The sequence below is a fragment of the Castanea sativa genome, chromosome 11 (assembly GCF_040712315.1).
Source record: "Castanea sativa cultivar Marrone di Chiusa Pesio chromosome 11, ASM4071231v1".
NCBI classification, from domain to species: domain Eukaryota; kingdom Viridiplantae; phylum Streptophyta; class Magnoliopsida; order Fagales; family Fagaceae; genus Castanea; species Castanea sativa.
This window is the reverse complement of record NC_134023.1, coordinates 38,212,917-38,344,486: the sequence shown is the minus strand read 5'-3', so window position 1 is coordinate 38,344,486 and position 131,570 is coordinate 38,212,917. Positions and strand designations below refer to the sequence as shown.

The window sequence follows — 131,570 nt, the reverse complement described above, 5'->3', positions numbered from 1 at the left end:
TCTGCTGCCAGTGGAATTTGGTGATAACCCTGGAAGGCATCCAAAAAGCTCATCCGAGGATGTCCCACGGTGGCATCCACTAGCTGGTCGATGCGCGGCATCGGGAATGAGTCCTTTGGACAGGCTTTGTTTATATCTGTGAAGTCCACACACATTCGCCATTTCCCGCTTTTCTTTTTAACCACAACCGTGTGCGCCAGCCACTTCGGATAGAAAACTTCCTTAATAGCCCCAGCCCTCTTAAGCTTGAGCACCTCTTCCCTAACAGCTTCAGAGTGCTCCCTAGAGGAACGCCGAGGGGGCTACCTTCTAGGAGGAATAGCAGGATTGACGTTCAAATGATAACAAATGAAGCTTGGGTCAACCCCCGGAGCCTCATAGGGGTCCCAGGCAAAAACATCGACGTTGCTCTTTAGAAACTCCACCAATTCCATCTTCTCCTGGTGTGGTAAACATATCCCAACCTGGAAGAACCTTTCGGGATCATCCGATATCAAAAACTTCTCAAGGTCCTCGCATATGGCCTCCTCTACTGTCACCACGTCGGGCACATCCAAAGTCGTTAATTGTTATAAGTTTTTCATAGCCGAGGTCGAGGACTGTGGTTCGGTCTGATGCAGTACTGCGGCCGATATGCATTGTCTGACCATCAATTGGCTGCCAAGGATCTCTTCAATGCACTCCCCCGAAGGGAACTTAACCTTAACGTGCAACGTGGAGGAAACGGCTCCCAGAGCGTGCAGCCAGGGTCGGGCAAGGATGGCAGTGTATGGGGAATATGCATCGACCACGATAAAATCCACCTCGACCGTCTCAGAGCCAGATTGCATGGGCAACCGAATCTGTCCCTTTGGTATAACGGTTCTCCTTTCAAAACTTATTAACGGTGAGTCGTAAAGGGTGAGGTCTTCTAATTTCAATTTTAGCCCCTTAAATAAGTCAGGATACATGATATCTGCGCCACTGCCTTGATCAATCATTACCCTTCTCACATCATAGTTCCCTATCCTCAGAGTAACCACTAGGGCGTCGTCATGGGGTTGGATGGTCCCAACTTTATCTTCCTCTAAAAAGCCCAAGACGGGTATGCTTAGCTTCAGTCTCTTCGGCTTGGAGGACCCCTCCTCGGCTTGGGAGTCCGAAATGGCCACCACCCTAGTAGGACATGAGCTAGTCCTGCCTGGCGCAGCAAAAATAACGTTGATCGTTCCCAAAGGAGGCTGAGATGAGTTATTCCTCTAATTATTCGAGCCAGACTGACTGCCCTACCTGCTAGGTTGGTACAGGTGCTGCTTTAACTTTCCTTCGCTAACAAGCTGCTCCAAGTGATTCCAGAGAGTCCGACAGCTCTCGGTAGTATGACCCACTTCTTGATGGTACTAACAAAAGAGATTTTGATTCCTCTTGGCAGGATCCCCCGCCATCTTATTGGGCCACCTGAAGTAGGGCTCCTTACGGACCTTCTCGAGTAGTTGGTGCACCGGCTCTCGGAATACAGTATTAACTGTCTGAGGTACCGCCGAGCTAGACTGACTGGAGTAATCTCTTCTCGGCTTGTTGTTGTGATACCTGTCCGACCTGAAATCCCTTCTCTCTTGCGGGATAACCTTTGCCTTACCCTTCCCCTGCTGTTGGTCTTCCTCGACCCTTTTATATTCGTCAATACGGTCCATGAGGCGACGTACACTCCATACGGGTTTTTTGGTCAAGGACTTCCTCAAGTCATGATCAGTTGGAAGGCCCACCTTAAAATTATTGATCGCCACCTCATCAAAATCACTATCTATCTCATTAAACATCTCCCAATACCTGTCGGAGTATGCTTTCAACGTCTTGCCCTCCTTCATAGCCATAGACAACAGTGAGTCCAACGGTCGAGGAACTCTGCTGCATGTAATAAACCTTGACGCAAACGCTCTAGTCAGTTCCCCGAACAAACTTATAGACCTTGATTTGAGACCGTTGAAACACCTCATAGCAACAGGTCCCAAGCTAGAAGGGAAGACTTTGCACATCAAGGTCTCATTGTGAGAATGCACAGCCATTCTCTAGTTAAAGTGGCTTACATATTCCACCGGGTCAGTCCAGCCGTTATAATTGGTGAAAGTAGGCTGGGTGAACCTCCTGGGGAGCCTCCCATTCTCAATCCTGCGCGAGAATGGCGATCTGGAGAGCTGGTGCAACGCTCGTCTCATGGCATCATTCCCTAAGCCCCTAGAGGGGAGCTTCTTGCTCCTACGACCCGATAGGCTATCCTCTTCGCAAGAGGATGTTCTGCTGGAGGGCAACCATGACCTCGAACTGTAACTACTTCCCCAGGATTTCCCAGAAGAGGTACTGGATGAGGGTGAGGCACGCCTCCGCCTAACACGACGCAGCTTCTTCTTAAGGTGATTAATCTCCTTCTGCATGGCTTTAGCACCTTCTTCATGGGCGGTATTGGCCCCTCCACTGTGAGTATGACTTGGTCTAGGATACTCGGTATGAACGCTACCTTCTCGATCCCTCCGGCACTCAAGGCGCTCGAAAAGATTCTCAGGTTGCGATCCCTGCGATTCTGCATGGTGTGAGCCTAAGCCTGCCATGGTGTTCGAGTTCTCCCGCCCTAGATTCCCACAGACGGCACCAATTGTAGGTGCACAATTGCGCCTGGACCCAAAAACACACGTGGGCTCAGGCCCAATGAGCCTTAAACAATGAAATTTGTAGAGTGTGGGCTCGCAATCTAGTTTAGTGATATTCGAAACTTGATGAACAGGCTAAATTATTACAGTGTTTGCAAATAAAAGACAAACGGAAAAAATAAACTTCCTCGGACGTGAACCGAGGAGAAATTATATATTATTTGTCTTTTTCTTTTCTCAAAGGCCACAGTTCTTCATATTTTTTCTGCCCCCCTTTCTTTGGCCTCTTTCCTCCTTAAATACTTCTTCTTCTTCCCTCTTTGTACACGTGCCACACAAATCACCCTATTAGCCACTTGTCCCCTCCACCACCCTCTAGAAGTCTTTGAATTATAGCAAGAAGGCTGACTTCTACTATTCAGGGGTCACTCCCCCATTAATGCGGCCAGGGAGGTAGGTGTAGGGTCTTTAATGTGGAGGCAGCAGCCTTTTCCTGAGATATTTCTCTTACGCCGAAATGTCTAGAGGGTATTTGGACTCCCTCTGTAACCTACAGTCTTTCCAGAACTCTGCCCTGATCTTTCTAGTGAACCTCCAAGTAGTTACTGGTATGTCCGAGGAGTGACTCTTCCTCAGATGAATCCTCGGGCCCTCGGCTAAATCCTCGGGCCCTCGGCTCGTGAGCCAACTCATGGCCCTAAAGGCCTTTAGTCATGAACGAACTAGCGCCCATTGATAAAGCCCAAGGCCCAAATACCCACTTAGGTTCTTTCACTCCCCACAATATTTTTGAAGTTTCTTCAATGTTTTATTTTTCATTTAAATAACAAATTTATTTAATTAGAAACAAGGAAGTAGATATTGATTTGCCATATTTATTATGTGGTTTCAATGTTTTTATTGTATTTGGTTATATTTATAGATGCAAATGCAAGTATATTATTTTAGTGATTGAATAATTAACTTTCTGTTGTAGATTATTGAATTATTTTAGCCTCATAACCCCATGTGGATTTGTGGTTAATTATATATACTTGGTGGCAATATTCAATTTTGATCTTAGCCTCCCAATCCTACAGGTTTTGCTTTCATGTGTTGCAGTTTGATGGCTTCTTTCTTTTTTGGCTATATGGGATTTACGGTTTCATGATCGGGTTATATTTTATACTACCTCATGTTTTGTTTTCATAAACTACTAATTCATGGTCAACTAGAACTTTTTTTAATTGTGAAGTGAATGTGACAGTGGTTTTGGGTTTTAAAGGTTTTGTGTTTTACTATGATGTGGACATTAACGAAAGATTTTTAAGTTTGTTTTGAGAGTGAAGTTATGGTTAGCTCAAAAACCATTTAATTATTGTCCTGCCCTATATGCATTTGTGAGTTGTGCATTGTTCTCAATTCATCATAACTTTCATGATGTTCGATAATTTTATCTTATTTTATATTATTTGGGTTCCTTTGTGAATTCGTATTTGGTATTTGATTCCATGCTTTAAATTTCTGATTTGTTAATGCTCTATTAAAAAAAAAGTTTAGTTTTGTCTTTTATGTTTCTATTCTTTTGAAAATCTTGATGAGATTTTGTAATTGAAACCCTCAGGAGAGAATGTTATTCATGCTATTTTTTTTTTTTTTCTTTTTAAGGAAGAGGGATGCAAATAAGGTGCTTGGTGAAGTGCAAAACAGGAAGTACTCAGGTGTGTTTTTCACTAATCAAACCAATCACACTGAATTTATATAAGAAATGGGAAAAGGCTACAATTGTTGTTGGGGTTTTTTTAGTTGCAAATGCTCTTGAGCATTTGGAGCAGGCAACTACTAATAAAGAGGTTGAACATGACCCAGCTACTCTAGGTGAGTGCCTAATCGTTATTTCCATATTCTTGGAGAGATTAATATTCCTTTGCTTTGTTGGTGGCAGTGTACGGTTAGTGCGGCAGGTTCAAAACTGCTGTTCATAGTGGTGGTTTCTGTATCTATTGTCTTTGCCTTATCTTCAATTGTCATGAATTTTATATTAGTTTGGTGTATCCTATGATATTAGTGGTGATGAATTATAATTGGTAAGTGTTGGTTGCTATTATCAGATATGTTGATCTCTTACTTCCCAACCTTTGTTTTATTATCAAGTACCATGGTTTTGCAAGGCAAGAAGGTTATGATGGAGGAGCTTTAGTTGTAGTGCCTAAGAGAAGAATGAAGCAATCCAAGAGAGATCCTTTGGGATATAGTGTAGAGTCAACAACAATATGCTTGCACATGTTTTCTCATATTTCTCATATTGTGCAACTATTACAATGTTGCTTGGGAAGATACAGATTCTCACCAAAACTAAATGGAATTATAGATTCTCACCAACATGTCTAACATTTGTTTGATTTGGCAAAAGCTTTTATATCACCAAAGCTATGAAGCTTAAGCTCCAATTCTTCACTACAAAAAAATCGTCCTGTCCCAGCGTTTTTTTCTCAGCGCTTTTAAAAAACGCCGTAATAGATAAGCCTGTACTAGTGCTTTTTAAAAGCGCTAGTATAGAAAACCCTATTACGGCAGCTCAAAATCGGCGCTTTGTAAATCGCTGCAATAGGAGACTTATAGCGGCGGTTTTTAAAAACGCTGGTATAGGATGCCATATTGTAGCGTTTTATAACCGCCGCTATAGGTTAGGGTAATTTTTTTTAATTAATTTAATTTTTGAAATTATATTATCCCGGCGCTTTTTGAAGCACTGGAATAGGGTCACCCTATTCCAGCGCTTCAAAAAGCGCTGGGATAGGGACCTTCCATAAGGGAATGGAGAGAGGCCTATCCCAGCGCTTTCTGAAGCGCTGGAATAGGGTGACCCTATTCCAGCGCTCCAAAAAGCGTTGGGATAGGGTCACTCCATAAGGGAATGGAGAGAGGCCTATCCCAGCGCTTCAAAAAGCGCTGGAATAGGGTCAAAAAACGCTGGAATAGGTCTTTCGTACCACTGAAAAAATTTCAGACTTCCCTCTTATTTTTTTTAGCTTGGCACCACTTTGGCCTCTCATTTTTGGTCTCCCACTTCTTTCCTTCAGACATTTCCCTCTAACCCACCCTTTTCTTCCTCATTTTCATGTTGCTATCTCTCTCTCTTTCTCTCTCTCTCTCTCTTGTTTTTCTTGTGCTACAGCCTCTCCCTTCCTCTCACCCAAATCTTACTCCCTCTTCATCTCTCATGAACAGCCACCGTTAGATCATCCCTCTAGCCTCCATATACTCCTTCATTTGTGCCTTTCCCCAACAAGATTTTAAGGTAAAAATCTAAGCTTTTTGCTCAATTTCTTTTATGAAATCCTTTGGGTTTTGCTATTCAATGATTATTATAGTAAATACTTGATGGGTTTCGGTGAATAATGCTAGATTAGAGGGTTAAGATGATTTGGGTACCAATGGCTTTGTTAAAATCCGAAAATTTCATATCATTTGAAGAGTTTTTGCTTTGATGAAAGGTTTTGGTTGATTAGTTTCCTAATGGGTATTTGAGGGTTGGTTTGCTAGATCAACTATATGGGTCTTGTTGTTGCATATGTTGATATGAGTTGATTTTTGGAATTTATTCTTTGCATTTTAAATGACTTTGGCAAATGTGGGTGTGAGTGAAGTGATAATTGTTTATGGGGTTTCCATCTTTGTCGATGGTTTCATGGTTCCTTCCAGTCAGGTTCAATTGCTTTTTATAATAATTTTTCTGTTGAACTGTGCTTGGTTGCTGAGAAAATTAAACAAGAATAGTAAAAAAGAGATATGAAAGTTGGACACTTAGACCTTATATTAAATTTGTTCTAGTTCTTGGTTTGAACTCTGAACCTTTTGAATTATTTAAAAAACAGGACAATGACTTTAAAAATTCTTCTTGGGTTCGATTGGGGATTAGTTTGTCTATATTTTTTGGGGATTGGATAAGAATTTCATATGGTTGAATCAAGAGATATGGATGTGAATGTGGGATAAGAATGTGTATGTTCATGCTCAAACTATATACCTTTTTATCTTGTTTAAGTCTAAGCTTTCGTAAAATTTATAGTTGTATTACACCTCCAACTGAAATGGAGGCCTTCCTTAAAGTATTATATTAGAACTCAAAGCCATAGTGGTTGTATTTTTATTTTTATTTTTCTATCAAGAGGGTTTTTGAGAATTATGTGATTATGTGTAGTTGTAAGTTGTAATTGATTAGATATGCTCAGTTGTAAATTTTATAATGCACATTGTGATATAGATAGTTGCTAATTTCCAATTATTTAGTTTACAGCCTCAATACTAAAGAAACTTTGTCATGAAAATGGTCTAGATAGGTGGCCATATAGGAAGGTAGACTTCTAAGGTCCCCTAATTTGTGCTCATGTTTCGAATTACTTGGCTATACTAAAAATAGCTATTTCATTCATTTTCTCTGTGCTTTATCATTTGTACATATTTGTATCTCCTTTTTGCAAGTGGTGAGATTCATTTGTGAATCACATAGCAGTAGTGCAGGTTGTGTATATTTTATCTCATCAGTGATTGCTATTTGTACTTGTGTGTGTGTGTGTGTGTGCGTGCGCGCGCACGTGTATGTGAGGTGAATTACTAATGCATTAGCTTCACAAGCTCTGCAATTTACCAATTCTGATATTGTATGTCCCTAAATTATTACCCCAAGACCAACTGGTTGGCATGTCCGTAATTTCTGAGTTTAGAGGTGAATGTTGGTTTGCTTAAAATAAAATAATTTTGTAGATGGTTAATGAGATGAAGAAACAAATAGAAACATTGACCGACACTTCTTTTGTTTTTATACTTAAAAATAGTAAATGGCAGCAAGAAATGTCAGTTCAAAACTTCAAATGCTTATCTATGAAGTAGCTAAGTTTATCACATGTACTGTAATTGTCTAAGATGTTTACAATTATTGTAAAATAAATCAATTCTTTTAATTTATCAAAAAAATAAAATAAAAGGAAATTACATCTTTTTCTATTACCTTTTCATTTTCATCCCCAATATGATTGTAAACCCTGTGTTTGAAATCAAATTGGACTGGACGGTTAAATCTAATATGGTTCATCCTTAGCAGTAGTAATATACTAATATGCATCTCAGAACAATCTCAAACGTAACATGTTACACTATGAGTAGTATAATTGTTATGCATGTCTTGGACTGATATCTGGTTGGCATGTCCCCAGGGGTACCAATGGCTTTGCAAATTTCCTATTTTAAATAATCTAGTTCATTGATTTTGTAGCATTTTGCAATATCTTTTCATTTTTAGTTACAGAATCACTTTATTTAATATTGATTTTGGGAATTGTTGATGTCATGTCTTTGTTGGATTCCTTGAAAATTGACCTACCTATTGTGCTTATACTTTTCTTCTGCATTTTACGTGCAGTTTTGAAGGATCTTAAGTATCTTGACTCTCATGAGTGGATTAATGTGGAGGGGAATTCTGATACTGTTGGCATAACCAACCATGCTTAGGCTTATTTAGGTGATGTTGTTTGTTGAAATCCTAAATAGGGGCTCCTTTTTTAATCAAGCAAGCGCCTTTAACCATGAGATATGCATTAATCTTTCCACTCAGTTTGGTTGATAATTTTATTTTGCTTTGCCATTTTGTTTTTTATTAAAATAAAAACAACTCAATTCTGATTGTTGGATTTGTTATTGCCAGATTAAACATTTAGTGACTGTTGCAATAGTATTGAAGGGTCTTGGAGTTCTTTTCATCTTTGGCATCTCCCTTGGAGCAAAGCAAGGTAGCAACTAGTAAGTTAACCTCTCATTCTCTGACTGCGTATGATTAAATTATTAAATAGCTCATGTCTACTTGTGGAACAAATGCAAACTAGCAAAAATATTGGAGCTTATCTTTTGGTTTGTGTATCTTTGCACACCTCTCCCTATTTTAGTTTATAGTTTGTTCTCTCGGTGTGCTTAGTTTAGTAGTGTCTTCTCCTTTACATGATTTTGGACGTGAAGTCACCTAATTTACGTCTTTAAGTTATCTTAATAGTCTATAATTTAGACTTAGATTTTGCAGGATTAGCTGCTTGCTTTAAGTTTGACTTCCTCTTTCCGTGAGCAAACCAGTGAATTGCGAAAGGGTGAGTAAAGTTTGCTTCATAATACCCTACTAGTCTATAATTATATGTTAAAAATTCTGTTGTGGTGGATTGTTGGTTTAGAGCAAGCGGGTGGCTTGCATGGTGATATAAGGTGGTCTACTTTTCATTATTGGGAGTGTTGATTGTCTTGTAAATGTTGTGATATTATTGTTCAACTATGTGTGAATTTATTTTATCAACTACTAGTAAATTCAAATATTCTACTGTGGTGGGTTGTTGATTTTGAGCAAGTGGGTGGCTTGCATGGAGATATAAGGCCAATTAATGCAAATTTGACCTGACAATAACCAATGTATGTGTTGTGAATATTGTAAAGTGGGTATGCCATCATTCTGCTTTGTCCTGATTTAATCTAGTAGCAATTTTCTTTAATAAATTATGCGACCTTAAGATTATCCTAGTTAGACATTTCACATTAAAATATAGATATAATGCTAGTTTAGTTGTAAACTTAGCCCCCAAACAAAAAGGCCTCCATATTTCTTACTGTCTTTGCCTAATCAACTTAATCCCTTCTACTCTCTTTCAATGGGAAAATTAACTTTTAACACTTAGTTTTTAAGTACTTTATTTCCTAATTGCACATGCAAATGGCAGTCACAAGTAGGCTTAAAATAAATAGAAGAGGGGAAAATTTGCAAACCAAATCTTGGAAGAGACTGTCAAATGATTTTAATGTCATTATTTTACTAAGACACGTTTACTATTTGCAAGTGATTATAAAATGGGATACAGATGAATCTCCCATAGTTGATAGTTGATAGTTCCATTCTCAAATGTACTTAGAGAAAGGCATCAACGACTTACCTAACCTGAGTTGTTCACATCTTTCTTTCCATTTTCTTATTTGTCATATGATTTTCTTTTTATTTTCTCTTTTGGGCTGTTCTGAATTCTGATTGAAAGTGGGATTTTTCTGCATGAAGATCCCTATAGATTCTCTTGGTAAGATTTATAAGGGAAGTCAGTAAAATAAAAGAAGAAAAAAAAAGGATCTTATTCACTGCCCTTTCCTTCTTTCGAAAAGTTAGGCTTACCAGGGGACCATAATAAGTAAAATACTTATTCATGAAGGCCCATCAACTTGGGAGATCTCTAAAAGACAAAAAAGTCAGCCTGTCTTATTCTCTGCCTCTTAAGGCTTTGTATACTACTTGTGTGTTCTTGTGGGTATTCTAGTTCTCCATAAAATCTAATATTATTGAGACCATTTCAAACATATTGAGGTAAGTCACTAAGAATTTGCATATAGAATAAACAACCAAGAAAAAGAAAAATAGAGAGAACTAGGAATAATAAATACACCCACTTAAAACTATTGTCCTTGAACTTACTTTCCTTTCCCATGTTGCAGGTATCCTTGTAGAATCTGCGCTACTATCAAAAGATTGATGCCATATTTTTGATCCTCCTCACCGTGCCACTGTCAACGAAGCCTAGGCCTCCTAACAGTAAGTTTTTAAAATTTTTTGTTTTGATTTTTGGTTGAGGGTTTCGATTTTGGGTTTAATTGGATTTTGTTTTTAGGGTTTTGCTTCATGGGGTTTTTATATTTTGTTGTTTTCTTTCAGGAACAAAAGGGCCTCTCTCTCAATCTCACTCAAACCTCTCTTTATTACCATTTGATTTTGTTTCAGGTATCAATTCTTGACTTTTAGTTGCTTTTAGCTCAAGTTGTAGCTTTTAGTTGCTTTTACCTATTTTTTAAGGGTGATGTGTAATGGTAGTTAGAGGATTGAACCACATGTATCCAAGGTACTAGTTTTCATACCATAGATAAGAAATGTGTAATTGTCTCACATTACAAGTGGACAAAGTATAATTATCTCTAAAATGTTTATTAGTTTTGATTATCCCCAAGTATGATTCATCACTTTTGAACCTTTGATATATAATAAACTACACCTACCATTGTTGATGTTTAATCACCAAAGATTTTATTTTTATGTAATGGTCACCTATCATAGTAGTGAGTAATGGTCAGTTCGCTTTTGCAGGAGTGGCAGCTTGTTTGAAATTTACCTTCTTCTTTCCGTGGTCAAACACTAGGATTGCTAAAGGGTGAGTAAGATTTGCTTCTTAATTCCCTTAAATTGTAAAATAATGTGTCTACATTACTGCCGCGGTGGGTTGTTATTTTGGAGCAAGCGGGTGGCTTGCATGAAGAGAAAAGGTGGAGTATTTTCTATTAGGAGTGTTGTTTGTTTTGTGACTTACATTTTTGAAACTCAATGTGCAATGGTGAAATCATAGTGTAGGTGTGCCTCATAACATTCTAGACACTTGGGATGTATTATTTTATGTATAACATTCTAGACATTTGGGATGTAATTATTGATATGGTGTAATTAAATATATTTAGTTTCTTGGTTTAATGTGGTATGGTATTTTCTATTGGAAAATATGAATTGTGGCTCATTACAGTTGCTATAAAATAGGTATTGGAAAATATGTATTTTAGGTACACTACAGGTGCTAAAAATATATATTTTTTTTTTAAATGACCTATACCAGCGCTTTTGAAAGCGCTGGCATAGGTCCTTTTAAATTTTGGTCATTCAAGACCTATCCCAGCGCTTTTGGGAACGCTGGAATAGGCACAGCCTATCCCAGCGCTTTCAAAAGCGCTGGTATAGGTCTTTTAAATTATATTCATTCATGACCTATACCAGCGCTTTTGAAAGCGCTGGCATAGGTAGTACCTATTCCAACGCTCCCAAAAGCGCTGGTATAGGTCTTGAATGCATATAATTTAAAAGGCCTATACCAGCGTTTTCAAAAGCGTTGGGATAGGGCGTATGCCTTTCTTGGCGCTTTTGAAAAACGCTGGTATAGGTCTAGCAACCCTATACCGACTATCACTGCGTGGCGGTTTGAAGCACTGGAAAAAAAACGCCGGGATAGGAATTTTGACCCTATCCCAGCGCTTTTTGGGGCTATCCCAGCGGTTTTGAAAACGCTGGGATAGCCCCATTTTTTTGTAGTGCTTCCAACTTGGAGAGCTTGAGCATTCAAGGAAAAAAAAAAAAAACAAAGAAGAATTTTATTAAGAGTAGTATGAGATTTTAGTTGTAAAATAGTGTTCAATACATAATAGTAAGTTTATTGATTTTCATCTGTTCATCTTTTCTTGAAAGAACAGTAGTTTATAGAGAGCTAACACTTTTCCTTTTTGGAAGTTGAAGACAACTTGGTAGGTTATCATAGGTGGAAACAAGGCTCTTTGTTAGTGCTATAAATGCATATGAAATTCTAGGAAGACCTCCAGTGGACAGTGAGCATATGTGGAATAGGTGAGGCCATATCACTATTGGTGGGGCATCACACCATCGCTATAAATATATATATGAAGGGAATTTTGTAAATTTAGTTATTGTTTTAATACTTTGAACCAAAGTCTCATGTTGTAGTTGCTTTATGGTTAGAATTATTAGATACATATGTTTGATCGTTAGATACTCCTTTTTATTTATTTATTTATTTTGGTAAACAATTTCCACACCATGTTGTTGTTGATTAGTCATAAATTAAATTAAGCTATTTGTATCTTAGTGAGCATATATTTTCATGTTCTATGGTTCCATGAGACACTTTGTACTTTGGATGATATATTTGCATATGAAAGAAAGCATTACTTTACAATTCTACCAAATTACTCTCAGTTCTTGGTTTGCAAAAGTTTGTCTTCTTCACTGTTTTAAGGGCATTAATCATTTAATATAATGCTGTGAAATAGATGTCTTTGTTCTTTAAATTTAATGTAGTTGTAAGTTTTCAATTCATTCATCATGATAATATTTGATATCATTTTCATTGTCCTCACATATGTGCAGTTCTGTTTTTAGGTTCAATTTCAAAGAAATAAAAACTAATTGTATTTTTTACCAATTTTTTAGTTGAACTAAATTATTTATTTTCCTTCATTTAAACTTAATTTTATTTAACGATTCTGTGCATTGCACGGGTTAGCGACTAATGTGTGTGTGTGTATATATATTAATAAAAAATTTAGAATTCTTTTCTATAAAATTTTAATATTATTTTTATGATGTGTGGAATAAAAAATCAATAGAATAATAATCACTATGTTAAAATTTGTGGGGGTGTTACATAATTTTCAAACCAATGCTTAATTTTATAAATTGTTTTAATAAATTCACTTGATTTCAATCCTTCTTATTCTATCAAACGTGATCATTTTAAATAACTAACCAATTAGGTATAACTCTGGTTAGGAATGTGTTTTAGCATATATAGAATTTTGCCTTACTTAAGTATTGAATCATTTATGTTAGTTTATTGATTTTGTCACAGTGGATTTGAGTCATTCTATTGGTTCCAAATTTTTTATCTCATCAGAATTCGAAGAAATTTTCTTTTCTATAAGTTCTTGCTAAACACCAGATTTTCAGTTGTGTCTTATACATAAACCGCAGAAGTTGTGAAATATTACAATTTTAAAATAAAATTTGTATTAAAATATAATGGCCCTTGCGAAAAAACATTACTTAAACTATATCACTCTTGATTTAAAATTTTCCAATACTTCCAAAAGTCACAATTCTTAGACAACAATTATTTGAGAAAAAGTATTTTAAGATTTAATCAATTTATAAATTAAATTGTGTTTTTCAAACTTCTTTAATCATTCAATAAGAAGAAGGTTGAAGTTTTAATTATCATTCTGACTTGAACTTTGAAATAAAATTAAAAAAAACAATATTTTGAAAAAATAAATAAATAAATAGGACATTTATGAGAGAACTTTTATTAGGGATGATGGTGTTAGTTATTCTTATCCTCACTAAATTTCAATCTCCTGTTCCAATCCCGATTATTCATTTCACTAAACGTGAAAGGCTTCCTTTCTTATTTCAATGTTGCATTCGATATGAAATGGGATGTTGTCCTAGAAAAGCAAGAAGTGCATGTTGGACAATATTAACGATGTACTCCACGGTCTTTTGAAAACTGCATCAAGAAACCAGTGTACAAAAATGAGCCAATATATCATAAATAAGTCAATCCTAAATGAATGTGATAAGGTGAAAAAAGATCCCTTTAAACAAAAAAATTTGTATAACACAAACCTCCATTGGTAAGTTGTCCCAAACCTCTCTCTCTCTCTCCCGGGCACATGATTGTAGAAATTAAGGCATGAATATTTCAAGAAAGTCAACACTAATAGGCCAATAAACAATATCCCCCGTGTACTTGAATATTGTAATTATGGTGAACATGGATTAATTGTATACCCTCCCACCATTAATTTCAGATTTTTTAAATAATTAAGGAAATTGTTAAGAACTCTAATTGCCATTAAAGTGGGGCAAGTTGATCCAACCCAGATATAATGCCTGAACTTAGGATGAATTTATTATTAGTATATCATGATTATTTCAGTTATTAGGTACAACTGAATAAGTTCTTATTTTCTGAGAGAAAAGGTCAGTAGAGCTTCTTAGAGCATCCACACCAGCTCAGTTAAAAATTTGTAAAATAAAAGAAAGTACAATTTTTACACATTTTATGCAAAAAAACACCCACATCAGTGGATGTATAAATAGCCAAAAATGTGGAAATCCATACACGAGCTACAGTACCGTGTAAATATACACGGGTACTGTAGCTCGTGTATTGATTATTTTATTCCAGAAATAGTTCGCTCCATTTTTCCTCTCTCTTCTCCGTTTTCAACGAACTCAACAAACTCAGTATCATCCATAGAGAAATTAACACAGATACTCAGTAACAAACTCAGACATACACTTGCTCCAAAAAAAAAAAAAAACACAGATACACAAACACACCCATGATGCTTTGGTCGGCGGAGCTGCGGATCGGAGCTGGGATCGGTGGTGCTACGGATCGGAGATCGAAGCTGGGATCGGTGGTGTGTGGATCGGAGATCGCAGCTGGGCTCGGTGGTGCGTGGATCGGAGATCGCAGTTGGGCTCAGCGTTGCGTGGATCGGAGATCGCGGCTGGGATCGGAGATCGGTGCTGTAGATCGAAGATCAGAGCTGGAAAATGGGTAGAGAGATGGGTAGAGAGAGAGAGAGAGCGAAAGAGAAATGAAGAAAAGGAGAGAGAGAGAGAGAGAGAGAGAGAGAGAGAGAGAGAGACATGAATCAGAAATGAAGAGAAGAAATGAAGAGAGAGAGAGAGAGAGAGAGAGAGAGAGAGAGAGAGAGAGAGAGAAATTACCAAAAAATGAAGAGAAGGTGCGCGGTAGTTGGAGAGAAATAATAAAAAAAAAAAGTGAGGAAATTATTATTTAATTAATAGAGGTGGTAGGATAGATGAACTAATGTGGGTGATTTGTAAAAATGAATGTGTAAAATTTTAAAAGGAGGTTTTTTTGTGTAAAATAGATGAAATTTTTACACGAGCTGATGTGGTTGCTCTTATTTCTTCAAATCTTTAAAAATACATGTTCGCCCAAGTTACAAAAAGGTCACTCTCTATAGCCAGGGATGGACCCACGGGGGCCCAAAGAATAAAAATTTTAGGCCACCCTGGGGCAAAGAAAAAAAAAGAATTTTTTTTATTGGTTATATTTTTTTATTTTTAAAGTTGTGCCTCTTTCTTCCAAAAACTTAGATTCCCTCATTTTTAATTAGTCTAGCCCAACTAGCAATTACTCAATTCAAAAACTTAACAAAAACAAAACTTTAAAATAAAAAATAAAAAATCCTAGTCAGCCTAGTGAGCACTAGTATTAGAATACTATCAGGTTTTCTACATGCTAAATATTTAGGGCCCATTTGACAGAGTACTTTGAGTAATAGTTTTCAGTGTTTAAATATTACACGTATTTTCATATACTTTTTTAGCCACATGTATTTTCAAAAAATACAAATAACGTTGTTAAAACAACATTACCAAACAGGCCCGTAGTATTTAGAACACCAAATATCAAAAACACTGTATTTGTGTTTTTCTGTCGTTGTTGGTAGATAATTGTATCTTAATGTATTAAGATACAATGATTTTTTCTATTTATCTTGATTGATACTTTGTTAATACCATATGATGGGAATAATTTTTACCAACTCCAATATCGTCCATGGAGGTCATCCTAGAGAAAACCAGGAAGGTAAGATTAGAAATCTCATCCATACAGGAAACTGCTCGGACGAGATTAACGTGGTCATGTTTGACAGAACCACTGTCTCGTCCAAGATCCATCCACCTCGATCTGAATAAGGCCGTCCATGGAGGGGACGACCTTCCATGGAAGTATGCTTAACTAAAGGATCTTTGGGTGAGGAACCCTGGACGAGCCCTTAACACTTGGGAAAATTCACATGTACAAATAACTCCGTATTGCACGTATAACCTTCAATGACCGTTATGTGAGAAAAATGCAACTCCTAAACAGTTGTGGAAGTTATTTTCGAAACCTTACACCTCCCCAAATCCAGGGGAGGTTACAAGTCTTATGACATTATATAAACGCTCATTCGGGCAAAACAAATGTACGTTTTTTACTTTTCCCAAAAAGTTGGAACTCCAAAAATATCGAGAGAAAACTAACTTTGCCATTGGAGGGTTCTTGGCCAGCGACCCCGGTCACCTTTGATTTCGTTTCTTTCTTTCTTTTTCAGACCATCGAGAGAGCAAGTAGTCCTTCTAAGTCCGAAGCATCCAACCTACTGATTTTCTTCGCATCATCAGTTGGTGCCGTCTGTGGGAAAAGTTCTGTTCTTTTCGTTCGATTATCTGTTATGTTTTCAATAATTAGTCTTTCCCAGACAAAAGGCTGAATGGTTCAAACAAGATCAAGGGCTACCAGCCCAGGCTACCAGGAGAGTAGGGATGCTTCAAGTCATCCCCTCTGCGATCGCCAGTCAACGCCTGTCATGCAACTGCCTTCTGTTTAACATATACAATCCATGGCTGCTGCTATGGCAGAATTGACCCGTTAGAACCAGGAGTTGAACAGGGAGATCAACCTAAGGAGGCAGTGCCACGATGGGCACGCGAAAGGATGAGCCCAGAGTCAAGAAGGTGGAGGAGAAAATGTTGAGTCCGAAAATCAGACAAGGGGTACTGCTTCAAGAAGAATGCCACACTTGGAGAGGGAGATGGACCAGATGAGAAAAGCCATGGATGAGATGAAGGAGAACATGAGGCGGGCGAACCTGATGGATGATTTAGTCCACCGAACGGACTCCCCTTTCACGGCTTCCATCAATAGTCACCCCCTACCTCCGAAATTCAAAATGCCTTCCTTGGATTCGTATGATGGAAATCGTGACCCATGTGATCATATCGCTACTTTCAAGACGACCATGCATCTTCAGGGGGTCCTGGACGAGATTATGTGCAGGGCATTCCTTACCACACTTAAGGGACCAGCGCGAGTGTGGTTCAACAAAATACCCTCAAACTCAGTAGGATCATTTGAAGAGTTGAGTAAGTTGTTTGTCAATAATTGCATTGGAGGACAACGCCACAAGCGTTCCTCTTCTAGTTTGCTAACTATAGAGCAAGGGAAAAATGAGAGTTTGCGGTCCTTCATTACCCGGTTTAATAGGGTAGCCTTAACGGTGGACGAAATGGATGACAAGTTGTTATTGGCTGCTTTCCATAATGGGGTCAATTCTGACTTGTTCATCCATAAACTCTACAAGTTCATCCATAAACTCTACAAGCAGGAACCACAGACTATGGCCGAACTCGTTCATTTGGCCCAGAATTTCATGAATGTTAAGGACGCTATTATAGCCAAGAAGAGAAAAAGAGTGGAGCGCTCGGAAACAGGCCACTAGCGTTACTCAGATCAGGGCCTTCGTCCAAAAAAGGCTCGGGTAGACGAGAGAAAAGACAAGGATGGAGAGAAAAGACAAAGATGGTAAGAAGGCAAGTTCCTCAGCGAGAAATCAGCAATACACACCCCTGAGTATGCCACTAGAACAGGTTCTTATGCAGATCAAGGATGATCCGTCCTTGAAGTGGCCGGATAATATGAAAGGAGATCCTAACAAGCGTAATAGGAACAAGTATTGCCGCTTTCATAAAGACCACAGGCATGACACGGACGAGTGCTTTGATTTGAAGCAGCAGATAGGGAATCTCATTAGACAAGGAAAGTTAAGGAACTTCCTTGGACGAGACCAGAGAAACGAGAAATGAGAAACTGAAGGCTAAGGTGGAGGAGTCCTCACGACCCCCATTAGGAGAAATAAGAGTAATTATCAGAGGAACCTCGACAGCACAGTCATCCAAGTCGAGGAAGATGTACCTGAAGGTGGTGCAGAATGTCCAGCTGTCTGGACGACCTCCCAAGATGAGGGAAGCAAATAAGGAGGCCATTACATTCACAGACGAGGACGCAGGACGACTTCACCACCCGCACAATGACGCTATAGTCATCACTCTACTCATTGCTGACTACACGACCAGGAGGGTGTTGATAGACAATGGCAGTTCTGCGGACATTTTGTATTACCCCGCTTTCTAGAAAATGAGGCTAGGACGAGACCAGCTTCGACCAGTGAATTCGCCATTGGTGGGATTCGATGGAATGAAGGTGCAACCAGTAGGCACCATCACATTACCAGTGGTGGTGGGAGCGTATCCACATCAGATAACCAAAGAGGTAAATTTCCTTGCTGTTGATTGTGCATCGTCATATAACGTTATTATTGGAAGACCGACTCTATATAGTTAGAGGGCGGTAACCTCTACCTACCACTTGTCCATCAAATTCCCGACCGAGCATGGAGTGGGCCACGTACAAGAAGATCAGTTGGCCGCTAGAGAGTGCTACCTAGCTATGTTAGCAATGGACTAGCATTTACAAGCAATGAATATAGATGAGAGAAGGATTGCAGCGGAACCCACTGAGGTGTTATAAGACGTCCCTTTGGACAAGAGCAGCCCCGAGAAGTTCACTAAAATTGAGGCGAACATGGGAGAAGTGGCAAAGTATGCTTTGGTCCAATTGTTGAAGCAAAGCCTCGATGTCTTTGCATGGAGTCATGAAGACATGCCTGGTATTGATCCAAGTGTTATTACTTACAGCCTGAATGTGTTTCCCTATTCCAAGCCAGTGCGTCAGAAGAAGAGGGTTTTTGCTTATGAACGAGACAATGCAATCAAGGAAGAAGTCCAAAAGTTAATTACCGCGGAGTTCATCAGAGAAGTTTATTATCCAGACTGGTTGACGAACGTAGTCATGGTGAAGAAGGCCAACGGCAAGTGGCGAATGTGCGTGGATTTTACTAACTTAAACATGGCTTGCCCCAAGGACAGTTATCCATTGCCACGCATTGACCAGTTGGTGGACTTGACGGCAGGTCACAAGTTGCTAAGTTTCATGGACGCCTTCTCAGGCTACAACCAGATAAAGATGGACGAGGCAAATCAAGAAAAGACCTCATTCATTACTAGCCAAGGGTTGTTTTGCTACAAAGTAATGTCCTTCGGTCTGAAGAACGCAGGGGCGACTTACCAAAGACTGGTTAACCACATGTTCCGTCCTCAAATCGGGCATAATGTGGAGGTTTATGTGGATGATATGCTGGTAAAGAGCTTGGACGAGGGAAAGCATCTAGACGACCTTCAGGATACCTTTGATACACTTCGTAGGTACAACATGAAGCTAAATCCAAGCAAATGTGCTTTTGGAGTTTCATCGAGGAAGTTCTTGGGGTTCATGGTCTCGCATAGGGGAATTGAGGCAAATCCGGAAAAAATCCAGGCGATACTGAATATGGAACCACCAAAGAACATCAAAGAAGTCCAGTCCCTTACCGGATGGGTTACTGCCCTTAACAGGTTTGTGTTGAAAGCTACTGACAAGTGTTTACCATTCTCTAAAGTCGTCAAGAAGGCATTTGAGTGGACGGACGAGTGTCAGAGGGCCTTCCAAGACCTGAAGACTTACCTAATGACAGCACCATTGCTAAGTCCATATGTACCTGGAGAGGAGTTATATTTGTATCTGGCGGTGTCCCCACACGCAGTAAGCTCGGCGTTGGTCAAGGAAGAAGGTAGGATCCAAAAACCAGTTTATTACACAAGCCATGCGTTAAGAGGAGCGGAAGGATGATACCCGATGATGGAGAAGCTAGCTTTTGCCTTGATTACAGCTTCCAGGAAGCTGAGGCATTATTTTCAAGCTCATGTTATTAATGTCTTAACGAGCCATCCTTTAAGGAAGGCGATGAAAAAATTGGAAGCTACAGGACGATTAATCTAGTGGGCGGTGGAATTTAGCGAGTTTGATGTCAAATACCTTCCAAAGACTGCGATCAAGGCGCAGGTGTTGGCAGATTTCATAGCGGAGTTCACTCTTAGCCAGGACGAGCTGAATAAAAATGAAGGAAACGAAAGGTGGGTTATCAATGTAGATGGGTCATCCATATTATATGTAGGAGGGACTAGAGTCGTACTAAAATCCCTAGAGGGTGACAAATTGGAGTACGCAGCTCGTTTGCAATATCAAACCATCAACAATGAAGCAGAGTATGAAGCTCTACTTAAAGGGCTAGAATTGGCTAAGTCTTTAGGGGCGAAATCAATAATAGTCAAAGGGGATTCTCAGCTCGTCATTAACCAAGTGAATGGAATGTGTGATGCTAAAGAGGATAGGATGAAGAAATATCTTAGCAAAGTAAGACGACTTGTTCAAAAATTTACAGAAGTGAGTTTTGTTCAACTCCCAAGGGAGGAAAATATGGAAGCGGATGCCTTGGCGAAAGCAGCTTTGGGAGGAGAAGTTACAGACGTGTACGACAGAATTCAGTACATGCCAAGCATAGACCTCCCAGATATACAGCAAATAGGAGGGGGAGAAAATTGGATGAGTCCAATAGTGATCTACCTCAAAGACGGAAGGCTTCTAGAAGACAAAAATGAAGCTAGGAAGCTAAGGGTTAGAGCAGCCAAATACGTCCTTATAAACGAAGTGCTGTACAAGCGAGGTTTTCCCAACCTTGCCTAAGGTGCTTGGCTCCTGACGAGTCAAACTATGTTTTGAGAGAAGTTCATGAAGGAGCATGTGGGAATCATTCAGGAGCGAGATCGCTTGTCCATAAGGTCGTCCATGTAGGTTACTACTGGCCTACAATTCAGGCAAATGCTAAGGCTTATGTCAAGGTATGTGACTAGTATCAGCGCTATAGCAACATCCCTAGGCAGCCATCGGAATACCAAACCCCAATGATGGCCACGTGGCCCTTTGCACAATGGAGACTAGATATCCTAGGTCCTTTCCCCATGGGAACCAAACAAATGAAGTTTTTGATCGTAGAGATTGATTACTTTACCAAGTGGGTGGAGGCCGAATCTCTTGCGAAAATCACTCAGCAAAATGTCAAAAATTTTGTTTAGAAGAATATACTATGTAGGTTCGGAGTACCTAGGGTACTAGTATCTGATAACGGACGTCAGTTTGACAACGCGCCCTTCAAGGACTTTTGCGAACATTTTGGAATCAAGAATCACTATTCCTCACCCTCCCATCCACAGGTGAATGGACAAGCCGAAGTAGCGAACCGATCCCTGCTGAAAATCATCAAGACTCGGCTCGAGGGGACAAAAGAGATATGGCCAGATGAGTTACCAAGTGTTCTTTGGGCCTACAGGACGACTGTAAGAACTCCGACAGGAGAAACCTCCTTCAAGCTAGCCTATGGAAGTGAAACCGTTATACCGGCAGAAGTTCATATGGCTAACCATCGAGTAATGAAGTATCAGGAGAGAGAGAAAATGAGGAACAATTTTGTCTTGACCTCGATCTCATTGACGAGGTAAGAATGGATGCGGAGCAAAGGACAGCAAGATATAAGAATCTTATGGCTAGGCAGCATGATGCCATGGTAAAGCCTAGGCGTTTCAATGTCGGGGACCTCGTTCTTAAAAGGGTTTCCTTGGCGACCAAGAACCCAGCTCATGGAAAATTGGGATCCAATTGGGAAGGACCCTATAGGGTAATCAACTGCAAAAGGCAAGGGTCTTACTACCTGGAAGCTTTGGACGGACGAAAGTTAGAGCATCCATGGAACGTGGAGCACCTGAGGAGGTACTATCAGTAATGAGCGGGGACGAGGGAAAGCAGTGACGAGGTTACAGATATGGACGAAGTTATAGCTATGATCTACGTGTTCACTTATATTTACTTTTGTGTTTTATTACTACTATGGTGTGTACTAAGAATAAAAAGTGCACTAATTTTTAAAATTTTGCACCGTCTATAGACCAGTTTGTGAAAGACGAGGTTATGTATTTCTTTAAGTATTTCAATAAGGCGCTAGCTTATAAGCATGTGCTGTATTTATGGACAATGTTCATATAATAATATGGTTTGGATTTCTAATGTATTTAATGCATAAATCTAACTTCCGTAAAAATACCCACAAGGGGGGCAAAAGCCTAGGGTGAATGAAAATATCTAGACGCAGGGAGGTAACATTCATAAGCTTCCCTCGAGATGAGGATAAAGCAAAGGAAAATATGCTAAGGCACGCTCGTTTGAAATTCAATGGATGAAAAAAGTGCGTACGTCAAAGCTTGTCTATGGACGAGCATATGGCCAAGATGCCCAGATGCTCTAGGACGAGGTAAACGCTACAAACGTCTGGACGAAAGACGAATGTCAACTGCCTAACCTAAGGACGAGGAAAATGACACGTGATAATCGTTGCCGTTTCTGAGACGAGTCATAAAAAAGTTTTTATGGCTAACAAAGACGTTCATGCATATGTGGGTCGTCCATAAGAAAAATGCATGGACGACCATAAAACACTTAGAATGCTCAATACTTAAAAACCAATAACATCTACTGATAAAGCCAGAGCATAAACTCGTCCAAACAATAAAATCCAATATTGGATAAAAGAGTGCATTCATTAGAGCTTTAAAAAAAAAAATGGTAGACGACCACCATCCAAAAACCCTTACAAAGTAAAACTTAAAAGGCAATTGTTAATGCGCTCGTCCAAAGTATGAGGGACGAGAGAATTGTTTTCAAATACATTTTAATAAAGGTCCTAAAAACAATGGACCAAATCAAAGGGAAACACAAATAAACACTTAAAGAAGTTAAACGGAGGGGCCGTCAGCATTAGGGTCGTCTTGAGGGGGCTTCATGGTGGCATCGTCTTCCACATTGATGTCCTCTGAACTCGTTTGGAGAAGGGAGCTAGCAGAACCACCAAGTTGGAGTTTGACGAGGCTAAAATCTACCTCGGGAAAAAGTTCAATAGCTTCCATACGAAAGTCTTCGAAGCCAGCAGCATAGTTACTGTCCAACAGATCAGCAAACTGGCTGGAAGCTTTGAATTCCTCCTCAGCTGCCTTTTTGGCATCCTTAAAAAGGGTACTAAGCTCGTCATTTCTCTTTTGCAAATGATCTAGACGAGTGTCCTTCTCGACGATGTCAGCTCTCAGCTCCTCGACAAGATTTTGCAGCCCCTTAACCTCGTCTGTAGCCTTGCCTGCTGTCTCTGCCCATTTTCTACAGTCGTCCTTAACCTACTGCAGCTTCGTCTCAAGCTTGCCCCTCTCGTTGTCTATCGTCGTGGCTTGTCTAAACACTGCTATGAACTTTGACATGGCCTATACGAACAATTAACAGTCTAATTAAACTTAAGATAATGACCACATCAAAATGTCAAGACGAGGTAAAAGATAGGGCTACATACCTTGAAGAGATCATGAACAGCAAAGTGCTCGAATTCCTTCAAGGACATATTATAGCAAGCAGCCATGTCCTCCTCAGTTATAGATTTTTCAAACCTCTCCCAGGCTAGGTCCTCATTTTCAATCATGTTCATGGGGACCTTAGGACAAGTCTGAGGCAGAGCAGGAGAGACGACCTTCAAGGGGGAAACACCAGCAGGTTCAGCCGTTTCCACGTCAACAATTTGGATAGGAGGTGTACGGGAGATGGGGGGAGTAGTGCCTGGCTTAACAACCCCAACCTTGGACGACCCATGCCTAGCTTTCTTGTACCCTCAACGACTGGGAAGATCTTCTAAGTTCAGATTCTTGGGCAGACTCTTCCTTTTATCCCCAATCGAAAGATGAGGCTGAGACTCCTCAAGGGTAGGATAAGGTTGGGACTCGACAAGGTCAGGACGAGTTTGAGGTTCAACCTCTAGCTCAACAACCTCGTCCATTATTTCCTTTCCTTTATTCTCCTTCATAGTAGCCATTCCTGAAGAGAAATTTGTTACAATCACTTATAAAGATGAGAAGGAATCACTCAAAAAATAAAAACTTACGTTTGCGGACTATGCGCTCGTGGGCTAAAGCTTCAGAAGAAGGCTCAGGACCAAGCCCCTAAGTAGTAAGGCGTTGAAGAGTAACCAGGGAGTGAAAGTCTCTCTCAAGGTGAAGACGAGCCATTTGAACACGTTCAAGGAAAAACTTGTTCAAGGACGGTCGTCTAACGCCTGCAAAAAAGAGGTCAAGAGTTAAACGATTATAAAGCGACATGCAATGAAGGACGACGCATAGTAATAAACATACCTTCAGGACAAAGGTTCCCTAAGTCTCTAGTATAGGGGGCAAATGGATCCCTGCCAACCTCAACAGGGTGTCCTGCCCAAAACCCTGAGACGAAGAAAAACTTCGTCTTCCAGTTCCTATCTGACGTGACCAAAGACTTGATAATTCTACAAGTTCTCCCTCTGGCTGTAAACTGATAAAAACCACGGGATCGACTAATTTCTGCGGGTTTGTAACAATAGAGGAACTCATCCACGGTGAGAGGATGATCCCCTTCAAATACCTCTCTCCACAAAATTTGCATAGAGACAATTAGTCTCCACGCGTTGGGATTAAGTTGACACAATCCTAAACCTAACCTAGTGAGTAATTCACTAGAAAAAGCGTTAAGAGGCAACCTAAGACCTCCTAAAAGGTAGGCTTCATAAACTCCTACGCCAAAATGAGGTTGGCAACACCATTCCTCACGGACGGCCAACCTAGGATTCAACTCGTCCGGGATTTGATACCAACCCTTAAGGGATGCTAATTTTTTGTCATCCGTCTTGGAAGGAACTTCCACAGCACAACTATAAACAATTTCTACGTCTTCCTGAGGGACAGACGGGGGAGCACTCGACAGACCAGCTTCAGACCCAGATGCTGCTTTTGTCCTAAGCTGTTCTTGAAGGACTTCCAATGTGAACCCAGGGACCCCCAAGGTATATTCCTCGTCCGTGATATTTCCCCCACTACTATCACTAACAGAACCACTATAGCTAGAAGAGTCATGATACTCGTCTATCTCTTTTTCGACACTATTATTAGATGAGGAAACGACAGTTTCAGGACACATCTTGAAAACTTAAGGAAAGCCTAAAGACGAGTGTAAAGAAAATACCTAGCTCTAGACGAAGAAAACTAGGAATGCTGGAAAGCTTCTAGATGAGGCGCTAAGATAAGGATGTCAAAAAAGAAAATTTGAGACAATGCAGAGCGTATGGGAGGAATTCCACTATTTATAGGCGTTGAAAGGTGGTGTCTCGAATCACGTGACTAGCCAGGACACGCCACGTGGCATTCACCTCGAAAAATTAAATCAACGTGGCAATTTACCAATGACATTGCGACACGTGGCGCATAAACAACTACATAAATGACACACGACCAAGGGGTGACGTCAGCAGGCATACCTCCTGGACAACCTATGGACAAGGGGGCAACTGATGGGAATGATTTTTACCAACTCCAATATCGTCCATGGAGGTCGTCCTAAAGAAAACCAGGAAGGTAAGATTAGAAATCTCGTCCATACAGGAAACTGCTCGAACGAGATTAACGTGGTCATGTTTGACAGAACCACTGTCTCGTCCAAGATCCATCCACCTCGATCTGAATAAGGTTATCCATGGAAGGGATGACCTTCCATGGAGGTATGCTCAACTAAAGGATCTCTGGGCGAGGAACCCTGGACGAGCCCTTAATACTTGGGAAAATTCACATGTACAAATAACTCCGTATTGCACGTATAACCTCTAGTGACCGTTATGTGAGAAAAATGCAACTCCTAAACAGTTGTGGAAGTTATTTCCGAAACCTTACACCTCCCCAAATCCAGGGGAGGTTACAAGTCTGATAACCGTTCTTATGACATTATATAAACGCTTATTCGGGCAAAACAAAGGTACGTTTTTTACTTTTTCCAAAAAGTTGGAACTCCAAAAATATAGAGAGAAAACTAACTTTGCCATCGGAGGGTTCTTGGCCGGTGACCCCGGTCACCTTTAATTTCGTTTCTTTCTTTCTTTTTCAGACCATCGAGAGAGCAAGTAGTCCTTTCAAGTCCGAAACATCCAGCCTACTGATTTTCTTTGCATCATCACCATATGGATACCTATTTTTTTTTCCTTATATTTCAGCCCCCTAGCTACAAATCTTAGGTTTGCCCTTGTCTACAGCTTTCCTTGCCAATGCATAAGCCATGACATTTCACTACCTTCTGTGTGCTTAAAACAATACCACCGAAGACCTTTTGTATCCTGTTGTGCATCACTGATGATATGAAATGCATTGCCTTCCTTTCTGCTAGAGCTTTCACCATTTCCACTTAGCGAGGCTGTTTGAATATTAATGAGTGTATTAATAGCTTGCATGTTGAGTTGCGAATCATAACACCTACTCCATTGGTTGCAGTAAGCAACATTATTATTGTTAAAACCTTGTATTTTCTAATCGGAGGAGGTTCCAAAAAGTGGGCCACCACGGTTGCCACCATCTAATCGAGGCGGTGAACTCCTTTGAGAGTCAGGCATTCTTGTCTTCAATTTCCACTTTATTGTCCAATCCATATGATTTGGTTGTGATGAGTCAAAAAAAACTTTGTGTTACGCCCCGAACCCAACCATTAAGTTAGACACATAACAACAACCGCACACTTATAAAGTTCTCACTTACCCTGTAAGCGTGCAAGGTCTTCTTAAAAGATTAAAGATCTCCAAAGTACTAATAAGAAGAAAAATCCAAACCTCATATACCTTAATGTTACTCAACAAATTGAAATAGAGAGTATTACAAGTCCAACTTATTTCAAAATTTGTAAACTCCTTTCATGCCCACAACTTTAGTATAAAGTCCTAAAATTTGCTATTCTTCATAATTTGAAACTAGAGGAAAAAAGGGGAGTGAATTTCACAACTCAATAAGTAATCACTAGCTTTGTCACACACACACACTACGCGTGTGTGATGAGACTTTTTTTTTTTAGTGGCCCTATTTTGTAGATTTTTTTATTTTATATATATGTATAATTTTTATTTAGAAAATCTAATTTATAAGTGGATAAAGAAATTTAAAAATTAACAGGAGAGTAGTCTTATTTTTTAGGCAATATTTTAGTGGGAGTTAAAGTTGCATTTTTACCAAATTGCCTTTTAGTTTTGTCTCTACTTAAATATAAAGTTGTAGGGGCATTTTTGAACTAAAAAATAAGGAATCCAAACAGGAAAAACCCCTTAAATAATAGTATAGATAATCCTAAGATGTAATTTACAATAGGTTCCAAAAACATAATAAGATCCTTGGAATTAAAATAGTTAACATATTTATAATAAAAAAAATCATATTCTTTGCAATCTAATGTGACTATGGTCACACAATATCCTTGTGATTGGGTATCAAATTCAAATGAAATTCTTCTTGCCAATGTATAACAAGATTGTCCTAAATCATTTACATAATTCATATTTTGAAAATCTCACTGTTGAATTACATGTTCTATATATTCTTAACATTCATGCCAATTTTCATATCAATTGGATGTTATTTACCATTTGATTCATAAACTCATATCTTATGCATTATTTTAAACTACAAAACTTGAATTTAAACAATTGATTGATGACATGGCTATTAATTTTTGATTACCTTAAAATTTTATTTCATTTTAGTTAAAACAATTGAAATAAAATTATCATAATTGTAAAAGAAAAAAAAATTAATCACAAAAATATAGTAGTATAAGCAAAAATATAACCAATTAGAAGAAAGGTTACTTCCTTCACACGCTTATATAAGAACTAAAAACTTCCCTTTAAATCTCAAGTCTTTTTTCTTCTTCTTCTTCTTCTTCTTTTTTTTTTTTGGAATATAAACGCTAGTCAGGCAACCTTCTCCCCTAGCCTTTCTAGTCTACAACCTAATAATGAGATAATACATAAATAATAAATCTAAGATCAAGAAACTTGCACTCCAATCCTTTAAATAAAGAAATCCTAAAACATAATGTAAATTTAATAATGCCCAAGGGAGACTAAACTTAGTGTGTGTTTAGGAGTAGCTTATAAATTACTGTTTTACTTTTTAGCTTTTATGTACAATTTTTAAAACCTCACCCATTTTTTTTTCCTTACATTTTCAAAACACAAGTTTACTTTAGCATAGTTTCAACAAAATATTAAATAAATTGTTTCCAAATGAACGCTTAATCTCACAAATGTGTTTAGCAATGGTTAGGGTTTCTCATGTAGGGTGTATATATTGTTGCCCTTAAAAACTAAATCTCCTTTTTGTTAGGGGGGCACTAGGTATAACACTTTCATAGCAGTTTATAATTAGCTTAGCAACCTCCTCTTCATTTTCTTCCACACTCCATTATCATCCCTCACTCCATGGATGAGATCTCTTTGTTTTCTTTATGTAGCCCTTCAATCAAGAAACTTTGCATTTCTATCCCCCTTGAAGCCAAAGGGTTCTAGATCATTGTCACCACATCCATTCTTCTTAGAAAGAAAATTTTCAAACTTGTTATATATTTCTTTTTTGAGTGTGAATTTTGAAAATCTAACCGCGGTGAGATTTTCATGTTCCTTATGTTATTAACATATATATCAAATTTTGTTCCTTCACACTTGAGTTGGTTGACTCGGCCATGGTTCAACCCCCTGATAGATTTGGCCTCTGCTAGTTTCCATAGTTTCCTTACCTTCACACTTCCAAAATTTGCTTTGCTCCAACTCTTTACCCCTCTTATTTATTTATTTATTTTCAAGTTCTTGCTTAGCTTCACATTCAAACTTAGCCATCCACATCTTCTCAAACCAGAAAAGCTTCCTCATCCACTTAACTTCTTCATTAGCAGGCTGTAAAGGCAACAAAGAGGTTTTGTAGCTTTAATCACTGTTCCGACTTGCATATAATTCCCACCACCACCTTCATCTGTACCCCTTACCACCAACTAATCCACCTTCCCCAAGATGCTCCCATTGGCTTCTGAGTTCTGTTGCTTCAACTAGTTTTGGTTAAACTCAATGTGATGGAAAAATACATGTTTGTATCACATACAAAATATACGCAACGGAAAAAAAAAACAGATTTACTTCATTTATAAATATTAACATGCACTATGTAAGTTTCAGAATTTGAGAACAAGAGAGTGTACCTTGGAGCGGTGAATTTCAAAACTGAAGATCAGAAGCACTTGGGAACACTTTCAATCTTCACTCCAATTCCACCAATGCCCAAGATGTGTGGTCTCTCAATCAGTTTCAAAAGGAGAATGTCAAAGTGTCTAATACTTACATACACACTACTTCACAATGATGTTCTTACAATACCCCTACAGAAAATTCTATATGTTTCTCTCTTTGTATCTAACTGATTATCTAATTAGGCTGGCCTTTTGAGCCTTTCCAATTGGGCTTAAGTGTGTGGCTTGGAGTGGGATCAAAAGAGACCAATAAAACATTAGCTCTAATGGGCATTGGGCTTTTCTGTCAACTCTTGACAAGTCCAAAGTTACCATTAACTATATTTAATACTACTATATAAATATAGTTGCACTCTAGGCCTTATTTATAAATTATATCCCAAGACTCTATTGTACATACAACCCCTTCATAAAATATTCATAGTAATACAAAATCATTAATGTAGACTACCACTTTGTAGATTACTACATCTTAATTCCTTGAGTACCCAGTTTAATTCTTTAAGTTATTCATCATATATTTATAAAATCCAATTCCATAAATATATACTTTAGTAACTTCTTACCAAAGTGGTTAGGACTAACTCTCTGAATAACAAACCTATTAAACTTATCTCAAGAGAATATGTTGTATCTCCTTTAAGAGATTATGAATTCCATCTTGAGAATATATGTTCCATCAACACTAAATGTGACTACCCAATATACTAAGGTTTTATCTGTAACTTTAGATCTCACTCCTGATATATCAAAGCAACCTACACTTCATGATTAGGTTCATTATCTTCTCAGGATTAAGAGCTCATGTAAATATAAGTCGTGAGTTTATTATTCATTTGACAGTCGTTAGGAGAATAATAAATCTCACACCGGTCCAGTTCAATATGTCTTAACTCTTAAAACATATCAACATACTAACTAGAAATCTCTATTTCCATGATTAAGACAAATCATCTTAGTTGATATGTTATAGTCTTCGTAGATGAAATTTCCAATTTCATCTCCGACTACGAACTATAATTCTGAGTTTACAAAGAACTTGTGATTTATATCTTCTGTGATTTTTCACATAAATCACATACTATGCATCTCATGGACTATATGATAATGTCTCAATATTCATGTTATCATTATTTTTAGATAATAATAAAACAACTTTATTAATCACAACATTAAGTCATACATAATAAAATACATAATAAAATACATAGCATCATACAATAGGATTTAAGGGCACTAATCCTAACACAATGAACGTATCAGAATAGTCTCTTCCCGTAGTCACGTTACCACCAAATGCTTTTTAAATGTCCATGGTTCTCCTAACAACATTCTATCCTCACATTTCATCTTTATACTCGAACAAGACCTTATGCTTTCCCATATCTCAATCTTGGAAACCCTTTCAAGTAAACCATGGTAGGTTAAATGTCCTTGAGATTGCCTTTATATTCAAAATACAATCGTTCATTTGTGTCTTTTATGCCAAATCAATTTCCAATCCTCATTTTCGAACAATGAGCAACGTTTCCATTGTTTCGTGATTGACTCCAAGCTCTTCGAGCAACCAAAAAAAAAAATTAAAGCCTCTCCTCCTTGTGAGAAGCCATAAGAATATATTGAAACAAAGAAAATCCCACCCCAAGTAAGGAACACGGATTCTACTAAGCACTTCTGCACTAGGGTTCAAAACTGCCAAGCCCTAGCTAGGTCAGAGAAACAATTACAAGTCACAATAGAAAACTTTTTTTTTTATGGGTATAGAAAACTTATTGATAATGATTACTTGGTGATTTATGGCTTATCAACAGTAATTTTTAGTGGAACTAAAAATATAAAAAGTTTTTATTTTTTATTTTACCACTCCTTTTGTGCATTGATTTTTTTTTTCTTACCAATCTAACTACTTATATATCTCCTAGAAAACAAATTCTTCCACGATTTATTTACTAAGTTGTGTATGACACGTTTAGTGTGCTATGTTTCATAATCAATTGGAGGAATGTCTACAATTGGGGTTTTTCAAGTGTCACTTTTTTTTAATTGTATTTTTTTTTTTTTTTGAGTTGTGTAATAAAATTATTCAGGGAATTTACTTCTTGAATTTATATTGTTTCATATTTAAGTTTTAAAACTATTTTGATATTTTGGCCCAAATTTGATATTCTTGTGGGTATTAATTTGTAAGTTATCATGCTTTTATATTGAAAGCTTGGGTTTATGCAAAAACAGAAGAGCTTATTTAGACCCCCAAATTAAAATTACAGCTAGATAGCTTTTGCTCTAACTTATACTAAGTGCGGAACAAGAGTAAATAAACACAAATAATCATTATCACTACCCTAATCTATATTCATCCATTATCAACAAAAAAAGGAAAGCTTAATGGCCTGTTTGGATGTTTAAAAAAGGAGGGAGAGTAGAGTAGAGGGAGGGAGAGTAATTTAAATCCCTTGTTTGGAAGTTTTTTAAGGGAGGAGGAGGAGGGATTTGGAGGGGTTTGGGAGGGTTTCAACTACCTCTAACCCTTCATTTTTAATTCCCCCAAATTGGAGAGATTTGGAGGGAGAGTAGAGTAGATAAATTATTGACCAAATGAATTCTCCAATTTACCCTTTTTAAATTAACAAAATTACAAACCAATTAATCATAGACCAATATTGCAATTTATTTTCAAATATGGGTAAATTTGTCTATTTAATCATTTCCTCTCCTTTCTATCTCAAATTTAAAAACATCCAAACAAGGGGAAGGGCTAATTACTCCCTTCCCCCTTACTAATTTTAAAAACATCCAAACAAGGTGGAGGGTAATTATTTCACTCTACTCTCCTCCTCTACTCTCCTCCCTCTTTAAACTTCCAAACAGGCCATAAGAGTAGGGAAGAGAGATGCAAACACATGATAACACTGAGACATGTTATCGAAAAGGAAACCTCAAAATTTGGCGAAAAATGTCTCCGCAACCCTCCAAGTCAAAATCGATCCACTAGAGAATAAAGTCGGAGTACACGTATAACAAAAGATCCTCCCAGCCTAGTTTACCCCATGTACTTGAGCCCTCCAAGCTCTTGCTACCAGCTGACTTCTCGAAGCCTTATCTTCTGTAACTTTCTGGATCCCGCAATTCAGCCCGATTGCATCTGCCAATGAATGGCTCCTTCCAATACTTCCCAATAGCACCAAAATCTCACTTGACACCTAGAATAAGTGTGGTAAGTGTTTGAGCTTGCAACCTCTCAAGGATGTAGAGATGCAAAGGTAGGAGTTGAGGAAAACCACAAAGAAATGTGTAGATGATTGTGGGTATAACAATCTCTAACTCTCAAGTGTATTTTTCAAGGTTTTCTCTCTGAAAAGAACTCCTTACAATTTATGGTTAATGAGGGTATATATAGTGTGGGTAAAGACTTAGTAAAGCAAAACATAACTTTTTGACAAATAGAGAGTTTCGCGAGTCCTTCGCGGGTTAGCCTTACCCACGAGACACTTGCAAAAACATACCGCCTGGCACGACTCTTCATTTTCCAGTCATGTGCTCTACATGTGGCTCTTTTGCAGGTACGCTACTCGCAAGATAGTCGTGAAATTCACTTGTTCATCCTTTAAAGCTTAAGTCTTCACAATCTCTCACACGCATCCTTTACAATTAAAACCCATATACACACAGGGAAAAATGATTGAAGAAATTACAATCAAATTTGGCACAGAATTAAAGTCAACACAACTGTTAGGACATATGTGATTGGTTGTTAGAAACATATGTCAACATTTTATATAATTGGCTAATCCTTTGACAAAACGCACTTTGCTTGTGTTTGGGTAGATCTAGGATGTGTTTAATACTTCAAGGAACAAGAGTTCAAGTCCAAGTCTAAGTATTGAAGTCATGCAAGTCTGTCCAAGATTCAAGCTAAGAAAGTATTGTTCATTTAAGCTCGACAACTAGCGCAACAGCTAGCATCTATTGAGATCTGTGGAGTTGTTGATGCCCGTAGCTCGATAGATAGGCATCTGTCGAGGTTTATGAAAAACGAAATTTCAGATCTATTTTGACTTCAATCTGTGAATGTCTTTAGGACTTCTTTTCTCATAACCCTAGACATATATAAGGATTATTTTAAGGGCCGTATCTGGTTACACAACTAAGAGCACAATTGCGTAAGAGCAAAAGAGCATAATTCCACAAGTGTGACCAGAAACCTAGTTTTGCCCTAATTCTTGAAGAAGCTGCTGTATTTGTACACCGTAGGGTTTTGTGACCAAGCAACTTCACGATCTTCATCTGTTGAAGAAAAGTAGAATTTTGCAGCCAACACCTTTCTCAAGTTGGTGATTGAAGTCGTGTACTGGGATCTGTGCAATTGGTTAGTCATGTACTGAGAGCCGTGTATCAAAATGAGAGATTGTCACTACAGAACAAGTCTAATTGGGTATTGGGGTAAGGGTTCAACTGTAGGTTGATATAAGGTATTGAGATTCCTTTACTTGTAACCGCTTGTTTTGATAATAGTGGATTCTCAGAAGTGGTGACCTTAAAATCACCCGATGGGGTTTTTGTCTTGAAGGTTTTCTCCATTCGTAAACAAATCACCGTGTCAATTTATTTTTCGCTGCATTTAGTTTATTGGTGATTTGTTTGTGCTATCATGCGTTTGCATGTTAAATTGATTAATTAATTCAACTTGGCTAATTAATCAATTAATCCATCACAAGGGTCAGTACGTTTTTGGCCTATCAAATGGTATCAGAGCAAGCACATTCTGATTAGGATTTAATCTTTGTGTGTGATCCATTTACCCCTGCTTGTCATGGATAGAGGACAATTTTTTATTATACCTCATTTATTCAATGGAACTAACTATGCATACTGGAAAGTACGCATGAGAGTTTTTTTGCAATCTCTAGATGAGAAGGTGTGGCAAGCTGTAGAGATTAGCTGGACCAAGCCAAAGGAACTGCCGGACGACTGGGAGAATGCTAAGATCCAGGCGGCAAACTTCAACAACAGGGCATTGAATGCCTTATTCAGTGCAGTCACTAATGAGGAATTCAAGAAGACATCCCCTACTAAAACTGCAAAGGAAGCATGGACCATCCTCTAGACAACCTATGAGGGAACAAAGGTTGTCAAAAATTCGAAACTACAAAGGCTTACTACAAGTTTCGAAGAAATTAAGATGGATGAGGATCAGTCGTTTAATGAGTTCTATGCCAATCTCAAGTATAGTTAACTCAGCTTTTAATCTTGGGGAAACCATCCTAAAACCTAAGATTGTAAGAAAGGTGCTCAGATCTTTGCTCGAAAGATTCTATGCCAAAATCACTGCGATTAAAAGGAAATTGATAAAATTCCTTAGATAGAGTTGGTCGGAAATCTACAGACCTATGAGTTGGGTTTGTCTAGAATCGGGAAGTCCAATAAGAGCAAGAACATGGCACTAAAGGCCAAGAGCAGTGAGACGAAAGAGTCTTCAGACGATGAAGATTCTAAGATAAAGTTCTACATCACCAGGCAATTCAAGAAGTTCATGAAAAATGCCAATGGGAAGGGCTTTGACAAGAACCGAAGAAAATCCAGTTCTTCTCAATGCAAGGGTCAAGACAAAGGGAAGAAGGATACTAGGGATGGCAATATATACACTGTTCCTATTGGACCTAAGTGCTTTGGGTGTCAAGGCTTTGGACACATAAAACAGAAGTACCCTACATATCTCAAGACTATTGGGAAAAGCAAGGCACTTACTGCTACATTGAGTGACACCGAGCCCGAAGATTATTCCAACAATGAGGATGACGGAATCTTAAATGCCTTCACTGCCATAGTCAATTCTACTGAAGGGATTGTTGAAGATGTGGATGAATAATAGGAATTGGTGGAGTCCAAGTTTGAGAAGATGGATGAACAAGATGACATTCACACAGCATATACAAAGTTATACAAGGTCTCAGAAAAGCATGAGAAGCTGTATAGGTTGACCACCAAGAAGCTCAGTGATGTGGAGCTTGAGCGTGAAGAGCTTTCCACAAAGTTTGATGAAGCAAATCAAACTATTGGAGTACTGAGGTTTGAGAATAACTTCTTGGCTGAGAAAACAAAGAAGCTTGAGGCAGAACTGTTCCAAGTTAAAGCTCAGCTGGAAAGGACCTCTAGTGCCAAGCTCGATAAGATGCTCAGTCTTTAGAAATCTGCTTTTGATCGAACTGGTTTAGGGTATGAACTCTTTTCTTCTAATAATGCTTCTTCTAGTACTACTGTTTTTGCTCCTCCTAGAAATAATTTTGAAATTGAGAACACTAATGTCAAAACTGAATTAGCTAGTGAGAACATAGATAAGGGTAAATCTATCTTAGGAGCACCCCTTAAGCAGGGTAAGAAAGAAGTTAAAAACCCTAGGGCTAAGAAGGATAACTCTCAAAATTCTAAACAGAAGAAGCAGCATCTCTGTCATCACTGTGGAGCAGCTAGTCATACTCGACCGAATTGCTATAAGTGGTTAGCCACTCAAAATAGCAATATCATGGTCGCATTAGGAAACCTGAATCAACTTTCATCCTCTTTTGCTCCTATTGGAGGTCTTCTTAAAGCCCTCATGTTCCTTTCAAATTTGAACGGTTTCAATTCTTCCCCTTCACCACCGGTTCAAGGGTTTGCGAAAAGGAAAAGTCCTTCCAAGGTGTGGAAGGAAAAGGGCTCCAAGTGATTTAATCATTTTTTCTCTATCTGTATCTGTTTTTTATTGCATTACTTGTGTGTTTTTTATTTTTGTTTTGAGTCAGTCTAGTTTTATGCATTGCTTTGCTTTGTTTATCATGTTTCTGTTGGTTTTTTTTTTTTGGTTTGTTTTATGTTGTTTTTCATTAAAAAAAAATTAAAATTTTGAAAAATACAAAAACAGTGTGTGTTTGTGTATATTGGTTCTTGTGAACCTTAAAATGGTTTAGAGTTTTCTAAATTTTGTGTCTTTTGTAGCTTAGATGAACATCTTTATGCACAACTAAGCAAGCGAGCTTTGTGGCTCTTTGTTTGTGATGAGTAAGGTTAAGTGATCTCTTGTACTTAACACTTGTATCACTCTTTTTTACGGAAATGACTAGAAAATCCTAAGAGAAATGTATAAATAACCATCTCACCATTGTTACCTGCCAATCATGACATGACATCTGTATGCTTCGGCATAGCAAAAGTGTAATATCAATGACATCCGTATGCTTCGGCATAGCAAAAGTGAAATATCAAATAACATAATTGAGTATTTCTTTTCTCTCTTTTATATACTCATGCATGATATGCTTAATAAAAGAAAAATATGCAAAGAAATTAAAAGCAAAAAGAACAAAATGCTTCAAAACATGATTGCAAGCGTGTATTCTAGGAGATGTGGGAGTTATAGGATGTACCTCAAAGGTGATAGTCACCATCAAATAGTTATGATTGTGTGTGAGTTAAAGTGATTTTCTCATATCTCAAATCGTCATAACATAGAGACACTTATGCAATCTTGCGATGTTTTTCACACACAACACATAATATTCTGTGCTACTCTTGATACATGTGCAGGTACAATGTGTTTTGGCCATCACAAGATTTACATGTGTTAATGTATACTCACTAAACTTTCTTGACTTGTTTTTGAAATATAAAATCAGTTAAACTTGTTTAGTGTGTGTCTGTGTGTGTGTTTTTTGAGATCTATGTGCTTAAAATATGTTTTTGAGAGATGATTTTGAGATATTAAAATGTTTCTTGGATCCTTAGTTGAGTTGCATGCTTGATTGCATTCATATTTGTGTTTTTTCCTCTTCTTGAAAAACTGTTTTTAAGCAATCTCAATAGCTCCTCGACACCTCTCAATACCTGGCTTGTCTATTGAGCTCTTCAGTTGATTCTTATCACAATCTCAATACCCCTCGACAGCTAGGTGGATCGATCAAGAAATCTCCTGTACCCTCAATAGCTCCTCGATACCTCCTCGATCCATCGAGCTTCTGTTGTAGACATCTCTGGACACCTTTTCGATAGCTGCATCTGTCTAAGCCTTTTTATCTCGATACCTCTCTCGACACCTCTATCTATCGAGATTTACTGAACACCTATATATAGGTTTCAACGCGATCTAATACTCAATCTTTCGATCTCTTTAGATCTGTCCGCGTCTGTTCACCTCCCCAACACTCTCTTCTCTCTCAAAACCTTCAACCCAAGTGATTTTTGGCCTTTTCTTGCTTCAAATCACTTGGTATGATCTCTCTTTCTCTCCTTCTTCATGATCTTTTCATGCATTCATATCTAGGTTTTGAGTTTTTGAAAACTTTTAGGGATTTTTTTCAAAATGTTGAGTTTTTGTAAAACTTTTGGGATGGGTTTTGTGGATTTGATCTTACAAACTTCATGCATTGCATCTCATGTGCATTATAACTATATTTTCATGCATTTAGATGTGTGTTATATCAATTAGATGATCTTGACACTACTTGCTGCTTTTTACTCTTCTAAGAAATTAGTGAATCTCCTAAAAACACACAAAACCCTGTGATTGATCTTCTGGTGTCAAGGTAGGCTGCCCAGTCAGCATCATAGTAGGACTTTAACTGCAATTCTGATCTTGCAGACAGGAACAAGCTTGACCTGGTGTTTTCTTCAAATACTTGAGTATTCTGTAAGTAGCTTGAAGATGAGGTACTTTGGGTGAGCTCATAAATTGACTCAATTTATGGACTGAATAGCAAATGTCAGGTCTAGTTAGTGTCAAATAGAGAAGTCTCCCTATTAACCTTCTATACAATGAAGCATCAGGGACTGCCTGACCAACTAAACTGTTGAACTTGGCTGATTGGTTCATAGGAGTGTTGGAAGGCTTACAAGCTAACATACTAGCATCAAACAGCAACTCAATAGTGTATTTTCTTTGACATAAGGAAATTCCATTTGAAGTTCTTGCTACCTCAAGACCTAGGAAATACTTCAAGGTTCCTAAATCTTTGAGCTTAAACTTACTGTCTAGAAATTGCTTAAACACATTCACAGCTTCCACATCATTATTGGCAATAAGAATATCATCAACATGAACAAGTATGATGATCATAGAACCTCCCTTAATCCTGGTAAAAACAGAGTAATCTGCCTTGGATTGAACAAAACCTTGATCCACAATTGTAGAAGATATCATTGCAACTTGGCTGTGTATTAGTAGGTTTGGATTGGGCTGAGCCCATGATGATATTACTGTTGCACATCATATGTTCATGTATTATCATGCATACGTCCTTTACATTCAATATATATTTCTGTATATTAGAACTGCTTGGGACTTTTCTGTGTGTTTCTCTCTTCCCCCTTTCTCTCTAGTTTACGTTAATGCGTCAATGACACCGAAACGTAAGTCTACTTCGTCCCAGAACCCTCTTCGTTCTAGGGCCTCTTCGTCTTCTAATTCTACCCCCTCTTCTGTTTGGTTTCGTGATGAGAAAGCCCAAAAGGACTTCTCGGAGAACTTCTCTAAATGAGGTGTTCATTCAGAACGCCAAGTTATTTTGTCGAATTTCGTCGACACTGACTTTCCTAATGTCTTTCACAGTCGGGAATGGGAGTCACTGTGTGACGTCCTAGTTACATGTCCTTCCGTGCTAATCCAGGAGTTCTACTCCAACTTGCATGGAATTGATACTTCAGTACCTCTCTTTCATACTCGCGTTCAAGGTACGCGCATAATGGTCACACCGGAGTTGGTATCTAATGTGCTCTGTGTCCCAAGGGTTGCACATCCTGACTACCCTGGTTATGAGCGTCTGAGGACTGTGTCCAAAGACGAGATGATCTCTGCTTTCTGTGAGCGCCCAGCTGATTGGAGTGATCATCAGTTTACACCATGTTCAACCTTTGCTAAAGGTCCTAGATTCATGAACATGGTGATGACTTTTGTTTTGCACCCTCTCTCTCTCACTATAACTTTGTCATAGAGCCCCGTGCTCGATTTCTGTTGTCCCTTCTTGAGGATCTCACTATAGATTTTCCTTCACATTTCCTTATTTCTATCATAGATGTGTATAGGGATACGACGACCCGTGATAAGCTCATCTTCCTTCAGCTATCACACGGATTTTATGCCATTTTTCTGTTCCTTTTCCCTCATCCGACTATTTCTCCGTTATGTGTACCGTTGACTACGCTACCGTTAAACAGAGCGAGGCGTAGTTTCGTTCGAGGCGGTCCAGTTCGGCAACTCCTCCCACTTCTTTAGCTCCTTCTACCTCCGCTCCCTCTACTTCAGTGGGAGATGTGACTTTGGATGCAACCATGGCGCAGCTTCAGCGCATGGATGCTCGCCTCGATACACTTTCTACCGAGTTGTCAAGTGAACACTCGTGTTAGCCGTATTGCTAGACAATAGGCTCACCTTGGTGGCTTTGTGAAGTCTCCCTCTCCTCCTCCCGAGGCATCCAAGACATTCGATGATGGTGGTTCCGATGATGATGATGATGATGAGGATGGAGATGGAGATGCTAACTCTTCCAGCTTTGACGAGATGTCTACTTAACACTCTTACCCTTTGTCAAGTAGACAATTAAATTTGGCACGGAATTAAAGTCAACACAATATAGTTGGAAATCACAACTTTACATATATTAAATTAATTAATATCATACATGTGAACATAATCTCTTTGTCTAATAATATTAGTTTTGACAGTCATATTTTTTAATTGATTTGACTGCATGTCAAATAATAGATGCAATATTATGTGTGAAAAATACCTAAAATTGCTTGAGGTATGTGGAGAAGCATATTTATTGATGGATGATTAGTAAATTACGTTTAAATAGATTCCTTGATCTTGGATGATTTATTTTGCTTTATGCATTATGTTTAAATTAGCATGTAACTCATATAAACACATAAATGCATTTAAAATTAAACATAATTTTTATCATAAAAATATAAATAATTAATCAAATTATTAAAAAAATAGCATGTAACACATGCATATTTATGAATACATTTAAAATTTAACACATTTTTTATCATAAAAATATAAATAATTAGTCAAATTATTTATTTTTTAAAATAAACATAATTAGTCATATAGTAAAATTCTTTAGTAAATTTAATACTAGTTATGATAATTATTTTCTAATTTTTAATAAGATAAAATGTGTGGTGATCTTTATTATGTGATTGATTTTTTTTTAAAATTTTATAGCTCATTAATATTAGATTCTTAGTATTTTGTACTCATTAATTCACTTGACACAAAGATTAAAAAAACTTAAGTCGACACATGGTAAAAACTTAAGTAGATAATTATGGTATGGTCTCCATATAAATTTAAACACATAGTGCAAAATTGAATTTTAATTTCAAATTCTAATTGAACTTTTTCTGAACTTTACCTCTCTCTCTCTCTCTCTCTCTCTCTCTCTCTCTCTCTCTCTCTCTCTCTCTCTCTCTCTCTCTCTCTATATATATATATATATATATGGCATCTTGAAGGCATTTACGCAATTTCTTTAGATTTTTTTAATAGCACTGTGAATCTAATCATTCTAATGTCCCTATGGATTATGGATAAAAATGAATTTTTAATTTTTAAATATTTTAGGATTTTATTACTTGTAAAATTGGTTTTTTTTTTTTTTGAGAAACCTTGTAAAATTAATTGCTATGCAATAGTTTCATTATAGAGATCACATCTAAATTTATTTAGTATGAAAAGGAGAACTAGCTTATATTTACATATTTTATTATTCATATTTACATTTAAAATTTTCTTTTGTCTATCTAACTATAGCTCAAGTTTTGGGAACTTAAGTTATTTTACATTAGACCATCAGGTGACATAATGATAATTGAAAAATCCACCTTATGCCTCTCTCTCTCTCTCTCTCTCTCTCTCTCTCTCTCTCTCTCTCTCTCTCTCTCTCTCTCTCTCTCTCTCTCTCTCTCTCTCTCTCTCCAATGCCTCTTTTATGTTATCAAAATTATAATGTAGTTTATGTTATCAAAATTATGTGATTTATCTTGTAGGGTTTTCTTATTATTTTTAATTACATCCTTGACTTAAATTTTTTTTACTTGACTTAAAATTATACCAATGAGATTTTGATAAAAATAATGTGTAAGAATGCATATCAATCCTTTAAAGTCGATGTCGCTTGATTTTTTAATCGGTGGTCTAATCGTTACATTTAATTTGTTGTTTAGATCGTCATGACCTCAATTTGTATTTTGAAACTAAAGTCCTTACTCTTGGAACTGCTTTAAAATTATGATTTTGCCTCAAGTGCTTAGTATTTATCCATGAGCTTGATCCTTGGCCACCATAGCCCCAAAGTGGGTACCTGGTTTGCCTATAAGGTCAAATAAGTATTCTTCCGTCTTTTGACAAAAATAAAAATGACTACTGGAAGGTGAAGATAGTAGCATTTTTAAAGTCTTTAGATGAAAAAATTTGACTTTTGGTAGAAAAAGGATGTATCAAACCCTCGACTCCTAATACTAATGGCCTGTTTGGATGTTTAAAAAAGGAGGGGGAGTAGAGTAGAGGGAAGGGGAGTAATTCAATTACCTTGTTTGGAAGTTTTTTAAGGAAGGAGGGGGAGGGATTTGGAGGGGTTTGAAGGGGTTTCAACTACCTCCAACCCCTTCATTTTTAATTCCTCCAAATTGGAGAGATTTGGAGGGAGAGTAAAGCACATAAAATTATTGATAAAGTAAATTACCTAATTTACCCTTATTATATTTATAAAATTACAATGTTAAAAACAAGGGGAAGGGCTAATTACTCCCTTCCCCCTTACTAATTATAAAAATATCCAAACAAGGTGGAGGGTAATCATTCTCATCTACTCTCCTCCCCACTACTCCCCTCCCCTCTACTCCCCTCTACTCTCCTCCCTCTCTAAACTCCCAAACAGGCCATAAATGGTCCACACTGAACAATTGGCTGCTCCCAATCTAAACAACAAGGCCGTGAATGCGATTTTAATAGTTGTTTCCCCCAAAAGAGTTTAGGATAATCTCCAATGTAGAGATAGCTAAGATAGCCTGGACCACTTTAGAGACCACTCCAAGAACACCGAAGGCTCTAAAAGCTTCCAAAATTCATATGCTCATTTCTATATTTGAAGAGACTATAATGGTTGAGTTTTCAGCTCAACTCATAGTAAACAATATAATAAGTACATTAATATTAGGGGATTTTTTTTTAAATGCTATAATTTTATTCGTGTAACAAATTAAACCCCAATTTTTGAATGTACCACTTTAAACCCCAATTTTTGAATGTACCACTTTAAACCCCATAATTTCAATTTTTTTGCCGCACAAAACCCCACCTATGGCCTGAAGTATTTCTTAATTTCCAAGTGGTTGGCACATTAATGAAACTGTGGTGTGAAGTGGCACATTGAAATTATGGGGTTACGTTTTGTTTGTTTCGCCGTAAAAATAAATATTTTAAGTAAAATATTTTTAGATGTTTAATGTAATATGTGATATTTAAAAATTTCAAGCATATATAACCAAAATTTGCTGTTAGCTCAGTAACCAGAGCCGTCAGTTCAATGGTCGGACAGTTGACTCCAACCATCTGACCGACGACCTAGCCATTAGATAAGTGGGGAGCTATTGTTGTTTTTGTAAAAATGTTTTATCAAGATTTTAAGGTAAAATAATTTACAATATTTTACAAAGAATTTTTGGATTAACGGAGCATTAATTTGTCATAAGGATAAAACAATATATATATATATATATATATATCTTTTTTTTTGTGGACTTTCCAATTAATATTATCAATATAGTTTGCTTTGAGTGAAACTTAATTACAAAATTTTCCAGAAATTAAAAAATTATTTATTAAATAAATTTATATTGCTAAAAGATTAAAAGACATGTATTCTGATTCAATTTAAAAGACATGTATTCTCAAACTCAGCGGCTACAACAAGCTTACAGTCCAGAAGTGACCGAAGACTTAGTTGCACACAGAATAGCAAAGCTAGCCTTGAAACATGGTTTTTCTAATGTTGTCTTGGAGGGCGATTCACAAGTTCTGATATCGGCTTTACAACATAAGAAGGAAATCCTAACTTCTGATGGGTTATTGATTAATGATATACGTCTTTTTTCTAAGCTTTTTACTGAATTATATTATTCTCATATGAGAAGAGAAGATAATAAGGTAGTTCACAGCCTAACTCAATACTCTTTACATATTTCAGATTTTGTAGCATGAATGGAAGATGTTCTACCACAAGTTTTTCCTGTTTCCCAGACTGATTTAGCCAACTTTCAATAAAATAAACTATGTAGTCTTTTCCAAAAAAGAAAAAAAAAACCTCCAATCATTTTTTATTTTTGCTGAAAAAACCTTCAATCATTTATATCATATCTAATCTATCTGATATATAATACACAATGTAAAAGGTCATCCTAAGAGCCCGCCATGTGTTATCTTTGCTTCTTCTATAGATTGACATTTGGCCAGATTTAGGACCATTTGGACACATTCTTCCACTTGGCACAATTTTATTTGTCCATGTCAATAATTCACATTAAGTGTCTGCCACATGTCAACAATAAACGAGACTTATTAATTATCAAATTTAGACACCCATCATCACATTCCTTCTAAGAGCTCTTATTAAACGAGACTTATTAATTATCAAAATGTTATTAATACGGATTAATTGTAAGAGCTCTTACAATTAATCCGTATTAATAACATTTTCCCTCACTCCAAAAAGTGTTAATGTCTACTACACTGATCTCTAATTAAAACCCTATTAATTTTCCCACACTCCAAAAAAGTGTGAATGTCTACTACACTAATCTCTAATGAAAACCCTTAATACCACTGAAGATTTTGTTATGAATACACTAATTAAGGGTAGTAGTTAATATGCCTTTAATGTTTTATTAAATAATTTTTTATACATTTTTTCAAAAAATAAAGTCATACTATAGACATTTAAAAAAAAAAAAAACACACACACACACACATACAACTACAATAGATTTATGTGTGTAATCCAATAAATCATTAACTTGTACATGTATTATATTTTTAAAAAAAGTGTGCATTGCAGCTCATAATTAAGCATTTATTAATATTTAATTTGTGCTCTTATGACACTTATTAATATGATCTTATTATTAATTAAACATTCTCATTTATTATCATTCCTTTATTAGTGTCTAGAGAATGCTTTGATTGGCTAACTATATAGACTTCTTTTTTTTCTTTTTGATAATAATGGTATATTACAGATAAGAGGTTTCAAACCTAAGATCTCATAAATATTATATGGCCTTAGGAACTATCAGAAACATGAAAAACAAAAATTTAATATGCTATTTAGGTTAAATAAATCATTATTAGAAAAAGAAAAATTCTTAGGTACTCCCAAAGTACGCAAAAAATGTGCTTTCTCCTTCTATATTCATGTTGGACATTACTATGAATTTAATGAATAGACTCCACTATGAATGTAAAATGAGGAGCACCATTCTTTGTGCTCTAGGAGTACCTAAGAATTACTCAAAAGGAAAGAATGCCTAAAGTCATTTTTTGTCAAAGAGAATTATCTACAAGGTCATGTTAACGGATACCTTTAAAGTATTTGTTAATGAACTATTTTAAGAAAGTTTAAATATCACTTTCACAGGGAATATAATTAAAAAGTGGTAAAAAGAGTTAGTTACTTTTTTCTTTTACTATAAAGAGTTTCTAGAAACCTCTTGAAAAGCCAACAACTTTTTAGGAGTATTTTTGGCTTGGCCATTTCTTATTACTGGTAAGATAGATTTGGAACCCTATACAAGGTTGAACGGAGGTTTCCCCCTCCATTCCATACATATAGTCCGACTCAATTTATCATCCAATTAGTATGTTGTTTCTTGTTTTTGCCTTTTGGAACAAGATGATTGAGGATGAAAGAATCCATATTTTTTACTTATAAACAAACAAGATCGGCTAGTACAATCATTGGCCTTCGTTTCATTCGATCAATGGCAAGTAGGTTAAGCATAATTAAGCTCCCAAACCTTTCCTTTTTAGATGATCACTATAATGAATGAACATTGATGCAGACTCAGTAAAAGTCGTATTTGGGTGTATAGATTTACATTCAATGATCCCAAGGGCTTTCACTTTGAAAATTTGTTGTTTGTTATCACTTAGAGCCTTTCTTCCATTAATAGGTACTCCCAATGTGTCAACCACAACACCCTAGCATAGCCTTTCCCGCAGGAACATCCACAATAGATCCTGTACTTTAAAAAATCACATTTTCATGTAAATAATGTGAAAAAGGCCACCTTTAAGTTCCTAATTATTAATTATTTTTTCTTATAAATTTGGTGAATTTATTCCAATAAGACTAAATTTTGCAAGACGGTGTCGTTTTAGTCTAGTGGAGTACTTACCATTTTTCAAATGAAGCATTAACTGGTCATTTACTGCAGCATGCCTCTCACTCTTCCCCAAAATTGTCGTGTTTGTCCATTTTCGAAATCTCTACCACTTTCTCTTCATTTTTTCATAACGCACTTTTTACTTAATAGGAAAATTCTTAGTTTACATTGTACTTGCTATGTAAGATTTATATTATAGACTAAACAAATGTATACTATATTGCACAATTTATTTAGTCTACAATGTAAAATCTACATTACTAGTAAAGTAAACATATATATAATTATTCATTTTAATAATAAATTCAACCTTTTGACAACAGGTAATTTGAGGCTTGGAGATAGAACATATATAAGCACAACAATGGCAGCAAAATAGTTAGAATAAGTGCATCCTTCTCCAAAGAAGGTCAATTAATTATTTTATTAATTGTTAGATCATAATTCTGGTGAATTTCTTTTTAAACGAGGAGGGGGGGGGGGGGATTATTTCAAGCAAGGGGTTTGTGCATAACTACTAAATGGTTGTATTTGAATATTTGAATTTGGATTTGGATTTGGATTTTGAAGTGATGGATATTTAAAATGTCTTATTTCCAAATCCATAAATATTTTAGTATGTTATTTAAATTTCTAAAATTCTATAGGTTTAGAAGTTATTTCAAATCCAAAGATTTTAAGGTTTAAAATCCTTGTTGGATTTGTCAAATCCAAATTCTTGACTCTTTGTAAACTATCCAAAGAAGATATTTATAAAATTATTTATATATTCAAAGTCTATAAAAATTATTTATAATACAAATCATATAATTATAATCCTTACCCCCAAAAAAGAAGAAGATAGAAGGAAAAAAAAAATGTATCCAATGCCTAAGAAGAAAATTTGTTGATTTGAAAGTTATCACCATATTGAAAACCATTTTGAAAATAAAGTTCTAACAAATATTTTGCTAATCGCACCCCATCTTGTGCAATGAACGAGTTATTTACCTAATTTTAGTAATAAGTTTGCTCAAAATATAAGCCTAGTACCTAACGTCAGGTTTTGTACGTTGTAACGTATAGTATAGCATCTTCTCAGAAACAATACAATAAAAATGACAAAATGAAGTAGTCTACTTTAAGCGTATCAATTTATTTCATAAATAGGGTTTCCGCATCATCCGTATCAATGCACACAAAACATTGCAATTGGTGACTAGTTCAGGCAACCACTCATATAATTTATTATTTTCCTTTTTCACATTTACTATAATTCGAGATCCCCCATGATTCAGTCATCAGTTATATGTGCCACCACTAAACTCAAAAAATTGAATTTTAGGGCCAAACATATATATGATTATGACATTTTTCTTCTCTCTCTCTTTAAGAAAAATGATTGGATGAGGTGGTCTTAAAAAACGAAGTATTAATTTTGAGTTTGGCACAAAGTAAATGTACGTAATCTAGAATGTGACAATTTCAAATGCATTCTAAGGAGTTCTTTGTTTATAGTTTGGGTGGTTTGTAATTTCGTTTAATTCATATAAGAGTTGAGAAAGGCTATAAAAAGACTGTTTTTAGTATTTTCATCACTTTTCATGAATTATATTTTTACTTTTGTTTAGAGTTCTACACTTTAACAGGCTTAGTCAAGATTCTTGTAACTTAATTGGTGGTTATCTCTAGCATGCTCATGACGTTTAGGGTTTAAATCTCGCATCCTTCATTTCAGGCTTCGGCACACAATAGGAAAATGATTTCATAATTAGTCTTTAATAAATTACATAATATTTTTTAATAGATTTCTCTCAACTCTCTAGTTCTTTTAATACTCGGGTTTTTTATTCAGTTTAATCACCAGTCATCCAATAAATAGTGTGATGCTCACTTAAAAATTAGGAGTAAGTGTGATTCAACCGAAAGTCTATATGAGTAACACTGAAACTTTTCTCTCTTTTCTCATCACAAAGCTTTGCCAGTTAAGACTGTACTTCTATATACTGCTTCGAATTCCTAAACACCTCATCCTTTTGTGCCTTGTTTTTCTGTCCATGTCTAGAATCATGGCCGACTTTCCTCCAAACCCTGAAGATGGAGAGCTCTGGATACCTTCTGATGTTTTAAATGAAATTGTTTCTACAAACATTGATGATGCTACTTATGATCATGTTGGACCTGTTGCAATTCAGCCCAACTTGGAGGTCTTACATTTTTTTTTTTTCCCTCTTCTTCTTTCTAATTCATTTGTTTTTCTGTCACAACAATAAATATGATTGATAATGGAAAAAAATTTAATATATTTTCTTCACGACTATAATTCTATTCCTAAAAGTTCTTTTACTATGTAACTTCCTTAAATTTTTATGTGGTAATTTAAGGTATGTTTGGCCAAATTAACAATGCCACCCTTCTCAAAAAAAAAAAAAAAATTTAACAATACCACAGATTTAGCATTTTTTTAATTCTATTTTTTCTTGATTGTTTTTTCCTTATATGATCAAGAGCTACCATTGATGTGAGTTGTGAAGCAACTTCCATGTGAACTTAGTATTTGTTGTACTTTTTTTTGCTTTTATTTATTTGTTTTCCTCTTTTTATATGACACATACTGGAATTATACATGGAACTGATCACATCTCTATTTGCCCACATAAAACAGCAACCTCATGACAGTTTCCATGGTACTAAGCCAGATGGCAATGGTGCAATTGGTAATGGAGTACCGGCTTCTGACGGTTATGCGTCTTGGGACGGTGCCTGTCCTCGAGTTTCTGGCCATATTCACCAATATGATTCATTCAATCCAACTCAAATCCAGGTGGAACACTTTTAAAAACTCAGTTCTATATTTCCTTCTTGATTCCCTTTATTTTTCTTTTTTTTTGTTTGGGGTTTATTTTTTAGGAAAAAGTACTCACACTACTATTATGTCTTACATCATTAGGGTTTTGGGAAAAAAGGAGCTCCGGTTTTTCCTGGGAAACAAAACAACTCGTGGTCAGTGAATGCTAGAGAGGAAGTGAATGGCTTTGTTGCAAAATCTGGAGGAACTGGTTTCTTTCTTCCCTGTTTCACTAACTCTTCTAAGGGACCTAAAGAGACAACAAGAGGTACTGGAGTTTTCCTTAAAGACCAAATTTGGATAACCAATGCCAAAAAGAAAAAGAGTGAGTTACAAATCCGATTCATCATTACATCATGTCTCTTATATGTGCTCGAAGTTGATATGTTCTTAAATCTCAATTACAACTGCATATCTTTTTGTTTCACTCTTTTTTTATCCTGTAGTAATCCACTTGTGATACTTGGTTGTGTAGCCTTCCAAACTTAAAACGGCCTAATCCATAAAGCTCACAGTTATACTCAGCCACACAGGATAGTTATGAAAAATGGTATGATAAAGGTTGTAGTTCTAGAGTGCCTTTGTTCAATCAAATGATTTCATTCTAAAATAGGTTTTGTGTTGCCTTTTTAGCCTTTTGTACTCACGCATTAAATAGTTTTTTAGTATTACGGAAAAATTATTAGATATTTTCAGAGTATGATAACATGATGTTTCATTCTCATATATTTATGGTGGACCTTACTATAAATTTAATTAATGAGATATTTTCACAATCTTGTAGTATCTCTTTGACTTGATTTCATTTATTGATGATTTAAATAATTTATGTCCTTTTTCTAAAGAAAGGAAGGCGAGATCATGCTATGGTTAACAATCCATTTAAAAAAAGTTTTTATGAAAAAAGAAAAAAAAAAGCAATTAATGTTTTGACAGCTTTTTCCATTTTCCATAAAAGTTGTGTCAAAATTTTCCTAAAATGGATTGTTAACCATTGCCCTAAGGCACCCGTTAGCATGACCCAATTATATATGCACTTATAAAAGTACTCTATTTAATAATAGAAGAAAATATGGTTTTTGAGAAATTATGGTATTACACCACTGCACACCCTTGGTGCGATGGTCACTCCACAAGTATAAGTACTTGTGGGGTGTGTGGGATAAGGGTCTGGGTTCAAGTCTCCAAGATAGAGCTTTCACATATATACACTTAAATTATGTTAGAGTAGAATTTCTATCTTATATCAAAAGAAATTATGGTATTACCAAAAGCCTATGGATTTTGTGATTGCAATAATTGCACTTTTATATGGGCATGTCATTAATATCACTTTTATTTTCTTATTTTTTGAAAAAATTAATATCACTTTTAGTATACACAAATTACAACATGTTATGTAAGTTAGGTCAATAATTGTTAAAAAAATTCATGTTATTGGATTTATTGTTAAATTATGTTGGTTCACCTAAACATTAATTACAACAAACCATATCAATAATTGTGAAAAAAATTGTATTACTAGATTTATTTTAAGTTTTTTTGGGTGTTTTTGATAAAGATGTCATACTTAGGGTGTGTTTGATTGAGGTGAAAACAGGGAGGATGAAAAATAGGGAAAAGAAAATAGGGTGAAAAATGACATTTTTCACTGTTTGGTTGAGAGGGGGAGGAGGAGAGAAAAGTTGTGGGGCCCACAAGTTTTCTCTCCTCCCCCTTCAAAATACAATCTCTCCAAATTGGAGAGAAAATTGGAGTGAAAAGTGAGAAATTTTTTTGACAAAACTGCCCCCACTTTTCTGGTTTTTTTTTTTTCCTTGACTTTTCCACGTTGGTTGTTTTTTTTTTTTTTTTTTTCCCCCTTTTGTTTGGTCAGGTGTTGGGTTCTTCTTTTTTTTTTTTTTTTTTCTCTTAATTTTTAAGAAAACACTTTTGGATAATTTCTTATGCAATTTTTTTGAAATGTCCACTTTCATCTATACACAATTTTTTTTAAAAGTATAATGTATTACTTTCTTTTTTATTTAAGAGGGACATGATGGTAAATTTATACAAACTTTATTTTCAACCAAATTAAAAAATTTTCCATTCCTCTACTTTTCCACCCTCTTAACCAAACACAACTAAGGAAAATTAAAAACTTTTCTATCCTCCTTCTATTTTCTATCCTCCCACTTTTTCATCATCTCAACCAAACGGAACCTTTGTGTCAAACTCAGGCTTAAATCTACTCAAGTCCAAACCAAGACCTATTTATTAACTTTTAAAATGGCCCTTTTTGGATTGTTTGGTTGAATTGGACTAAACTTTTTTTGAGAGGTAGTTTCAACCTATGAAGTTCACTTTGGAGAATTAGACCCAACTTTTCCACACTATATTCACATTTATCAAGAAATAAAAGTCTACAATGATAGATTTTTTGTTGTACTACTAGAATTTATATTTTTTTGGATAGGTAGTTTTTTTTTTTTTTTTAAGAAGATTTTGGACAGGTAGTTGTATTACCAGAATTGATACTAAAATATAAATTCCCTACTAATTATTCAAACATACATTGGAAAAGGAAAAAAAAACCATTTTTTTACATTGTAGAAAATTAAATAGTGCCTTTATTAGAAATTTAACTATTTCACTATCATTTGGCTTGTTAGATAACACTCAAACCTTGTGATTCGATTAGAGATCAATCCACTTACCTGATTGGTCTCCTATACATCTCATTTGAAACTGCATTTTTAAAGTACAATTATTTTAAACATAATTTTAAAAACCAAAACAGTCAAAGATCTAAAATTTGATCTTTTTTTTTTTTTTTTTTTTTTTGTGACCGGTTTTTCTTGGTTTTACCGGACCATTTAGAGTCCAATTTTTAAAACCATGCTGTTGAATTAAAAAATTTTCCTTCAATGAACAGTTTTTTAAATCTTTTTTTTTTATCAAAATGTTGTAAAAAATAAATGTACCAATCACTATCAGACAGAAGTCAAAAAGAGTCTTGAAATTATCATGTAGATAACTAAATGATAACTTTTTTTTTTTTTTTGCTTTCACATTGTTGTAAAATACTTAGATTTGATTTTTAAATGTATTTTATAATGTTTACAAATATAAAGTTGTACACAAGTTTTATTTGATATTATTATTCTCCATTTAGGCGGGAAGAAGGGGCAAGTAAATCAAAAGAAACGCGACAACGGAAAGGAAGCTATGGAAAACCAGGAGGATTCTCAACTTTCTGATGAGCTAGGTTTGCCAAAGGATTGGACATACTAATTGTCAAATTAAACAGAGATATCCTTGTTGCAGAAAAATTCCCATTAGCAGAAAATAATAATAATAAAGGAATTAAATAAATTGATCATTTGGGATGGCCAGTATAACTATAACTTATTAGCATTTTCAGATGTTGTTCCATATCACCAAATTTATATATAACCCATTCTAAAGACCAATATTGACCTCAAGAAACTACACCAAAGGAGGGTTTCAACCATTATTTTACCCGGTGAAGGGAATATAATTGCTTTTCCTCTTCTTTACTTAAGAAAATAAACAAATAAACAAACATGCTAATATAATAATCTTTAATGCCTAAAAGTTATCTTCGTTAACGGCCTCAACATCCTCTTAAAAATTACCCACCAACACATATTTGGTATGGTGGGGAATTGGGCCCAAAAAATCCTTGTCAACCCATCCTACTAAGGCCGAAGGTCAATTTGAGTAGCCAAGTCCAGCCCATAAGAAGGAAGTGGACCTTAGGCCCTGTCAGAGTAAGCTCAGCCTAGAAACGTGTGTGTTGGGTCAAAGAGATAATTGCTCAAGGATAATCCTTTAGCCGATCGGTTTAATACCAATTGATGATAAGAGAAACTAGATAAGAATTGAGTACAAAAAAGTCGGTAGCTGAGAATTGATAGTGCCTTTGGGAACTTGCCACCAAACGTTATTTGGTGTCTAGAACAAGTTTCAAGAGAATTCTCAAAAAGAATGATAATTCCTTGGAATTCTAATGAAAATGAAAATGCATGAAAATTGGTGAGACTATAATGATTAGTGCCCCATTAAGGAGAGACTATATAAGGAGTAGGAATGCCATAAGAGGGGGGGAGTGAAAAATAGACTAGAGAAACGCTGGGAAAAAGGAGAGAGGAAAGGCACTGAGTGAGGGACAAGAACTCAAAGAAAGAGCTACAGCAGGAGAAAAGAGGGAGGAGGAAAATCTAACAGAGGGTGAGGCTTGGAGGCCAAATGGTTTACAAAAAAGCACAGTTTGGGCAATCTAGTGATAGCTTGAAGCCCAACTTGTAAGATTGTAAGAAAGCCCATGAATAAATTAATTGGGAGTCAAAATCCTTCCGTCAGAATTATACTTTTTGTAGGATTGGAGACCACAGGTATTATGCTTTATTCAAATAAAAATCTAGTTAATTTATGTCACATTTTACACTAGATATGAAAATTAACTCTATCCAACTTCATATCTTCTATTATGTAGTTTTGGGTTTTGATTGTTTCACATCTAATGATGTATACACTCTTTCAAATCATAGTTTCCTCCTCCTCTCTATAGTGGTGGGGAGGCCTGTTCCATCCATGGAGCACACTTTTGGTTTGAATTGTCTAGAACAATGAGCATCTAAATGAATTTTGTGGCATAAGCTTTATTGTCGAGAGTTGCAATTTAAGGAGGAAAAGTAATTCATTGCACTAACTGTAAGGGGAAATATACATTCAGTGAAATTGAACAATGTCACAACAAAATTTAGAAGTGATTCAACTTAGTTTCCTGGGACAAAAGAAGTAGTTGAGATTGCATTTGGGTGATGGATGTAAGAAGTACAAGGATACTAAATTCACTACAAGGGGTGACTTGGGCTTGACCCTTTTGGTGCATGTGTCCCTAGCGAACACCTTAAACTAGCTAACTATAAGGCATGCGACAAATAACTATCCACTCAAATTTCACTTAAAATCCAACCAAACTGATCCTCCTATGGCTGTAAATTAATGGGTTGGGCCCATCATACCGTTAGGCTGTGAGTTAGGCCACCTTTCATGACTACTTTGTGATCTTGGGAGTCATTGGGCCCTCCTTTAGGCTATTTTTTGTTGTGGGGTTTCTTTTGTCATTAATTTACTCATCTGTAATGGGTTTCCTTGTTCAATGTACAAGATTTTGGCTTGAGTGGCCTAATTTCATCAATTTGTGATTTTGGGCCTTCTGTAGTTTAGGGTCTTGAAGCCCAATAAATATAGGTCATAAACATTAATCTTAAGAGGAGTTGCCAATTTAACGTGGGGTTCTTTTTCTTCCTCCATTGGGCCTGGCACGTGTTACCTAAGTTGTGGATCACTTATGGGCCAAGTTTATTATAGGCTTCTGCAGCTCCCAGTACATTTATAGAATTGCAAACCCAAATCCTAGGCCGACCAACCATGGTAAATAATAGAAATCTAAAATATTATCTTTGTCATTAAAGTTTGCATCAATTTTGATTTTCATCTCTAAACTTTAAAAAGTTCTTTTTCATTTTTAAATTATTGAAAACGTTACATTTTTTGCCAATAATCTTTAAAGAGTCCCTTTTTCATCCTTACACTATTGAAAAATGTCATTTTTTGTACATATTTTCTCATTTAAACTATTTAAATCAGTTTTTTAAAAAGAAATTGTTAGACTTTCAATAATTTAGGGATGGAAAACAAATTTAAAGTTTAGGGACAAACAATGAACTTTGTACAAGCTTTAGGAATAAAAAAAATATTTTTAACCATGATAGAAAATAATAAAACATGAGTGAGCACATAATATATGAAGACCCCAAGTGTTTTGCTTCGAGTAAACTCAAAGGGATATTGTTTTTCTGTTTTTTTGGATATGTTGGGGGAGGAGGGGTTAAGGTTCATGCACTCATGGACTACAAGCTCGTGGAGATCTTGTAGTGGGTTTTTGGGGTTGGGGGGGGGGGGGGGGGGGGTGAGAGGGTTTTTTGGAGAGCGGTCTTTCCCTTTAGATTTGGAGTGAAATGTCATTTTATAAAAACTTAAAGAGAAGAGTGTGTAATTACCCCCATTAAAATAAAAAAGGAAAATATTATTTTGGTCTTTAACTTTACCAAAACTTTTTTTTTTTCATTCATAAATTTTTAAAAAGCATGTTTTTTGTTCATAAACTATTAAAAAACTTGTCTTTCATCTATAAACTATTGAAAATGTTTTAGTTTCTATCATTCAACATTAATATATATATATATATATTTTTTTTTTCATATCTAAACTATTAAATTTTTTTTTCATTCACTTTTTTGTTTCTAAATTATTGAAAAAATTCTTTACAAAATTAAGAATAAAAATAAATTTAGTAAAATTTAGGAACCAAAATAATATTTTACCCCAAAAATAAAAAGAAAAAAATTATATTCTTAAATTTAGTGATAAACATCTTACTCATAATGTTGTTGAAGTATTACTAATCTCATATTTGTCGTAAATTAGTCAAAAATTTTATAACTCAGTTAGTTGCCACTAGACTCTCGTACTATTTGCAAAAGACACGTACAAACTACAAAGTACAAAGCCTCCTCCCCCAATTATCGGGAAAAAATAAAAATCCCACAGTTACTGCAGGGTAGGAACTGACCGCATGAGTGAAGAAAATTTTAACAGAGACCCAAACAAACAAACACACACAGAAAAGAAGAGGAGACCAACTCAAAGACTCAAACTTACTTTTCACCTCGTCAAAGGAAAAGACAGGACATTGAGAGATAACTGCTCAATATTTATATATTCATTCTCATTCATAACTGTCACTCTACTTTTCTCATTTTTTACTTTTCTTCTCTCACCCACCCTATTTTTTTAACTCTAAAATATCAAAAACTCTCTCTCTCTCTCTCTCTCTCTCTCTAGAAAGGAAGAGAGCTGAGAAAGAAAAAAACGCAGCTAAGGAAAGAAGAAGAAGAAGATGGGGGTAGCAGTAGTGGGCTCAGATTCAATGAGCGAAAGAGCAGCGATGATGAGAGAGTCACTGCAAAAAAGCCAGACCATCACTGACAACGTTGTCACCATTCTCGGCTCCTTTGACCACCGCCTCTCCGCCCTTGAAACCGCCATGCGTCCCACTCAGGTAACTTTCCCTTTTTTTTTTTTTTTTTGTTTTAGATCCCACCAAACAAAATCTAACACTGTCAAAACTAGTGAAAGCCATGTTTTTTTTACTATGCTTTTAGTTTGTTGTCAAAACTAGTGAAAAAAAAACCAAATATCTGAGATCTTGTTTGGTTTTTTTTTTTACAGATTAGGACACATTCTATTAGGAAAGCTCATGAGAATATTGATAGGACTTTGAAGGCTGCTGAGGTTATTCTTGCCAAATTCGATCTTTCTCGTCAGGTTGGTCCGTTTCCCAGATTTCGTTTTTCCTGTTTGGTTCATTTTCCAGCTTTTTTTGTTAGATCAGCAGAAAATTGAATCTGAATGTAATTTGTGGTTTCGTATAAGTATTACTTGAAGTTCAATTTTAGTTGGGTAGTGCTCACCAATAAAAAAAGACCAACTTTGTTTTAGTCCACACCCTCGTGGTTTGAAATGGAGCATGTTTGATTCAGTCATTGTTGTTGCCCAACTAACATTTTCACATTATGAAAATGTTCTGAAAGGTTAAATTTTTACATTAGAAATTCAGTTTCTGTAAAAATTTTCTACTTAGGTGGAGCTTCGGCATTATCTTTATTTTTAGTCGAACTTTATCCTTAGTTGATGATTTTTATGCTTAACTGAATACAGTGAGGCTTAGGATAAGATTTTAAATTTGTATCAGATTAGTTTGGAGAAAGTTTGCTTCTATCTGGTTGTTGTTTTCCAATTGATGTAGGTCATACCATAGAATGTTTCCCTAGGCTTAGCAATTATTACTATTGGAGGATTGGTCTTTGCAGACCATTTTTGTGTTTTTTTTTTTAATACATCGATAGTTGAGAGTGGGGGAATTTAAATTGTGGATGTCTCCATTATAATTAGCAAGTATTACTATTGGAGGATTGGTCTTTGTAGACCATCTTTGTGTGTGTGTGTGTTTTTTTTTTTTTTTGGATACATCTATAGTTGGGAGTGGGGGACTTCGAACTGTGAATGTTTCAATTAGAAATATCAGGAGGTACAACCAGTTGAGCTACAAGGATCTTGGCACAGAACAATCTTGTGCATGAGGGTTATATTCCATTTTTCGACAACTCTGTTCACCAGAGTACGAGTCAGAAGGGGTAATTCACGTGGCTGTGGAGGTCATAACATTCTGCTTACCAAAAAATAAAAACATTTTTAGACGTTTGCTGATTTTAGTTTTGCTATATTTCATGGACTTAGGTTTGTCTTCCCTTGATATTTCTGTGCTTTCCATCTTTGAAACTTGTCATGACAAAAGCATATAAATTTTCCAGAAGTTTATACCATTATCTTAACATATTTTGAGATCAAAAGAACCAATTCTTTCTCAAATTGTTTCTGGTTGGGATGACAATGAATTAGGTTTGACTGATTTTCTGACCCAACTCTAATAGAATGGGTTGGAAATTAGTTTAAATGGTGTAGGATGGGTATCAGTTCAAATTTTTGACCTGGTAATGTTTGGGAAGGGTTGGGGTTTTACATCTTAGCTACTGATTGTGATTATGCATTCAAATTATCAATAGCCCTTTTATTAATTTTATTTATAAGAAAAAATAAGGTTTTTTGTGCCATGCATCTATGCATTAATTTCTATTTATAAAAACTCCAGATGATTTATGTTTTATTATCACCATTTCATTCATATATACATGCACACTAAATATCTAGGTTTTATTATTATTATTATTATTAATTTTTTATAACAAGTGGGGGAGAGGAAGTTGAACCCTGGTTCTCCTTCATGGTAGAATATGATAGTGTCGCTTAGTCACAAGACTCTTGGTTTTTTTTTTAATTCATAATTTAGTGGGTTCTAGTTCGCTCAACATGGAACTGACACCATAAGTTCAAATCTTATTGTAACTATCAATTAAAAAAACAAAATACTTATAATAATTTAGTTATGCAGTCATCCCCAATGTCCAACCTCTGTCATGTGAGTCCTAGAATGTCAAATAAATATCAAATATGTTTCCAAAGAAATAATTTGGATACATTTTATGAATTTTTGGATATGTATTTGAGAGTATGGGAGAAATATTTGCACCAGCGAATGCAATAAATAAGTGACTCTCTTCTGGAAGAATCCTGCTACTTCTTATATAGTTTTGTATGGAATAAGTTTAACAAATACTTATATAAAAAATAAAATTACTCTATTTATGTACAACAACAACAAAGCTGAAGTCCCAAATTTTGTGTGGATCCATTCATAATAGAATGACTAGATTTTACACTAGCTGCCAACCTACTGAAATTTCCCACCTTTTCTTGGGCTCAATGTGTAAATAGAATATATATATATATATATATATATATATATAAAAGGTTATAAAATTAATAAAAAGTAAATTGATTAAAATAATCAATAATATTATTATAACACTATTTATATATGAAAAGTAAATAAAATAATAAACTAGAAATATTGATGGATAAGCACTATCAGTGAATGACAAGCAAGCACTATGAGCTAATTTTACACTTTGCAAACAAGCTTTCCTTATTCCAGTGATTTTGGGCACTCTTTCTCACAAATTTTCATCTCTATTCTTTCTGCAATAAAAAGGTGACCACATTTTCATTCCATTGTTGTGCTAATGTTGCCTTTCCATTAATATTTTACTAATTCTGTGTGTAAACTTTTTTATATGATGGGGATGTCTGGGTTATAAATATGCCATTTGAAAGATATAAATATGCCGTTTCTGTCTTCTTCCCTGTCATGTATTATGTCACAATTGTGAAGTTGATTCAATTATATGGTCCTCAAGGCCCTTGCAATGAAATGAATTTATTGCAATGGTACAAAATTTCGTTTTTAAAGAACATAGTTATGCTAATTGGAAAATGGGCGAATGTCAGTTTTGATTTTAGTTTCTTACTTCATAATGTTTGAGGCATAGGCATTATTTAATTGATCTTATCATTTAAATAAACAGGCAGAGACGAAAATACTTAGAGGGCCACATGAGGACTTGGAGAGTTATCTAGGAGCTATTGATCAGCTAAAAGGCAATATTCAATTTTTTAGCAGCAAAAAAAGCTTTAGAAGTTGTGATGCAGTGATCAACAATTCAAATAATCTACTCACTAAAGCTATTTCAAAGCTAGAAGACGAGTTCAAGCAGCGATTATTGTCTTACAGGTTTGTATTTTCTTGCTCATTGATGCTCTTGCATTGTGCCTTTGGTTCTTCTGCCTGGGTATTGCCAATTCTTTTGCTTCTATAAACAACCAATGCCTTAGTGTTACTTTTGGGGAATTTAGCATTTCCAGTTCTTCCTGTCAGTGGCATTCATTTTTGTTGGATTTTTTTTTTAGATAGAAAGGAAGCTGAACTGTTCAATTGATTGCTTGAGCTTCCTCGAGGCTGACATTATTCATCTGTAGGGCAGTTTCATGATCATTTCTAGGACTTTTGTTTGCATAAGTGGAATAGGTTTTGTTAATATATTTATTTTTTCTTTAATGATGTAAAAAAAAGTACTGGCATTTGTTTTATGTATAAAAATATTTATTGGAAGGTCAATAAGCTACAGTTAAATTGGAGTTTATATTGTTACTGACTTATCCTGCTCCCCATGTGCTTTGAATTTTCTTGGGTGTTATATTCTGAGTTTCTAATTAATTAGTTTGCATTAGAAGAATCGAATTCTTCTACATAAGTTCTTGATTGAAAGATGATTTATATTGATCTTCGTGTAAGATACTTTGTTATGACAAATTACCTTATCAAAATTAAAGTGGCTTTGCTTGAAGCTCCAATTATGGTACTTATTTATTTCTTTTATTTTGGGTGTTAAAATTTCAGCAAGCCTGTGGAGCCTGACCGTCTTTTTGACTGCCTTCCAAATTCACTGCGGCCATCTTCTGGATCTCCTGGGCCCAATGGTGAATCTAGTGGCAGGAATCCTTCCAATAACCATTCTGAGCAAAAGAGTATCTCAGAAAATGCTATTTACACTCCTCCAACTCTTATACCACCACGGATTCTGCCATTGCTGCATGATTTAGCTCAGCAAATGGTTCAAGCTGGTCACCAACAGCAGTTACTCAAAATTTACAGGTAAAAAGCTCTATCATTGGTCCCCAGGTATAATGTGCTACTTTTTGTGTAGTCATCTAGTCATTTTATATTTTTGAGAAGAGATATATCATTCAAATCTTTCTTGATGGTTAGGTTTCATAGGCAGCCTATGTTTTTATTGTTAAATAATCATCTTTATAAAATTTTCACTACTTTATGACACATTTCATGTACTTGAGTTGTAAGTCGGAATTTAAAAATTGAGAGCGATGATTTTAACATAAAAAACAGTTGTCCCTTCCGTGCCCAAATACAATAAAGGTTGAAATCTCAATTATGCTTTGCAACATTCGACAATATTTGATATAGGTCTAAGGCTGTAAGTGGTCAGTTTAAATCAGAGTTTTAGTCAACCAAATTGAACCTATCAAGGAGATGGGCAGAGCAAACAATGCCGACCAACAGCCCATCACCAACATCAACTGGTGGCTTTCGGGACAGTTGGTGGACTCAACGCGGGGTGAGGAGACTGCCTTAGAATAGAACAATGGCACTAAGAATTATGGAATCTTTGGGGAATGGGATTTATAATGGGATTGGAATTGGCAAAGTTTCAAGGAATGTAAGAAGCCACATTATCCTTTCTAACTTTCAAGGATACCTCCTTACATCTTCTCAAAAAAGAAAAAAAGAAAAAAAAAAAAGGGAAGCTTGTCAGTGTACAGTTTGAGGTGGTTAACTGGCTCCCGTTTTCATTTCTGGGATGAAATGTGGTGCAGTGACATTCCTCTCCGAGTGTCTTTCCCCATGTTGTATAGGATTGCTCATTGCTCAGAGGAATGATGCCTTTGTAGCTGATGTTTTGGGTGGAAAGAATGGGTTTACTCATTGGGATATTCATTTTACTCATTCTATCCAGGATTGGAAGTTGGAGAGTTTGCAATCTTGCTTTGCTTTATTGTATTCCACTAATATTGATCGGAATGGGGTTGATAAAATGGTGTGGAAGCTGGCAAAGAATGGATCTTTCGAAGTTAAAATCTTATTATAGAGCCCTAATGACTGGAGGAAGTCATGCCTTCCCTTGGAAAAGTATTTGGAGGTGAAAGTTCCTTCTGGAGTGGCTTATTTTGTTTGGACAGGCTAGGAGAAAGATTCTCACTTTGGATAATGAGGAATATTTATATTATCAACAGATGTTGCATGTGCAAGAACATTTGGGAATGGGTCACTTGCTCCTTTGCTGCTCTTATGCATATAATTTGTGGACGTTTGTGTTTAGCCTCTTTGGGGTTTCTTGAGTGATGCCTAAGCAAGTGGTGGATCTACTAGCTTGTTGGAATAGAGGGGTGGGTGGAAGGTGTTGGGCAGCAGTTATTTGGGGAGCAATTCCACAATGCATCATGTGGACTATTTCGTGAGAACATAATCTTATAACTTTCAATGGAGAGGAACATTCCATCATTGAACTGAAATGGTTTTTCTTGCTTACTCTGTTTGATTGGATGACTGCATTGAGCGGTCCTTATATCCCCTCTTTTTGGGAATTTTTAGATTTGTGTTCTTTTACTTAATGTTTTGTTTCCCTTGGTACATGTCCTGTGTACCATAGGAACAGTTTGTGTGCTTCTCTTCTTCTATTAAAAAAGTTCTTTTGCCTATCCCCCCCAAAAAAAAAAAAAAGCTTCTCAGTGTTTATATCTTTACAATTCTAGGCCGTCTGCTGTCACCAGTATTTAGGTGGTAATGGTGCAGCTGAAGTTTGCAACTTTTTTTTTTCCCTGGATGCTGCTTAGTTTTGAGTGCACAAATACTGATGCTTTTAGATGTGGAATAATTTCATTCTTTTTTTTAAATGGAGCCTTTTATTTTAAAAATGGGTAAGATAAGGTAAAAGGTATTGTACTTTGGTTCCACAAGCCAATGCAATGCAAAACATTTTGGCAATATTAGGTGCAGACCACCTTGAACTTTGAATATCAAACTCCCTATGGCACTTCAAAATTAATGTTCATCTTATTACAATTCTGTCATATATCTAATTTGCGACTATCTGAGAGCAGGATGCTATCTCTGTGATGGTTGATCCATCAAATTTCAAATTCCACCTGTGGAAGAGCTCTCAGTGGCTTTGGCATAGGGTGACAAATCCGTCTGACTGATTTCTCTTGGTTTTTCTTAATCCAAAAAAAAAAAATAATAATAAAAGAAACAAAAGAGTTCTGGGTTAATTTGGTGCAGCCAGCAAATCAGATTTGTTCGGCAAGGAATTATGAAGGAAAGGAGGATAATGATGTAAAGACCTAGACAAATCACATCTAGTTTATTTTAGCAATCAGTTTTTGGAAAAAACCAATCACAGTAATTAAAAAAAAAACTGGTGGAAATTCTTTGCAATGTTTTCTGAAAAGTTGATTTCTTACCTATCTTTGGTCAGACTAGGATATATGGTTTAAAGAAAATTTGAAAGTTAACTACTAGTCTAAGCTTTAAACTACTGAAGGCCATGCAGAGCATAACTATACCCACATAATAGCCATTATGCATACCTGAACTTCATTAAATTGCACCTAACAGAATAAAACATAAGAGCGTACAAAACACCAAACTAGCAACAAAATGACGTAGGGAGGACATAAAGTAGGTGTCAGGACAGATTTACAAGTGCTGATTCCTAGGTTTATCTTTATCTCTATCTTTTTTTTCCCCTGTTCTATTTGTTTTTCCTGCAACTCCCTTTAAGAATTCTGTGCTCCAACTTTAGCATTAGGGGCCTGTTTGGTTAGATGAAAAAAGTGCAATATTCTGTATTCATTTTCAGTTTTCAGTGGGACCCACCACAAAAAAACTGATTTGGTTTTAGCATTGGTACTTAGTTTTCATTTTCAGTATCCTAAAAATTAGATTTGAATACAAAAACTGAAAACAACTTTTCAGCATTTTCGTTTTTTATGAATATGAATACAATGGCATATTTGTAAATATTGTGAAAACACAAAGTTACTTTTTTTGAGTGATGTGAGTGTGTAAGTGGGAAAAGTTACTTTTTTTTATAAATAAAAAAAAAAGACCAAACCTGGGTATGATGTGTGCTATACCCAAATTATGCATTCAAAACAACTTACCAAACACTACCAAATGTGAAAAGAAGTGTTTTTTTCTATATTCAAATTCAGGATTTGAATATAGAAAATGAGAAGTGGATAAACCACTTTTTGAAACCAAACAGGCCCTAGATCTCTTTGTTCTGCATCGAATGGTCTTTAGACTAAATGACATCTCTTCTCCCATAAACAAAGGATGGAGTGTGAGGTTATGGATTCATTCTTTTATGGAAGCATGACTTATGTTTATCTTTAAAAATATATATATATATATATATATATATATAGAGAGAGAGAGAGAGAGAGAGAGAGAGAGAGAGAGAGAGAGAGAGAGAGAGAGAGATTTCATAAGAATTATAAAAAAGTAGAACAAAGAGTAGAGAAGATAGAGCAAGGAAATCATCTTCTTCCTCTAAATTCCATTAACCTCACTTGAGAAACTACCTAATAGGATTCTTCTGGATTACTAGGACTGAATTTGGAGTATCTAATAAAATAATATGTAATCCAGAAAAGGGGAATAAACTACTAGGACTCTGTGATAACAATTTGAGAATTGTAGACCATGCTCAGCTAAGTTCGTATTGGGAAATCTAAGTTTGTTTAGCAGTAGAAGGTTGTGTATATATTAGGATTATTAAAACTGATCCAATTTGCAATTCCCATGTTGTTTGCTTGGTCCTTCATTGGCATTGTAATTATATCATTAATATTAAAGCTTGCTAGTGAACTGCTGTACCTAATATTTGCAATTCTCTTCTAATGGATTTGGATTATTCACAGAGATGATACGTAGATAATTGACATATGTATGCATTGTTATTTTCCCTCATTGATCTAATCCAATATGACATATGCATTCTAATATACATAGCGTAGAATTGGATGTACACATAACATTGGAGAAAGAAATATGATTTTGGATAGCATAGAATGATGGAGATGAATACATGTGTTCAATCCAGATAAGTCTATAGAAGATGGACTCCATAATTTTGAGACATAAGGTTTTGTTCTTATATTACACACACACACACACATGTTATTTTTAAGTTTAAGTATCAAGATATTCAACAAGTACTCTTTTGTTTTGTTTAGGGATACTCGTTCTTCAGTTCTAGAAGAAAGCCTCCGAAAATTGGGAGTTGAAAAACTTAGCAAAGAGGATGTTCAGAAGATGCAATGGGAGGTTTTGGAGGCCAAAATTGGAAATTGGATTCATTTCATGCGTATTGCTGTAAGTACTTGTCTGGAATTTGAACAAATTTGGTAGTTTTCATGTTCTGAATATATGGTTATGCATGAACAGGTCAAACTGCTTTATGCTGGAGAGCGGATAGTTTGTGATCAAATATTTGAAGGCTTTGATTCTCTCAGGGATCAGTGTTTTGGTGAGGTCACTGCAAGCAGTGTTTCAGTGCTACTTAGTTTTGGGGATGCAATTGCCAAGAGCAAAAGATCACCAGAGAAGTTATTTGTACTTTTGGACATGTATGAGATAATGCGGGAGCTTCACTCAGAGGTATAGTTGATATTACTAATCCATAGAAACCTGTACTAAGATTGCTGCTTATGACTCATTGGGACTAGGGTAGATGACAAGGCTAGGTGGGACAATTCATAATTATTTCATTTTATTTTGGATGGAGCTGAAAATTTTGTTTTTGAGATTTTTGTTTGAAAAGTCTAGGATCCTTGGAGCTAGTGGTATTTATTCTGTTGTATAATTCATAGAATCCCTTTCATTTTGATTGTAATCCATTCATAGTTTTCAAAGAATCCATCTTTAAAGAAATTTCTTGTATTTACTAGGTTGTTCAATATGAGGTGGATAAATTTTGCTTAAAATGTGATGTATTTACAAGGTTCTTTAGACTGCTTCTTTTCTTTGATTATATAAATTATTTCTAAAAACTTAAAAATGTGTTTCTTTTAATTGAAGAAAGAAATTGACAATTTTTGAGGGGCGGGAGAAGAAAATAAATTTTGCAGATAGCCTTTTATTCTCTGGAGCTACCTATTAATCTTTTAAAGATTTCAATTCAAAATTTCAAATAATTTTTAATTTTGAAATCATCCTACAAGCTTCCCTTTTGTTTTGGTCCTATATAGAACGGTATGGTTTTTACATTACCCTAATTCTGTGTATGTGATTATATTCGATGAAATCATTTTATCTTGTCATTTGTACATAATATCTACCTTTTATTTCACTTGTAAATGATTTCAAGGTATAACAGATTCTTATGCTTAATTAGCAGTTGCCCTTTGTATGCTATCATATTTCAATAGTGCTACAAATCAGTTTATTAACTTAGGTAACTGAATTTATTTGCAGATTGAAATGATTTTCAAAGGTAAGGCTTGCAGTGAAATAAGAGATTCCGCATTTGGTTTGACAAAACGGCTCGCTCAGACAGCTCAGGAGACCTTTGGAGATTTTGAAGAAGCTGTTGAAAAGGATGCAACTAAAACTGCTGTCTTGGATGGAACTGTCCATCCTTTGACAAGCTATGTCATTAACTATGTGAAGTTTCTGTTTGAGTAAGTTCAGCTAACCGTTCTTGCTATTCCTATAATCCCATTCTTTGTGGCAGGGTAAAATCTAGTTTCATACATTCTACTTTTTTCTAGTTGTTGATGATTGAGCCATTAAAGCCGTAGTGACTTCACATGTATCCACCTATGAAAAATAAAAATGTGTCTTTATATTAGTATCTTTCATTGTTTATATCTTTATTTTCTATTCTTATCCGTTTATATTTGTTCTTTTACTTTTAATTTTTAGCTGTCTTAGACTTCGCTTCATGTTCTATTTGTTGGGAGGTGCTGCTGCCTTAAAATAAGGTTGAGAGCTTCTCTCTTACTGACATAACAATTCAATAGTAAGCCTTGTGAGGAATACTTTTAGAAGATCATAGAAAGGAGACTTGAAGGGCAATTTTGGTTGTTTTTTGAGAAATATGTGGAAAGGAAAACTCTTGAATTACAAGCAACAATTCTTTTGCTCTTTTTTTTTTTGGGTGGGTAGTGAAAATGCAGGGAGTTTAAGGGTTTCAAATAGGTAGGAGAAAAGGGCTTGATTTAGGGTTGAAAGAGAGATGAAAATTGAGTCTGCTGAAGAGCTGTGAAAAACATTAAAGGGGGAATATGTGGGAAGGAGAGAGAGAGAGAGAGAGAGATTTGGGGTTGCAAAGAGGGAAAGAAAAAGGCTGAAACTGGAAGCTGTCCAGGCCTGTGAAAGGTAACACTAAAGGGGGAATAGGTGGGTAGGGAAAAAGAAAAAGAAAGAAAAGAAAATGGAGAGAGAGAGAGAGAGAGAAGAAATTAGGATTCTAATTAAAAAATTATTTTACTTTGAGAAACTAAACAATGCTAAATGAAAGCTCATTTACTGAAATTACATACTATTAGACTAAAGACCCATGGCCCAGAACTTTAGCCCAAAAAGAATTCAGATATGTCAAATTATCACATATTTTTATGAGATTTGACCTTGCCATAATCCAATATGTTAGGTTATTATTATTATTATTATTATTTTTGCCTTTGGAGAGCTGAGCAGTTTTTTTTTTTTGTCTGATTTAACTACTAATCTTGATCAAATGATTAACTTAAGATAATGCACCAAATTTTTACAGCTATCAATCAACCTTGAAGCAGCTTTTTCTAGAATTTGATAACAAAGATGAAACGGGTTCGCAGTTGGCCTCTGTAACAATGAGAATAATGCAGGCTCTTCAAACCAATTTGGATGGAAAATCTAAGCAGTATAAAGATCCTGCTTTGACCCATTTATTTCTCATGAATAATATTCATTATATGGTCAGATCTGTGCGCAGGTATGTCATGTACATATTATCAGAATTCTTTTTTAAATCTTGAATGATTTTCTTGCCTGTGTATACTGGTGCTTCTTTAATATCTGTTTTCAGGTCAGAAGCCAAGGATTTGTTAGGGGATGATTGGGTGCAGAGACACAGGAGGATTGTGCAGCAACATGCAAATCAATACAAAAGGAATGCTTGGGCAAAGGTAACATTCTACCAAATGAAGCCACATCTGAATCTTCTGTTGATATGTCATGTTGCCTGGTGTTGCATTGATCTGTTTCTGGAAAGATAATTTTATCATCTTATCTTTAAAACATGTGGCTTTATTTGGGGTGTGTGTGTGTGTTACAATTTTTTGGTCTGAACCCGTGTGAGCAACATTTTACACTTAAGTGCCATCTATCAATTTAATGTCTAAAGACTCTAAACTCTAAACCTTACATGTATGTAGAATTTCTTTTCTTCTTTATTTGATAGACATGAGCATGGCTGTATGCATACAATAAAGCTCACACTGTTCTACACATTGATCTGTGTATTTTTGTCAATTCCATCTTAAGTCATAATGTATATGAGCGTAGTATCACAGATATCTTTGATACATTTTTCTCTGGGATGAGTTGCCTTGTACTTTATATGAGGCAAACAGAATATTACTTATATTAAAACAATATAGTGCAAACTCAAAGAAATGCCTTCTTAACTGGAATACATTTGATTTAGTTTCATCATATGCACCGAAGGTGTTTAAAAAATTCCTCATTTTGTTGTATTTTTATCATAGTTAATTTGAGTTCTTACTCTGAAGTTTGACATCTTATGCTGTCCTAATGGTTGAAAATCAGAACACCCTCGATGTAACCTTTCCTGATTATGCTTAGTACCTCTTATTTCCCTTTAAAGTACTGATCTGGAAAGGAACTTGGTTTCATATTGCTAAATGCAGGTGCTTTTTTCCTTTGCAGATTCTTCAGTGCCTCACTATCCAAGGCCTAACCTCATCCGGGGGTGGGAGTTCAGTAGGTGGTGATGGAGGAAATAGTAGTGGAGTTTCTAGAGCATTGGTGAAAGACAGGTTGATAATGAGTTAAATCTTTATAGGATTTTTTCAAGTAATTTGTGTCACAAATGTTCTGATCTGGTGGGATTTCTCAGGTTCAAGACGTTCAATATGCAATTTGAGGAACTTCATCAAAAGCAATCTCAGTGGACAGTTCCTGACACTGAGTTGCGAGAGTCTCTAAGGCTTGCGGTTGCGGAAGTGTTGTTGCCTGCCTACAGATCTTTTGTAAAACGTTTTGGGTGCGTTGTCTCATACTTGAAGTAACACACACACACGCTTGCGCTCGCGCACACACACGCATGTGTTTGTGTATGTGTGTGTGTAAAAGATTTTTCGTTCAGGATGTGTTTATTACAAAGTCAATAATGAGGTCTATTCAGAAATTTTCAAACAACAGTAATGGATCAATGAAACACTTGAATGTTGTCATTCTTCACATTTTTTAAATGGTCATATTTAAAATGCTAGAAAAGCTCTATGTAAGAGCTACAAATGATTTAGGGTACTTGACCCAAAGCTATGCAAAATACATGCAGATAGATTGTATTTTCATTGGCTGTCCAATGATTCCTCATTACTTTCTTGTTTATACTTGCTTTCGGATGTTTTACAGGCCTCTAGTTGAGAGTGGCAAGAACCCTCAAAAGTACATCAAGTACGTAGCGGAGGATCTTGAACGAATGTTGGGTGAATTTTTTGAGGGAAAGAACTTGAATGAACCTAAGCGATAATGAAGATGATACGGGCCATTAACCTCTGCTTTGGTGGTACACATCACTCTCTGTTTGTAGAGAGTTGGGGTTTAGTTCCTGAGAGGTTCCCTTTACAGTGCCATGCTTCTACCCTGCATTATAGGTGATCACATGTATGTGTCTACCTATTGTTGGAAAAAGTTGGTGAAAAGAATAAAAGAAAGCGGATTATATTGTATGCATTTGCTATGTAAAGCAATGAATAAGAGTGTGACTTCATTCTTTCACAAAATGGCTGTGTACTTTGGTTTGGTGGTGATCCAAGTATATATTTTTATCAGATTTATTTAGTTATTTACCACAAAGTTTGTCATATCGGGGCGATTTCAGTTGTGAAAAAGGCCAATTTGTCTTGACCAACAAATGCTGATGCATGTGGATTCTTTTGCTAAATTATCTGAAACATTAAATTGTTATATAAAAAAATATTATATGAAATGAAATACAGGAATAATTGTAAAAATAGTTGCCTCTACTATAGGTAAATGTCACAATCAATTGATGTGCTGTAATGCTTTTGTTATGTACTATTTTGGAATCCTTCATTTCTAATTGTTTGGACTTTGGAGTGCTTAATTTTTTTTTTTTTTGGTTGATAATTCGGTAGTAATAATAATGGTGGATTTGAATTTTTGGAAGTTTTTCTTTAAAACAGTAAAAGATGTTAGTGGAGCTACAAACACTTTTGTGATATTTTCAAATGCAGCCTGACAAATTGTAGTTTGTCCAAAAAAAAAAATGCACGGTAAGCGAAAAGAAGCAACCAGAATTATAACTAAAAAATAAAACAACCAGAAAATGTCGCAACTTTAATTAGGCTTGTTAACGTTACACGCAAATGACTCCAACATGAATTGCGTATCCACAGGGTAAAATCCGGATCATTTATTAAAATAAATTAATAAGTTTAAATACTCTCTTTAGTCGTATTGGGACCCTTGGTAAATTGCCGTTAATTGAACAAAGAAACAGTAGCTATTATCTTGAACAAAGAAACAGTAGCTATTATCTTCAAGCACTTATCTGTGCACGGTAGTGGTTGAAGCCAAATTGTTTGGATTTCAATATTGGTGAGCTGCATGACATTGGTATAATAAATAAATAAAATGTCATTAGGGTGTATTTTATTTCATGTAAAAGTTTGTTACAAATTGCCTTAAAAGCAACTTTGAAGAAGTGTATTTTAGAGAATTTTGCTCTAGTAAAAGGCGGATCTTTACTGAAGTGATATAGGTACCTCACTCAAGTGGTCATGCGAAATAATAAAGGAACTCGATACTTCACCTATCATTTGTTCAAGGTTCATTTGTACAAATAAGGAGTTCATGGAGAAGATTCGCTTAGCAAGATTGTACAGGTTTAGGGGTCACTACGATTAAAAGGCAAGAAGGGAATTTGCAGAGTTTGTAATAGAGTCTAGCCATACAAATATTTTGCTAGTAGATTATTTTAACTACTTTTCCTATAGTGAATTTTCTACAAGATTTTGTCCTTGAAGTGGTATTTCCATAAAAAAGTTCTTTATTTTTCCACTTCGTTATCAAATTTTGTGCCTTACTTGTATTGCTTTCATACTTACTACTTTAGATTTGGTATTGATATATGTGGTAAACTGTTTATCAGCGTGGTTTAATTCATATTATGTAAGATTTATCACTAAATTCAATAATTCCATTGAATAAATCACATAGGGTTTAAAATTTTTCACAAATAATGAACCAAAGCAAACAAATAAGTGAATTTTTAGCCACTATATTAGTAAATGACCTACCAAGAGTCTTGTAACTCAATTGGTTGGCACTTCCAAAGTTCAAATTTTTCCTCCCCATTATAACTATTGAATTATATAAAAAAATACCTCTTAAAATTGAGAATAGTAACATATCAGTTTGGACCATAAGCAATATATAATATCAAAGATTCCTTTTATATAAACAAATAAAATAGTTATTAAATGATGGACACTGTGATAGGCTAAGAATGTATTGACTTCTTTGGTAAATTAATCAATTAATTTAGCCAATGAAATTAATTAGATTCAATTACATGCAATAGCGTGATAGTACAAACAAATCACCAAATAACTATATGCAGCAAAAATTAAATTTGACACGGGTGATTTTTTACAAATGAGGAAAACAACCGAGGTAAAATCCCACTGGGTGAATTTAAGGTTACCACTCCCGAGAATTCACTATTATCAAAATAAGCGGTTACAAGTAAAAAGGAATCCTAGTACCTAATACCAACCTACAGTTGAACCCTCACTCCAATACATAATTAGACTTGTAATATAGTGACAATCTCTCTTTTCAATGCACGGCTCCTAGTACATGACTAACTAATCGATGCACGGATCCAAGTACATGACTAACACACTAACTTGAGAAAGATGTTGGCTGCAAAATTCTTCAGTTCATCTAGACGATGAAGATCAAAAAGCTCATTGGTTACAAAACCCTCGGCGCAAAGACGCAATAGCTTCTACAAGAAAAAGACAAACTACAGCAAATTGTCTCCGATCATAATTTGAGTGAGTAATCACTTTGCATCAAGTTGCATCACCTTAGAAGACCCTTAAAATAATCCTTATATATGTTTAGGGTTGTAAGAAAAGAAAACCTACACAAATAACTTGGATATGTGTGAAAACAGATCTGAAAATTTGAATTTCGTAAATCTTGATAGATACAGCTTTTGTCAAGAGCTGTCGAGAATTACATTAAACCTTGATAGATTTATCTGTCGAGCTTTAATGAACAGTACTTCTTTACTTGATTTTTGGACAGATTTGCTGGCTTCAATACTAGACTTGAACTCTTGTTCCTTGAAGTATTAAACACATTCTAGATCTATCCAATTACAAGTAAAGTGCGTTTTGTCAAAGAATTAGCTAATTCTACATTACATATGTTCTAACAAGTTCCACATATGTCCTAACACATTGATAACCTTGTAACCTAAGTAAAGTCCTAATGTTGAGGAGGTAATCTATTGAAATAATAGGCATTATTCTATCCTTCGCCAAAGTAACTAAAAGAATAAATATTAAAGAATAGCACCATAGATGCATGGTTTATATAATGGAATTATAACATGCCCAAGACCAAAAAATCAGAGAGTATACAATTGGAGCTGAACATTCAGTAATTACCTTCCAAGAAAAAAAGAATAAAGAAAGAAAAAAATCTTCATGTTTGGGTGGTATATGCCAATTATTAACAGGATACCAGTACATCACACAGCAAAATTAGTGAATATGTTAAAACCAACGCTTCATTTTCCTATCGAAGATGCTAGGTCCGTAAGTTGAAATGGCCATGGCAACAAGAAGGGGGAACTGCATTAATACGAAGAGGGTGATAGGAATACTAGCCAAGCAAATGATAGGTTTGAAAATCCATGATTGTTCATGTAGCATAAGTAAAAGTGCAGCTGAAAAGGTTGTCATCATGGCTACAATAGAGAAGAAAAGGGTGGAAAGTCCTATTATCATCTTTCTAGGCAAGGACTCAAGGAAATCTTCTTCTGCATAACGAGATGTGAGGATTCCGAGAAACATCAAGACTGAAGTTGAGGAAGAAAATAGTGAGAGAGCATCGGATACTATAAAGACCATAAATAATTTTTTATTTAAGAAAATTGGGAAGCCATTATTTTGGTCGTTACCACCTGGAACGGTAAATACTGCAGCAAACATAATGGTAACAATGAGAGCACCCACCACGGTACAAGAAGATGCTGTGTCCTTCATCCATTTCTCTCCCTTGCTCATCATGTCCTCATGGTTCTTTGTAAAAAATTGTTGGGGAGTCAAACCCATTTTGTTTGGTTGTGCATGAGCAAAGGGAGGAGCAATGCTCTCCACCTCCTGCATTTGTTGTACAAAGTCTTAGAAACCAAAATATTGCAACATTAGAAAAGAAAGAAATTTACCTTATGGTATAGAAAAAGTAAATATTAACATTAATGTTTAATATTTCCATAAATATCATTAACTATAACTTCTTCATTTTTGAGAATCGATTAACTATCCTTCTAAAAAAAAAATAATCGATTAACTATAATTCATATATATATATATATATATATAAATATATACACACACACATTCTATGAAACCAAAGCCTTTAATTTTTTGTTGACCTCATAATATGTTGACACATAAATTTTGCAGCTCTCACAATTTTTCACATTAGCATCAATATTTTAATTAATTTTTTAAGGTTTTTTTTAGTTGTTCTGATTCTTTTGCTCTGTACTTTCTTCTTGTCTTAAATTTGAAGCCCTTCACCTCTTCTCACTCTCTCTTTCTTCTCTTCTTCTATCGGCAACGACAAAAATGATTACTGCACAGGTTAACTTATTATTGTAAAACTCAAATTTGGACTTCAAAGTTCAATTGCTTAGGGCATTAATTTTTAATTTAGCTTAAAAGTAAGGGTAAAATGCAAATTGCACCTTCTAAGTTTGACTAAAATTCATTTCATGCCTCTAACTTTACTTTTGTTCAATTAAGTCCTTTAAGTTTCATATTTATTTAATTAAGATCTTTTGTTTAATTCCATAAAAAAATTGCCATTAAGTATATGCAATTAAATAATGAACAAAGATTTTTTGATAAAAGAATTTCTCACATAAAAAATCTATAAAATATTCTAATTAATTTTATAGATTTTTTTCATGTGAGTAAAATATTTTTTAATGGAAAATTTTTAACGAAATCGGATGGAATTCCTAAATTGAATAAATTAGAAACTTGGAGGACTCAATTGAATGAAATTGAAGTTAAAAGACTGAAATTTATTTCAATCAAACTTAGAGGGTGTAATTTGTATTTTAACATATATTGAGCCTAAATTTAAAGTTTGGGATCTAAATCATTACCTCGGTTAGATTTGGTAATTCTCGCTAATTAAGGATTAGCAACAGACTCTTACTTAAATATTTTTTGCATAAGAAAATTCCTTTTTTTTTTTTGTTTAATATCTAGTTGGTACTACTTTAAAAAAAAAAAAAAAATTAGTTGGTACTACCATTTGAAAGTAGGGTTATAAAGGTCCAAGCTGAGCTTTATTGAGTATTGAATGTTCAAGCTCAACTTGATAACAAATATAAAATGTTCAAGCTTGACTTAGGGATTTGCAATAGACTCTTACTCATAATTTTCTATAAAAAAATTTCTCTTTTTTTTGTTTTTGTTTTGTTTTAGTGTCTAGTTGGTACAGCTTTTTTTAATTAGTTGGTACCGCTATTTGAAAGTAGGGTTGTAAACACACAAGCTAAGCTTTGTCGATTATTGAATATTTAAGCTCACCTTGACAAAAAATATGAAGTTTGAAACTTGGCTTAAGCTTAAACCAACCCCACAAATAATATTTGAGCTTGAGCTCGTCTGAAAATCCATAAGTTTAAGCTCGACTTGGCTTGATTCATTAATCAAACCGAGCTCAAGCTCAATATTAAGCTCAAACTCATATTTTTGAGATCAAGATCCAATACAAGTATATTATTAGACTTATATCAAGCATATTATTAAGCCATTGACTTGGACGATGGTCTTAACTCTCAATTAATTAAAGACTTAGTAAGATATGAGTTAATTAATAATCTCCCAAGTAAAGAGATATACATTTGGTTACATTTTGGAGGGTTTTTTTTATAAATTTTTTATTTGGGGGCCTTAGGCAATTGCTTAAGTTGCATATAGCTTCAGTCGGCCTTCTTTTCATAATATGATAATCGTGGAGGGGGGGAGGGGTTGTTCATTGAAGAGTTGAGACTAACAAATGTTTTACACTTGCCCTAATGGTTTAGTGACCGGTTTTACTTCTCACTTTGGGCCTATTAAATGAGTGTAATACATTTTTCAATCTCAATTCTCAAGTGAAACAACCCCCCCCCCCCCCCTCCTCCTCCCAAGTTATTGTATCACCAAAACTTCCAAGATGATGAAGTTGTCCTTAAAATTTTCAAAATCACCAAATACCCTTTTAATCTTCAAAATAATCAAAATACCCCTACACCCTTTAAATGATCCAAATATCCCCTTAAATTTTCCAAAATGACATAATTCCCCTAAAATTTCCAAAATTATTAAATCACCCTCTCAAAAGAGTGAAAACCTTCAAAATGTCCTTGAAACTTTCAAAATAACCAATGAGAAAAAATATACCCATTGAAATCCTCTAGAATAAGACCTAGTAAACCTATAAAATGACAAGCATACCTCTAAGATTTTCAAAATAACCAAAAAATAATTGTGGAGGGATGAACCTCTCCCTTAGAAGGTATTGTCCGCTTTGGGTGAAGACTCTCACGGATTTGCTCAATCCCACATCGGGGAGAGACGCCTCTCACTCGCAGTATATAAGCATCAGCTCATACGCTCGTGTGAGCTCATGCTTATATGCTGCGGGTGGGAGGTGTCTCTCCCCGATGTGGGATTGAGCAAATCCATGAGGGTCTTCACCCAAAGCGGACAATACCTTCTAAGAGAGAGGTTCGTCCCTCCACAATAATAATGATAATAATAAAAACATCCAAAATAATGAAAGTAACTTACAAAGTGACCAAAATATTCTTGAAGCCTCCAAATGACCAAAAAATACCTTCAAAAACCTCTAAAATCACTTAAATGCCCCTACAATCACCAAAAAAAAAACCCCCTTAAAAACCATTGAATGACAAAAATGCCTTATGAAATCTTCAAAATGATCACGCTATTCCTCAAAACTTTAAAAGTAGCTCAAAAACAACATTCAAGTGTCCTTTTATAGGTTTGAAGTGTTTGTAATTTTGCACGTGGATGTATAAGTTTATTTGATAGTTTTTATTAATTATTTTAGCATTTCTTTGTTGTTGTACTCTTATTTTGATTGTGTTTTTTTACGTTGATTTTAGTTTTCTGTGTTAGTATTTTAAAGTAATGAATTAAAAGTTATTATCTAATATTCACATAAAAATATAGAATTTTTTTGTAAATTTCTGTACCAGCGAAAGTAGTACAACCAAACACAAAAAAATATTCAAAATGGCCACAGAAACATTTTGTAGCCTACTGTTACTGCTTGATTAAAGACTTTAATAATTAATAGTTTAAGTGTAACTTATAGCCAATAGATAAAGACCAAGAAATTGAAAGTGAGGGAGATAACCTTAAACCATTGTAGTTCTCTTTGCATCTGTAAAGCTGCACCTGCGATGCGATCAAGTGATGTAGAAGGTGCTGACATCCCTGCCATATGTAGTAAGTTATTGCCGAAGGAATCTGGAGAACTCGCCAAACCGCTTTTTATGTCAAGACCATAGATAAGGCTAAAGATTTTGGCATGACGATATTGGACTGCAACCGAAAAAATGCTTCCTGATTTTTCATCACGGCTCCACACAAGTTGTCGATCCGCTTTCACAATATCAAAAACAAACTCAAAATTCCCTTCCTTGATTGCACGGAGGATGGCTGCATGAACGTTACCAGTCGCTCTTTGTTGAGCATTTGAACTTAATATCTGGTCCTTCATGCGACTGAGGAGTTCACGGGATAGGGAATGGGCCAACTTCATTTCATATAGATGCTCGATACCTTGGTTAATAATCAAAACATTGACAATTTAACTAGATGAACATATAATTATTAAACAAAAAAAAAAAAAAAAACTTACAATCTCTTTTTTTTTTTTGTAAAGTTGTAATTATCTAAGCTACCTTAAAGATTAGCGTACTCCATTTAAGGTGGGCTCACTACAAAACACGCGGGTTTTAGGCCGCGTTTTTTTCAGCCGCGTTTGCAAAAACGCGGCCAAAGACCCTATTTGGGCCCCGTTCCTCAGAAACGCACCTACAGCATCTGATTTATGGCCGCGTGGGTTGAACGCAGCCCAAGCCCAAGTCTATAGCTGCGTTTTTTGGGTCTTCAGCCGCGTTTTTCTGGAATGGGCTGAAGCCGCGTTTTAAAAACGCGGCTTCAGACCCATCTGATTTTTTTTTTTTTTTTTTAAATACATGTCTTGAAGCCGCGTTTTAAAAACGCGGCTCTAGTTCTGTCCTGTGGCCGCGTTTATTAAGAAACGCGGCCATAGTTACTCCTGAAGCTGCGTTTTTTAAACGCGGCTTCAGGAATCCCTGAAGCTGCGTTTTAATAAACGCAGCTTAAAACCTTAGTATAAATAGGAAAGAACAAATTTCTTTACCAAAAAAATCCCTTCACCTCTGAGCTCTTCAAACCCAAATCCCTCAGAGCCCTTCGAACCCAAATCCCTCAAAACCCAAACCAAACCAATCCCAGTCCTCTCCTTCACCGGCGGCAAAATCGGCGAGACCCAAACTCAAGTCCACCCCGCCCGCATCCCAGTAAGTTTTTAAAATTGATTGTTTTGATTTTTGATTTTTGATTTAGGGTTTCCATTTTTGTTTTAGGGTTCCGATTTTTGGTTTAGGGTTTTGATTTTAGATTTAGGATTTCTATTTTGTGATTGTAGGGTTTCGATTTTAGGTTTAGGGTTTTGATTTTAGGTTTAGGGTTTCGATTTTGGGTTTAGTGTTTTGATTTTGGTTTAGGGTTTTCATTGTAGGGGTTGATTTCAATGGAATCCCCTCACAAACTATACTTAATCCCCTCCCTCCATGGATAACTTTCCACACATTTAGGGGCTGTGTTAAATTTGCTATTTATATATATATATATATTTTGAAGGGAGGTAAAACTCTCTTTGGCCCACTGAGTCAATCCACAAAAATGGGTTCATTAGAGTTGGGAGACCGAATTACTTAATAACAGAGTGTGAAATGTTAATTTGTCCTTGCTTTAAACTATACAAATGGGGATATAATGATAAAATTGTAATTTACTCTCTTCCTTTCTCATTTCCTTCCCTCCTAACAAACGACACTAGGGGGAGATGGACTCCCTTTGCTCTCCCTCCTCTCACTTTCCTTCCTACCAAATATTGTGTAGTTTAAAGTAATCCACTGGTATTCTGAGGGGATGATCCATGCTGTTGTGGTCCTGGGAATTGCTTGTTTATGGTTAGTGCATTGGTTGCAAAGGGTGCATTTTCCTTTTTAGAAAGTTCTATGCTAATTAAATTTAGCTGCATAGTCAATTTTTGAGCTCTAGGATTCTTGGCCTATATATATGCAGTGCTGATAGTGGGTTCTGTAATTAAGATGATGTAGTGATGAATAATTGTAATTAAGTTGGCTGTTTCCATGTGTCACAGGTTCACTTGACAAAAGGATTATGTTCTTAACAGTTGAAGAAATGGTCTAAGAAAAGAACTATCTTATTATACAAGTTAAAAAAGGGCAATTTGAGAACAATCAAAAACGTGAAATTGGTTGGGCCTGAAGAGGGACATGTTGATTATAGTCGTAACAGCAGTGGAGCACAGTGATGGAAGTAGCAGTTAAGTATCAAGTATCAACCCATTGTAGTACTCCCATGCATTGATCTTGTAGTTTTTCTTTTCTAGTTTTGTTTCGTTTATCTTTTACTTTCGTATCTGCAATATTTCTGCATTTTGTAAAATTTCTGAGTTTGGAAAGATGAAAGGAAAAAAAATTAAAAAAGAAATGCAGAAGAATACACACAGTACACAAGCATCAATCATGTGCCTAGTATATGTGATTTTTGTGCATTTGTGTTCAATATACTCCGATTTAGAAAAATATTTGTACATGGAGTGGCTGTATATATTTACTATGACCAATGCAATTTTTTTTGTTGTTGACTTCAGTGTGATTGCATACTCCTTGTGCATTTTTAATTAGGTACTGATCACTTTCAAATGACTAGAGCCATTGGTCTGCTTTCAAGACTTTGACTTTGACTTTGACATTTTTTTTCTTTCTTATTGAAATTAGTCTTAATTTATTTCGTTGTTTATTCTTGTATATATTTAATATCAATCAATCAAATTCATTGGGGCCTTTGGGGCAGTCATTTTACACCATACTTTTCTTTCTTTTAATTGGTAAGTTATTTTATGCAACCAGTGGGTCTTAAATTGTCATAGAAAATATGCAACAATCTTTTTTAGCTTCTCCAAATAATTTAGCGATTGTAATTTGTAATGCCTGTTTTTTACTCTATTCTGAGATTCCTTTCTTGTTGGGATTTTTGCTTTATGCCCAGGAACTTCGTTTTTTAATCCCATAATATTGCGAACTCGGTTGCTCATTGTAGTTGCGATAGGTACCTAATTATTTCTTTATTTCCTAATTGAATTTTCTATCCTGAAGGTAAAGATGGGTCTGGGCCATCCTCTCTTTCTTTAATACAATTATTGTTAATTAAAATAAAATTAAAAAAAAAAACAGCTCATATGATTCATAAAAATAAAAAATAAAAAAAGAGCCTTTGATTGAGATTTGGTATTGAATTTGATAGTATGGGGTTTATAAGTTGCTGAAACAGATGCGAGAATTTTAATTTTTCTTCTCCAAATGATAGATATAGGAATTTGGTTAATTATATTTTTATTGTGGTTTCCAGAAAAATGATGTAGCTTTTAGATTTTGGGTTTTTGTTTTATGTGAGAATCCTGTTTGGGCCGACTGGTTTATTTACGTGCAGCTTATGTAGTTTTCTCAATGTTTGTTCTCTGGCTTTGTCTTACTGCCTGCCTTTACTTAATGAAAATTTGGACTCGTTCACTGTAATCCACTATTGTAATTCTTTGAAGACTTGAATGATCTCCAGTAGATCTGTAAGACCAGTTAGATGATTTAACTTCTACTGTTACTGAACAGTTTGATCTCATTGAACACAAGTCAACTTGCATAAATTAATATGATATAACATAGTGTGATAACGATTTAATATTTTTATTTCAAGTTATAAATGTATATAATATATATTAGTATAAAGTTAGCTCTATACTTATCTTGCACTGCTTCTCCATCAAGTCATTACCCCCTCTTTTACTATAAAAAACATTCTTCTGCTCCTTTTTTTAACTTAATCTTATCTGGGTTTGCTTCACCTTCAATGTTCTTTTGCTTTTGATTTTTTTTTTCGTTCCTACTATGTAAGTTCTTTACTTTATTTCTTTATCATTCTTTTTTAGTTTTTCAAAGATTGTTTTTTGAATACTAGTTTGATTAAAAAAAAAATGATGTCTTGGTGTTATAGATTGAACCAGATCCTGCCATCGTCTGAGCCAAGCCAAGTTAGCTGCTGATTTTGAAGGAAAAAAGGGCAAGAAGGTGAATTTTCTCTTCACCCCAGTTCTTAGCTAGAAGAACTTAGTTAAAAGATTGGAGCTTTTGGTGTTTGTATCTAATTTTGGAAGTTGATACTGGGTTCTGTTTGAAGTGTCCTTGTGGTTTTTGTTTGGTTTTATCTGCGTGTTTGCGTTTGAGTCATAGGGTGTCAAATCATGGAGATAAGTTTGCCAAATTGTTGAATTTTGGGGATAGTTTGATAAAAATCAAAATAAGTGTTTCTCATTTGATGCTTTTTGACTAATGCATTGGGGTTTGTGTAATCTATATATGGGAGTGGGTGTTTGTATCTGAGATTAATAGAAGTGGGTCTGTTTTGTTGTTCACTGCTTTAAAATGGGTTTTTTGCATCTGGGCTCTCTTCCCTGATGGTGAGACTACTGTCTCTTTTATAATCGAGTTGGGTTCTGCTTTGAGAGAGCTTGTGAGGTCTAGAAACAGCTGGATTTGGGTAAAAACTTGTGTTTAATATCATTCAATTTTCTTCAAGTTATGATCAAACAAATATTTGGTAGGCTTCCCCAAGTTGTTAATCCAAAACTTAATGGTAATCTGGTAAATGACCCTTTTGAAGTCTAGAAACAGCAGGATTTTGAACTCTCTTTTTTTTCCCTTCTTAGCTCAATATTATCTGGGTCAAGTTCCTGTTGCCTTACTTTTCTTTTATATTAAATGGGTCAAGCCTTAATGGTGTTCCTTTAGCGGCACTTTGCTGAAATCTTAGGTTCTGTAATACATGAACATGGGTTTCATATGAGATTTATAGTTTAACTTTGTTGATTGTTAAATATGAGTAACAGTTTTTTTTTTGTTTCCTATAAAAAAAATATGCATAGTTTTTGTGGATTTCGTTTGATCAGATAACTTTTGAGAGTGGTTGGGATCAAAAGTGCTTGATTTAGGCAAAGTGTTAATTTATTGGAGGATGCAAGATTTTCATTTTCACATATTATTTCTTGTTAAGACAGACTTGAAATATTGTTGGTTTCCTGTTACTCATTGTCTTGTATTTCAATGGCAACAGTGTGAACTAATTTGAGAATTTAGTCCTAACTTCAGAGAACGGAGTACATATCAGATGTAGACTCTCATGGTGCCTGCAGCAGGACAGCAAGCTTGAACTGGCTAGCCTTGGAGGTGGGAGCAGTAAGGAGAGAGGCGGGAGGACCAAAGGTACAACATCCAGATCAAGTAATTCCAGTATAAATTATAGACTACTCAAGCTTAAAATGAAGTTTGGAAGGTTGCTGTGATGAATGACAATGCAAAAAGTTTTCATTTCAATTTTCACCTGGAAAATAATATGAGTCTAATACCTAATTATATAGGCTACTTTTCTGAGTATGCATGTTAATAAATATAACCCATCAAAAATAAAAGTGTTAATAAATATAGGAGCTGTTGGTAGTTTGCTTTTTGGTTCTTCATTTTGATCTTATAATTTAGTGTAGTTTTTTGCTTTATCAACTTTATTTTGTTTTAGTTCCTCTCTTTTTGGTATTGCTATAGCCTATACTATGTCATTTTGTGTTGGGTGCGAAACTCTCAGTACTCTCTTGCCAACTGTTTGTGTTGTGTTTTAAACCTTTGGATAAGAATGATTCTAATTTTGAGACTAATGCATTGGTTTACATTCAAGCCAAATAAGTACATATCTTGCTACTTATTTCTTGCTACCTATGATATCATGGGGTCAAATCAAAATGTGAGGCTCCACGTGTCAATGAAATATCATGAGATACTGATTCAATCAAATCCTGCCATTCATCTTTTATTACTTGGAAAGGAAAGGAAATAATTAAAAAAGAAAAAAGATAAAGTACCATTGCAACTTGCAAGTACCAACATGTGCGAGTGGCCACATAATCATTTCCCCTGTAATAAATAAAGTGCACACCCCAAAATTAAATTATAGACTCGCCTCCCACTAGGACATAATGATGTTATGTAAATTAAATTGTTTTGAGGTCCTATCAGATTCCATGATTCTCAAAACGATTGATTCCTAAATGGTGCAGCTTGTGTCCGGTGGCAGTTGTCACTAGATACATTATATTGCAGACACATGTTTATTTTTAAACACGTGTCTATACCTTAAAATGTTTAGTGACAACTGCCACTAGACACAAGTCATTATCCTTCCTAAATTTAACTGCTTTGCTTTTATAAAATAAAATAAACGTCAAAAGTTGATAATCCCTTTCAATTGTTGTCTCCAATTAAAACAACTATAATTCAAACTCTTATTAATTATAACTACGGAGTTATCAACATTAAATATTATTCTACTTTTAGAATAGTTTCGAATCAAGTCCTATAATTTAAAATTTTTAAATAATATATTAAAGTTTATGAACGTAATAAATTAAATTTTATAGTTTTATTAATTTAAAATCAAATGAAATCTTATTAATTAAAACCTTGAAAGTTTTGTTATTTTCAATTGATATGGTTTTTTTTCCTATCAAAAAAAGAATTGATATGGTTTTAGTGGTCAAAAACTTTATTTAAACTAACAAAATATTGAATTTACGATTGTTTTAAGTTACATGATTCTATGTAAAACTTTTGAAATGATTAAATCTAAAACCACCTCTAAAATATAATTTCTCAAATATTAAATATTTAATTATGAATTTTAACCTGCATCATGAGACGTTTATTTATCAAAAATTCACATATATTCCATAATTTTAAAATCTTTGTTTTATTTTTATGTATGTGTGTATATATATTACAACCTGACTTTGTGCAACATAAACTATTTTTTTTCAATCAATAATTAGACTTGATTCCTCATTTTTTTTAATGAATTAATGATAGCTCTTTTAATGTCATTTTAATTAACAGCTAGTGAATTGATGATATATTTAAAAGCTAACCAATAATTAAGATTAAGATGGCAGTCCAAAATTGAGTGCATTTATTTATCAAGCTCATACACTATTACACATAAAAGGCAAAAAGCATTAATGAGTGGATGCATCATGCATGTCAAGCATATAATTAGACACACACAAAGTACGTTTAACCAAAAGACATGCATATAACTAGACACATAATTTGGAAATCTTTGTTTTATTTATATGTATGTGTGTATAAATATTACAACCTTACTTTGTGTAATCTGTTTTATTCTTTTTCAACCAATAATTAGACTTAATTCCTCTTTTTTAATAATAGCTCTTTTAATGTCATTTTAATTAGCAGTAGTGACTTGATGATTTATTTAAAAGCTAACCAATAATTAAGATTAAGATGGCAGTCCAAAATTGAGTGCATTTATTTATCAAGCTCATACACGATTACACATAAAAGGCAAAAAACATGAATGCGTTGCATCATGCATGTCAAGCATATAATTATTAATTAGGTACATACAAATGGTGTTTAACCAAAAGACATGCATATAACTAGACACATCTCAATGGTGTTTAACCAAAAGACTTGCATATAATTAGACACATCCAAATGGTGTTTAATCAAAAAAATATTATATTATCTTTAGGGGTCATATTCTACGGTACCCCTCTTCTTCTTTTTTTGTGGGTAGTTGGTATGTCATCTCTTCCAGATTAATGAAGCTGACGCTATAACTCATCCTGCTTTGTTCCATTACAATGTATCCCTCATGCATGCAAGCACTTTTGATCCCAACCACTCTCAAATAAAAAAAAAAAAAAATAGGACATTGACGTGTCAATGTGCTGGTTTTATTATTATTATTTTTTGGTGGCATAGAAAGTTGTTTGTTGAAATGCCTCAGAGTTTTATGGTGCTAATATGAGCGTCGTATATCTGTTTGGGAAGGTAACACAATGGTAATATTGGTATTTTTGTCATTTAATATTGAAAGCATTCTATGTGAATTATATCATTGTGCATTGCATGAAATTATGGTGATAGAAGATTGTGACTTTTTGATGTTGAACAAAGTGAGCACAACAAAGGCAACGACTTGAGTTTTTTTTCTTTCTTTTTTTTTTTAAATATTTGATTTTGGGCGTATTTATTGTTACTTAGCTTTGTTCAAAGTCTTTGCTTGATTACTATCCCTAAGGATTGATGAGTTCTTTTCCAAAGAAAGTGATGCATATTAAAACACTTCTGTTTGCTGATTTTTTTGGTCCCATGGCATTTGGTAGAATTTGAAAATTGTGTCAGTTAAGTATCTCACAATTCGAAATTGGAGTGATGTTTCCACTTTTTTATGAACTATTTCTCTTTTTTATTCCCTAGTTTGTGACTCAGCATGTTCCTTCCGTGTCACTCATCCAAATTGTATTAACAACTCTCATTGGGCCATGCTTAGCAGTAAATATAAACAAAAAAACTAGTTGACCTTATACAGTAGTATTATGAGTACTACAACTTTTACTGCATTAAGCTAAATGTGTCATCAACCACAAAGAAATAATTTAAATATTCGTTGTTGAGTTTATGTCTTTAAGACAAAGATTCAGTTTTAAGCTACTTTAGGATGAATTTAAAATAAAGATTCTAAGGGGATTGAAAAAAAGAAAAAGAAAAAAAAAGTAATGCATACAACAAGTAAATTGGACTTACCAACAAAAATGAGGTGGTACATTGGAAGTGTCAAAGTGCTGACTGCTGAGTTCTTATATATTGTTGTGATTGTTTTATAGTTCAATGATAGAAGGGGATCATCTTCTGTGTAGGACCATGCTAGCTTGATAAGAAGAAGCTGACCATATGACTTTTTAATGTCAAGCTTGGTGATTGACTAGCTTGACATTTTGATGTTGACAAGGAGGACATTTTCCGCGTGGACGTGCCTGGTCTGTCCAAGTATGATATTCAGGTGTGTCTATCCTTCCCACCTTCCTACATTGCTCTAGGGTTTTATTTTACAATATTGTGTTTATTGAATGGTGTGGTTGGACTTAGAAGTTTGTGGAATTTGATGAAGAGGAGGTACAAGGTTGAAAGAGCTTGTCCTGATAGTTGCACATCCATTTTCATTTGATGAAGAAGATAATGGTTTGTTTCTAGTTAGGTGCAAAAATTTGAGACAGCAGCTGCTGATAATGTAAATCTGTTTTATTTTCATATGGATATGGTCCATTGAATGTGGAAGATTTTGATTTCATAAATTGGGTAAAAAGTTGTACAACTTTTTCATTCGCAAAAATTATAATTGCTTTAGAATTTTAAACATGAATTGGGTAAAAAGTTGTCTAACTTTACCAAGCATTCTCATTAGAGTGTTTGTATTTATAGATACTACATTGTTGCAAGGAGGTAGTTTGTGGGATGGCCATTGGATTTTTTGGGTTGGGTCTTTTTTTGCTTGCATTGGTTATTATTGCTTGCATTACGAGATCCCTTCGAGCTTAAAAACTTTGTTCTAGTGTATATGAAGAACGCAGTATTATTAGAAGATTCTATAGTAATTTTGGTTTGTAGTGCCATTGAAACATAAACTGTGTTCTACCTGGAAAGCAACAAGGGTATCCACTTGTAGACAAGAGCTTGGAGATGTGAAGGAACCCCTAGAAGCATCTGTGTAATATTTGTAGTTGAGGATGGTTGAAAAATCATATGTTGATGCTTGTTGCACCTTTTTTGCTGTATTCAACTACATATTCCTTGAAAGTTGAGCATTTTCCATAGTCTTTAAAGCTTGATTGAGATTGGGTTTTTGTTGCATGCGTTGGAATTTTGCAGGAATAAGAAATTGAAATTGTATGTGTGACAGGTTTTATATACCAGCGTTTGTAAATGCATGTGGTGTAGAAATTTTTTTTTTAAAAAAAAGTCTATAGCCGCGTTTTCAAACGCGGCCATAGTAATGGACTGGAGCCACGTTTTTATAAACGTGGCCATAGGACGTACTGTAGCCGCGTTTTTAAGAAGTCTATGGCCGCGTTTTAAACGCGGCTAACCTTGGTTCCAGGCAATTAACAATTGCCCTATAGCCACGTTTGAAACGTGGCTATAGAACGTGGTTATGGCCGCGGTTTCAAAACCGCGGCCATAGTGTGTCCTATAGCCACGTTTACAAAAACGTGGCCATTGGTCCTGCCTATAGCCACGGCTACAAAAACGTGGCCATAGGCCCATGAAGCCTATAGTTACGCATTTTAGGCCATGGTTAAAAACGTGGCCTAAAAAAACGCGGCTATAGACCAAATGGTCCTATAGCCACGTTTTTTAGAGCTATAGCCACGTTTTAAAAACGCGGCTATAGGACCTTTTTTTTGTAGTGGCTTGAGATTAATATCTGAAAGCCTCATTTACTTGTCTCCTTCATCTAATTGGTAAAAAAGAAAACAATTTCGGATCCCATGGACTTAGTTTAATAGTGTAAAGAGGTGAGTTACCATGTGTGCTTATGATAAAAACAAAAATTACCTAATAAGTTAGGCTTGATTGGTAAGAGTATTTAAATATAGTTTTTTGTTTTGCAATCCATAAAATGGTGGATCCCACAATTGAATTTATTGCTTGGCTAATATTTTTTTAAATACAGTTTTCAAAAAACTGTATGATATTTTCTTGATTTAGAACAGGATTTTAAAAATAGCTAAGGAGGTATTTTCAGGATACAAAAAGAACTCATACCCTTCAAATTTCAAACTTATAATTATAAATAAATAAAAAAAAGTACATGATGAGCTCTGTAAAGTTGTGATTTACAATTATGTTTTATGTTGGCTTTATTCCATGACAAAAAGTGTTGTATTTGCTTTAATTTGTTTCCTTGTATTTTTGTGAGATTTTATTGTATTGGGTTTAGTATTAAGTTGGTGAATACTCAAGCTTAAATAAAGAATCAGGGCATTTTGGCGATTGGCTCGCGAGTAGCTCGCGAGAAGAGTATCCCGCGAAAAGGGCATGTGAGAAGCACATGACTAGAAGCTGAAGAGTTGTGCTAGGCTATCAATTTCGGGAGTGTCTCGCGGGTAAGGCGTTCCCGCGAGATACTCGCGAAACTCTCTGCCTGGAGGATTTTTGAGTGTGACTTTCTTACCCTTCACCCATACTATATATACTCTCATTACCCACAAATGTGTAAGGAGACCATTTAAAGAGAAAAACCCTAGGTAGATTTTCAACAACACACACATACCCATCTTTTAGATAGGTTTTCAACAACACATTCGCGAGTGTCTCGCGGGTTTAGCCTTCCCGCGAGATATCCGCGAAACTCTCTGCTTAGAGGATTTTTGAGTGTGACTTTCTTACCTTTCACCTATACTATATATACTCTCATTACCCACAAATGTGTAAGGAGATCATTCAGAGAGGAAAACCCTAGATAGGTTTTCAACAACACACACACCCATCTTTTAGAGAGAGAGCTACTAATCCTTAGTGAGAAATCATCCTAGCCTCTTCTCATTCTCTCTCCCATTGCCATACTTTGAGAGGAGATTTATACCCAAACACAACTCACACTTTTTCAAAGTGCAGAGAGTATTTTGGAACTTGAGAAGTTTTGGGGATTTGCCAAAAGAAGCCGATGAGGCTTGGCGAATGCAATCGGGCGTATTGCGAGATTCAAAAAGCTAGAGAAGACATGACTCCCTGTAGTCCGTTGGTAGCAGGAGCTTGGAGGGCTTAAGTACATTAGGTAGACAAGGCTTGGAGGGTCTTTTGTTATTCGTGTACTCTAACTTTATTCTCTAGTGGATCGATTTACCGCTTGGAGGGTGGCGTAGAGGTTTTTCGCCGAGTTTTTCGATTTCCTCTTCGATAACACATCAGTTTGTTATCTTGTTTTTACATCTCTCTTCCCTACTCTTTTAGCTTTCATTTTATTGCTGTGATTTGTTGAATATGGCTTAGAGTAGTTTTATTATTTGTTCGCTCGCATTTACTCTTATTTCCGAACTTAGATAAGTTAGAGTAAAATCAACCGAGCTGTAATTTTTAATTTGGGGTCAAAACAAGCTCTTGTGTTTTAACACAAATCCAAGCTTTCAAGCTCTATTCCCTTATCATTATCCACCAAAAAAAAAAAAGTAATTTACAGATTCTACACGTTACTTTTTGTAAATATTTTTTTTAAATCTAAAAAATATAAATGGTCTCCCAAACAAATTTTTTTTTTTTGTTTTTAGTATTTTGAAAATTGTTCTAAAAAGTTGGAGCCAAACACGTAAAATATAAAAACTATTATCTGAAAACTAGTTTTAAGTTCAATTTTTTGAAAATCGATTTTATATTGTTTTGAAAACAAAAACAAAAATCCTCGTACCAATCAGGCCTTTAAGAATATTATTTTTGAGGTTAGCTTTAACAAAATACCTATAAATTCTATCCACTTGTATTCTTCATTGTCATTATGTGAGAAATAGCAAGTGAAAATATAAAAAAATTTAAAAATTGGAGGTGAATGTAATAAAGAACCAATTGATATTTTTAAAATGGGAGGAAATGTGAATTTAAAAGAACCAATCAGAGGGATTGTAATGTGAAATTTTCAAATGTAAAATTAGATTTAGATAGAAATATGAAAGTTAAAACAGTAAATTTTAAGTTTCAATTATGACTCGAATGTAACTTTAAAAAACAAAAACAATTTTAAAATAGTTATTTAAGAAAATATGTTTGTTTACAATTTCCCATTATGAACCAATTTTTTAATAAAAAAATAACTAAGCCAAAAAAAATTAAAAATTAGTTATATTATTCTTGGTTTTTCTTTTTGGAATAAAGTTATATTGTTCTTTTTTTCTTTTTCTTTTTTTTTTATGGGAAGATTGTAACTTTATTAAGAAGAAGATACATTCAATACATCTTGAGCTAAAGCCGACTTAATTAGTATTGGATTTTCCTCCATATCCAAGTTACATAGTTATCACTATTTTAAACTTCTTTGACAAAACTTGCCAAAATGTGTGCTGACCTATTACCTTGTTGTATCACATGAGAAACTTTACTGACCTAAAACCTTGAAGCCCTTGAGATACTCCAGTTAAGATATTTGATACAGCCACCGGTGGAGAGCGCAACCCCATAAGAGCATCAAAGAAATTTTTTGAACCTCCTTCAAAAATCACATCCTTTATACCCACATCCCAAGCAACAGTAACTCCCTCCTCCATTGCCTTGGCCTCTATCTCTAAGGGTCCCAATGGCTGGCGGACTATTTTGCTTAGTGATGCCGTAATCCTCCCAGCATGATCTCTAATCACCACCTCGACACTAGCCTACTGACTCTGAGCAAAAATTGCACCGTCCACATTAACCTTATAATTCGGAGCTAGAGGCAATGTCCGTGGATCATCCGAGTTGTCCTTTACCTGTGAAATAGTATGGTTTGCTGTTTGAAATTCATTTAGCAAAAATTGAGCTAACTGGACCACCTCTTCTACAGATTGTCGAGAGTGGCCGTGTCTTGCGACATTTCTATTAAACCACATACGCCAAGCTATCATGAGAATCATCTCCAAAATGTCATTTCCAACATGTTCGACAAAGATCAAATTGCACACTAAATCCATGAACTCCAAATACCATACCCCGTGTATCAAAACCATTCCCTGAAAGTAGCCACACTGCACGAGCTTTCTTGCATTCCTAGAGAATATGTCTACTAGATTCTATACCCAATCCACAAGCTTCACATACATTCGGCATAAGTTTGCTTTTGTGGGAAATATATTTTGGCACGCTCTCCAGGCAAAAGACTTCACCTTATTCGGCATGTTCAAGCTCCAAATGTTTCTCCAAAATTTTTTGTGTATCACCATTTAAAGGTTCACCCACCCCGCTATTCATGGCTTTATCCAAAGCAATTTTATAAACACCGCGAATCGTGAATTTCCCTTTTGGGGTGCATGCCCACACTAGCCGGTCTCGTGGAAGACAAGAACTTAATGGTACGCTTAGAATGGATGGGACATTGGGATGGAGAAAAACTTGCCTTACCAAATCTGTTTGCCATTCACACTTCAGGGGACCAATGAGGTCATTAATGGCTTGTTTGGAAGTTTAGAGAGGGAGGAGAGTAGAGGGGAGTAGAGGGGAGGGGAGTAGTGGGGAGGAGAGTAGAGGAGAATGATTACCCTCCACCTTGTTTGGATGTTTTTATAATTAGTAAGGGGGAAGGGAGTAATTAGCCCTTCCCCTTGTTTTTAACATTGTAATTTTATAAATATAATAAGGGTAAATTAGGCAATTTACTTTATCAATAATTTTATGTGCTCTACTCTCCCTCCAAATCTCTCCAATTTGGGGGAATTAAAAATGAGGGGGTTGGAGGTAGTTGAAATCCCTTCAAACCCCTCCAAACCCCTCCCCCTCCTTCCTTAAAAAACTCCCAAACAAGGTAATTGAATTACTCCCCTTCCCTCTACTCTACTCTCCCTCCTTTTTTAAACATCCAAACAGGCCATAACTCTGGAAAGTTCAAAGGTATTATTTGGCGGAGAGATCACTTTAAAAGTGGATGGTTTAGGTAACCATTTATCAAGCCAAATGCCAACCGATGCTCCATTCCCCACCTACCATCTACAACCTTATTTGACAATTTTTTGTGCTGCCATTATGCTCTTCCTAGCAAAAGAAGGCCGAGATCCCAGTGCAGCCCCAAGGAAGTCACTATCCGAGAAATAGCAAGCTTTTAAAACTCTATGGACCAATGATGACGTATTTTTCTGAAGTTGCCACCCCTGTTTGGCTAAAAGTGCAAAATTAAAAGTTTTAAGATAATGAAAACCTAAGCCACCCTCCTACTTCAGTGTACAAACCTTATCCCAACTAAGCATGCCATCTTAGTTTTTCCATCCATTTGCCACCACCAAAAATTTCAAACCATGCTTGCCATCTCATCATATAGAGTATTTGGAATTTTAAAAACACTTGTAGTGTACATGGGTATTGCTTGGGTCTTTGCCTTGATAAAAATCTCCTTCCCCGCATGCGATAACATCTTCTCTTTCCACCCCGAAAGTTTATTATCCAACCTCTCTTTTAGTTGTCGAAAGGTGTTTCACTTTGATTTTCCCACTAGAGAAGGAAGACCTAGATAAGTCCCATGCTAATGTATTACTTCTGCTCCAAAAAAATCTTTGATGTGATCTTGAATATCCTGTGGTGTATTGCTTTTGAAAAATAAGGAAGTCTTTTCCTGATTTAATTGTTGGCTAGAAGCTTGTTCGTAGGTTTCTAGAACTCTCTATAAGTTGGAGCATTCTTCGTTTGTGGCTCGACAAAAAATAAAGCTATCATTAGCAAAGAGAAGGTGTGATATTTTAGGACCCCTTTGACATGCAACTAATCCTTTCAATAAACCATCATCCACTGTTTTCTTGAGAAGAGCTAATAAACTCTCTGCACATATAAGAAATAAATATGGGGAGAGAAAGTCTCCTTGGCGCAAACCCCGTGAAGGGATAATGTGGCCACAAGGCTAGAACCTTAGAAGTTATCCTAGAGACAACATTACTGAGACTAATAGGTATATATTGGGTGATTTGCGTTGGGTTTATTTATTTATTTTTGGGATGAGCACTACATGAGTTTCATTGAATTTTGGTGGAATAATACCATGGTTCAAAAAATCAAGGATAGTCCGAGTAACACAATTACCAACTAAAGACCAATAGTGTTGATAAAAAAGAGGGTGCATACCATTAGGGCTTGGAGATTTCTTAGGATGCATTTGCTTTAAAGCCTTGACCACCTCAACAACTTGAAATTCTTGGACTAACCCTCTGTTCATACTCTTAGTCACCATGGGTTGGACGACCCCTACTACAGCTGAAGCATCAGTTATTCCATTAGATTTGAAAATATTAAAAAATAATCAACTGCAATAGTTAACCTAACGATCAGCTTCCTACCAAATACCCTTAGCATCACACATTCCCTCGATAGAATTTCTTTGATGTTTGTTAGAAGCTTTTGCATGAAAAAACTAGTGTTTCAGTCACCCCCCACCAACCACATATTCTTCATCGTTGATTCCACATCACTAATTCCTTATCCAACCAACTATTCAATGCACGAAGGACTTCCTCAATTAGCTATCTATTGTCATTACCTCTACTTTGAAGTTCCAAGCTCTGTAGCTGTTTTTGCAAACTTGCAATCTTACGTTGAACATGGCCAAACTCCATTTTATTCCATGACACAAGCCTATCCCAACAACTATTTAGGAAATTTAAGCAACTATCTAATCAATTTAAAAATTGGCAACCTACAAACACGAAACAATTCTTAGTTGATGTGATTATATGAATCGTCAAACACTTAACGTGAAAAACTTAGATACTAGTTTTTTAGGTTTATAGGTTTCCATTTATATTAACTAATAAAACGTATATAATGTTATTATTTTCAAAATAATATAATTCAATATCATTATATGTTTGAATTTAATTTATTGAACTTAAGGAAATATAACAAATTGAGTTGTAAAGTACAATACCCAAGAGAGTTCGGAGTTTTGAAACTAGCTGGCTCAATGAATATATCCCTGCAATGTAAAAACCTTGCTTAATTGTGTATTTGAAAATTATTACACACTGTAAAAGGAACAGATGAGGTAAGCATTATATATGTAAAACCCTAAATTTTAATCCTAATTTCAAATTAAGTACTAAAATTTAAACTTCATTATTTTCCATCTTGTAATCTCACATTGTTATGAAATGCTTTCATTGTAGTTTTCTACGACGGAAGGGAATCACGGAGGAAAAAAGGATTTCACAAAATTTGATTATCAATGTTAGCATTCACATTGGTCTACCTAGACTAGGATAAGAGACCAATTTAGGGAATGAAACCCCAAAAAACCTTACATTGACTTCCCAACACATCACCTAAATAAACATTTTGTTAGCATTTACAATATTTTATGTAAAACTTTTATTTTAGAATAAAAACTATTTTTACTATTTCAGTTAACCATTATTCAAAACACCCACATTATCTAATTTCTATCATATACTCTATTTGCATTTAAATATCATTTTTTAAAAAGGCAATAATACCTTTTTAATCCTTACATTTTGACTCTATTCCCATTTTGGTCTTTATTTTTTAATTTTACCGTATTTAGTCCCTAAAATAAAAAAACGATCTAGTTTTGGTCCCTACCATCATCTCACCAACGGAAATTATCTATTGGCACAATAAATGCTAACGTGATCATTAAAATAGTGTTTAAAAATTTTTATTTAGAAATTTAAAAATGCCTCATCAGCAATTTAATTTTTTTAAAAAAGCCACATCAGATAAAAATAATAATAATAATTTCTTACCTTCTTATTAAAAATAAAATAAAATAAAAGAATTAAATTAATTTTTTTTTCTAAAGAACATGATGAACTCAGAACATGTGTTCTTCTCGGTAAATCATGTTCTTCATTTTCTTCCCCAACTAACCTTGCCCATGAAGTTAAAAAATCTAGATTTTCTTTTCTTTTCTTGCATTTTCTTATCAACCAACCCATAAAATTACTCAGATTTACAAAATACAAAGACATGCCCACAAATATTTACAAAACAAAAAGATATTCAACAAGGGTTTCTTATGCTTTGAAACCAAACACAAAAATACAAAACTCAAACCCATATTTTCGGCCCCCATACACAACTAAATACAATACTCAACCATATTTTCTTTTGTTTATTAAGAAACCGAACACAAACTCAAATCTCAAATCAATGAACAAAACCCTAGATTAGAAACCACAAATAGCCACACACACGCTACCTTAAACACGACAACCCAGACCACCTCCAGCCCTAAGTTTGAAAGCCTCTATTGATTTAGTCCATGGGTTTAGAGAGAAAGCCAATGTTGGTTTTGGCCATGGATTTAGATAGAGAGAGTTTGGTTTTCAGCCATAAGTTTAGAGAGAGAGAGAGAGCTAGGTTTTCAGCCAAGATTGAGAGAGAGAGAGAGAGAGAGAGAGAGAGAGAGAGAGAGAGAGAGAGAGAGAGAGAGAGAGAGAGAGAGCTTGGAGAATTTCGAAGATAGAGAGCTTGGAAAATATGAGTTTTTGACTAGAAGTTAATATGAGCTTGAGTTTTAATGTTTTGTTTGGTTACCAAGAAACTTTAAGAATAATTGAGAAAGTTACTGCAAATTTTTTTTCCTAATCTTTAAAACAAAAAAAAAATTAATTTAAATTTAAATTAAGAAATTAGAATTTTTTATTTTTGGCTTTTTTAATTAAATTGTAGACGTGGCATTTTTAAAATACCAAATAAATTTTTTTAAATAATATTTTAATGGTCACATCACATTTACTATACCAACAGTGCACTTTGTCTATCACATAGACGATTTCCGTTAGTGAGATAACAGTAGGGACCAAAACAAATCACTTTTTGATTTTAGAGACTAAATGCAGTAAAATTAAAAAGTGGGGATCAAAATGGGAATAGAGTCAAAATGTAGGGACTAAAATGATATTTTTACCTTTTTTTTTATTGTTTCTCTCTTTGCTTACACACAACAACCATTGTTCATTGTCTTCCTTCACCTTTGGGAAAAGCAAAAAGAAAAAAAAAAGAACCAACTTGTAGTTAGACCCATTTTAATAGTGTCTATTTGTGGTTTGGTCTTTGTCACTTTATCTATGTAAGATTACTTTTGTTAGTTCTCCATAACCCACCTCATTAGTTTACTATTATAAACATAAAAATAAATAAAAAGATGAATAAATGAAGATCAAAAAGTCAGAAGTGTGTAAAAATCAAGAACAAACCCACATAAGAGAGAAATCAAGAGCTGGACTTTGCCACATTGGCACATTTTCCCATTAAAACCACCATTTCAAAGAAACTTTGAGAGAGAAAGAGATGGCGAATTCAACTAATCGTCATCAGCATTGTCCTTAGTTTTGATCATTAGATAATTCCTTAAGAAAGAGGCTCAATTGTGGACGTGGTGGTGGTAGCTATCATTCCAAGCCAAATTCCACTCTCTTTGCTCGTTATTCTCAAGCCCAGTATCGTTGCTCTTCTCCTAGTTTCCAATGTCTACTATTTTCTTTTTTCTTTTCTAAATAAATGTCTAATTTTTAAACTCTTGCTCAATCAACCACCTCTTGGCTTTCTCTTAAAACAATTTTTAATTCCATTCACTCCAAAGAAAATTGTAAATGACAATGAGGCGATGAAGGAAAGGAAAATCTAATCAAAGTTTCACGGCTTTATCACTTTAAGTACTAAACGAACAACTTAGTCAAGATTCATATTGCAAGCAACATTAAGAACAATTTAAAGCACGTAAAGAGCGATATGTAAACCACATGAAAACACCAAGATGCGTTTTCAAAGAGGAAACCCGATCACCCGGGCAAAAAAACCTCTTCGTTGATTGTCAATACCGTATTTTGTTCGGCACCAATTCACGCATCAAAACAAAGACCAAAAATTCAAAAAAATTGGAAAATGTGCAAAATTACAAGTTTCAAAGCTAAAAAGGGTAAAAATAAATACAACACGATTGGATGGCAAATCAAAAGGTCAAAATATTTGAAAATCCATTTTACAGCAATTAAGACCAAAACCCTAATCGAGTATGGTCAAAAAGTTGACTTTTTGATTCAACTGTTGGATCGCATGAATTTTGGACCGTCTCATAGGACACATTTTTCCTTTTGAAATGATGGTTTACAGGCCAAAATCGAAGTTAAAGTAGATAAGATATCACCAAAATACCAAAAACCCTAATAAATCTTCAATCTTTTTCTTTTTTTTTTTTATAGGGAAAGAGAGTTTTTGGCCTAACTTTGCACAATCAACTGTACCGATTGGGCAAGAACTGGAGCAAGTTGGCTGGACCCTCTTGAAGAAAAAGGTCTTATCTATTTTTCATAAAAAGGGCTCGAAGATGTCTACCTCGAATTGAAAGATAAATTTTTTTTAAGAAAAAACATCACATAATTTTTTAGCACTGCGTCACCTTCCTTCCAAGCATGATATCTCGACGATCGTAGCTCCAAATTAGGTGAGGTTAGCAACGTTGGAAACTAGACATCCAGAAATTTCCAGGCATATAAAGTTTGAGAAAAAAAGAGCTTAGAAAGGTCTTCAAACAGCTGTGCGAAAATCGAACCAAAAATCAGAAAAAGGCAAAATAGGGCGATAAGGTGGCAAAATTGGGGGGCTAGCTAGGTGTTAGATGTTACACCTAGCTAGCCACCCATTTCCCTCACCCCCTATAATACCCCCTCATTTTTTAGAAAAACATAGGGAGAAAAGAGAGAAAAATAGGGAAAAAAATAGAGAAATAGTGGAAAAATTATGAGAAAAATGCCCTAGAAATTCTAAAAAAATTATTTTCCCCCTCTCTAGGAAACCCACCATAAAAAAGCCTCTTCCCTTTTTTTACTTGTAATTTTGTGGGTAAGCTTGTAGGAATGGGGTAGTTTCTTAATAATTACACCCATCCCATTTTCTTTTATTATCTTGTAAACATCATATTTATTTATATATGAAGTGCTTTCCTTTCTATTGTCTCTTTATTTTGTTATTGTGCAAATATCCCTCTTTATCCTTATGTCCATCTTACTATTGCTTGTTTATGATATTGTGCTTATTTCCTAGATGGGTATTGGACCATCTCCTAAGGTTTGTATGGGAAGTACCCTTAGGAGGAAGAAATTCCATCCCACCTAAGCATCTAGGGCCTTATTTTCTTGGCTTTATATTTATGTCATCCATTTTATTTTCCAAGCAATCCCCTCCCCTTTTAATTTCTGTCATCCCTTTAATTTTCTTGCACAATCCCCATCCCCCTTTACTTTTTTGCACTTATATATGTTGTATATACACATAAATAAATTAAAAAAAGAAGAAGAGATTTTCTACTCCCTCTCTTTGAAATGGTTTTTAAACTTCTATTTGAGCACAATATGGGTATGTCTCATAATAATGGTTGATGGCTTAGAGCTCCAATTTCTTTATGATGAAGGACCCATGGGGTTTGAAAGGGATTAAAATCTATTTAAGAGAGACAAAAAATGAAACTTTTCAATCAACCTTTACAATATTTCACCTCTTTACTTTTATGCCATTTAAATTTCTGCACTTTACTTTCCTTGCAATTTATTTTCTGCACTTTATTATTGTTGTCCTTTTATTTTTCTCATCAATAATGTTGCCATAAAATAAATATGCTTGGCTAAAACAACTTCTTTACACAACTATTCTAAGGAAGTGCTTCTCAAAATCCTTTTCACCCTTTTCAAAAAGAATGATGAAGTTTTCTAAAAAAAAGGGAGAGTTTTTTCCAAAAGATGCTTTGCTAAAACAAATCTCTTCCATTCAAAACAGTTTCCAAAAAAAAATCTCCCTTCATTCTTTTCTTAAAAATTTAAAGTTGTTCTAAAAAAAATGTTTGTCTTAAAAAATAATCGGTTTTGAAAAAAATGTTCTTACCACGTTAAAATAAAAAAAAGGTGTTTTCAAATAGTTGTATAAAAAATAAAATAAAAAAATTGCTTTTCTTTTCCCTCCTAAAGGGAATCCAAATTTTTTGCCAAGAAAAATGGAATTTTTTTTACCACACTAGTAAATGTTTTTACCACATTAGATTTCCCCTCAAAAAATGTTTTCCCTCCCTTTAATTAGAAAAAATATAATAAATCAAAAAATGGGTTTCCAAAAAATACGTTTTTACTAGGTTGGAAAATGTTTTCAAAAAAAGAATTTTTCAAAAATTTGCTTTTTTTTTTTTTTTAAATATGAAAATAAAAGAGATTTTTTTTAAAATAATAATAATAAATAGTTTTTACCGCGTTGGAATTCCTTCTATATAATTTTTTTTTTTTTAATCTCAAAACTCCTCTATAAAAACTTTTCCAAAAAAAATGTGCTTTTTCAAAACATTAAAAAGTTAATGTGGTAAACTTTTATTCATACATTCTAATCTCAAGCTTTTCTTAGAATTGGTGTAGTTAAAGATTTGTGTTCATGGCTTGTTCCCTTGACTCCTTGAACACCCTTTAAGCTTACATTGACCCTATCACTTTCTTTGGCAATAATGAATTTTATTTATTATCTTTTTTTGCATGACAAAAATGAGAAAATGGTGGATGACAGCAAAGTGCTACTCTTCCAACTTCATTTTGTGTGTGTGTGTGTGTGTTGTAGTTTGTTTATTTATAATAGCTAGTACTCACATGCTACCTATGTAGTAAATAGTCTAATCATATGGTTGTTCTTGTATATCCTCACACATGCTATCTATGTATATACCTCACATGCTTGTTTGTAAATATTCATTGGAGTTAATATTCACATGCTAATTATAAGTAAATAATTACTCACATGTTTATATGCATGTATATATGTATATATTGTTTGTAAAACTCTTTTTTCAAAAAACAAAATGTCAAGTATTCTATTTCTATACAAAAAGATTGTAAAGTTGTGATTTACAACTATGTTTTATGTTGGCTTTATTCCATGACAAAAAGTGTAGTATTTGCTTTATTTTTGTTCCTTGTACTTTGTGGGATTTTATTGTATTAGGTTTAGTATTAAGTTGGTGAAGACTCAAGATTAATTGAAGATCAGTGGATTTCGCGACTATCTCGCTAGATGCTAACCTGCGAAAGAGCCACGTGAGAAGCACACACTGGAAGCTGAAGCGTAGTGCCAACCTGGAGATTTTCGCGACTGTCTCGCAGGTAAGGCCTTCCCGCGAGGCACTCGCTAAACTCTCTACCTGGAGGATTTTTAAGTGTGACTTTATTACCCTTCACCCATACTATGTATACCCTCATTACCCACAAATGTGTAAGGAAGTCATTTAGAGAGAAAAACCCTAGATAAGTTTTTAACAACACACACACCCATCTTGTAGAGAGAGAGCTACTAATCCTTAGTGAAAAATCATCCTAGCCTCTTCTCCTTCCCTCTCCCATTGTCATACATTGAAAGGAGATTTGTACCCAAACACAACCCACACCCTTTTCAGAGTGTAGAGAGTGTTTTGGAGCTTGGAAAGCTTTAGAGATTTGCTAAAAGAAACCGGTGAGGCTTAGCGGATGCAATCGGGCGTATTGCAGGATCCGGAAAGCTAGAGATGACATAATTCCGTGAAGTCCGTTGGTAGCAAGAGCTTGGAGGGCTTAAGTATATTGGGTAGACTAGGCTTGGAGGGTCTTTTGTTATTCATGTACTCCAACTTTATTCTCTAGTGGATCGATTTACCACTTGGAGGGCGGCGGAGAGGTTTTTCGCCGAGTTCTTCAGTTTTCTCTTCGATAATACATTGGCATGTTATCTTGTGTTTGCATCTCTCTTCCCTTACTCTTGTACTTTACTTTTATTATTTGTTGTTCATGTTTATGCACTAAAGTAGTATCGGTTGTTTGCACTTCATTTACTCTTGTTTCCGCACTTAGATAAGTTAGAGTAAAAGCAATCTAGCCGTAAATTTATTAATTTAGGGCCTAAATAGCTTTTGTGTTTTTTAACACAAATCCGAACTTTCAATTGGTATCAGAACGGGTGCACTTGCTGTGGTTTCATTACCTAAGTGTGATCCTTGACCCTTTTGTGTGTTTTGTCATGGATAGTGCTTTGTATGCTTCTATGGATGTTGTTGATTTCACATGCCATGTGTTTGTGAAAATGCCTCTATAAGTGTTTATTCATATGATTGTGATGCCATGTTACATGAATCTTTAGGTGTTGTTGATATTCCAAACATCAAACCCTTGAAGAAAGAAGCTAAGAAGTTTCATAAGAATTTGAGCAAGTTTCATTGTGAAAAGGATGATTTGATTGATAAGCAAAATGAATAAAACAAATTGGTTCAAAAGTATAAGAAGCTTGTTGAAATTTCTCATGAAAAGCTGAAAGAGTTTGAATGTTTGAATATAGACTTGGATGCTAAACTTGTTGATGAGCTAAAATGTGAAAAGGAATCTCTTAAGAAGCATGCCAATTGTTTGATTGCTGAACCGAATGTTAAAAATGATGGAAGTATTTATTGCAATCATGTTGTGGTACCCGATTTTGTGCCTATTGTATGTTCTACCTCAAATGACAAATTGGTATACATTCTTCCACACAAAAGAAATCAAAAGGTGGAGAGAAAGGCTCTTAAGCCAAGGCCTCCGATTAGGTCTCAATCTAAGGTTTTGGATGGATTTAAATTTGTTCCAACTTGCCATCATTGCGGTGTGATCGATCATATAAGACCTTAATGTTCCAAGTTGAAGAGAGAACAAAATCATGTTGCTAGATTCCTCCCCAAAAAGCCTAATAGACCTAAACCCATTGTTTGTCACCATTGTGGTGTCTTTGGTCATCTTAGACCTCATTGCTCCAAGTTTCAAGCTCTTAAAAGAATTAAAAAAAAGAGAAACTTGAGCTTTTTGAAAGTTGTGCTTTGAAAGCTACACCGGTTTTGGGAGAACATGGTAAGTTGTTTAAGAAAGTTTTTGATGTTCTTACCTCCTTGTCTATGTGCATCTCCCATCTCCGGTTCTCATTCTTCCAACCCCCGTCTCACTTCTCATGAGATACTCATTCCAAACAATCATTCCGTTTGGATGAGGAAAGGTTCCTATAGTTGAGTTTTTGCTCTTTTGGTTCTTCATCTAATTCTTTCGATTTTTGTAGGACCCCTCATGCATTAAATGTCATATCTTCATGCATTTTCTTTATATCTTGCATTTATTTGTGTGCATTGCTTTTGTTTTTTATCTTACTTTATTACTTTTGTTTTGTGTGAGTAAAAATCCAAAACCACATAAAAAATGAAAAATTGAAAAAGTTTGATCGTATATGTTTGAGCACATTTTACATGTGAGTTTGGCCTAATACATTCGTACTAATGGCGTAGTGCATTTACGAGCTTAGCTTGTTTTGAGTGCACATTTATTTGTGGGACAAATCTTGAAATTTATGTGTAACTATTGTCAATTGATCTTCAAGCTTGTTATGAATGATTAGTCAATAGTCTTGTTGGTCTTGATACATGCATAGACTTGTGCCTATATCTTTTCCCACGTTTTTATGTTTTTGTTTAAAGAACTCATCAAATGTTAAATCTTGAAAAGAGATATTGAGCTGCAAAAGTGATCGCACATACTAGTATTTGACTAGGAAAAAGGGAAAGCGACTTGTATTGAAATGTATGGTGCCTTAAAAAGCCAAAGGCTTACTCACTTACAAAGTTAAAATATCAAAAGTTCAGGCATCGATCTCAAAATGAGATGTACTTTGTTAAAAAATGATCACATGTTATGTTTTGTAAAGAAGCCAAATGAAAAGCTTCAAAGTTATGTAATCATTTTTGTGGGAAATCATATATGGTAATTTCTATAATTGAGATAGTCCACTTGACTTATTACTAGTTGCGTATGACTTGATTGAATTGATCATTGAAGTTTTACTCTAGACTAAGGACTATTCCACATTTGATACACACACACAACACACAAGTCTATTGTTCAATGAATGTCTATTTCATTTGTGTGATTGTACATCATTGTTATGAATTCCGTTCCGTTCCGGCCGGAACGGACGGAATTTCTCGTACCGGTATAAAATCCAGAACAGGAATACCCTTTGTTCCACCTCGGGTCAAAATCTAGCCAATTCCGAGGCATTTCGGTCATTCTGGTGTGTTTCGGCAAATACCGGCTGAAACTAAAGATTCGGCCGGTATGTGTTTTGGGTTTGCTTCACACTTCACAATTCACAAAGATCAAAGAAAAAGAAGAAAAAAGAAAAGAAGAAGAAAGATAAGATTCACATCAGATCGAAGAAGAAGAAGAAAAAAAATTCAAGTCATGGACAAAGCTCAAGTGCTGCCATTAAAACTCACTTCTTCATCCTTGTTGCTTTGAGCCACCATACTTCTCTGTTATTGACATTTACTTTGCTGGAGAACACTTGCATGTTGGGCGTGTTGAGCTAGCCTTTGTTTGTGTGAGGAAGAGTTAAGGCTTAAGGATGCATTAAATTTTAAAAAAAAAAAAAAAAAAAGAAGAAGAAGAAGAAGAAGAAGAAGAAGATAAAAAGCGGAGAAGCTTCTGAAGTAGAAGAAAGGAGATCAGATGAAGAGGAAATGAAATTGATAAGTGGAATAATACGTGTGGGCTAATGGAAACGGTAGGAAGCTTCTAGGAAATTTTCAACTTAAAAAACTATTCATAAATACTTAGTTATTTACAACAATGCCACAAGTGAAAAGTTAAAAAATATTTCCATAATTATTTTTATCCACTTCACTGAATTTTTTTTTAAGGTGAAAGTTTATACACTATATTTATTATATTATTTGTAGAAAAATTATAAATAAATATTTTTTTAATCCCACTTTATTTAAGATTTTTTTTAAAAATAAAATAAAATTCATTACTTTATATAATAGTAATAATATCTAGTTATATATATATATATATTAGGAACTCCGAAACACCCTGAAACGGTACACCGGAATAGGCCGGTACCGAAATATTTCGTTCCACTAGACAAACCGAAACGGGGTCCGAAACGGAATTAATAACATTGTTTTACATGTTGTGATGTGTGTGTGCTTAACCTTATGTGGATCAAACCAAAAATACTTTTGTTCTTTTTGTTTACTTTTGAAAGTGATTTGTATTACCCATGTTTTTCAAAGTTTTTCAAGTTGTTTTGTGTGAAAAACATGTTTTCTGGGTGTTTTTGTGATGTAAGCCCAATCACGAGTTAAAAAGTCCAATTCTCCAATTTTTCAGCTTTGGATAGAGAATTTTGCCACTATTTCGCGAGTAAAGCTTACTAGCAAGACACCAGCGAAATTTCGCTAGTATCTTGCTAGTATGTAACCAGCGAAAATTCCTAGATCAGCTTTTTAAAGAGCATTTCGTGGGTCATTTGTTTTAAACGTCTCCCATCCTCTCCCAAACCCCTATTTTAATGCTTTAACATCAAAACCCAACTAAATTCAAGTGTTTTTCATTCTATTAAAATCTCTAAGATAATCTTTAACTCTTTTCACTGATTTTGATCCTTGGATTATGTTTTTGGGGGTTTTATGTTCATAGTTGAGATTTTTCTCAAATGGGAGTTGGAAAACTTAATTTTTGTCAATCTTTTTGATTGGGTTTTGTTTTAAATGTTGAAATGCTTTGGATGTTGGCCTTTTGTAACAAAAATAACATGCATTTAGGCAAGATTGTCATATGTTAATGCATTGTTTAACATACATGTGTAGTGTGTGCACTCCAAGTGTTTGATAAAATGCCCAAATGACATTTTCTTTTTGTTTTGGACTCCGACGAGTACCAAACTTTGGGGATCACCATAATTATTCTTGTTTATCATGTTTTGATAATTGGTGATGTGTTTTATACACTTTTTCCCGTGAGTGTTTTTTCATGCATTGCTCATGCATCTCACACACTAGATGCACCTTTGCTGCACACACTCTAACGCTTGACATATTTTGCATTTACTCATGCTAGTTAAGTCTTTTTAGACCTTTTAGCTCATATAACATGTTCTTGTGCCTATGTCATGCCTTGGTCTATATTTTTGTTCCATCATCCTTAGCATGCCATGTTTAAGTTATGTTTTGTAGCATTTTTTAAAAGATGTTTTGTCTTTCGTTTGAGCTTCATTTTCTCATTCATCTTGCACCCCTCATGCATCATACCCTTGTTCATATCTTCTTTTCTTTCCCTCCTTCCTCTTGCTTCACTTGTCTATTCGTGACAAAAAGGGAGAGAGTATACTAAAGAGTATACTGATGTGTTTTGTCATTTCTATATGACTCATGTGCACATTCTTAGGGGGAGAAATTCTACCTCGTGCACATTCGTAGGGGGAGAAAGCCATAGGGGAGATGCATATACCAAGGGGGAGAAGACAATCTTTTTGAGAAAACCTTGTTTTGTTTGCTTTACATTATGCATGTTTTCTCGTTGCTTTAAGGTGCTTGGAGTTACTTTTAATATCTATGCTTTGTTGCTCTCATTGGATCGTGTTTTTGTGTTGGAACACTCTTGTGCCCTTGTTGGATCTTGTATCCTTAATGCAAATACTTCGGTATTTTGCATTGGTTGAGTTTTTTGGACATGCAATTGATTTTTGCTTTGCACTTAATTGCATTGTGTGTTCGGATGATCATTTGCTTTACTATATGATCATTGTAGTCATCTCTATATGACTGTTTTGGTGTATGATCAAGTTGCTCTTTTGTTTCACATCATGTTTACTTGATCGCAATTTACTTATTACATTATACTTGTCATTTTATCACCTGAGGGTCTAATATGTTTTGTGCAAGTGTTTCAGGTTACAAGTATCTATGTTTCAAGTGCTTCACAGCTTCTAGATTTAGGTGTGAGTGAGTTTTGTCATTGTTCCCAAACTCACATTTAAGTCTAGAGTCTATTATAGGGTGTTTTGTCATGGAATAGCCAAAGGGGCAGATTGTAAAGTTGTGATTTACAACTATGTTTTATGTTGGCTTTATTCCATGGCAAAAAGTGTTGTATTTTCTTTAATTTGTTTTCTTGTATTTTTGTGGGATTTATTTGTAATAAGTTTAGTATTAAGTTGGTGAAGAATCAAGCTTGAAATGAAAAATCAGTGCATTTTCGCGATTGGCTCGCCAGTAGCTCGAGAGATGAGTATCCCGCGAAAAGGGCACGTGAAAAGCACATGCTGGAAGCTGAAGAGTCGTGCCAGCTTAGAGGATTTCGTGACTGTCTCGCGAGTAAGGCCTTCTCGCGAGACACCCACGAAACTCTCTACCTGGAGGATTTTTAAGTGTAACTTTCTTACCCTTCACCCATACTATGTATACCCTCATTACTCACAAATGTGTAAGGAAACCATTCAGAGAGAAAAACCCTAGATAGGTTTTTAACAACACACACACCCATCTTTTAGAGAGAGAGAGAGCTACTAATCCTTAGTGAGAAATCATCCTAGCCTCTTCTCATTCCCTCTCTTATTGTCATACATTGAGAGGAGATCTGTACCCAAACACAACCAACACCCTTTTAAGAGTGTAAAGAGTGTTTTGGAGCTTGGAAAGCTTTGGGGATTTCCTAAAAGAAACTGGTGAGACTTGGCGGATGCAATCGGGCGTATTGCGGGATCCAAAAAGCTAAAGAAGACATGACTCCGTGAAGTCCGTTGGTAGCAGGAGCTTGGAGGGTTCAAGTACATTGGGTAGACTAGATTTGGAGGGTCTTTTGTTATTCATGTACTCCAACTTTATTCTCTAGTGGATCAATTTAACACTTGGAGGGCGGCGGAGAGGTTTTTCGTCGAGTTCTTCGGTTTCCTCTTTGATAACACATCGGAGTGTTATCTTGTGTTTGCATCTCTCTTCCCTTACTCTTGTGCTTTACTTTTATTTTTTGTTGTTCATGTTTATGCACTAGAGTGGTATCAGTTGTTTGCGCTTCATTTACTCTTGTTTCCACACTTAGATAAGTTAGAGTAAAAGCAATCTAGCCGTAAATTTATTAATTTGGGGTCTAAATAGCTCTTGTGTTTTTTAACACAAGTCCGAGCTTTCAAAGATGATGTTTGAAATAAGTTAAAATGAGGTACTATTTTCGAATAGGCGTTGAAGGGCGCCTAACACCTTCCTCACACGTAACCAAACTTCCGAGTCCATGATATTTAATTCGAGATTTTTTGGTTTGCCTTGATTAATGAGCCCTTAAAAATTGGTTTAGTTGATTGGGTAACCTAAAACTAATTAGACACATAGGTGACTAATCACACCTAATACATAAAAAATGGTTGGTGGGGACTCCTATAATAAAAATAAGAAAAAGGGACTCACATACACACACCCCCACTCTAGAGACACAAGCATATAAGAGTTACGTTGCCAAGGACCCACTGTGCGACCAACCAAAAGAAATTTTGGGGCTTCCACACCGACCAGCCATCGGAAAACTCCACTAGTATGAATAGTGTTGTACATGGATGACTATAAACCCTCAAAGTCTATATCTCCATGTGTACTTGAGCCATCCAAACTCTTGCTAGCAACCAACTTCGCCGAGTCTTTTCTTCATCTAGCTTATTGGAGTCACCATCGTTGAGCCGCCAATGAAAAACAACAAAGGATCTGATTTGGCTTCACTAAGTTTCTAGCCCTTCAACAAACTCACAACACTCAAGGTTTAGTGATGGAGGTAAAGGTTACAAATTTCTCTCAAGGATATGCCATTTGTGAGAGAAAAGGAGAAGAGAGGATAAAGAGATTTGTTTCTCTAGACTAAGGCACTCTCTCTCATACAAAAGGGTTGGGATAAACAAATACGCTCAATGCAGCAAACCCACAACCACACCCACTGCTATCCACCACTAGTCACCTCCACCGAAAATAAATAAATAAATAAATAAAAAACCCACAACTCATTAGACACTAAACCCATTCAACCTCCACCACATCCACAACAATTACTGCCACTGTCACCACCACCCAAAACCACAACTCCTAACCACTAAAATCACAACCAAATCACAAACCCACAACCACATCACCACCATCATTCAGGAAAAGAAATACAAAAAAGAAAATCAATCAAACCCAAAAAGCCCCACCGAAGCACATATCAAACCACCATAAATCTGATCGAACCACCGAAGCATAGATTGGACCACCATAAATCCGATTGGAATCCAACCCAATTGCCACTAGCAAACCCAAGAGAGGAGAGAGGGACAAGATAGAGTGAGAAAGTTGATTTCAGTCGAGAGGGAGAAGAGGAGAGGCTGGGCATGAAGGCGTAGGTGATAGAAAATTAGAAACAGAGGAGAAGCAAAAAGAGAGAAAATAGAGGAGAGAGCAGTAGCACGCGTGAACCAGTTAAACAACACTAATTGTGTTTAACTTCTAGCTACAGTCAGCTGCCAATATTTTTGATGTTGTGGGTATTTTGTGTATTGGGTGCTAAAAAGGTTTTTTTAGTTATTTTAGCATCACTACTATGAATGCTTTTACAACCCAAATCTTGAGAAAAGGAACTTTGTATAGTGACATACCTGATCCAATAATTTCTTTACCATTGCTTCGGCTTCTGTTTCCCATAAGTTTTTGAATGTTCAAACGAATATCATTGATGGGACCACCCGATTGAATATGAATACCTGGAAAAAAAAAAAAATACACACATGCACAATTATATAATTCAAGCTTCACTAACTATTGCAATTTGGCTTTATCTAGGAGTAATTTTTATTACATACAAACTATTTTACACAGTTTTATACACCCCCAAAATTAACTAGAATCATGACTTGAGTTTGTGTACAACAAATTTAACCCTTATCTTAGATTACTAGCAATGTTCAAAAGGCAACACGTATAGAATCAAGAAAACTACGGATTGGATTAATGGGAAATGATTTCTTCAAACAATTGATTGACACACTTTAAATATTGGAAATTTAGAAATAAAAGTAATACCATAAAAAATAATAAAATCTTTAAGTAAGGGACTTACGTTGTAGTTGTGGTACTGGTAGGAATGTCTCATTAACATTTGCGGGGTGTTACCCATTTTATGTTTAATTTTTATTATTTAATAGTTTGGAGGGAAGTTTAAATCCTAATTGTCTTTTTTGGAAATATAAGAAGGTACAAGTCAAAACTATAAGACTTTTGGCCCAAACGTTACCCATTTTAACATATACTATTGGAATTGTTTTTGGTACAAAACTAATTCAATAAATTTATAGATAAGACAAAAATCTTTTAAAATCAATTAAAATTAATACAGTCCAATGACGTTGCCCATTTATGTACATGGGCAAATATAGACAAACTATTTTTTGTCTCAAATTTTTTACAAATAATCTAAATTTTATCTACTTTTTTTTTTTTGAAATAAAGAATTTTTTAGTGACTGTTTTATAATGACAACTTATCTAGCTTTTTGTTAAAAGATCTTTCCTGAAAGTTTTGTACCTAAAAGCTAAAGCCTAAAAAACAAAAGTTGTTGTTGAAAGATTTTTATGAAAGTACTGTAACTAAAAGCTAAAAAATTTATTTAAAAAAAAAAGCTAATTGATTTTTTGCTGAAAGTATTATAGCAAAAGAGTAATGTGGAACACAAGACCCACAATAAGCAAAAGAAGACTTGGTATTTTTAACAAAAATTATAAAAAATACCCATTGATAGTTGATTCTAGTCAACTTTTTGACTAAAACTTTGCAGTAAAATACATATAACATGGAATCCTAAACTTGAACCAAAATAAGCTTGGGTTTTTTTTAGACTTGCATGGGCCTGCAAACAATAAATAAGTTTCAGCAAAGGCCAATAAAAAGCTGGTGCTAAAAGCAGCCTTAGCCTTTTACAACACATTTAATATAAAAGTTTCCAAAAATTATTATTATTTTTATAAATACTATGAAAATAAGTTACTAGGAATAAGCAAATCAAACTGACATATTAATATAACTTTCTAAGTCGTTGTTGTTATTATTATTATTATTATTATTATTATTATTATTATATACTTTCACTTTGTGGAGACACTATAAGCACATTAAAATTATAGAAACTCTATAATCAAAAGCTTTAAGAGGTTTAGAAATGCTTTTCTTATTAAAATTCTATTATAAAAAAAATTCTATATATCTAAGAAATCATTATTTATTTTAATTTATTTTGATTATTTTTAATATTTTTTTTGTATTAATAATAAAAATTGGGCATTGTGCTTGTGCTATGCAACTTGACTTAAGAATTATCCTTTGTAGGACGTGCTTTCTCAATATACTGCACTATAAAATTAAAATTATTAAGATATATTTTTATAAATTAAATTCCACTTAAATTTGAAGAAATTAAAAAAAAAAAAAACTACTCCAATTAAAATTTAATTATCAAAATCTATCAAGAATTTTAAAGAAGTGTCACCATTTATTATAAATTATAACCTACAATAATTCTTGGTTTTGATAAAAGCTAAACTTACACAATATATTATTTAAATAATTTGGAAAAATTATATTTTAAACCTTATAATTCTATTATCTATTTAATTTTTTAATTTCAAATATTTTATTTAAATATTCTCTATAGCTTTCATATAAGTTAACCAATACTTTGCATAAGCATACGTATGCTATAATAATGAAAATGATGTCATTTCACTTGTATTCCTTTAACTGCAATGATTTTCTAAAAATTCTAACAAATTTAAAATATAGCTGATCATATGCCAAGAGTCTTTTAGTTCAAATGGTCATTCCAAAAATATTAAATTAGGATTATCTATTTCAAAAATAGATCCACGCAATTACTGACTATAGAAATAGTCTCTTATAGAAATGATTTCTTACAAAAATACTCTTAATTTTTCTAATTCTTGCATTTTTTTTCCATAAGCATGTCAAAATTCATATTTTGATATACTTATTTTTTCATTTCCAATGCCATCAAAGAGATCAAGTTATCAACATAAAATCTTACACTTTTTAATTTCAAATAATGTTTAAGAGTGTTAATCTTAACTTAATATTTTAGAATTATTATTTTGTATTTAGGCTTATGAATCACATGGATATTCTAGAATATATTCATATTTTAATTGAGAAAAATTATTTTCATTACATCAAAATGGTAGTATAGTACCACTACATGTAGTATATATTAATAATGTCGGGTGTTACAACCTATAAATATGTTTTGTTTAACAGTCAAGATTTTTGTAATTCAATTGACATCCATTTATATTTTCCTTTTTTTTTAAATTAAAAATTTGATAGTTACAATGAGAGAAAGGAGGTTTGAATATCTAGGCACATAGGTGCAAATTAGTTAAGCTACAAAGCACTTGGCAGCATCTCTTTATGTTTCTAATAGAGGCATCTAAAATTTAAATCTCACATTTCTTATTATAACTATCACAATATGAAAAGAAAAAAAAAAAGATGACAGAATTTGTAAATTTAGATATGAAACTGTTATTGCATGAAAAATTAAATCCATTTGCCAAATGGGCCTCTTGTAATGCTTAGAGCCTTGCACCATCTCTTATATTCTCTTTTGAGCTATAATGGATCTACAAACGAAGGATATGGGTTTGGGCCTCAAGGGCCCCCTTTTTCATAGATATTTTTTAAGGGATATTGTCACATAATTCACATTTATATAATTAAATTCATCCATTATTTGCATAATACTAAAACAAGTCAACGAAAAACAAGAGTGAAAAAAGTAAAAGGGATGGTACTAACCGGAATAGATCCATCGTTTCCAAAATACAAGCCGATTTCCACTTAGGAAATAGTCAGGCATCGAAGCCAGTGCACGTAAAGGGGAGTCACCATATATGTTGGGACTAACAACCAAACGTGGACAAAGCTGTACTAAATCCAAAGCAATATCTATGGACAGAGAAATTAATCAATCATACAGAATTATATTGCAAAAATTTCCGGTAGGATATAATACTCAATGGATAGTTAAGACGAAGAGTTAATTCTTACCCAAAGCTTCGCTATATATTGCCTCGCAAACAACTGTAGCCCCCATGGTGCCATTTTCTGGCTTTAGAATTTCTAGCGGAGTGAGCAAATAGAGATCACGAGCCAATTTTAAATGCCCGTTGAAAAGAGCCAGAGCAACTGGAATCTTTTCATTGTTATTTGGAATACTGACCAAGTTCTCATTTTTTCCAAGCATGCATTCTGCTATACGGTGGTTTCCATTATAAGCTGCCCGAGCTAGAGCTGTGTAACCCATAATATCTTTTATTCCCAAATCTTCTTCAGACATTTGCAATACCAACTCCTCCACTATATGCACTTGTCCAGCTTCTGTAGCAACATGAAGTGCGGTCTTCTCCCTAGCTGTGATTTTTGCACTTATTGCATTAGGATGGCGATTAAGGAATTCCTTGGCAGCATTCCAATCACCAATTTGCAAAGATTTGTATAAGTCTATATAAATCTCAATGCCATCATCAATGTTTCCCTCTTTGTCACTTTCTCCTGCCAAACTTTATTTGATTATTTATTTATTTTTTCAGAGAATTTTTTTTTTTCACAGAATGAAATGAAACGAAACCATTCTGACATCTACATGTCAACTATCAGTTGACACTTTTTGTTGACTCTGAATTTCAATATAAATTAAATACCTAGACATTGGATTTAGTACAGACAAGAGCCATACCATGTCAAAGCAAGGCTGAGTTTGGATACAGTGGCCAGCGTCCAGCGTCCACGATTCTGGGGTTTTTTTTTTTTTTTTTTTTTTTTTTTTTTCTGCTGATGCACGGGTCAAGGGGACAGCGGCTACTGTTCATGCTACTGTACATGAACAGTAACCGCATTTGCTGACTTTTCAGCACATCTGTGGATCCCTTGTACTGTTCATGGGACCCACAAATTTCACTTTACAGAATTTTTTTTATTAAAAATGGGTCCCACGGTACTATTCACACATTTAAAAATTATTTTGGTACAGTGTTTTCAGTTTTCAGTTTGGTGAAACTTGAGGGGAAAAATCTATTAAAGATTAAATATGATTCTTATTAACATAATGATTATGAAGATGAGTTAGTGTTTAAGAATCAAATCTACATAAATGTGAAAGGTAGAATAAATGTATATATATAGACATAAAAAAAGAAGAAGTAGAGTCAACTTTGATGTTAGTATACAAAGGAGTAGAGAAAGAATAGAATGATACATGTCATTTTTGACATTGGCACTTGTAACCAAATATGTGGGAGTAAAATGCTTTTTTTAGATTTTGATGAACCAATAACTGAAAATGTTACTTTCAAAGTTTCAATAACTCAAAATGAAGTTCCTTTGAAACAAAAAGTAAAGGTTCATATTTGCTTAGAAAATATAGATCGCCAATTTATTTATGATGTCTATTATATATTTATATGCTCAGTTTGAAAACTATTATTTAAGACTAGGCCAAATGTCAAGAATGAACTGATTGGACAATTTGCATAGAGTAATTGTTGTAGCAAGCTCAGCGCAGCAGCAAGTAATACAACAGCAGTATCAACTCAATAACGGCATGTAGTTAATGTGCAATTAGTGGCATATGGTTAATCGTAATCCGCACATGCTTATTTCAGTTAGGTCACATGCGTATTTGAATTAGGACATGTGCTAGTATGAGCTATAATAGTAGTTAGATAGCTGTTAGGAGAAAGATAAAGTTAGTTACGATAGTTAGTACTCTAGAAGTTGTTTCTAACCAAACCTTGAGTATAAGAGGCTAGTTCTTGTAATCTAGGAAGTCAAGCAATAAATAACTTCAGTGAATTCTCTTCCAAGTCTCTAAATTCTCTCATTCTCCCTCTTAATCTCTGGGGGTTCGGTTCCCTCTAAAGAACCACTACAATTTCCATTACCTAAACAGCAAACCACCAAGACCTTAAGGAAGGTCTTAACAACCAACTTTTGAAAAAAGACTGATATTCTCTTGAAGGATTGTTGTTGGTTAGGGACCACGGAAACAATGTGATAATCAAGGTGCCGATGACATTTAAATTTTTCTGGACTTACAATTTATGGTGAAAAATAAGATGGTGAGAGATGTATCATTGTTAAGCAATCAAGAAATAGCTTTTAGAGAGAAACTAAGCCACTGTAGCTTATTCATAGCAATGTGTGTGGACCGAAACCATCATTGTTTGGTACAAATAACTATTTTCTTCTCTTCATTGATGATTTATTTTTTCTAAAATAGAATTATGAGGATTTTAAAATTATTTAAAAAGTTTAAACTGTTGTAGATAGGTATAGTAGTGATGAAATTAAGACCTTGTGATTTGATAGAAGGGCAAATTCAGATAAAATGCATTTAAAGAATTTTATGAAACAAATAGTATTGGTCATCTTTAAAAGTCCTTAGATCGGCAAATCAAAATGGCGTAGCTGAAAGAATGATTTGATAAATTCTTAAAATGATTGAGAGGTATGATCCAAGATTAGAACGGACAAAAGATACAGTTTCGACTTATGTGTTTAGGAGCATAACATGGTGTTAGGGTCATTATTTGTATGTGTTGAAAAATCCATTCCAACTTGCACTTCATATGTATTTTGAGTCTAAGTTTTCAATGTCCAAAAGTGTATTGTATATCCATGTTGAAGAATGAAGAAAACTGTTCAAGAAATTGCTTGAGAATGCTGAATTTTGCATCTCTACTGTACTTAGAAGAGACAGGCATACTAAGAAGTTGTTATGACTTTGTGTGCCTAAGGTTTTGTACTGAGCTACTACCATTTTTATTGGAGCATGTTACACTAAAGAACTTTGCACAAATCAACTGCATCAATCAAGGATTGTCGTAAGATTCAACCACACATTGGTAGATTCGTGTACATTGAAGAAGTTAGCTAAAAAGAATAGTCCAACTAGGTTAGATATGGGCTTGGATAGGTCAGTAGGTTCTACTATAGGTAGGTAGGTACTTTAGGATTAGGTTATATTTCTTGTACTCGTAAACTCAATATTTGTTAGTGGATTATTCAAGGAGTGGTGACCTAAACATCACTCATTGAAGTTATTCTTGCGAAGGTTTTCCTATTGTAACCATATTGCCTATGTCAAATTTATTTTCTACTACACTTAACTTTAGACTAGCAATGTAGTTGTGCCTTAATTGGACATTGCATGTAATTGGTCCAATTAATCAACATGAAATAGGAACACCTAAGAAGAATGGAAATATCTAGTTTTTTTTCTTTACCTAGAGAAGAACATGTTAAGTTTGGAAGAACTATCCTATCCACGTCCATCTCCAACATCTCTTATTCATAAAAATATTTTCATTATCATTACTAGAAAGAAGTTATAGTGAAATACTACGGGAAATGGGAAGTATACAAGATCTCAATGATTCAACTAGAGAATATCAATAATCAAATGTGTGTTTTTCCTGTTTGAGGACCTATAGAATATAAAAGAAATGTTATCAACAAAGAGATCAAGGCAATAGAAAAGAATGATAAATGGAAGTAACAGCTTTGCTGTATGGAAGAAAGGTCATTGATGTACAGTGGTGTATAAGATGAAGAAGAGTGAAAAAAAAAAAAAAAAAAAAAAAAAAAAAAAAAAAAAAAAAAAAAAAAAAAAAGGAGGTAGAGAATGGTACGCCCACCATTGGGTAGTAATTGGGATGAGATATTTGCCTTAGTTTCTTGTTTGGAAATTATACCACTAATAATTACTAGAATAGCATAAAATAAATATACAGATATCAAATATATGATAAATATACTTTTTGAATGCTTATCTAGCAAAAGAAGGGTGTTATATATATTTAGACCCCTGTAAACTTAGATTGTTTAACTTAATTAATTAACCAAATTGTTACTTAGGTTTATTATGCAGATCTAAGTTAAACAATAACAATCATTTCACATAAAACAGAAAAGTGAATAAGACAAATGATATGATGACAACCAATGAAACTGTCCAGTTTAAAGGTAAAAAAACCTAAGGGAGATTTAACCTAAACAATCTACAAGGCAACCATTCACTAATAGAATGGAAGTGTTTACAATAGATTTAACCATAAATCTAATGCTACATCTTGTAGTACTTACTCACAACCACACGCATCTCCAAAGCCAGACTGTTCTATTTTGAATTTGATGAACACAAACACTCCAGTTTGTGACTTTGAGATCCTACTCAAAAGTTTAGATCATCAACAGTAGTTGATCTTATTTCCAGCAACTTCAGATCTACCGATTCTAATGATGTGTAGAAGGAATTATGATAGTAACTTTGAACGAATAAAGCACAGTATCTTTTAGATCTCAAAAAAGCACCTCCAGAGTCATAACAAAACGTGCCTTAGGGTTTCTTTTAAATACTTAGTGAAATATATTTGAAACCTTAGTCACTTGATGAGCTTAATGAGCGGTTGGGCCTTAATTAAATTCTGCAGATTCGTGTTTCAATCGGTCGAACTTGGCATGTTTGGAATTCCTTAAACTTACAGATTCCTTTTCTTGTGTTCTAATTTGTAACACTTTGAGTATTATCTAATATACCCTATAGACATAGTAATCTTTATCTAGACAAGTTCGTGTTCACTGTTTTCCAATTGTTCTAAACTTTTAAAACCTAACAAAGTATTTTTCTACTTTGTTGTTGCCATGGGCTATACTCTCAAAAGGAATTAAGAGTTCACATATATTTAAATGAGAAACAAGAGAAACATTCTAAAGGAACACTAACAACAAAAATAGTACGAAAGCTTTAACAAATAATAGAAATATCCTCAAAATTTCAAGAAGTTATAGAGGACAGCTTAGGCTAAGAACTTTGATATAGGGTAGGAAGGTTGAAGAACAACCTCAGTAGTGGAAATTAGAGCTGTTTTACACACCTTCATGACTCTCTCTTTTTAAGTCAACAAATCATCTTTGTCAATGCTAGTTTGAGTAAATGGCAGAAGTTTTTTTTTTTTTTTTAGTTTTTTAGAAACGGACTCCATTAATACCAAAAAAGGAGATGACTTTCTCACTCTCTAGGCTAAGGCATTGCCTTGTCGGAAAGTGTGTGAGAAAGAGGTGCCTTGCCGGAAAGTGTGTGAGAAAGTTTGAGTAGATGGAGGACATTTTTTAAATACAAATAAAAGTGCACTTTCAGTTGTGTTTTAAGCAAACACTCCAAACTCCTGAATAATAAATTTCCATGTAACATACTTTGTAAGTCACATGAGTTGAGATATCTTGATTTTTTTTTTTTTTTTAATGTAAAGGGTTTAATTTGACAAGCAACGAACCAAATATGTTCAAATAATTCAATAATAAAAAATAAAAAATAAAAAGCAATGATTTGTGTATGCAATTGCAGACATGGAAAAACGGTCATGTCGGGTTCGGGTCGGGTCAAACAGGTCATTTTAAGCGGGTTAAAAACAAGTTCGGGTCAATCGGGTTGCAGGCCAGGCGGACCCGTATTTTTCACATGAATTTTTTTTCAAAAGAAAATAACATGTATTTGCCATTTAAAAAGTCATGCAACAAATTACTTGATGTAAAATGCATTACTTTGAATTCACCACTTATATCAAAAATGAATTACACTTATTAATACTTATTCAATAATTTTAAAATTATACAAATCCTAACATTGCTATCTAAAACAAAATAACACAAAGATAAGTAAAAAAAATACACAAGTTTTATTTCTATACAATATCAACATTCCAAAATATTAAAAAAAAAAATTACAAATGACTTATTGGATAATTCATTTGACAAAGAATAAAAACATATAAGAAATTTACAATCTTGAAAATTAATTTTATAATCTATTGTCAATTGTGGCTGGCACTCTATTTCAATTTAAAATATATATTAAAGTTTGATCATTTATTTATTTATACATGGTCTCTTTTATGAATATCATATTATTGTTAAGCAACACACACTCTAAGAAATATCATAATTTATTTTGAAAAGCCATTTATTTTGGACATAAATTGTTAAAAAAATAAGTCTAAGCATTTATAATTTATGTTAATTTGATCTTTGACTTCACTATTTTCACACTTGTGAATATTTTTCATACATGCCTACAATTTTAAATCTATGTTTTTAATTGTACTGTAACCAGATTATCTTGGCATGTACTTTGCCATTTGATATCTAAAAATCTTTACTTATTACAGAATGCTCAATCATTCATCTTTCAATTAATTTTCATATAATTATGTAAATGTCTCAGTTGTTTCCTTAAAGCTCACAACAAACAATTAAACCAATATTGCATTTATTTATTTTTTAACAAAAAAAAAGTTTTAAAAAATGGTTCGGGTTGGGTTGACCCGCAAAAAACACGTTCGGGTCACGGGTCAACCCGTTTTGCTTCGGGTAAAAAAAATCAGGTTTGGGTCAGGTATTTTTCGAGTCGAGTCGAGTAAGAAAATTCTGTCCCATTTGCCATGTCTATGCAATTAGGCTTATAGCCTATCATAAGAGCATCTCCAATAGCTTAAGTAAAAGCAAAATAATCTCTATAATAGAGGATGAGACCTAAAAAATGGTGTCCAATGGATTTTCTAAATCATGATTTTTTTTTGCTCATAAACAGTAGCTTATCAAATCTGATCGGCTACTGTACATTAACAAAAGAATAAAACTAAATAAAAAATTAGCAAAGAAAGAAGTGGGGATGGGGCTATGGAAATGTGTTAAAAAATAAATAAATAATGAATGAAGAAATAATATTTAAATGAGATAGAGAAATGATAGAGAATCTGTTTGAAAATGTATTTGAAAAAGTAAGTAACTAAAAGGTAAATATCACTGTTCACTGTCCAAACTGTTCAAAAATATAAAAAAACTGCTAGAAATGCTCTGACAATGAAGATAAAGTAAACCCAAAATTGTTAAATAGTTTGGTTAAAAGCTTGAGTTATCTAACACGTACAATGAAGGACACTTTCTTTAGCATTGGCCTCGAAAGTCACAACATGAAACTGAATGCGCTTATTAGGACATATTTGAAGATTGCTAATAGAACTTTTTACACGTAATGTTAGACTGCCTTATTCAATTTTTAAAAAATTTAAACTTTTGAGATATAGCGATAAGGAAAGGGCTAAAGATATGGAATTATGGATAATAGAAAGAGCATTGTTGGGTTTGTCTATTAAACGGGAGATAAAACTCTCACTATAATATTGACTATTAAATCTCCCAATATTTAATACACTTTCTAGAAATTTTAAGAAATTTTAGGGGAGAAAAAATGCCCCTATACTTAAAAAATAAATGCTTTCATTCTTTCTTTCAAGATAATCTCGTGTTTATTAAATTATAGCACAAGTCAGCTAGGAGTAAAGGTGGGCAGTTAAACTTAGCCACCCACTGGTTTTCTATTCAATGCATGTTGTCTAGCTAGATAATGTGATACATTTTTTGCCTCTCTACGTAGAGCACTGAAGCTACACCTCCTAAATTGCATAAGCTCACACAACTAATTTGTCTTCAAATTTTCCATATATAAGCTCATCCACTGTACGGTTTGCAATAAGTTAAATTTAAACTTGAAAACCAAATAGGGTTTTTCTTTTAATATATATGAAAAATTAATAAGGTTATTTCACTACAACAAAATGTATTTTTAGTGACGAAAATTAGTGAGGAAATATTTTTCGTCGCTAAAAATACAGCTTTAGTGACGAAATATGAATTTCGTCACTAATAATGAAAAAAATTATAACATTTAGTGACGAAAAATAAATTTCGTCGCTATTGTGATATGAAAAATGGGCACACGGAGTAAACTTTGGCACGAGCAAAATTAATCTATAGTGACGAAATATTTCGTCGCTAAAAGTTGAAATTTTTAGTGACGAAATATTTCGTCACTATAGGTATTGTTGTGGATGGTATTAGTGACGAAAATCATTTCGTCACTAAAAGGAAGAATTAGTGACGGAAAATAGTCGTCACTAAAAATAATAATAGTTTTGGACTTCCATGTTTTTAGTGACGAAATCACAATTCGTCACTAAAAGTATGCTATAGCGACGAAATATGATTTTCGTCTCTAAAAATCTTCACTAAATCTGGGTTTTTTAGCGACGACATTGACCTTCGTCGCTAAAAACATAAAAGCCTACTACCTTTTACGACGAAAAGGAAGCAATAGCGACGGACCAATTCGTCACTAAAGACCACTATAAATAGCCATGACCTGTTATATTTTCTTCCTATTTTCTAAACATAAACATAAAAGCCTTCACCTTTGTTCCCAGCCAAAAGAACCCAGCCCACCCCAATCCCAAAATCCAGCCTTCACCTTCACCTTCGTTCCGATAACCGTCGCTGATAAGAAGCCAGTCCGTCGCCGATAACCGTCGCCGATAGGAACCCAAACCGTCGCTGATTACCATTCGCCACGGTTCCGAACCCAAACCCAAACCCAATCGCCGATAAAAACCCAGTCCATCGCCGATAATCGTCGCCGATAAGGACCCAAACCGTCGCCAATAACCATTTGCGACGGTTCTGAACCCAAACCCAAACTCATTCCGACGCCGGTGAGAAGAAACCCAACCGACGCCGATTCTCATTCCGTCGTCGATAAGCCCGATACACATTCCGTCACCGATACACAAACCCACCATCGCCGATGCACGAACCCACCATCGCTGATACGCGAACCCACCGTCGCCAATGCACGAACCCACCGTCGCCAATAAGCCCGATTCTCATTCCGTCGCCGATACACAAACCCCATCGTCGCCGATACACAAACCCACCGTCGCGAAAAGCTCGAACCCACCGTCGCTGTTCACCATTCCGTCGCCAAAAGCTCGAACCCACCATCACTGTTCACCATTCCGTCGCCAAAAGCTCGAACCCACCGTCGTCGTTCACCAGTCCGTCGCCAAAAGCTCGAACCCACCGTCGCTGTTCACCATTCCGTTGCCGATTCACCATTTCGTCACCGGTTTCCCCATTCCGTCGCCGATTCTCACATAATCATGTAAGATCTTCTGCTCACCTTTTTTGGATACTTGTTCATTTTTCTCCATCTCATTTATATTGCTCTTTTAACTCTTTGGATTCTTTCTTGTTTTTTTTTTAATCTTTGTAGATATGGTTCTGAAGTCAAAGGATTCAAGTTTGAGGATCAATATTGTTTTATCAATTTGTTGGTCTAAGTTTTATTTGTGTTTTGGATTATTTCTGTAATGGTCGAAATTTTGTTAATACTTCATACTAATAGGCTGTGATTTTTCTTCAAGGGTTAATCTGCTGTGTTTTTAGTTATGGGTCTATTTTGTTAATGGTCATTATATAATTGATAGTATGTCAAATCTATTTTTTTGTTTTTTTTTTTCCCTGAGGGTCAGTTTGTTTTGGCAGAAAAATTTTCACTTTGTATGTTTTAGAGGCAAAAAAAGATAAGAATCTAAACCTTCATCCATCTAGGTGGAGATTTAGGGGCCAAAAAAAGAGCTTTAAGAGCTCTAAAGCTATTTTCAGAACATAAATAGTGTCTGCAAACCCACAAAAAAGATCTTAAGTGGTGCTTTTCATGATATATAAATCAAGCGCTATTCATTGTAATTTGCCAAACACTCAGAACACTAAAGAGTGTATTTTCAGTTAATGCTTTATAATTTAAAACTGACATTCTATGTTTTATTAGAATTAATGTTTATGTATATATTACATTGCTTGCAAGACTTAGTTTATTGCTTCATGTATTTGTACTGTGTTGCCAATTTGTGAAAGTGTTTTAAATTCATATTGAAAGTGTTTTTAGTTTCTTGCAAATGTGAATGGACATTGTTGATTGGATGTGATGAATATTAATTTCATTGATTTCAATACTTGTAAATACTCTATACTTGTGATGTTTGTGATTGGTTTTGTGGTGGGTTGTTGAGTTGAAGCAAGCGGGTGGCTTGCATGATGTTATAATTAAGGTGATTTAAATTCATATTGAGAGTGTTTTTTGTTTCTGGCAAATGTGAATGGACCTTGTTGATTAAATGTGATGAATAATACTTCAATTGATTTCAATACTTGTAAACACTCCATACTTGTGATGTTTGTGATTGCTTTTGTGGTGGGTTGCAAGCAGGTAGCTTGCATGATGTTATAATTAAGGTGGTTTAAATTCATATTGAAAGTGTTTTTAGTTTCTTGCAAATGTGAATGGACATTGTTGATTAGATGTGATGAATAATACTTCAATTGATTTCAATACTTGTAAACACTCCATACTTATGATGTTTGTGATTGGTTTTGTGGTGGGTTGTTGTGTTAGAGCAAGCGAATGGCTTGTATGGTGTTATAAGGTGGTTTAAATTCATATTGGGAGTGTTTTTTCAATTCTTGCAAATGTGAATGAGTATTTTAAATTAGATGTGATGAATATTACTTTATTAGATTTCAATACTTGTAAACTCTATACTTGTGATGATGGAAATTGAATTTGTGGTGGGTTTTTGTGTTGGAGCAAGCGGGTGGCTTGCATGGTGTGATAAGGTGGTTTAAATTCACATTGGGAGTGTTTTTAGTTTCTTGCAAATGTGAATGGAATTTGTTGATTAGATGTGATGAATAATACTTTAATTGATTTCAATACTTGTAAACACTCTATACTTGTGATATTTGTGATTGGTTTTGTGGTGAATTGTTGTGTTGGAGCAAGCAGGTGGCTTACATGGTGTTATAAGGTGGTTTAAATTCATATTGGGAGTGTTTTTAGTTTCTTGCAAATGTGAATGGAATTTGTTAATTAGATATGATGAATAGTACTTTAATTTATTTCAATACTTGTAAACACTATACTTGTGACGTTTGTGATTGGTTTTGTGGTGGGCTGTTGTGGTGGGCTGTTGTGTTGGAGCAAGCGGGTTGGTTCATCTTCAAGTTAAAACACTTATTGGTTAGTAATTTATATTACATTTAAAAATCTATATTTGCTTTCTACAACTTATACATTAGGAGTTGTGATTTTAATTCATTGGTGTGACTACTCTTAATGCATTGTTAAAAATGTTTCTTATAACATAGTTAATGTTTTTACTTTACGATTTTAATGTAGTATTGTTTTTATATTTGTGCAGATTTCTTATTGGTGGCTTTTAGGAGATTTACTTTTGACATTACTTGAAGACATATGAGGACATCTTTCATTAGTTCTAATTATATTATGCTACATTTTTTGTATTGTTATAAAACATCTTGAGTTATTATATGTGTTGCAAACAATTATTGTATGGAAGGAGTTTGAATTGGATGCTTCTTTTATTTTTTACTCGTGGAATGTATAGATCTTTTTTTATAAATGTGTTGTTCAAATTTGAGGTTTTAATAATGTAATGACAAAGTTACATGTGTTGATATCAAAACTATGAAAAAAATAAAACAGAAAATAAGTTTTAGTGACGAATTTTTTTGTTACAAATATTGCAACAAAAAATTGTTTTAGTGACAAAATATTTCGTCGCTAAATGTAGCAAAATTTTGTAAGAAATGGTTTTAGTGACGAAAATCTTCATTACTATATGTGCCTGGATTTTCATAAAAATAGTTTTAATGACGAATTTTTTCGTCGCTATATGTACCCGAAAATAGTTTTAGTGACGAAATTGTTCGTCACTAAATATGATTTAATAAACTGAACTGTTTTTAGTGACGAAATATTTTCGTCACTGAATAGTGTTTTTAGTGAGGAAAACATTTAGCGATGAAATATTTTCGTCGCTAAAAGTTTTTTTTTTTTAAACAAACTGGACTTTTAGTGACGAAAATTTTCATCGCTAGGACTTTTAGCGACGGGGTTTCAGCGACGAAATGAGTTTCGTCACTAAAAGTCCAATTTCGTCGCTAAAGGTTCTTAGTGACGAAAAACTGGACTTTTAGTGACGAATTTTTTCCTCACTAAAAATACATTTTGTTGTAGTGTTTTAATGTTTCAATTAGTTGAATTTTTACATCAAAAAATTTAATTTATGTAAATCACATAAATTACATCATTTAAAATTGATCAATTTCATGTTTCACACATTAAATATTACAAATTATAAAGTATATTTAATATCACATTATTTAAAATTTTAAATAATGAAACAGTTTCTATAACAATAAATATGTGAGAATCTAATTATTTCTAATGAAATGGAGAGGACTTCCAAAGTTTTAACCATTAACTGCGCCCAAAGTGTAATGTAATTTGTAAGATTTGTACTAAACAAAACCAACAAATGAACAAAACAATGAGAGAAGATGGTGGCAATGGGAACTATTTGGACCTTAATTTCGTTGGGGCACGTCACTATCTATTCCAATTCTTTGGGTGAGAGACTCTCCCTAAAACGTGACCTAAGGCTAGCTCTAACGCAATCAAAGCCTATTTCATTTTTTTCCCCTAGTTTTGACAAATGCTTTCAAGCCTTTTTTTTTTTTTTTCTGAAGTTTGTAATCGTCTTAGTTATCTTTCAGCCTATTTTACACACACAAAATAAAAGAGACTGAGAGAGAGATACCTGGCTTAGTACTTGAGTCAAGCTTGTCTTCTTCTAAAGGAACTGAAGCCATACGGTCCGAAGTAATCTCCCTAATATCAGATGAAATCTGGATAGTGCCTGACTTAGTATTTGAGTCAAGATTGTATTCTTCTAAAGGAACTGAAGCCATGCTGTCCGAAGTAAAACCGGTTTTTAAAATCACGTGAGAGAGAGAGATACTTGACTTTTAACGAATTGAATGATCTAAATTACCTGCTACTTGGGTCAGGACAATTAGGTTTGTACTTTTCTGCCAACGTTTCCCAAGCAATTCTGGCCGAAGTAATCTCCATAATATCAGAAAATATGTCTGGCCCTAATGAACTTTGGATCACACGTAAAGCCATGGCATTCATCTTTCTCCAAGCCTTAAAAGCAGCTTCATTTTCTGGTGTGGGAGGTTCGTTCGTTGCTTCAACAATGTCCCAAAGATCTTCAGCCATCAAATGTGTCTTCACCCGAACACTCCATTCCAAATAATTGTCTTCGTCATAAAGAAATTCATGAACAGGCTTTGTTTCCATGTTTGATCTGTCAATATAACCAAATTGTGTCTGAAAGAAAATAAATGAAGATTTGGCTATATCGTATATGCTACGAATTCCTTGAGAACTATGTGTGTTTCTGTAACAATAACCAGGGACGAACCAGGATTTCAATTGAGGGGGCCGAAGTGTGAAAAAAAGAAATCAATGCAACTTAGCATGGTGTTAACAAATTATCATGGCATTAATATCAACTTTTTAAAATTTTGTTTGATAATAATTTTGAAGTCAGTATCGACAATTTTTGAAATTGAGATGTCAAAATGTTTAGAGATTGGGATACATGGCTATTAGTGGTCGGTAGTGCTGCATCGATCACTAGCATTGAATTTTAAATAATTTTAATTTTTTCTTTTGAAAAATTCACATATTAAAATATTTTATTTTCAACACGTTACATATTGTATTTGATTTCCTCTTAATTTACAAACCAAATAAAAATTTTATATTGATTATTATCTCATATGTCCAATAATATTGTAGTATGGTCACACAAAAAAAAAATTTGTAGCAAAAAGACTATTTATTGTAATTATGTAAAGATTCTAAAGAATAATGCAAGAATGCGGGCAATGTGCAAAAATGAGGAGTTAAACTTACTTACCCCATGGTCCAATTCTGTAATTAATTATTTGTGTGATATTATGCAATTAGAAAAATGCTAAAAGTTATCACCAATTTTACTATAAAAAATTTACAAATTATGTCAACGGTGTCACTTTAATAATATAATAAATCATTATAATAAATTATTAGTGTATTCATTATTATTTATGACGAGTGATCATTAATTTATAACATTTTTTTAATAAAAATTTATAATATTTTTAGAGAGGTGTTACGTCCACAATATTTTTACAACAAATCATAGGTGGTTAGTTGTTATTGGTTCAAATTTGAACCTAACATTAATATTACTTTTTTGCCCCAACAATAACAACCAATAACATCCTGCCACTTAGAATTTGTTGTAAAAATGTTGTGGACATATCATTTCTCATATTTTTAACATTACTCATGCAAGTAATTATTCAACCATACAATAAATTTATTTATTCTCATAATGCACTGAATTTTTATGTCATTTGAAATTAATTATTCTATTAAATAAAAAGACAAAAATTACCTATGACCTAATCACGCAACTTTATTAATTAAAAAATTATTTCGACCAGAGTCACAGACCCACACCCATTGCAATTTGCTGGCACTATCAACCAATCAATAAAAATGCTCCAAAACTTTACTACCAGTTCCACTAGTAAATAAAGCCTCAAACTAGTAACTTTACTAAGAACTAAGAAAGGCACAAAGACACTCAAGACAAAAGTCACAACCCACACAGAGACGATAAAAGTTGAGCTAGAAAAGAGATGAGATTAGAGAGTGCAAAAGAAAGAGAGAGAAACCATAAAAGTAGATCAAATCTGAGAGAGAGAGAGAGATAGGAGAGAAGAAATACCAGTGATGAGGCGGCAACACGGCGAAGACGATCGGCCTGCTGACGGCGGTGGCGTGGCCTCCTCTCTTGTAATCAAAATTAAAGAAAAAAGAAAAGGGTGGCGAGAAACAGACCAGAATTATTTATTTTAAAAAAAAAAACTGTGTGGACAAAATCACAAATTCAATGACCAACAAACAATGCCTTGCAGTATGAACAAAAAATCAAAAGGAAAAAAAAATGAGTTACTAACTGACTTATCCCAAGATCCAAACACGCACTTGTATAGATACGAGAAAGGAACAGGTGACAAGAGGAACTCTTGAAAATTAAGAGAAAATTGGTGTGAAAACCTAAAAAGAAAGGAGAAGGAGAGATTAATGAAGAGTCACTGAGAGAGAAACACTGGTTGGGAAAAAATAAAAAGGAGAAAGAGAGAGGTTGAGAGGCAACCAACAAAGAAAGAAAGTAGAGAGAGAGATTGGGGTGGGGCATGTAAGATGAAAAAAAAAAAAAGGTGGGAAAAAAGAGAGGGTTGAAAATTTGAAATTTCCTGGCGTTCAAAACGCATACGCCCGTAAAATTAATGCAAAATAAATAAAAAGGAAGTAGAAAGAGAGATTGGGGTGGGCTGGGGTGGGGTATATAAGACGGAAAACAAAGTGGGAAAAAAGAGCGGTTGAAAATTTGGGACCTGTTTAGTACATGTATTTAAAAATTGAAAATTGCTATTTAAAAACATTTATGAAAATATGTGTGAGTGAAAAAGTATGTAAAAATGCATGAAATGTTGTTTAAAAACTGAAAATAGTTATTTGTAAACAACCACCAAACACCCCCTTGAAATTTCCTAACATTCAAAACGCGTACGTCCTTAAAATTAATAAAAATAAATAAAATTATGATACACATGGCGTTTCCACCTTCCATTTAAAATATATATATATATATACACACACACACATTATCTTTCTTAAAATTTTGGAGCATTCTTATCAAAACTTTCAAAAAATTTTGGAGTGTTTGGTACATGCACTTAAAAACGTGTTTTATTTGAAAACATGTGTGGAAATACATGTGAATAAAAAAGTATGTAAAAATACATGTAGTGTTGTTTAAAAACTAAAAATTGTTAGTTGAAATGGTGTACTAAACACCCCTTTAGCATTTAATATCTCAAAAAACCATTTTATCAATTTTAACAACTCATTTTACAATAACCTCAATATCAAAGGTTCTATTTTGAGTCTTTTGAGTCAGGCTTCGGTCTACTGTCCAGTTATACTGGACTCGTTGAAATGATGACATGTGTCCATTTTTAGACATATGTCACCATCTAACCAAGTCCAATGCACTGAATGCACTAAACCTAAATCAAGTCCTTCTATTTTTACCTTCATCTCATTAAAATAATATAAACAACTTAATAAAATAAAATAAAACTTCCAAAAACAGTTCATAGCAAAACCACTTTCACCACCACCATGGTGGCCACAACTTACCCAAGAAAAAAAAAATCATCAACAACCCACCACAAAACCCATGAAAATAGACCAACACCACCAACCACCATCACAATCACAAGCCACCTCCACACAAAAAAAAAAAAAAAAAAAAAAAAAAGAAAAGAAAAAACATAAAAAACCCGTCGCCATTGCCTACCATGACCTAGAGAGAGAGCAAACCCACCATTACCACCACCATAACTCACCGAACCCATGACCTAAAATCCACCACCACCACCACCATAGCACAGCAAACCACGACCCAAAACCATTGTCCACCATCGCACTTTTTTTTTTTTTTTTGAGAGAGCTTGAGCAAGAGGAGAAGAAGAAAGAGCAAAAAGAGATAAGAAAAAGACAAACGGAAAAAAAATGGAGAAGAAGCCATCAAATAAAGAAGTTTTTAGAAGAAAGAAAAATAAATATTATTTAAGAGGAGAAGAGAGAGAACGGAATAAATCTTTTTTTTTTTTTTAGATTGTTGCTACAGTAAGCTGTCAAAGATGAGAACTCACTGTAGCTTGTGTGCTAAATGTTTTAGCTTTAGTGCCCGTTTGTATCAGCTTTCCCAACCCAAAAAGCACTTTTTAAAACCATAAATATAATATGTGCGTTTGGTGATGTCTAAAAAGCAACTTTTTAGAAAAAGTTGAGTTTTGAAAATGTAAAGAGAATGCATGTTTTGCCAATGAAGCTATTCAAAGCATTTTGGAAAAGCCCGTGCGCATTGATAAATTCTACCGTTGGACTCTGTGTGCAGTTACCAAATTGCCCTTCACATTTTATTGAAAATCTAACTTTATCCTTTGATAAATCAAAAGATAACACTCACGCCAATCTCCTTCATCTCTCTGCTCTACCCTCTCTAAAGGTCACTCACACCATCCTCTCATCTCTCTGCTCTGCCTTCTCCGTGCAACTACAAGCCTCTTCGTGGTAATAGTCTCTCTTGCCCAATAATGAAATCAAAACCAAAAAAAAAAAAAAAACCGATCTAACCCATTTCTACTAATGTCGTTGGCAATGGAGAGGAGATCAAGCAACGGTGGGGAGGAAGACAAGCGACGGTGAAGGCAGAGCAAATCAGCAGAAGACAAAGGCAAAAAATGCAAAGGACGGAGGCGAAAGATAGAGATGACAAATCAACAAACCCATCTTTCTATCTTCATTTGATGAGAATCAAATGGTGTGGTTGTGTGTGACCTTTAAGTTTGTGTGTTTTGATGGGATAGAGGAGAAGAAACTTACAGACGAAGTGGCAAGAGAAAATGAAAAAAAAAAAAAAAAAAAAAAAAAAGGAAGAAAGAGAGCTCTGTAAAGTGTGGAATATTCTGGAGTGTGGAGGAAGTGGTAGGAAAAAAAAAAAAAAAGAGGTACGTGTGTGGAGGAGAAAAAAAGAAGGAAGAATGGAAGAAGAAAAAAAAGTAAAGGAATAAGGGAAAAATAAAATAAAGAATGAAGAATTAAAACTGAGAAATGCTATCACGATATTTTCACAATAAATCCTAAGTGATAGGTTATTATTAGTTAATATTAGTGAAAAAAAAATTAATTTTTTTAGAAACTTTGAGAGTTCTTTTTAGAATAATTTTTTAGAAAGCATTTTCACAATTTTATATATACATTGTCCTTTTTGGTAATTTACCACTCAAACAACTACTTTTATAAGTACCAGCCAAATATTTAGCTTTTTCAAAAAACATTTTTTACCAACTTTTACCAAACACTCAACTTTTTCAAAAAAAACTTTTTCATATCGCACTTTTTAAAAACTCTAATTTTTCAAAAAACCAAATTTTAAAAAGCCAAACCAAACTTACCCTTAGCATCATTGATTTAGATGCATTTTATTGTTTGTGTTGCTAAACAATAGCATTTTAGCCTTTTGAAAGCTTTGATACGAATGCTACTAGTGAATGAAATTCAACACTCTTCCTTTTTATTTATATTAGTAATGAAATATTTAATTTTAAAAAAAATTCTCTTTACTAATAAATTTAGAATAAAAATGTAAAATTTGTCCAATACCAAAAGAATTAAAAGTTGAAACATCAAATCTTTCCACAATAATAATTTAAAATATTCTTTTTAACTTTGGAAACCTGCTCTCTAACAAAGAGCATATTAATACACAATATTTTTAATATTAATTTAACAAAATTTTGCATCACGCATTGAGTTTTAAATAACTTAAGTATTTTCTTTTGAAAAATTCACATGTTAAAATATTTTATTTTCAACAGATTCTAGTTGATTTTCTCTTAATTTACAAATCAAATAAAAATTTTATTGATTTTCTCATTAAATGTCTAATAATACCAGTGATGAGGCAGCGACACGGGGAAGACGATCGGCCTGCTGGCAGCGGTGGCGTGGCCTCCTCTCTTGGAAACAACATAAAAGAAAAAAGAAAAGGTTGGTGAGAAACAAACCAAAACTGTTTATAAAAAAAAAAAACTGTGTGGACAAAATCACAAATTCAATGACCAACAAACAATTTCTTACAATATGAACGAAAAATCAAAAGAAAAAAATGACGAGTTGCTAACGTACTTACCCCAAGATCCAAACACGCACTTGTATAGATAATAGAAAGGAACTGGTGACAAGAGGAACTCTTGAAGATTGAGAGAGAATTGGTGTGAAAACCAAAAAAGAAAGGAGAACGAGAGATTAATAAAAAGTCACTGAGAGAGAACCAAGGAGAGATTAATAAAGAATCACTGAGACTTTGAGAGAAAAGAACTAGTGGGAAAAAAAATAAAGGGAGAGAGAGAAGTTGCGAGGGAACCAACGAAGAAAGGTTTAGAAAAGAGGGTTAGGTTCTTAGGTTTGCGTGATGAGAAAAAATAGTGGGAAAAGACAGCGGGGTTGGAAATTTCTTAACTGTTCAAATTTTAAAACGCGTACGGCCGTAAAAATAAAATCAAAAAAATGACTGACACACATGGCTGTTCCACTTTTCTTTTCTTTTTTATTCACACAAATTCTGGAAAATTTAACTCCACGACAAACTTTAAAGATGCTTGAGCTAAAGCTGTGAGACCAACTCTACAACTCCATGCACATGTCCGTAATCTGAGGAGCCGTCTTGCCCTTCAATTGTGATTTTAGCACTTACTGCATGGAGAAGGCCAAGCAACTCCCTAGCTTCATTTCAATCACCAACGCCATCATTAATGTCACTTTCTCCTGCCAAGCTTTATTTTATATGTTTATTTTTTCAGAGAATAAAATGAAATGAAACCATTCTAACATCCACATGTCAACTATCAGTTGACATTTCTGTTGATTTTGATGGGAAAATGAGCGGGGTTGGAAGTTTCCTAGTGTTTTACGGCCGAAAAATTAATAAATAAATAAATAAATAAGAGAAATATTGACACACATGGCATTTTTATGTTCTATTTTTTAAAAAAAATATACATTATCTTTTTTTGGAGCATTTACATTAAATATGTCAAAAAATATAGTATTTAGAAGTTGTTTAGTAATGTTGTTCTAATAATGTTATTTGTTTTTTTTTTTTTAAATATGTGTAAGTGAAAATGTGTGTAAAAATACGTGTAATATTATTTAAAAACTGAATTTTGTATTTAAACGCATGTACCAAATGGGCCCTTAGCATTTCAAAACACTACTTTATCTTTATCTATTTTAACAATTCACTTTATAATATACCCAAACATAAAAGGTTTTATTTTTTTACCACTTCATTAAAAAAATATTTATTTATTATTATAATTCCTTTTTTTTTTCTCCATGAGACATTTCTCTCTCTCTTTCTCCATGTGTGTCTCTCTTCTCCAAGCTAAAACAATCAACCCACCACTCATGGCCACGGCCAGCCACCACCCACTCAATGTCACCACCCTCACCACCCACAACCAACCACCAAATCAGTCAACCCACACCCATTACATAGAGATTTCGCTAGAGAGAGAACGAGAACCCACAACCTTAACACACAACACAACCCACGGCCTCAACCCATGACACAACCCACAACAAAACCACTACCAAATCAATCAACCCACACCCACAATCCAAAGCCACCGAACCAACCTAAAACCACAAATCAATCCACACCACGGAATCAACCTAGCATCTACAAATCAACCCACACCACGGAATCAACCCAACACCCACAAATCAACCTACACCATGGAATCAACCCACACCCACAAACAGAAAACCCCGATCAACCCAGCAAAACCCAGCCACACCTGGAGCATCTCGTGTCCAGCGTGGCACTGGCAGTGGAAGCCATGCTCAAGGAACACGTCTACGACACCTTTGACGAGGCCCTCAAAAAAAAGGGGACGGTGGCGCTGTCCTCAATGTCACGTCACTCACCGTTGTTGAAGTGGAGATCGAGAGTCAAAGAGAGACAGAGAGGCATAGAGAAAGAAAAAGAGAGAGGAAAGCAGTGGAGAAAGGCACGACACAAGAGAGAGTGAGAGAGAGAAAAAGAAAAAGAATAATAATAAACTCTAGCAACTTACTACAGTATGGTGTCAAATATGACACTCTGCTGTAGCAAAGATGTCAAAAAATTTAAGAATAACATGCTTGATGCGAATGATATTTTAAGGAGATGAGAGCTAAAATTAGGATATAGCATTTTTCACATATTTGATGTGAATGCTCTTAAAATTTTAGAGAATGAAACTCAACTTGTAAATTTAAAAAAAAATAATAATAGTAACACTCTTCCCTTTTATTTATATTAGTAATGAAATATTTTAATTTTTTATAAAATTATCTTTACTAAAGTTTAACCATAGTTAATAAAAACATAACTGATAAATTTAGAATAAAAATGAAAAATTTGTCTAGCTCCAAAAGACTTAAAAGTTGAAACGTCAAATCTCTCCATAATCCTGTGAAAAAAAAAAAAGGTCATACTTAATAATTTAAAATACTTTTTTTAACTTTAGAAACTTGCCCTTTAGCAAAGAGTATATTAATACACAACATTTTTAATATTAATTTAACAAAGTTCAATCAAATGGATGTCAAGGGGGAAATAAAAAATATTTTTTCCTCAAGGTTTGGAGTGAAATATGTCATTCCACCGAACCTCAAGAAAAATAATGTAATTACACTTTTTTTTTCTTTTAATAATTCGATAGTTATAAACTTAAAGGGTATGTAAATCTTGAATGCAAAGGTTTCTTTTTCTTTTTCTTTGCTATAAGCCACTTTCCATATCAATTGTACAGAAAAGTGCTCGTTTTTTCCCATATGCTAAGAACAAAACACATTCCATGCAATGTAGCCAAAAAAAAAATCTTAAATTGGATGTAAGATTTGGTATATCCCTAGAATTATTCCGTTCTACAAAAAGTCCAAACAAATACTATTCAAAAGTCAAAAGTTCCATTTTTAAAATTTTTATTATTATAAAAAAAAAATAACATAACAAAATTAAAAATTTAAAAAAAAAAAATAGATGGACAAAACTTCTGTCCATTCCCTGCTACCACTATTCTTTTCAAAAT

General features: G+C 34.6%; 4 protein-coding genes and 1 long non-coding RNA gene across 7 annotated transcripts; 3 read left to right on the top strand and 2 right to left on the bottom strand.

Annotated features, from left to right (window-relative positions):
* The first annotated feature begins 18,757 nt into the window (after positions 1 to 18,757).
* On the top strand, positions 18,758 to 20,716 carry LOC142616466 (uncharacterized). Its single transcript, XM_075789320.1, has 2 exons — positions 18,758 to 18,930; positions 19,990 to 20,716. Exons 1-2 carry the CDS (start codon positions 18,758 to 18,760, stop codon positions 20,714 to 20,716), a joined length of 900 nt encoding a protein of 299 aa, XP_075645435.1.
* A 34,534-nt stretch (positions 20,717 to 55,250) lies between these two features.
* Positions 55,251 to 68,699, top strand: LOC142615637 (exocyst complex component EXO70A1-like). The gene is made up of 12 exons (XM_075788377.1): positions 55,251 to 55,563; positions 55,734 to 55,829; positions 58,547 to 58,752; positions 59,419 to 59,673; positions 63,837 to 63,975; positions 64,048 to 64,260; positions 65,077 to 65,282; positions 66,380 to 66,580; positions 66,674 to 66,773; positions 67,537 to 67,646; positions 67,727 to 67,873; positions 68,248 to 68,699. The coding sequence occupies exons 1-12, from the start codon at positions 55,402 to 55,404 to the stop codon at positions 68,363 to 68,365; spliced, it is 1,953 nt and encodes a 650-aa protein (XP_075644492.1). The 5' UTR covers positions 55,251 to 55,401; the 3' UTR covers positions 68,366 to 68,699.
* A 2,741-nt stretch (positions 68,700 to 71,440) lies between these two features.
* On the bottom strand, positions 71,441 to 110,531 carry LOC142615635 (uncharacterized). The gene is made up of 6 exons (XM_075788376.1): positions 110,031 to 110,531; positions 109,779 to 109,928; positions 106,574 to 106,678; positions 92,016 to 92,063; positions 75,544 to 75,971; positions 71,441 to 72,257 (listed from the first exon to the last, which is right to left on the bottom strand). Exons 1-6 carry the CDS (start codon positions 110,317 to 110,319, stop codon positions 71,649 to 71,651), a joined length of 1,629 nt encoding a protein of 542 aa, XP_075644491.1. The 5' UTR covers positions 110,320 to 110,531; the 3' UTR covers positions 71,441 to 71,648.
* On the top strand, positions 79,287 to 85,255 carry LOC142615636 (uncharacterized). The gene is made up of 5 exons (XR_012840801.1): positions 79,287 to 79,416; positions 79,521 to 79,594; positions 80,637 to 80,785; positions 84,292 to 84,434; positions 85,040 to 85,255. It is a non-coding gene; the product is annotated as an uncharacterized LOC142615636 (long non-coding RNA).
* An 11,931-nt stretch (positions 110,532 to 122,462) lies between the features above and the next one.
* LOC142615634 (uncharacterized) lies at positions 122,463 to 128,880 on the bottom strand. 3 transcript variants are annotated; one of them, XM_075788372.1, is made up of 5 exons: positions 128,624 to 128,880; positions 128,386 to 128,450; positions 124,583 to 124,647; positions 122,789 to 123,106; positions 122,463 to 122,706 (listed from the first exon to the last, which is right to left on the bottom strand). In XM_075788372.1, exons 4-5 carry the CDS (start codon positions 123,097 to 123,099, stop codon positions 122,517 to 122,519), a joined length of 501 nt encoding a protein of 166 aa, XP_075644487.1. In that variant the 5' UTR covers positions 123,100 to 123,106; positions 124,583 to 124,647; positions 128,386 to 128,450; positions 128,624 to 128,880; the 3' UTR covers positions 122,463 to 122,516. The 3 variants fall into 3 exon arrangements, with proteins under 3 accessions (XP_075644487.1, XP_075644488.1, XP_075644489.1); XM_075788373.1 differs by lacking the exon at positions 124,583 to 124,647; XM_075788374.1 differs by lacking the exons at positions 128,386 to 128,450; positions 128,624 to 128,880 and adding an exon at positions 124,819 to 124,942.
* Positions 128,881 to 131,570: the final 2,690 nt, after the last annotated feature.

Coding starts and splice junctions, on each gene's coding strand:
- LOC142616466 (XM_075789320.1), top strand. CDS start 18,758: ATGCCTGGTATTGATCCAAGTGTTATTACTTACAGCCTGAATGTGTTT. Junction 18,931..19,989: donor GAAGTTTATTATCCAGACTG/GTTGACGAACGT, acceptor GGTGGAATTTAG/CGAGTTTGATGTCAAATACC.
- LOC142615637 (XM_075788377.1), top strand. CDS start 55,402: ATGGGGGTAGCAGTAGTGGGCTCAGATTCAATGAGCGAAAGAGCAGCG. Junction 55,830..58,546: donor AATTCGATCTTTCTCGTCAG/GTTGGTCCGTTT, acceptor TTAAATAAACAG/GCAGAGACGAAAATACTTAG. Junction 58,753..59,418: donor CAGCGATTATTGTCTTACAG/GTTTGTATTTTC, acceptor TTAAAATTTCAG/CAAGCCTGTGGAGCCTGACC.
- LOC142615635 (XM_075788376.1), bottom strand. CDS start 110,319: ATGTCTGAAGAAGATTTGGGAATAAAAGATATTATGGGTTACACAGCT. Junction 106,679..109,778: donor GAAACGATGGATCTATTCCG/GTTAGTACCATC, acceptor TTTTTTTTCCAG/GTATTCATATTCAATCGGGT. Junction 72,258..75,543: donor GAGAACTACAATGGTTTAAG/GTTATCTCCCTC, acceptor CAACAAATGCAG/GAGGTGGAGAGCATTGCTCC.
- LOC142615634 (XM_075788372.1), bottom strand. CDS start 123,099: ATGGAAACAAAGCCTGTTCATGAATTTCTTTATGACGAAGACAATTAT. Junction 122,707..122,788: donor TGTCCTGACCCAAGTAGCAG/GTAATTTAGATC, acceptor TACTTCGGACAG/CATGGCTTCAGTTCCTTTAG.